This window comes from Lissotriton vulgaris, chromosome 7, assembly GCF_964263255.1.
Source record: "Lissotriton vulgaris chromosome 7, aLisVul1.2, whole genome shotgun sequence".
In the NCBI taxonomy this organism is placed as follows: Eukaryota; Metazoa; Chordata; class Amphibia; order Caudata; family Salamandridae; genus Lissotriton; species Lissotriton vulgaris.
This window is the reverse complement of record NC_141695.1, coordinates 153662484-153806662: the sequence shown is the minus strand read 5'-3', so window position 1 is coordinate 153806662 and position 144179 is coordinate 153662484. Positions and strand designations below refer to the sequence as shown.

The following is a 144179-nucleotide window of genomic DNA, read 5'->3' as shown; positions in this document are numbered from 1 at the left end:
ATTGTCATAATAGCTGAACGGGGGCCGTCCACCGAACCTGAAAAAAGAAAAGCAGCATCAAATTTTAAGGATAGATAGCAGTCGCAAGCGCAGCACCAGGATCATTCCGCACATAGCGCTGAAAGCAGTTGGAAGACCATCGCCCTAAAGACATAATATCCTGCTGCGACCAATCCCTATTATAAGCCTCCGTTGCAGCCCCAATCCTGAAGGAATGAGTACCATAACGTCTTTCATACAAACCAAGAAAACGCAGAGCTTTTCGCAGCACCATGCGCAGCTGGTATTCAGTCACCCTGGAACCATCCAAATGTTGAAAAACAGAGAACTCATCAGCCACCCCCGAACAAGCCCTCAAACGCCTAGCCCACTGCAAAGGGCACGTCTCCGGAGGAAAAGATGCCTCTAGCCAAATACTCTTCCCTTTGCTTTTCTGATCAGTTTTTGCGCGAGCCAGCCAAATATGTAATCCTGTCTCGGAAAAGTGAACATCCCCCCACCCCACCCCAAAAGTAACTTTAGATCCCAACAATTCCGACACTCTAAAAGCACCGAAAAACATCCATACCATGAGAGTCGAAAAAAGACAAACATCAAACTCATCCAAACAAACAGAGGGCAATACTTGCAAAACTAGGACTGAGGTCTGCCATGACAAAGATTGGCGGACCGTCTGCTCCCTTCCCTGCTCCCTGGACCAACCCTCCATCATGCGTTTACCAACCTCCCCTGCAGAAGGAGAATAGCCCCAAAATAACTTGCCCATGAACGCAATACCAGCCAATTTTCCAGCAATTGTAACACGAGTCAGACCTTTATCCATCAAGTGAAGAATAAACTGCACCACATCCTCAGAACGTCTCCAACCGGGCACACGCCAGCAAGCTCCAGACTCCAAAAACTCTTTCCAGGCTAATTCATATGCTGCCCTAGTGGAAGCTGCCAGGGAACCTACCACCAACTGTAAGACCCTGTCTCGCCTACCGTCCAAAGATGATCTGGCATGGCTGTCGGCGTCCTGTCCGCCTCCGAGGCTAGCCCATGGAATCTCTCCCACTGTGAACGAGACAAAGCATCCGCAATGTCATTGTCCACACCATGAATGTGCAAGGCCTTAAAACTGATGTCGTACTTCAAGCACCCCAACACAAATACCCTCAAGAGCTTCAAAATCTGGGCATCCCTGGCCGACTGTCTATTGATAATGTCCACCACAGCCTTATTATCAATACGAAACAGGACTTTTTGTGAGCAAGCTCATGACCCCACAAAGTCAAAGCAACTACCACCGGGAATAGCTCTAGAAATGCAATGCTCCTGCCTCCCTTCCTCCACTGAGCCGGCCACTGTTCCGCACACCACCTGCCCTGCCAATAAATACCGAAACCATCACTGCCTGCAGCGTCAGAAAAAATGTGGACATCCCAAACCCAATCTTCTTCCCTGTACAGAGGAATGCCATTGAAAGAATGCAAAAAGGCTACCCACTTCCGCAAATCCTCCTTAACCCCTGCTGATAAGCGAACGTGATGGTGAGGTAAATAGTGGCCTGATAGAGCCCTACCCAGATGCCTACAGAAAGCTCTACCTGCCCTGACCACTCTGCAGGCAAAATTAAGATGGCCCAATAGCACCTGAATCTGTTTGACTGTCACTTTTGACTTGACCAGCATGGAATGTAAGAGTTCCAACATTTTAGCCTTTTTCTCCACTGGTAAACGTGCTTCCATAGCAAGAGAATCTATCTCAATACCCAAAAAAGAAATGGTCGCGCAGGGGCCCATTGTCTTTTCCGGTGCCAAAGGCACACCTAAGAAATCCATCAAAGTCTGGAATGTCCACAAAGCATTTTGACATGCTGGGGAATTGGGGCACCCACAAAAAAGAAATCGTCCAAGTAATGTGTTACTAACTGGTGACCTGAACAATTAGTGAAAAACCATTGGAGAAAAGTGCTGAAAGTCTCAAATAGTGCGCAGGAGATGGAGCAACCCATTGGTAAAGCTTTATCTACATACCATTTCCCATGAAATTGAATCCAAAAGATCCCAATACCCGGGATGTACTGGTAGCAAACGAAATGCAGATTTTATATCGCATTTAGCCATTTCCGCATCAGGGCCCGCAGACACAACCCGGGCCATGGCCACACCCACTGAGGAATACGATATAGAAGCAGCTTCTTCATTAATGAAGTCATTAACCGAAGAGCCCTCCGGCCATGACAAGTGTTGAATTAAACGAAATTGCCCAGACTCCTTCTTTGGGACTTCACCAATGGGGGAAACAATGAGATTCTCCAAAGGCCAATCATCAAAAGGACCTGCCATCCTCCCCTCTTGCACTTCTTTATCCAATTTGTCTTGCACCACAACAGTATGTTCATCGGCTGACAATAGATTTTTAGACCACCGCCGCAGCCACGGCCCTGTATAACCAAGCCGAAAACCTTCCCGAAAACCATCCAGCAATAACTTACAAGCCTCGGCATTCCCATAATCCCTCAGAGCCACTGCTAGCTGAAAAACTTTAACCAGAGTACGAGCCTTTGGGCCCAGCTCCTGGAGTGCTTTTCCCTCCCCTGTGAGGCTGAGGCTGCTGTGCAGGACCAGGGGCGTTGGTAGGCTGTTGTGGCCAATGTTGATTCCCTGGAAACCGGGGTCCCCAACACCTGGCCAATGGATGTTTCCTTCCACATTGAGAACATTCATGCCGGAACTTACAATAATCTCTGGGGCAGTGGCCACTGTTAAAATCCTAACAGGTCCCGTTGGCATGTTGTGTTGACACTGCTGTACCCACCCCTCCCCGGGTGGGCTTCCCCTGAAAGGGCCGGTAAATTAACGGCAAACCGCTAGCTGTAAAAATGGTTTTTCCACCTGCCGATGCCCCCATGGTATGTTGCCATAAGTCCGTGTCTAGCTCCCCCCATTTCCCCTCAGGATCCCGGCCAACCGTGCTCTGAATTCCTGATCATACTGTGCCCATGCAAAACCACTGCCAGTTATCTGCGCCTTTCTGATCACATCCATATACTTAAAAATGGCAACACAGCGCTCAGGGAATTTTTCACAGTAGACGCTAGCATAGATCAGAAATGCTGCCGTCCAGTTTTCGATCGTCAAAGGAACCTTTGGGCGCTTAGCCAGCTCGTATTCCTCCTCCTTAGACCCCTCCTTGTGCAAGAGCTTCAAAATTTCAACGTACTCACCCTTCCAAATCCTTTCCTTAGTGGCTAACATTAAATGAGCACCCAAAGGTTTCGTAACGCCCATGTAAGGTAATTTCTTTATCTTAAGCTCCTTACTATGCGGGGGATCTTTACCTACCTCTAGGGCTCAGTACCAGTGCTAGAATCCACCTTGGAACCCAAACCCCCATCACTCGTACCTACCCCTTGATCTTTGACATAGCGACCCTTGTGGAGCTTAAGGTCCAAACCTTCTGAAACCGGTTCACCACCCGTCCCCACAGACACCATTGTAGGTTTGGCCCGTCGCACAGAACGCTCACCTGGTTTTAGTAAAGGAACTTGAGCCTGCCGCACTCTCCATGCCAGATGCTCCACATCGTCGACCGTCCGAGGAACCCTCACCAAGGGGCCGCTCTCTCAAGTAGATCTGGAAACCGCAGTTTTCGGACGCACCACCACTGGTGCCTGTAAAACAGTATCAGAAATGCGAAAATGCCCCCCCCTCGTGCCCTCATCACGTAACTCGCCCTCCTCAGGGCTGTCATCACCATAATCCAGCACCAGAGATTCCTCCAATCTAGGAGGGGCAACCACCACTGACGGATTTTGTAAACCAACATGGGCCTTACCCGCCCTGACTGAAACATGAGGCGGGGAGCCGACTGAACCCGTCTGTACTCCCCCAAATGTTGACCACTTTTGGACACCTTATCCAATGACAAATCTCTTTTAGAGTGACATAAAGACGTTGGGGCCAGCGAGGACACGCCGGACCTGCTTCTGCCAACCCCACCGAGATCCGGAGAAAGTGATGTTGGGGCCAGCGAGGACGCGCCGGGTCTGCTTCTGCTGACCCCGACGAAATCCTGAGAAAAAGAAGTTGCGGCCAGCGAGGTCGCGCCTGACCTGCTTCTGCTGACCGTGCCGAAATCCTGAGACAAAGATGTTGGGGCCAACGAAGTCGCTCCGGACCTGCTTATGTTGACCACGCCGGGATCCTTCGCCGGTACGGGGTATGCCGCGCCAGGCTCCACCCTCCCTTCTACTCGGTGCCACTGGGCCGCACTCCGCCCTACCAAGTCTGCCATTCCACGACTCTCCCTGACCTGTAAAGAAAAAGGCTGGCCTGATGTGCCGGGACCCTTATTACGAAAACTTCCAAAAATATCAATACCACTAGCTACACAAGACTTAGACTCCTGGAATTGCATGTGACCAGCCTGCCCAGAAACAGACCCCATAGTCCGAACAGACAACACCTGCCGAGGAGGAGACGGCTCCACTTCGTCACCATCACTACTCCAATCCAACAGCTCCTGAACCAACTTCAACGTGGGACCCAAAACCTGCCCACTATGCCCCCCCTGCTGCGTATCAGACATGGACCTCTCAACCCTCCCAGAAGGTCTACCCCCCACAGGCAGGCCCGGAAACTTCAAAGTGCCTCCAAAGCCACTCAACATGTCAGTACCTTTGGTAGGTGTAACCCCGCCCGCATTACGAATTCCCTCTGCCCAGGAAGGAAAAACATCCAGACCCTCCCAAGACCTGGCACCCACTTGCTTACTGGCACTCCCTTGCAAAGATACAAAAACATCACCTCCAACAACAGGCTCAAGCACCGTCTTACCTGACCCAGGATTATATGCAGCAGCACCCAACATATCAATACCAGCATCCAGTCCATGGGAAACGTCCCCTGCCCTCCTTTCAACCTGCGCCCACTCCCCCTCCCCCACAGAACCACTGAGAACAGAAAAAACCTCACCACGAGTCGATACAGGAGGGGAAAACAACAGAGGACTAACAGGTACCAAGTCACCCTCAGAAACTGCCATCTTATCATGAATGCCATCACCCCCAAACAAATGCACACTAGAAACACGAGCTGGCGTAGAAAAACGGTCTCCCTCAACCCCCTCATGTGAAGGCAACAATTCGACCTCCTGACTGACACCATGCGCCCCCAATGTCGACTGGTCAGAAAATTGCCCAACCGGCCCTTCAGCCGGTAACATCAAGGCCCTGTGCGCGTGAGGCGCCAGAAAATCAACCTGCGCATGCGTGCCAACCGCCGGCGCGCCTCCCGCCTGCTCAACGGTTGGGAAAACTGAGGCAGAGGCAGAGCGCTTCCTGCCTCCCCGCTTAACGGCCCGCTTACCCCTCGCAGCGGGAACCAAAAGCGAACGCACCGGCGGCCCCACGGGGACAAGAGGAGCCGATGCCCCTCCCTCTCCCACCCCCGCCTGACTAGACAAAACCGCTCCTGCTTGCAACGGTACCACAGTTCCAGGGGCCGCTCTCCTAGAGCGCGGGCGGCCCCTGTCACTTACCGCCTCACGGCGAGACCTCTTCAGGGACACACAAGCCGCGACCACCGCGGCAACACAAGCTGAGGCCTGCCGCTGAGGACGCGGCGGCCCAGCTGCATCCCCCAACACCAGATCCAGGCGTCCCGCCTCGCTCAAAAGGCGGATTGCCTCCAGCACACGATAGTCTTCACCCGACATATCGCAAAAGAACACTAAACCTACACTCACAAGGGAAAAAATGTTATTAAGCTAAATGAGCTCCTGGCCACCAGGTCACCTAGCCTAAAATGGTGGCCGGGAGGAGGACCCAGGAGAATATATAGTTGGGCTCCCTCAGTAGAAAAGAGGGGAGCCCAAAACCAGCCCAAAAGAAGCCCAAAATGACCCTGCTCCCTAAACCCCCTCCCACGTGCCCCTCCCAAACAGCCCGGGGGGGGACCTCCCTCCGGTCGGCTGCCCCGCCCCTAGCCCCCCTTCGAGCGAGACTTCTATTTAATTATTGATTCAAATATACATGATGTTCCAAGCGCATCACTTGCGCAATGTTCTTGTAGAGTTTATTCGATCTCCCCGGTTCTGCAGAACAATTAATGATGTGCCGCAGAGCGAGAACCTTATGAAAAAGCAACTAATCCGAAAGCACCCAAGACACAAAAAACCGAAGAAGTGAATAGTCAAAAGATGATCTAAATTCCCTATCGGGCTGTCACGAGTTAACGTGTTTCTCTATCACCTATAGAGGACATAACATGCATTAGTAATGTATTTGATGGCACAAACCCTCGGTAATGCGTAATCGCTCTGCTGTTACTGGAATAATAAAACATGTGCAAATCCTTTACATCTGCTATACTGACAATAGCTCAACCTTCAAATACGCTATTACAAATTCAAAGATGAATGTTTATTAAAAACATAAAAGTTCATAGTGGTCATTAAGGCCCCCCAGAATTGAAATGCCTAGATATTTTATCCAGAACGTTTCTCTACATGCAAGAGATGTGTTAAGATCTTTCCCGGGGATGTGATTAATTTTCTCTAGAATGGTATATCTGATTTGTGGAATGGTGTGTGAAGCGTTGGCCCAGTGTGCAGCTAAACTTGAGTTTAGATATTTATTGCAAATCATAATTTTATGTTCTATGATTCGTGTCTTGATTTTTCTAGAGGTTCTGCCTACGCAGACTAATTCCACATGGGCATTGGATAGTGTATATAATGCCCACAGTCTTGCAATTTGACGCATGTCGCAAAGCAATTTTGTTGCCTGTGTGCGGGTGTGCAAACGTATTGCTTGGAATAATGTTACTACACTGACCACAATTCCAACACTTTCTCATTCCCTTATGACTGAAACTTTTTGCTTTAACTTTGAGTTTTAATAGCTCACATAAATTCTTGGGGCGATTATGCGCAAACAGTGGTTTTCCTTTGAATAGAGTGGTGAAATCGGGCTCTTGCTCAATTATCTCCAATCTATTTCTAATTATCCTTTTGAATCTGGTGGCCTGTTCGGATTGCTTCAAGACGAGGAGGTATCAATGACATAATCTGCCTTGAGCAGGTTCGACTGAGGCATTGTATGATTCTTTTTTCTATCTTAATGATAATCCTTATATTATCTAATAGACATTGTACCATCACAAGGATAGAATCAACTTTCTGTACCTTCGGTTTTATGTAAGATATGGTTTTATTCATAGCACAATGATGTTATAACATCATCCTACATAAGTCTAGCGCACATGCAACATCAGTCATTAGAAACATTCCATATACCGAAATGGTTCGCGTAAGATGGAATTGTAGCGGGGACACTAATCTTAAGAAACACATAACAGACATTAGGAGATGTTTCCTGAACAGAGGTTCTAATGCCAAGGCTTTGACAGAGGCAGGAAGGAGAGTATGTCAACTACCAAGGGAATTGACTTAACAAACTAGTATTCACAACGGAAAGAACACACGAGGAAGGGAACAAGACAAACTGGCCTTCATCAAGAAATACTCAGTACATAGTGACAAGATTTTTAGAATCTCATGAAACACCTGCATTTCCTTTTGGATATTCTGGGGTTATGCAGCACAAGTGACAGAAATCAGCGGGTGGTATTCAGGAGATGACTCACATTAAGGGATTCTCTGTGCCCAAGTTACATTAATTCAACACAACAAAGAGGTACTTGGTTGCCATCCAAACCATGTGGTTTTTATACATGTAAAGGTTGTAATGTATGCCCATATGGCAAAAACAAGACAAAAGAGTTTAGGTTTAATAAATCACAAGAACACAGTTTAAAATATTTCATTAATTGCAACACACGCTTTGTAGTATATGTAATTGGCTGCTAATGCAATATGATTTATGGAGAAGCAACAGTCGTAATTTTAAGACACACATACAAGAACACAGCAGAGCATTAAGGATGGATATAGCAGATATCCCATGACAGACCATTACAGGTTGACTCATCCAAATTACTTGAGCTTTTGGTTCCTGGGAAATGACCAGGTTATTGAGTCCTCACATGAGAGGCCCAAAGAAATGATTTTAAGACAACTTGAGGCCAAATGGATATGCCGTTTGACAGTTATCACTGTTGGCCATCATACAGACAAAATAATGTCACCACTTCTTCGGTTAAGATCATGACCACATATGTTAGTCTATGAGACTTTATTACAGAATTACTCCGACATTCAATTGATATTGTATGTAGGGGTATATTGAAGCTCTCCATGTATAGATGAATGGTACCTGGACTGACCTCCAGTACCACATCACATTTTAAACTTAAAATTTTTGTATAGTTGTGTCTTTCCCAACACAATAGTATCTTGTGACTATTACATTGTAAGTTACTTTCTCTTGATCATTATGCCCATCTAATATTACTTCCAAGCTTGGTGACATTCTTTTGACATAGTTATTATTATAAGTCTTCAGTATTCTGACATTGAAATTTTTAGTTACACCATTGTCTTTTTATTATAGTAGTTGCAATAATTTGGTTGTGATCCCACTTATTTCATTCCACCTTTTTATCACAAATATTTTTGATATGCTGTTTAGTGACAATGTATATGAATCATTGGGATCGCTTACACCATTTTGACTCATTCTACAGATCTTTATTTATAATTGGATGGCATCTGGAGGGACCTCCAGTACTGCATCATATTTTAAATTTCACAATAGTATTCTGTGACTTTAATTCTTAATATCTGTTCTCTTGGCCACCTTACTCTTCCAGTATTACCTCATTTGGAAAATGGCAATGTGATAATTTATATTGTGCAACATGTTTAAGGACCTTCATTTTTAATATTTGTTCTCTTGGCCACTATGCCCTTCCAGTATCACCTCATTTTGATATTGGCAATGTGGTCGTTTATATTATGCAACATGTCCAAGGAGTATATTACATTAAGACTAAACAACTATGATATCTCAGTAATTGAAATAGAACCTTGACTCTCCAGTGATCTGTGATAACCATCTATATCATTATGGTTTGAAAAGCATACCTGCTCTTTTGATGTTACACTAAGATTGAAGTTACCTTTGTTTTAGTCCTTGATATCCTGGGGCCATAGTTTTCTGTGAGCTCCATGAACCAGCTGATCACAATTAGCATATCCAGCTTCCTTTCAACAGGGTGCTATAACCGGATGCCAGCTGTTACATGACCGCCCGGCACCTAGTATAGAATACATATCAAGTTACATGTGGTTTCTGGGCACAAAGCTATGGTTGTAGAATAGTGTCCTTAATATGATGTACAGCTCTGACAAAAAAAGGGATCGCTTGAACGGGGGTTTGTAATCGTGACCCAAGTTTGTCCACCTGTGTTTAGATATGTTCTGGGACCAACTAGAGTCTTAGTTATTCTCCTATGAATAGATTTCATGGTCGCTGGGTTGGTTTTATCCTTAAACATGTTTTCCATCTTACGGCCCTCACACTTTAAATCAGCCCATCATGGTTGAGTTTTTCAGTGTTTTGAAGGATGTGTTTAATCTGGTGAACTATTGCTTTTACTGCTCCACTTTTGTGGATTTACACAGTTTGAGCACTTTAGCCTCACTGTGTATGACTTAGTGAGGTCGGGAGGGTTTAATGTTTAAGATTTGTTGTTTCTCATATTGCGGTTGAAGTTATTTTGGTACACCAAAAATGCTGTTTTGTGCTTGTTATGTGCTATTGCACAAAAGGACTAATTGCACTCACGGGGATCGTACTATTGGCGGATTTACCCCAATGTTACTGAATTGTTTGTGTCTTCATGAGGTAGATATTTGATTAAGAGCCCTATTAAGGTTCCACAGGAGGTTTACAGAATAGAGATTTTGAGCTCTTTACAGGTATAATTTTTGTGTTTCATCATTTATTTATATAACATTCGTTGTATAATCCTTATAGGTATCATCTCTAAAGGGATTCCTCCCAGAATATTTTCTGATAGCACTAATATGTTTGCCTAGATGGATCTCATCCGTGAACATGAGGTCTGTTTCTTAAATTGGACATTTATCCAACACACTTGGAAGGATTTCACAAAGAAGAGAAGAAATTCTCCATACTAAGGGGCTCATTATGATCACGGACGGAATTGAGTCCGTCCGCGACCGACGAGGAGGAGGGAACCTCCGCATGGCCTGAGGAGTTCCCTCCTGTCCAATTAAGATATGACCGCCACCCTGGCGGTCACATCCTCTATTTTTAACATTGCGGCTGGTGCGGCTTCAAGCTGCATCCGCCGCAATGTTAAAAATGCATACATTGCATTTGTATGTAGAAAGCGGCAGGCACCGTGCGGTGCCTGCCGATTACTGCATACAAATGCAGGGGGGTACCATAGGTACCCCCCATGTGCACACCCCACAGCTCCTTCACCCAGGGGGCCCACAACGGGCCCCCGCAATGAAGCTCCGTGGAAAGCATTTCTTTTTGGGCATCCTAATATGGCTGGCGGTGTCTGAGAGACACCGCCACCATATTAGGGCTTTTCCGCCGCTGTTGTGAGACAACCGCGGTGGAAAAGCTGCGGACAGAAACCAGGACCCACCGGCCATCCTAATGTGGCGGTGGGTCTTTGGTGGGTCCGCTGCGGTTTTTCTGTATCCCCCGGGCCGACGGTGGCTTCCGCCGGCCCGGAGGATGCGGAAAACCGCAATCCTAATCTGCCCCTAAGAGTTTAAAGTGAACAAATGTATATGAGGTATGTTCTGTTTAAACGTCATATAGAGACAAGTAGATATAATGTGGGTGATCCCTCTATGGATGACAATACTAAGCAATGAACTTACAACGTGATGACTGGGAATTCAGTAACTCATTATAAATATAGTCCCCATCTGTACACATGCAAATCTATAGGCCCATTGAACTTAATAATGTTGTAATAAGTGTGTAATATGATGATTTTTTTCGGTCATTTGTAATTCTTGTTTCTTAAATTTAGATTCATTTTGAAATCTTGTCATGTTTTATTTGTGTTGATATATAATAGTTTTGTACTATGTTTGGATATATTTATGGTGGTGAATGCATCTCTTGTTCTGTTTTTCTTCATGTATTTGTACATAGTGTTGTATTGTCCCAGTGTGCCAGTAAGAGTTGTCTTACCCTTGTTTTTTGTATGCTACTTACAGCCTTGACAAAGTTCAAAATCCTATTTGAACAAAAAACATTCACTGGTTATTCTTTGCATGAGACAAATGTTTCTAGGGACATAAAGTTAAGAAAGATTAAAACATATACTTTGAAATTTATACGTGATCTTTATGGACTACAGTATTTCTGAGTGTACCTTTCCATTTGTAATTTCAACATTGCATCTTTGTTGCCTTCGGCTTGGGTCTAAGAATGATGGATATGCAAGTTCCCTGTGTTGTGCAATATCTGTGCCCAACCTCTCAAATGTTGTTTTCTTCTTCCATACCTGCTGTGCGATTTGATTGTTTGCCCAAGGTATAATGGTACATTCTTCAGTGGTATTCTGCGCTCGTTGCCAGAATGCAACTGTTAAAATGTCAGTGGTAGTGATGTACTGTAGAGGAGGGTTTTCCTGTGGAATGGAATGGAATGGAAATAGATTTATTGAGCGAGATTGCTGCCCGGGGGCGTCCAAGCGCTGGGGGTAAGAATCGAGGGGACCGGTGACGTGACACATTATAGCTCGGAGACTTTGGTAAATAGTAAGGTCTTCAGCTTTTTGCGGAATGACAACAGGTCCGGGTTGGAACGGAGTGAGAGGGGGAGGGTGTTCCAAAGTTTGGCGGTATTCACCGAGAACATCCTACCCCCGGATCTGGCTCTCTTTACTCGGGGAACCACTGCCAGAAGAGCCTCAGAGGAGCGGAGGTTCCTGTTTGGGTGGTAGGGGATGACAAGCTTGCTGTTAATAGCAGGTCCTGTTTTCCAGAATGCCCGGTGTGCAATGCACAACGCCTTGAATGACACTCTGTGTTTAACTGGCAGCCAGTGAAGACTTTTTAGTGCAAATCTGGCTGACTGAGCTCTAGGAATCTTTAACAGGGTGCGCGCTGCGCAGTTTTGCACTATCTGGAGTTTCCTGAGGGTCATCTCGGGAGCCCCCACGTATAGAGCATTGTTTGTGTCAAGGCGGGACTGGATAAGGCCTTGAACTGCCACTTTACTGGCTTCTGGAGGCAGAAGTGGAAGGACCTTCCTTAGGGTTTTGAGGATGCCGAAGCAGGTGGCGGACAGTTTGGTAGCCTGGGTGGAGAAGGACAGCTTGCTATCCAACCACACTCCTAGGCTCTTGACGCTTTCCTTGGGGGTGGGAGGAGTGCCCAGGGCTTGGGGCCACAAGGAGATAAAAGGTGTTGGCGAGGCAGGGCCTAGAAGCAAGAGCTCTGTTTTATCTCCATTTAATTTGAGGGAGGAGCTGGTCATCCACTCCTTTATGTCCTCTAGGCAGCTCAGCAGGCCTCCTTGGGGGTGGCTGATGTTCTTTTGAGCCAGTGATACCACTAGCTGAGTGTCGTCGGCGTACGACACAATTTTGATGCCGTACGGTTCGACGATCCCAGCCAGTGGTCTCATGTAGACATTGAATAACACAGGGCTCAAAGAGGAGCCCTGTGGTACTCCGCAGCTGAGGGGCTTGCTGGCTGATATTGTGTCCCCATCGAAGATCTGAAATGATCTGTCGGACAGGAAGGAGCCGAACCACCTTAGAGCATCGCCAGAGACTCCGATGTCCCGGAGACGGTTCAGCAGGGTGGCATAGCTGACCGTATCGAATGCGGCGCTTAGATCAAGGAGGATCACTGCCACTGATCCTCCCTGATCCAGAGCCCTTCGAGATTCCTCGGCGACGGCTAATAAGGCAGTTTCGGTGCCGTGTTTTGGCCTGAAACCTGTCTGGGATGTATCCAGTAGGGAATGATTTTCAATAAACTGGACCAGTTGGACGTTTATATATTTTTCCAACACCTTGCCGGCCCAAGGGAGGAGAGAGATGGGACGATAGTTGGAATAATCGTCGGGGTTCAAGTTTGGTTTTTTTAGCAGCGCCCACACCATGGCTTGTTTCCATGCTGTAGGAACAACACCTGAGGCTATAGATGTGTTAAGGAGTTCTAGGATAACAGGCAGGGTGGCTTCGTGTGCTTGCATCAAAACTTCTGGTGGGGCTGGGTCGCGTGGGGAACCCGATTTGACTTGCCGTGCCATTTTACCGAGGGTGTCAAGGTCCAGGGGAGGGAAGTGCTCGAGGGTTGACTGGACAAGGGGAGGGAGTGTTCTCGGGGGGGGTGGGTCAGCTGTCTCTAGAACTGTGGCTCCTGTTTGAAAGGTGGAGTAAATTTTCAGGACTTTATTATGAAAAAAGTCCGCAAGTTCATTGCATTGAACTTGGGTTTTAGTCGGAGGGGGGGCAGTGGTGACATTTGAACAGTGTTTTATTATCTGGAAAATTTCCCTGGGTTTTAATTTAGCCTCTAGGATTTTGTCAGAGTAGAAAGTTGCTTTCGCCGTCTTGATCCCCTCTCTGTAAGTTTTTATTGCCTCTTTATATGCGTCCTTTTTTTCCGGGAGAAAATCCATGCGCCAGGCTCTCTCTCGTTGCCTGCAACGACGTTTTAATTCTCTTAAAGAGTCAGAGAACCAGGGCGCTGATCTCTGCATTCTTTTAGACGAGGATCTCTGGAGAGGGAGGATCGTGTCTAGTGAGTTCGTAATCCAGCTAACATAATTTTCGTTTGCTGCACTAGGGTCTGAGCAGGGAGGCGGATGGGTGGCGTCCAGGCTAAGCAGCCAGGATTCCAGCTGGAGTTTTGACCAGTTTCTCCTGAGTGTTGTCCGGGGGGGTAACTGAGGGGTCTTGTGGGTTGCCCAGGAAAACGGTATCAGAAAATGATCCGTCCATGGGAGGGGGATAGGAGAGTCGACAATCAGGTTGCTGCAGCTGCTGAAAATTGGATCAAGCAGGTTGCCCTTCTCGTGAGTTGGGGCTGTGACCAGCTGGGACAGCTGCAGAGCTCCTAGGTCGTCTGTTAGGTCTTTGGCAATATTATCTGAGGGGGAGTTGAAGTGGAAATTCAAATCACCCAGGACTGTGTAGTTAGCCACAGACATAGCCCTTTTAGCAATGATCTCTGGGAGCGATCTATGAAACAGCTTTGATGGGTCAGGAGGACGGTAGATCAAGGTGCCCGAGAAGGAGGTATTGGCATTGAACTCTATACAGAATTCTATGCTTTCGCATTCGGGAATGCTTTGTGTTGTGGTGCGGCAACGGTACTGGTTTTTGAGTATAATAGCCAGACCGCCGCCTTTCCCCACTGGTCTGTCCGATCTAACGATGTGGTATCCACTTGGTAGGGCTGCGACTATGTCAGGGTTAGAATGAGTGGAAAGCCAAGTCTCTGTTAAAAAAATAACATCTGGCTCGTGCTCCTCCAGCAGTATGGACATTTGAGTGCTATGCTTAGGTAATGATCGACAGTTTAGTGCCAGCATGCAGTATTTTGATGTCGGGGGGCCTGCTGAGGCTTTTCGGAATGAGTGTTTGCAATCAGGGCAGCAGGACGGGAGGGATGAGGCTGTGAAGGTACGGGTACATGAGGCAGTAGCTCTGCTTCCAATGGACCGTAGAGCAGTGGGGCTGTAGGTCCTGACCGGGGGAGCGGGAGAGGCAGGGGGGGTGGTCAAAAGTAACATTAAAACTTTATTAATTACATTTTGCTGTCCCTGGGACTTGTATTTAGTGATGAACATTAAATCCCATCTTCAAAGCAGGCAGTAGATCCAACCCAGAGAACTACTGACTAATCGTGCTTATCGACGTTGAAGCAAAATAGTATGCCCCCAATCTACTATTAGACCTTGAGGCTTGGGCTTCGGCCAGCAACATTATTCCAATTATACAAACAGGTTTTAAAGCTGGCATGAGCACAATGAGCAACCTTCTTGGCCTGAGTCTCCTCATTGAAAAAGCTATTCACAAGACCTCTAAATTATGCACCTGCTTTGTGGAACTAAAAACAGCCCCTGACATGGTTCTGAGAGAGCGCCTTCGGACAAAGATGGCCAGATGAGGTGCACCACTACTGGGGGCATAGTCAACTTATACTCAGAGACATAGGTTAGAGTCAAACTAGGCAAGGGCAACAGAATAATAGGGAAGAACCCCACACACACTGGCCCAAAGCAGGGGTGGTTGTGCTCGCCCCTTGCTTAGTTAAGATCTTCATGGCAGACCTGGATGAACAGTTATCTGAAAAACAAAGCTATCCACCAAAACGAGCAAAGAGCCCAGTGAGGAGCCTACAATACGCGGACGACATTGTTCGATGTAGCCAGACCATAATTGATCTTCAGCACATGTTAACCAAATTACTTCCATACACAGAAGTGCTGGGTATAGAATTGAACTATATTAAAACAAAGGTCATCTGTTTCCCTCCAAATGCCTATACTCACAATATCAAAATCAAGTGAAAAACAGTGGGGAAGAAACAAGAGCTGATCAGATCCTACAAATATCCTAGAAGTGGTCCTGGACTCAAGACTAAAGTTTAAAGAGCACCTAGTTTAAAGAAGGGCTCAGGCTAATAAATTGTGTTTTGCATTTTACACACTTCAAAGAAAGCCGAAGTTCATGTCCCACTCCCATCTACGAGTAATTGCAGCTAAGTGTCTCCCTACACTTACGTACGGTTTTGAACTTTTAAAGGGAAAGGATGCAACCACTCTAAACCAACTTCAGTTTACCCTGTTCAAATGCATTTTACGCCTTCTGCGATACACTTCTCAAGCTATGATTCGATTGGAATTTGGGTTATTCCATCAATCCCTAGAAAGGATGGTGGCACATAACAAACTGTGTTGTCAATTGAGATCTGCAAAACTAGCTTCACTGGCTGCCTTGTGCTGGACAAAAATGAAGAATCAGCACACAACCAAAATGACTGGCTAACAGTGCTTCAGCAAGTGTTAAACACCCTTAACCTGTCCAAAAGGTGGGGACTAAACATCAGTTTTACCTTGTTTAAAAAAATTGTTAATAAAACAGCCAAAGTTCAAGTCTGGATGCATGACAAAGCATAAATGGCTTGAAAGAAACATAGATGGATGATTTTGCAAACCTACGCAGATTGAGGCCCACAACCCTACCTCATAAGCCATATGTCCTCATCAATACAACATTTGCTGCTTCTAATCCACCTGGGAGTCTTCCCATCAAAATAACAGGTTCCAGCCTGAAAACAAACCTGGTTGGTCCTTTACTGTCATTTATGTGGCCATTAAAAGGAGACAGTATTATTTTTTTGTGCATGTGCCCTGCTGTCAGCCAGCTGAGATAGAAACTGCTACGACTAGCCCTCCAGATAAGATCCTGCCACCCCACCGTGATAAGACTCTTGAACAGTCAGTTGCTCCAGCTCTCTTGCAGGCCAACAAAGTTCCTGCTACAAGTTAATAGACTGTTACAAGCACAGCAGGGCAGCGTATGGGGACCAATGTGTGAATGCCCAGTGCATGGAATGCAATCTCATGCTCTAGCCATACAGATTTTTGCTTAGAAACAACTGTACTGCATCCTAGTAATTATGGATATTCTCGGATGTATGACGTTACAACGCATACTTTTACAACGCATACCATTACAACGCTTTTTTTACAACACAACATCCATTACAACGCATTCCATTACAACGCATGCCATTACAACGAATGTTTAAAAACTGCTTTACAACGCATTCCATTACAACGCATACAACCTTTACAATACATACTATTACAACGCATACCATTACATTGCATGTATGGTAAGTATTGGATAGTGTAGGGGTAAAAATTAATATTCTAACTCCAAGTGTTGGATAGTGTAGGGGTAAAAATTACTATTCTAACTCCAGGGGGTGCAACAGCATGGTAAGTTTTGGATAGTGAAAGGGTACTATGCGTTGTAATGGAATGCGTTGTAATGGTATGCATTGTAATGACTGCGTTGTAATGACATGCATTGTAGTGGTATGAGTTGTGGTGTCAAGCGTTGTAATGGTTGCGTTGTAATGGATGTTGCATTGTAAAAGTTTTGTTGTAATGCTAGTAAAGGTTGTTTCCCGATATTCTCTGCCCCATGAGAGTTTTAATCGATTTTTTAATGAATTTTTCTTTTATAACAAAAAGCACACTGTATTTATTAAAATTGTGTCTAATTCGTTACAGATTTACAAAAAATTGTACCTGTCCATCTTTTGTAATGATTTAAAGTAATCAGCAAATAAAGAAAACTTACTTTGTGTGAAAATTAATGTTTGAGGCATGTGAGCTGTAGATCACATGCTTTGCATACTCCTGCCATCTAGTGTTGGGCCCGGATGTTTGTATGTTGTTTTTCTTGGAAGAAGTCTTTCCAGTCACGAGGTAGGTGACTCCTCCTTCCGGTGATAGTTCGCATGGGCATCAACTCCATTGTAAGATTGTTTTTTCCGCCATAGGTTCCGACGTGTATTGCTGCACTCCAGTTCGACTCCGTTCTTTGGGTTCACCTCAGTGCACAACCCACTCACCCTAGACGGTATTGTTATTCGATCGCATTTCCCATTCTCTGCGTATTGTATCACTTTCACAAAAAAAAACTTTCGATAGGAAATTTTAGTGGAAGGCCATTTGGCCCAACCGCATGGAAACATCTTGCAGTCGATGGAACGGACTCCATTCAAATTCTGTCCTCTGCCTAATGCTAAGTAACTGCACTGAGTCGCACGAAGTGTGCAACTTGTGCCTCTCCCCAGAGCAAAACGAACAAGACTGCGACATGTGCAAATTTTTCTGATCCATGAAGACTCTCCGTAATCCTTAGGGGCCTTACAGTCTCCATCCACTAGTGGTTCTTTTTGTCACTCCTTCTACAGAGGGGGCTCAAAAAACATATCTATGGACAACACTTCTACATCATATGAAGGTAACACTCAGTCATCTTCTTCAAAAGGTTACTTTTGAGGCAGATTTAGAGGCAGCAGTTGTAAGGGAAGAGGTATAGGTTCCACACCCCATACCTCCTCCTCAATGAACAAACAGTGACTTGCCTCCCCTTTACTGATCATTCCACACCAGTCGGGGGATGTCTCTCTCAATTCCCCCCGTCTGGCAAACAATAACTTACGACAGATGGATTATAGGAATTATCCAATCTGGTTATTGCCTGGAGCTTACCAACAATCCTCAAAACATTCCTCTACATTCTCAAAAAATGTCAAGAGAACATTTACACCTCCTCTAACAAGAAGTTCACTCTCTGCTGAAAAAAGGAGCTATACAGCCCGTACCTCTTCACTATGAAGGATCAGGCATGTACTCCCTATATCTTCTCATACCCAAAAAGCCCATCTCTCTTATACCTAAGAGAACTAAATCAGTACATTCAATTGCACAACTTTCATATGGTCACACTTCAACAAGTAATCCCACTCCTACAACAAGGCGATGAAAATGTCCACTTTAGACGTAAAGGGTGCATACTTCCATATTCCAATACATACCACTCATCGCAAATACCTCAGGTTTGTGAAAGCGGGACAACACTACCAGTTCCAGGTGCTTCCATTCAGAGTCACCACTGCTCCCAGAGTATTCACCAAATGCCTGGCAGTAGTCGCTGCTCACCTGCGAAGACAATATATTCATGTCTTCTCATACTTGGACAACTGGCTCATCAAAGCCAGCTCTTGCATATAGTGTCTCCAGCACACTCAGATAACACTGCAATTACTGCATGATCTAGGCTTCATATTTAGGCGCTGATTATGATGGAGGATTTTCCACATCCTTCAAGCCACCGCCGGCCCGGAGGATACGGAAAATCCTCTGCGGACCCACCAAAGACCCACCACCACATTAGGATGGCTGGTGGGTCCTGGTTTTAGTCCGCCGCTTTTCCGCCGCGGTTAACTTACAACCGCGGCGGAAAAGCTGTAACACAGACACCGCCAGCCATATTAGGATAGTGTAAAAGAGATGCTTTTCCTCGGCGGCTTTTCCGCCGTGGAAAAGCATACGGACTTTGACTTCGGGGGCCCGTTGCGGGCCCCCTGGTTGAAGGGGAGTGGGGAGTGCACATGGGGGGTACCCATGGTACCCCCCTGCATTTGTATGCAGAACTCGGCAGGCACCGCGCTGTGCCTGCCGCTTTCTGCATACAAATGCAAGGTATGCATTTTTAACATTGCGGCGGGTGCAGCTTCAAGCTGCACCCGCCGCAATGTTAAAGATAGATGGATGTGACCGCCACCCTGGCGGTCACATCCTAATCTGCACGGAGGAAACGCCGCTGCCCATGCGGACGTTCCCTCCTACTCTGGGGTCGCAGACGGACTCAAGTCCGTCCGCGATCCTAATGAGCTACTAAATGTGGCAAAATCACATCTTCAGCCCTCAAACACACAAGCCTATCTCAGAGCCACTCTCTATACTCAAAAAGCACTACCATGTCCTAATGCAGCCTAATTTGCAATATTCTCACAGTTTCAGCCAAACCAGTCTCTTCCAGTGCTAGTTTACATGCAGCTGCTAGAAATGATGATGGCGTCTTGCATCATGATAGTTCCCCATAAAAGACTTCAAATGCGTCCCCTTCAGGAATGCTTAGCATAACAGTGGAATCAGTCTCAGGGTCAATCATCGATCTAGTGTTGGTAGACCGCTGCACTCATCACTCTCTGCAGTGATAGAATCCGCTGGATTTATCCAAAGGGCAGTCCTTCGTTGACCCAATTCTACACCCGGTGCTAACAACTGACGCATCGCTCACTGGTTGAGGAGCTCATCTCCAAAATCATACTGTTCAAGGTTTAGGGAGCCAGAAGTAAACGCAACTTCACTTAAATCATCTAGAGTTGCTAGCAGTATTTCTAGCGCTCAAAGCCGTTCAGACTCACCTTAGAGGCAATGCTGTCCTAGTCCGCACCAAGAACATGACAGCCATGTATTACATACAAAGGCAGAGGGGAAACACTGTTTCCGTCTGTCACGCCTTGCATAAGCCATTTGGAGGTGGGCCATATATCACAAAATCTCTTTCGTAGCAGATCCCCTCCCAGGAGTTAACAATCAAATAGCAGACCTTCTCAGCAGGCAGAGACAACAGATTCACAAGTGGGAACTTCATCGAAAATGTTCTTCTCCCATTCTTTCAAATGTGGGGTTTTACCCAGATAGATCTGTTCACCACACACTAAAACGCAAAATACCCAAGCTTAGCCCCCTGGCATCCACACCCATTGTCCAAGGGCAATGCACTATGAATGAATTGGTCAGGGAAATTTGCCTACACTCTTTTGCCTCTCCTGCTCATTCCAATAGTGGTTCAGAAGCTCAGACAAACATCGTTCACACTGATCCTAGTAGCTCCCACATGGGCCAACCAGTAGTTCCTCATCAAAAACTACATCTCACATTCAGTCTCCTCACTGAAAGTCATAGAGACATAAGACATCCAGAGCCCAAACAACTCAATCTGGAGATCTGGCACCTGAAGTCATAATGTTTGGTTATCTGAACCTTCCGATAAAGTAAAGAGAGAGGTTAGCAATATCTCCGGGCCGGCGTATGGTGGGTAGGTGCTGAACAGTGCCTCTGTATCTACAAATTAACTGTGATCTGACAGTGATACCTACGCATGGAGTAATACTCCACTACTATTTAGGTTTTACTGGAGAGAAGACTAATTATATGGTCACTGTGGCGCTCTAGTTGGAGCTTAGAACCGCGTGTACCTCCAGTATTACATAGGGGTCAACAACCCCCTACAAATACACTTGTACTATTTTTAGATTACACAATTACCACCTTTCTCTGCACTGGTCCTGATGAAGTGCATTGGAACTTCTTGACCACGATAGCACGAAACTTGTCGAACCACACCTTATGTTACCCAGGGTACATTATTACCCATATTGTAACACACAAGCTATGGGTTTTTTAACATGACAGGGGAACCCATACTTTACTAATAAAATTACTGCCCTTTGGTATCCCCTAGCCATTTTTACCCACCCCCCACCTACACGCCACTCTATAGTAGGACCCTCCCCACATACCCGCACTCATCATAAGGCTGTTCTCTTAAAAGATCTCCGATAAAGTGACCCTTCGGGGGACCCGTAGGGCATTGCAGCACCGGCTCAACGAGGAGCACTGCCTGATGATGAAGCATGACATCCTTCGGGGTGTGTGAGGGCATCAAGAAACAAAAAATGTCTCTCCCTATCCCTTCTTGCTTCACTTGAGAGGGTCCAAGACCATAACTAGCTTTCTCTTCCTTCTCTAGGATTTCTAACCTCTCTCTTTACTTTACCTGATGGGGGGTGTGAAATTCACAGTGCACACTGGGATGGAACAGTGATCCCCCTTTCTTTGGTTGTAATACTAGATTCCGGAGCACCGCACTGGACAGTAACCAGCTCTTGGTCTCCCCCTCTCTTTGTTTGACTTTATCTGAACCTTCCACCAGACTGTATGAACATCATTAAAGAGGCCAGAAGGCCTACTACAAGGGCTTGCTACGCAGCTAAATGAAAGTGGTTTGTTAGATATTGTAATAATGGAGAAGTGTGGCTCAGGGGTTGTGGAGAAGTGTGGCTCAGGGGTTAGAGGCGGCAGACCCGGAAGCTGAGATCGGCCCTGGACCAGGGTTCAATTCCCCGCCTCGGCGGGTCTTGGGCTAAAAAATTCCACGGACTCGATAATTCTCGCTCCGGTGCCTTCTCGACTCACGGGTTCACACTCTGCGACTCTGGGCAACAGCCTGCTTAATCTCCACAACGGCCCCTCGCGTCGGGATGCCTGGCTTTCACCTTGTGGATACCCTGCCGGGGTTATCTCACAGGGGAATACCAGGACGGGTTCCCTAAGCAAGCGCCGGGAAACTCACTGCGGGTAGCTGTGCGCTATTTAAGCTCAAATACATTTACATTATCAATCCCTTTGATGCTTCCATTCAAAATATGATTTCTTTCTTGCTACACTTGCAACAGTCAGCGTTAGCTTACACATGCATAAGCATGCAATTGCTGCATACCTTGCAAAATATACCACCTTATCAGTGTACCTGATATCAAAGCTTTTATGGAAGGACTTAAAAGAGTTATTCCAGTAAGACTTCCACCTGATCCATCATGGAGTCTTAACCTTGTCCTAACTAATGGGTCCACCCTTCAAGCCATTGCATAAGTGAGAATTACAATTCCTCATTTTGAAGTTTGCTTTCCTCATTGCTATTACATCACTGAGGAGAGTGGGTGAGCTTCAGGCACTAACCACAGAAGAACCTTTTTTCAACTCCACAAAGACGAAGTGGTTCTTCGTACTAAACCTAAATTCTTACCCAAAGGGGTATCTGCCTTTCACATCAATCAATCAGTTGAGTTGCCTGTGTTCTTTGCTCAAAAAGATTTGGTGGTAGATCGGCCTCTACACACTTTAGATGTTAGACAAGCCTAACTATATTAATTAGAGAGAACAAAACCATTTAGTCAAACTAAACAACTCTTTGTGGCTTTTGCTCCACCACACACAGGGAATGCTATTTCCAAATCTGGTATAGCTCAGTCGATTGTTACATGTATCCAAACATGTTATGCAAAAGCAAAGAGGACTACCAATACCCCCTAGAGCGCATTCCACCCACAAATTAGGGGCTACTATGGCTTTCTTAGGGAACATCCCCATAGCTGACATCTGTGAAGCTGCAACATGGTCTACACCACAAACATTCACCAAATACTTTTGTGTAGATGTCTTAGCGAGACAACAAGCCAATGTAGGCCAGGCAGTACTTAGAACACGTTTTCAGACAATTGCAACAGCTACAGGTTAGCCTCTGCTTTGGCAGAATTTGCTAAATAGTCTATGCAAAGTATATAATCTACAGCTCACATGCCTTGAACGGATAATGTTACTTACCCAGTAAGCATCTGTTCTTGGAATGTAGAGCTGTAGATTCAAAAGCAACACAAATGACAAATAAAGACTCACAACAAGCAGCCCTCTCCAGGGGGCAAAATCAAACTGATGGAGTGTTTTGACACTGTATTGAAGGCTATAGACTAATATTTTGTTACGTGGAATCTCACAGATATCTCAGACAACTCTTTGAGTAGAAGACTTGCATTGTAGTAATCCTTGGAAGGCCTTCTTAAGTGGGGTGGTGTCTGCCAGGTCCTTGTAAAAAAACAAAACTCTCAACTCTCCTCACATATATACATAAAGGGCCTTTGGGCCAGTCCTCTTCTATCTGCTTCTCCCCATGACAGCATACTGCAAGGGAAATCGTTTTGCTCATTTCTGCAATTGGCTGAGAGTAACAGCATTTGTCCTGATCATATATGCACATCCATCTGAAAATTAGGGCATTTCTTTATCTGGGCTGGTAACCAATCCATTACTTTTCCTTGTTTTCATTTCACAGCTCAGCTTTCATTTCTTTCATTCTGTTTCATGAGCGTCCTGCAACACTCCCACCGGCTGCTGGCTTACCCAAAAATGTAATTTGCTGCATCCTCTGTGGTCACTGTCTCGAAACTATTATCTTGCCTGTATCATTGTTTTATAGTTCCAAGTTGGTCAATATATTTAGAAGTGTTATGTCAGCCACCATGCCTTATTTTGGCTATTCCATTTTAAGATTGTATTGTGCACACTGTGTCATTGCTTTTACCTCTCCAACGTGGCCAACACATTGATACTCAATGTGGCATCTATGTTGAAAATGTAAAACAGTTGTACACTGTCTACAATACCTCTTTTAATGTTCAATATTATATTTTCATTTTCTCACCAAATTTAAGAGGTGGTATGTTTTCATTTTTCTATGTGCATCCTATTTATTTATCATACATGTGGGCATTTGCCAGTATGTTTTATTGTGGGTGGATAATTAGCGAAATGCAAGAATAGCCCGTTGGGTGGATGAATCGATCTATCAGTCCAGGAATGAGTGACAGAGTGCATTCATGAATCATGATGACTTAGTGAGGGGGGCGTGGCTAGCTAGCCATCATGGCGGACGCGAATATTTAGGGCTTCGGCCAAAAAACCCTAATTATCCGATAAAGTGATCCTGAGGATGTGAAACTCGTGCTACAGTTACACAGGACCGGCTGGACAACGAGGAGAAGCACGCGGGGGGCAGCCGGAGTGTGCCTTCATCAGACGTGGTCGTGGCTGGGGCCTGAGAGAGCGGTGAGAGCCAGGAGAGGTGAGCGCGCGGGGAGGCAGCGTGCAGCGAGGAGCTGAAGCCGGCAGCTGCACCCCTGGCAACAGACGTCGGGCCCATCAAAGTCCCTCCGGGCACATTGATGAAGTGGGGACTCTTCGGGGCGCGCAGAAAGAAAGCTGAGGCCCTCCGGGGATGTCCGCATGCGCCTATCGATGCTTGAAGGCAGTGAACAAAGCAAGTCAAGAGGAGGCGCTGGACTACCAGAAGGGTGCCATTTCATAAGCCAGAGGTACGGAGTGCGATCAACGTGGGACACGGGCCCCAGGCCGCAGCAGGAAGTGAGCAGTGGCAGCCTGTACAGGAGCTACGACACATCGTTATAACGGAAGTGAGGAGCGTGAGGCAAGGGCACAGGAGGTGGCTCCTTGCAGCAACGTAGAGCAAGCAAAGGTAGCCTAAGCAGTAGTGTGGTCCAACAGTTGGTGGAGTGCCCTGCCACCAGGCGATAGCAGCGGACTGTTGGCGGGATCGGACGGGTTCATGGTCGGACTCGGCTGGCCGTAGAGGGCCTGGATAGTGCAAGTCAGAAGTGCACTGAAGAGAAAATTCCCATCGAGAACCCTGCAGTGGTGGCTGTTGGCACTGGCAGCCCGGGAGACGTCACGGGGGGCCAGCTAGAGGACACATCTGGCGAGTGAGGTTGAAGCAGAGGCCCAGGGGAACTGGGAGACACAGGAGAAGTGGGCATGCGGAGAGGCAATGCATGGTGAGGGGCTGCAGCCTGAAGCCTGCAGCTGCACCCCTAGCCACGGATACGGAGAGCGACGTACAGTGGAAGAGGAGGGGCAGCAGCCAGTGATCAGTGGTGCCTAGCGACGAGGGCATAAACACACCAGGAGGAGGCGCTTGACCACAAGACGGGCACCATTTTCTGCACCAGAGGTGGGGAGTGTGATCGATGAGAGGCACAGGCTCAAAGCTGTCGAGTGTAGTGAGTTGAGGCGGCCCTTGCAGGCGTTGAGACAGGCCATTGACGGGGTGTCCTGCTGCCAGACGGAGTTATCAGCACCTGGTGGGGGCCCGGCTGATAACAAAAGAGCCTGAGCAGTGCACGTGAGAAATGCGCTGAAGAGGGGACCTCCAGCGTTCTAACTCTGCAGGGACGGTGGTGGGGAGGTTGAGACATTGTGAAGCAGCCTGGCTCAGTGGCCTCAAGTGGAGGTGGGTGGCTTACACACACCACGAGCAGACTGTACGGAGGCCGGGGCGCAATTTAGATCCAGGTGGAACGGGACATACGGGACGCCCCCACCGGCCACCAGCAGGATACGGGTGTTCCCCCAATGCGGGGCCTCGGAGATTGCCCACTGAGAAGTTTGTTCCTGAACCAAGACGTTGACCACATGCTGCTGGGTGTGATCCTCATTAGGAGGCACAAGTGACTCACGGTTGCTAGTGAGCTCAGAGCCTCACAGATCAAGACCGAGATCAGTAACCACGGACTGCCCATGGTTGCCCACAGCACATCAGCTTGTAATGGGCCGGCTACGAGACAAGTCACAGAATGGACAGCCATGCACGGGAAGTCTCCACCCCCTGCACACATGACAAGGTGGAGAAATGGAATCGCAAGTGTTGACGCTTGCGGCCAAAATGGAGTCGGTGCTCGCAACGGTGGAAAAGATTGGTGCCACTCTAGAACAGACCAAAGCATCCCTAGAAACACGGATTGATAAAGTCACCTCGGACTTCACTCTCCTTCACACAGATCATTGTAAACTGGCCAAGACGGACAATCAAGGTGCTCCAGTCTGTGATCCAGAACCATACTGCTGCGCTGCAGGACATGATAGACCGCGTACATGCGCTCGAAGACAGAGTGGAGGATGTGGAAGGGTGCTCCCGCCGCAACAATGTTCGTGTGGTGGGCCTTCCGGAGGGGGAGGAAGGTAGAAACCTGGAGCAAAATGTAGAGCGCTGGCTACGAGACTTACTGCCTCAGGGGACATTGTAACTGCAATTTGTGGTGGAAAAAGCGCATAGGGTGCCGGCACAGAAGCCTCGGCCGGGCGCCAGGCCCCACCCATTCCTCTTTAAGCTCTTCAACTACAGGGACAGAGAAGTGGTACTGTGCGAAACCTGGAAACTGAGTGACATCATGGTAGGGGGCAGCCGAGTCTTGTTCTTCCCAGACAATACCGCACTAGTACAGCAGCGCAGAAGCAATTACATGGCAGTGAAGCATAATTTTCGGGACCTGGGGCTGCCCTACTCCCTGCTATTCCCGGCCGGCTGAGAGTGGTGACAAAAGAGGGGACCCGCTTCTTCGACTCTCCGGCGGAGGCGTAGGATTGGCCGGAGGAGTCTGGCCTGTGGACAGGAACATGACCCCCTGGCCCGGACACTGGCAACTTGATGGAGCGGCGAACCCGACGACAGAGAAGGTGTGGGATGCCCAGTAGCGCCCAGTCAGGATGGAACGACAGGATGTCTTAGAGGCAGTGGTAACTCTTGGAACTGCACATAACAGTGACCGCATGGAAGCCTATATACGAGATGCATCAGGAACCAGCGGCCCATCATCCCCATCAACTGCAATTTCCGAAGATATGAACCTGCCAGTGGTAACCCCACAAACTGCGGATGATATTATGTGATATCAAAATGCTGAATCGAACTCAGCCATAATCCACATATGCAAGTAGAGTTTTGTTTACTAGTTCCCTCACACTTGCTGTTAAACTGCGCTGCACGTCAGGGGTGTCATCAAGGAGTAAATGGGCACACACAATACATTAGGAAGCAGTTAGGGGCCTGCTGAGCACAGGCCCGACTGTATCGCACTCCACACATCGATGACTCTAAGATAGAAGACCTTCATCACGCCCGAACCAGAACTGCTCGCCGCCCTAGATCACTAGCAAGATGATGCATCTCCCTTGCAAACCGGAGATGATAAGGGGTGACGGTACAGACAAGACACCGCTAACGTGAGTACAGGCATCACACTGGACTAGCTCAGACTCAATTATTGTTACAGATGTTTGGACGGACACCCTCCTGGGGATACGCCCCAAGTGTTATGTTGTTTACAGTTGTTCTATTGTTTTCATTGCAGCAAATCGATGTACTCTCCCCTGACCATGGCACCCGCTCTCCAGAGCGACCCCCACACAAGACACTGCTGTTGACTGACCAGTTTCGCGATGACACAAATTAATGTAATAACATGGAATATACGCAGCATGCACACACCCACTACTGGCTATTATTACGTAATTTGACATTAACGAGGGGAAGGTCAGCAGTGTCCTAGTGGAATGGGATGTCCATAAAGTGGCGGTCAGGGGACACTGTCTGGGAGCCATGTGGAATATACGTAGGACGTTATCAACCTCACTTACACAACTGGAAGCTCAGCTCTTACAATACGAGCAAGAGGGGGAGGGGAGTGGCAGGCACTCGAACAACTGGAGGAGCTACGTGGCCAGCATGTGGAGCTCCTGGAGCGTCTGAGGTGTCATAACTATACAGCGCATACGGCCCGAATACACGCCAGATCCGACATTGCAGGCCAATTGCTCGCTTGGCTGCTGCAGCAGGACGGCAGCCACACACCGATAGGAGCAATACGTACGTTGGAGGGGACCTTGGTGTACACTAAGCTATGACTGACCACTACGCCCAACTCTACAGATCTAGAGGAAGCTGCCCCTTGGCATGTCTTGGAGAGATTTTTTGAATCTGTCCAATTTCCCACGATGTTGGAACACAAGGAGATGCTGAACGAGCCTCTCTCCTTAGAAGAGATTGGGGAGGCGATCAAAGCCATGGCTTCCGGGAAAACACCCGGGCCGGATGGTCTCCCTGCCAAATACTACAAAGCATATCATGAATCCCTGGTGCCATTCCTCCACACGCTATACAACATGGCGCTGGAGGAGGGCACGCTGCCTCCTTCGATGTAGGAAGCCAATCTGGTCTCCCTGCTAAAACCAGACAGAGATTCCACAACCCTAGGATCGTACCCACCCTTGACGATGCTCAATGTGGACTATAAGATCCTTGCTAAAGTGCTGGCGGGCAGATTAGCGCTAGTGGTCCCCAGCTAGACCACACTGACCAAAATGAGTTTGTGCCCACACGGTGCACACCGCTGAACTTGCAGATATACTTCAGGGTGGCAACTGAGGCAGAACAGGAGTGGCCTAGGGCAGGATGCCTTATCCTGGACCTGGATAAGGCATTTGATTGCTTAGAATGGGGCTACCTGTTGGCAGTGTTGTTAAGATACGAACTGGACATGGGGTTCCTCCAAATGGTAGATTTGCTGTCCAGAAATCCCACAGTTTGAGTACGGTTGGGCCTATACATATCCAGCGCCATACAGGTGGGGCGGAGCACCAGGCCAAGGTGCTCCTTGTCCCCGCTATTGTTCGCGCTGGTGATTGAGCCCCTGGCCGTGGCAATACGTGCAACTCTGGGGGATGGAATACAACTGGGGGACACCGTTCACCAAGTGTCCCTCTGTGCAGATGACCTGTTGGTCTATGTGAAGTACATAGAGAACATATCTGATCAGTTGGCTCACCTGCTGCAAAAGATTGCAGCCCTCTTGGGACTCCGAGTGAATGCGGGAAAATCCTGCATTTATGCTTTCTGCGAGGGAAACCGTGACCCGAGGTTTACTCTTAGTGGTGCGAGAGTGCAGTTGAGGGAGGGTACTTTCCGTTACCTGGGGATACAGATATACTGCCGACCGAAGGACCTATTTGACAGGAATCTGGGTAGGGCGGTAACAGCGATTAAGTCGCAGGTACGCTTCTGGAACACATTGCCGCTGCAACCACTGGCAGGGTAGCGCTCGCTAAAATTATCATACTCCCCTCACTCCTGCACTAATTCGCCAAACTACCCCTGTTTATTCCGGCGGCCTTCTGTGCCACACTTACTTAACTGTTGAGGGACTGTATCTGGGGGTGATGCTCGGCATAGATAGGCAATATCGAAATTATATTTGCCAACAGACCAGGGAGGTCTGTTCGCGCCCTGTTTTAAACACTATTACCTTGCCGCCCAGCTGCAATGGATAGCCCGCTGGCTTGCAGACAGGAGCCGTGAGGTGATGGCAACAATACTACCGTCCTGCTCACTGGAACACATAACTAGACTCTTTCATTCTGCTGCCAACGTCATGCTAACAGTGCCACTTCTACTGATGAGGGCCTAAAAATGCTATCGTAGAACCCTATATCTCACCAAAACTATTGTTCCCCATGCGCCTGCATTACCACAGGAGAGATCCCCTAGTCGAGAAGGAGTGATTGCAGCTCACATGCTCGCAGGATGGCGGGAGGCTGAAATACATACCCTTGGGGATTTATACAGAGACGGCACACTTATACCATATGAGTCCCTGGTGGCAGAGGGGGGGCTCCCACCTGGGCCATTTTTAGCACACTGCTCCCTAGCAGCGAAGCTGACCACTAAATGGGGGGACATGACCACGGAACCCAGTCAACACCTAACCATACATTATCTACACCTCATGGGGAGAGGCAGGCACCTTGTGCGCTGGTTTGAACACACACAGCAATAAGCCTAGACCCACTCCGCCGCAAATGGAAACTAGATCTGGGGTGGCAGCTGGTGGATAAGGAATGGGAGAGGATACTGAAAGCCTGGTGCGCATACCCAAAAACATGAGATTCTGCCAAATACAACTATTTTTTGTCCATAGGGCGTACCTTACAACTGAGCTGATTAACAGGTATTTTCACCGCAGGGATGCGACGTGTCCTAGGTGTAGTGAGCAAGGTGCAGGGATACTGCACATGTTATGGAGTTGTCCTAGGCTGGGTACATACTGGTACACAATCCACAGGCTATTACAGGGCTGCACAGGCCGCACTATACCATTTGAATGAGCTGTACACCTGCTGCACCACTTCAGAAGGTCTCCTGCGGAAAAGGCGGCGTCCCAGTTCCTAGATCTGGGACTAGTGGTTGCAAGCATCTCCTAACAAAGAGGTGGAAGGAGAGGACCCCCCGCATGTGCAGGAATGGAGCTATTCGCTTTTGGCGTGGGCTATGGCGGAGTGAATAGCCTCTAAGGGGAAAACACTGGGGTTGAGGAGAGAACCTATGGCAGCCCGCTGGGAAGGAATGCTTGGTGCGCTTCAACAGCTAGAGAGGGAGGGACTAGGGACAGAATGGATACTGAACTCATAGGTGGGGATGTGCCTTCCACCAATGTCCTGCCGTAATATTCCAATACAGCTTCACAGCTTGGTTGAGCTCCTGCGCATGTATAGTCACGGCTAACACACAGTCACAACCACTGAATAAATGATGTACACTGGGCATGGGGTATGGGGAGGGGGTGAGGGAGTTAAAAGTACATGCACTGGTCAATGCTGCTTTTGTTATGGGTTTTATGTTCTTTTGTATGCCATCTGTTTAAAGGTCCAAGTTAAATGAACTGAAAAAACATTACACACTGTCATGATGCTGATACAGTGCTACTGAGCTGTAACCTTTGCGTCCTGTAATAGGACTACATACCAAGGTTAAGTGCTCTCCTGCTTGAGCACTCCCATCATCAATTACGGAACTATCGGTATGCATGTGAACCGCAAGATAATACGCGACCGGATGTTGGTGCATGATCTCATGCACAACTGTATGTTCTTTTGTAAGTTGCCTGTCATGACTATGGAAATACTAAAATCAATAAAAACAGATTTATACAAAAAAGAATGATGACTTAGTGAGTTCCTAAATACATCAATGACAGAAGAGGAACTTTCAGTTACAAGCCAGGCTTATTAGCATTGCCAGAGTTTGTTTTTTTAGCAACTTCCTTCTCACGCCAATTTCTATGGTGCATAAAATATAGAAAATGAATCACCTGCCTGTGGCTCAGCAGCACTTACTGTACACAGTCCCCAGATTGGACAATAGTCTCAATAAGGAAAATTTAGGTGCAGTTTAATTGAATACCAATATATATCCTACAATATGTTGTATAGTACAACCAGGGTGTACCTTTGAAAATATTCTCAGAGCCAACACATATAAACAAAAGTGTCCGACAAATATGCTGAGCTTGTAGCAAAATGGTTGCATAATGGAAAATCTAACAACACACAAAATGTGACAATATGAACATTCTTTTCTTTTCAGGGAGTTCCCTCATTTGCGAGCATTGCTTAAGCATCAACAACATCAGTTGCTCTGGCAGTTTTTACCAGTGCCCCCAAGGAGTCACTCACTGCGTAAGTGGCCTGCAGAATAGAACCGCAGGTACGTGTCCATGGATGCATGGATGAATTGTGTCTTCATTGCGGACCTAGGCCTGTTTTATACAGTGTGCCCGGGGAGCGCAAAGGGGATGTGGGCCCACTTCGAGCTCCACCAGGTAAAATGGTACTACAGAAGGAGCCACAGATGCTTGTGTGTCACCTCCTGTAATACATATAGCTCTGGTGCACAAGTTGCTCCAGTGCTATCATGAGAGTTTGTTTCCACATTTGCATTGGGGCGTGGCTCCATGCAAATGAGGGAATCACTTTGCCTCTGCGCCCATGCCGTATTACCAATGGATTTAGGCCCAGATCTTTGTACTGGGGTGAATGTATGACATTGTTCGGCATTCTGTCCATCAACTGTGGTTTTTGCAAGTATTACCGACGTGGGCACAGACACAAGACTGGCTTTAAGAGGTGTACTGAAAGTGCGCCACAAAAAGGTAGTGCACTTTCAGCGCGCTTCCTAATGGCAGCCCTCTCGGGGGAAAGAAACTGGGACCGATGGACCTACCTAAATATTACCCTGTATGCGGGTGCAGTCACTCACTGCACCCCACTGCAAGATCTCAAATCTCCCTTAAAAGTGCAGGTGGGTTGCCGCTTGTACTGTGAAACACAGAGCAGCTTTTAAAAAGCTGATGCGTATTTCAAGTGAATGTGCTGCCCCCAGGGCAGCGCAAGTTCACGGCTGCTCTGAGGGGCAGCACATTCATTCTAATAATGCGCCATTTCCTTATTTGCTCAGGGCACAGGTCAGCACAGCGTGTGAAAAGTAAGACCATGCATTTAGGTAATTGTCCATGATGCATGCTTTGCAAAATGTCAGAGGTAACGCCATTGTGGAAGCTGTTCGAGCATAAAAAGGTCTTGCCGGAGATCAATTCTAGCAGAAAATGTGCCATAAGAATAACTTCCAATATGAACCATTCCCCTTGTCAGCGCCTTTTGAATGTGAGGAATGCACCTGCGTTAGGTGTCCATTCAAGAGAACCAAAGTGCATTTTGTGTACATTTGCATGACATTTTTCTAACATTTCACATAATTTTGGAATAACAATTATGAGATTTTGCACTCCTTTGGTGTGGAATTTATGGAAGATGCAAATTTGGCGCCATATTGTTAAAGTACTGGAACATTGTTGAGCCAGTCAGCTCAAACCTATGGATGGGCAAGTCCGATAACAGCAATTAACCCTAAATGCATTAGAACTTGGTTTAAAGAGCATAGCTGAAAATATATTCCGGAAATTAGGTTTTAAAGACCATTTACAAAATGCTGGAAGAAGTTGGTGAACAGCGTAAAGGGAGACCAACTAAGGGTCTTGAATTTGCTTCAAATGTCTTGTGCTTCATGCGGGAGAGAAGTGTGTGTTACTCACTCACACACTACTAGCTCAATATATACATTTAATTGTATGGCCCTTCGTTTGTATTCCACATCAATCAGTACTGCCCTCTTCCACTTAATATGACATCATTTTAACATCTGGAACACTTACAGAACTTCCTTGCCATGCCAGAAGCACATTTTGCTGCTGTTTGAACTCCGAAGAGTAGCTGTTGGTCTCAACAGTACACATTGCACTGAGAGAAGCAAGTTCATAATGTACTGAAGGGCTAGAGTAAGGAATGAAAAGATTCTAAAAACAGTCTAAAAATTGCACAGGTCGCCACAGTGTCATTCGGAGACAGAGTGCCTGTGTTTGTGTAGGTGTTAGATATTTGGCTGTTTGTTGCTGCTGTTTCCTTTTCCATTAACCAGACAATGTTTTCTTTTTAAGTAGGGTCCAAAGTCGTTTTAATTGCTTTCAAAGGTTGTGTGAAGCCTGACAAACAGGCCACCTGTGGAAAAGAAGTTGTGATCACGGGCGCTGACGTTTCCTTTCAGCTGACTCGAAATTGCTGCGACTCAGACAACTGTAACCATCACGAAATTCAGGGTAAGGAGCATGCCTAATCTGGCCATCTAACATGTGACCAGGTTCTTAGAAAATGAAAAAGGTTTAAACATGTTGAAAGGGGACCCCAGTTTGTGAAATGTGTACTTATAAATCCACCATAGTAGTGTTACCAACGCATACTTTTAGAACCCAGCAGGTAGTTCAATCTGCAGACTCATTATTGGATGAATTTCCAGTTATTTGGCAAATCTTAATCGGACTGTCAAAGAAGAACTGCACATGCACCAATTAAAGGACAAGCAATCAGCTGGAAGCAGTTTGTACAGAATGCTGCTGACATATACAGGGCTGCATAAGGCAGATTTTTGTGACTGAATTTTTTAGATGAATGTATAGTATGGTGGTCTTGCACACCTATTATATTCCTTTTACATCTACAAATATGCTCTATAATCTTTTTCGCGTGCTGACAAGTATGGGGGCATGTGCCCAAAGCCCTCGGGTGTCAAATAAATCGCAAGAGAGCGTAAGTAAAACCCTACGCTGCCTGTCGCACAGCTGTGGGCAGAGGGCCTCTATGCTGATCAAAAGTCAAACATATGATTTATTAATTTCATTACATGGTTTATTAAGCAACATCAAACCATAGTTAATCATGTAGTTACGATATTAATGTGTATCAATTGTTTCAATCCATCAATACAAAATTATAAATGCAATTCATGAGTTACTTCATCACTCAATTCATTTGAATCAGTTGAAAAACATTTGATTTACAAAACTTCAGGTGATACCCAATGCATTTCGGGTCCTAGAATGAACCCTTCATCAGGGGTTTAATTTTCATAACGTATTTATAATACAAAATTTCTTGAAGATGATTCTGTGGTTCCAGTTCGGGTTTATAACACAAAAAGAACAGCAAAGCATATATTTACACTTCTTGTTTCTTGAACTCGCGGCGATTGTGAGGGAATGCATTGCTTAGTCTTATTTCCTATTCACTTTGTTTACTCTGTGAGGTATGACATCTCTTTTCATAATCAGTAAAATACTGAGCTGATGCACCGGCTTTGTTAATGAAGATGGTATGCGGTCTTTTGAGTTTTCAGATTATATCACATTATTCTGTTCCTGTACGAGTTTTCTTGTTTTGTTTAGTAATGGGTTTTTGTTTGAGCACAAGGTGTGTAGTGAGGTTAGTTTTCATAACCATAGGAGCGCACCCGACGATAATGGAGAAGCAAACTAATTGTTGAGTAAATATCAACAAAATGAAGTCAAAGAAATAAGTTTATTCATGGAAATGAAGCACTCCCTGCATGCAGCTCCGGTCACAGAGAGAATATCCAGTAACTGATCACAATACAGGTAGGGCATACAGTACAGCAGTAACCAACTGGGGATGGTCTCGAGTGATGCACAATTGAACAATAATATCACTCGAGACCAAACTGAATAAAAACAATGGCACGAGTCGGCGCGAGTCCATGTGGTGAGCACACGAGGGAAACCTCGCACCAAGCACGTACTCGCGCTGACTCGCGCACTACACAACACACCTTCCCCCCTTAAAGAGAGAAGAGAAGAAGGGGAAAAAAAAACCACAATAAATTACACTTTTCTGGTAATGAAAGCAACAAAATCAGACAACCACTTCGGTTTTTTAGTGACTCTTTTAGGTAAAGAAACCCCATGCTGGACAATAACATCTTGGTTGATGACACTGCTATCTGGACAGGGAGTTACAGTAGGAACAGTATCTTGGTTGGTAAAACAACTATTTGAACAGCAAGGTGATACGTCAGCAGTACAAGAATCCTCATCCAAAAAGGAAAAATCAGGATGTTCAGGAATAACTTCCTTACAGTAGACATCCTTGTCAGCCTTGAGGACAGCAATTCTACCCAAATTCCAAACTTTATTATTAGAAAGTCTCACAGAGTTTTTCAAAACTTCTGAAACTTCAAAAGGACCCATAAATGAACTTTCACCTTTCTTGACCTTCCACGGTTTCTTGACCTTTACCATCATGCCCACTTCTACCTTGGGATCTTTTTTTGAACCACATTTCTCATCAAAGTATTTTTTGTTTGAACAATGGGTGCGAATAAGGTTTTCCTTGACTATACCCAAATCCACTTTGGAAGGAGTGGACTTCACCAACCACGAGGGATTCGCCTTTGTCCTAGGAACTCTTCCTCTCATGATCTCAAAAGGAGAATACCCAGTCATTGAGTTTGTGGTTGTTCTGTACATCCACACCTTCTTAAAAATCTCTACTTCCCATGTTTTGTCATCATTACTAGTGATCTGTATGGCCCCTTTCAGAACCCTATTGAATCTCTCTATAACCCCATTCCCACTGGGATTATATAAAGAAGTGGTAGAGTGGACAAGGTTCATCCCACCCTCGTCGCCAAGTTTGTTGAGTAAATATCAACAAAATGAAGTCAAAGAAATAAGTTTATTCATGGAAATGAAGCACTCCCTGCATGCAGCTCCGGTCACAGAGAGAATATCCAGTAACTGATCACAATACAGTTAGGGCATACAGTACAGCAGTAACCAACTGGGGATGGTCTCGAGTGATGCACAATTGAACAATAATATCACTCGAGACCAAACTGAATAAAAACAATGGCACGAGTCGGCGCGAGTCCATGTGGTGAGCACACGAGGGAAACCTCGCACCAAGCACGTACTCGCGCTGACTCGCGCACTACACAACACTAATGGTCCTATGTCGATGTCGTTGGACGAATGTCCACCCAATGTAGTCAAATACCATGGTCCTTTGTTAGTGTCGTTGGATGCTCCGTCCCTCTTTGATGTTTAAGCTTTTAAGCCGGTCTTGCAAACCCTTCCGATCACGTGACTCCTGTTGCGGATCGAGTTTCAAGAAGACGGTATGGCGGAGTTCTGCTTACTGTGGTGAGTGTCTGTTAAGGATTCGTTTTGGTTTCGAGCGAGTAGTTTACAGATTAAGGCCTTATAATGTAGTAACCCCCTTCTGGGTGTATGATTACTTTTAGATACACTTACGGAGGAGAGAGGTGAACCCTGATAGACCGATGCAAGAAGAATCAGCTATGAATCACGCAGTGTTGTTTATGCGGTAGAGGCCATTGAAAAGACAGGGGTCAGCACTCATGAACGCTGTTTGTTCCTTGTAGGTTTACTCGCTGCTTTACGTTGAGTGTTGATTAGCAGGCATACACTGGACTCGGCAGATTATAGATTGAGCGGTTGGTAAGAAACATTTTAACACAAACTCACTCTCCTTCCACATGTATTCGGTGATGTTCTATTTTATTTTCTATGCGAGCACTAGGACTTTTAGCCCATATAGTTTGATTCTCGAGAGAGGTATCACGTATAAAATTTACCATTGGAATTTCAGGCTTCAGCTTTTGGTTGCTGTATTTTCACAATTTTTTTGGTTTACACGTGTAGTATCTTTACTCCACCAGTACCATCAATTTTCTTCCACTTCTTTCCATTCTCTTTAAATCTTTGGTGTCTGCGGTGTCATTCCCTAATTCCTAATTGTACCTATATAGTGCAGGCAAACGCCGCGAGTTGAAGAAACAAGAAGTGTAAATATATGCTTTGCTGTTCTTTTTGTGTTATAGACCCGAACTGGAACCACCGAATCATCTTAAAGAAATTTTGTATTATAAATACGTTATGAAAATTAAACCCCTGATGAAGGGTTCATTCTAGGACCTGAAATGCATTGGGTATCACCTTAAGTTTTGTAAATCAAATGTTTTTCAACTGATTCAAATGAATTGAGTGATGAAGTAACTCATGAATTGCATTTATAATTGTGTATTGATGGATTGAAACAATTGATACACATTAATATCGTAACTACATGATTAACTATGGTTTGATGTTTCTTAATAAACCATGTAATGAAATGAATAAATCATATGTTTGACTTTTGATCAGCATAGAGGCCCTATGCCCACAGCTGTGCGACAGGCAGCGTAGGGTTTTACTTACGCTCTCGTGCGAGAATTTTTAAGATGACAGGATGCCCACAATTTGACCTGTAATGGAGCACTTTGCTGCTTGAAAACTCTGGTACAAATTCAGGTTTGAAAATCACTCTCCGATGAATCTTTTGAAAAGACTGAGGCTGGCACCAAACATCAATACAAGTCAATAACGTGAAGCACATTTGATTCCACAAGTAATACAAAGAGGGCTTAAGTTTCAAACATGTACAGGCTTATCAAAGGTTTAGCAAAGTTTTAAACTCCAATCATCAACATTATTTTTAATCAATACATACATGTGTTAGTCAATATATTCAAATAAAATTAAAGATCATGAACAAACACTATTAAACGTCTCAAAGGCAAATTAAGCAAGGTCAGTTTTATCATTGAGAGACCACCATACCTTACTAAGTCAGGGAATGAGTCTGTTAGGATGTCAGAGCTAGTCATATATCCATCCATACCCATGTGAAATAGAGTTTTCCGTACCAGTCTTCTCTCAACAGTGGGTGGAGAACATGAAGGAATGGGGACATCAGCACTGAGCTCTGGAGGGCCCAATGCAGTAACCTTAGCACAGTTGGATGGAGTTGCGGCTCTGTGAAGAGAGGGACCTCAGCACATAGGCCTTGAAGTCTGATTTGCACTCCTACACACTGCCTTTCACATATTCCATCTTGTGAAATGCATGGCATGCATACACCCACAGTGGGGCTCACTCTGTTGAAGGTACCTTCCGAGGCCAGGCACATGCTGTGGTTTCTTGCAGATGCATTGTGGCCAATGGGACCCCGCTGGAAACCTAGGCCCCATACACCTACAATGTTTGGAAGCCAGTAGCCTGGGACCCGGAGGTGCAGGAGTCTGGGCCACCCAGCATAGGAGCCAGAGGCTACTCGGAATGTGGGAGGTCAGCCACAACGAGGGCTGTCACCCCGACTGCATAGGCCAAATTTTCCTTCACTGGCTTTGTGTAGAAGCTTGTCATGAGGTAGAAAAGAAAAGAGGACAAGGAGACACAGTAGAATTTGCTAGATTAGTTGAAAGGACAGAGGAAATGAATAAAAACAGAAGGTTGGAACGCAATAGTGCTGGATAGAAAGAGGTTGGGAGACAATGGGGCAACAATGGAGGAGTGATATTGAGGAGAGAAATAAAGAGGTACATAGAAGGGTGGGTGAGAATTAGATATTACAGAGAGAATGAAGGTAGGGGAGTCACAGCTTTGCAAATGGACAAAGGATATAGGAAAGACAGAATGAAAAGAAAGATTGGAGAGCAGACTGGAAAGAAAAAAAATGTGCGAGATAGGAAAGCTGAATAATAGGAAGTATAGAAATAACAGAACGATGGAGAGAGAAGAATATTTGGATGGGAGAGCGAGGGAAATGGGAAATTTGTGTGAAGACAGAAAATAGGGCATGTATGGGGAGGATGAGCTTTGGAAGCGAGATGGTAAAAAGGAAGACATGAATAAGCCAGAAATACTAAGGGAAAGAAAGAAAGGGGTGTGAAACATAAACAGGAGAGAAAGAAGGACGTATGGAAGAATGAGAAGAAGAAAAAAAGGCCTAGGTAACATGAGGGGAGGTAAAACGAGTGAGACAAGAAGACTATTAGAACAACATCTAACCAACTTGTCGTGGTGAGCCTCAGCTAGGCCTACCAGTGCTAGGGGTTCGCCCTTCTCTGCACAAAGTCCTTAGACCAATAGGTAGAAGTTGGCATGGAAACTGGAATATAAAACAGAGTACTTTATTAACCTCATGAGGTGGAACTACATTCACACAACACCCTTCTGTAGTGTATGAAGTAGCACACTGAACTGAAGGAGCATGGTCCTTTTATACCCACAAAGGGGCTCAAAAGAAGGCGGGAAAAGTACAAGAAGAAGGTTTTATGTACATATAAAGTCATACAGAAATGTACAATCAACAAGTGGGAGGAGCTAACAGTTGCTAATTCTAGTAAACACATCCTGACAGTTACAGGCAAAGACAGCTACAAGTTCAACTGAGCATGTGCAAAGTAGAGGAGGCTAAATATATCTTGTCATTCATTCATTAGAAACGTTATTCGGTTATTATTATTAAAAACAACCATAAAAGTACATTCAGAATTTACAATATTAAGAACAGTAATCCTGGAAGTGTAAAAATAGGCTTTTTAGTTTTCATACATAAATTGATTTCCGGAATCTAAAAATATATTTAAAAAAGGCAGAAACAGATGCAACACTTAATATGTTATCTAATTTCTGTATAGCTAAAAAAGCAGGGCGGCACTGGTTAACTTCCATGATCTTCAGTATGGGCACAATCCATCTCTTCCTTGGAATAATATAAAACTTGCAAAAAAACAGAATATGGATATCTGATTGTTCTGATAAATCATCACAGGGACATTTACTTATTTGCCTTGACCAATTGTTCATATCTGGGAAACTAAAAGCTCTAAAGAGAATATTTAACCTGAAACGCGTTAATAAAAACCTTTAGTGATCACTCATGTATAATGTTACATATGGTTGCATGTTACTAGAGATCATTATTAATTGATGAGCAACCACTGTCTTTTTCTTCATTTCATCGTTAATTCTTCTTTCTTCTAGGTACCGCATACAAATATTTTTAAGCTCCTTTCTGGGGACATGACACATTAAGAGAGGTTTATCGTAATAATCTTGAAGTCCTAGATTTATTAAAAACTTTGTTACATAGGATAGCCATCCCATCTTGCTAACCTGGTCTAGACTCATCACGTCCTTTAAGATAGAACGGTTAAAAACACACTCCTCAGTGGTCCAAACACTGTGCCACAGAAGTACAGGTTGTACCTTAATATTATCTTTAATATATGGCTGACCAAGTTCAGTGTGACAAATATAAGTAGAGGCACTCTCTGCTACAGCTAAAAGGTATATCATAAACATGTTTTCCACCACCTGGAGGCATTTCACATTGGCATATCCCCATATACCTGCGCCATAGATAGCGATTGCTATGCATGTTGCTCTGTAGATTGTTAGAAGTTCCCCAATCGATTTTTTTCCCATCTTCTTACTGAATTTTTTTAAGGCCAATATAGATTTACAAAACGTCAGCCTTCTTGCCTTTATTGTACTTGACCTCAGGTCAGATTGCTCAAACAATACACCAAAGTATGGTAAAGTTTGGGTGAAGTCCAAAGGTTTTGAATTAATGTACATAGTTTTTTTTCTTTTTATCTGCCCCTGATCCACAGTTCATGCAGAATGTTTAGTACAATTAATTCTCAAGTCCAGACTGGACATAAAAAGGGTGAATCATGTAACCATCCTCTGCAGAGCAATGGGGTCCGAGCCATCAAGACTGCGTCATCCGCATATAATAGTACAGGGACTGATCTTTTTGCTATCATAGGCTTGCCCCTGCACTCCTGCAGCAAAGTTCTTTCCGGGTCATTGATGTATATTGTAAATAAAAACGGATCGAGGAAGCACCCTTGCCGCACCCCTCTCGCTATGCTTAACGATCTTGTGCACTCACAATTCTTGCCATAACGGACTGAAACTGTAGCCCCAGAATAGAGCTCCCTAAGTAAATAAATAATATTTTTCTCTACCCCCAAATTCTCTCAAATCAACCAAAGTTTACTATGGGTAACGCAATCCAAAGCTGATGTTAGGAATAGGCATTCCCCTTTAACCTTGGTATATTTTTCTAGTAAAATAAACAAATTAAGACCCTGGTCAATAGTACCAAGGCCATTCCTAAACCCATATTGAAGATTACTTATAATTGAATGGTCGTCCGCCCAGATTTGTAATCGATTGAAAATCACTCTACCGAAAATCCTAATGGATTAGACATGGGTCGACAATGGTCTAGACTCCTTAGACAATCTACCCTGCCTACTTTGCTTCCAGACGGTTTTGCACTGGGAGCTAGTGTGGACGTGAGCTACGAGACTCTCTGTCAGCGAATCTCGGCTTCTCTGGACTCTTTGGCCCCGATGCATAAAATTAGAGCTAGGACTAATCTTGCTATGCCATGGTACTCTGAAGAACTTCGGCAGCTCAAGCTTCAGTGTAAACAGGCTGAGCGGGCCTGGAGGAAACAGTACCTAGAATCACATAGAGTCCTCTTTAAACAAGCATTGGCGACCTACAAAGTCCAGATCAAGCTTGCTAAAACTAGATTCCTAGAAGAATCTCTGATGGCAGCCGCAAACAAGTCCCAGGCCTTAAGATCGTAAAAGACCTTGCCCATCCAGCTTGCACCAAAAATGACATCCCGTCTTCCCAAGTTCTCTGTGATTTGCTAGCACAAGCTTTTGAAGACAAGATTGCTACCATCCTAACCAATCTTCCCTCGTCATCTGGCCATGCTGCGCACAATTCCATCCCGATTGAGAACATGGAGGAGGGCACCAAGCCAGGTGAGCTGAACAACTTTCCCCTACCATCTTTCGAGGACTTCTGCACTCTGGCTGACGGGGTGTCCTCTGGTTCACCATCTGACCCTCTTCCACCAAAATTCTGGAAACTGTTTCGGGAAGAGCTTTTTCCCCCACTTTTTTCCATCTGCTGTCAGTCCCTTACATCGGCACGGGTCCCAGATTGCTGGAAACTAGCGGTTGTCTCCCCACTACTTAAAAAGGAGAATCTGGACCCCGCCTGTCCAGCTAACTATACACCCATTTCCCTTCTGCCATTCCCAATTAAAATTCTGGAGAAACTGGCCACAAAACATCTCTCCAACTTTCTTGAAACCACCGACTGTCTGGATGTGGCCCAGTTTGGTTTTAGACCGGCACATGGGACGGAGTCGGCATTGGTGACTGTTCTCGATGACCTTCGGACGCGTGCCGACCAGGGTCGAGCAGACTTTTTAGTGCTGCTTGACATGTCTGCCGCGTTCGATACAGTCAGCCACGCAATCTTGACCAGGAGATTGACGGAGGTTGGGGTGTCGGGCCTGGCCCTCGAGTGGCTGGTGTCGTATCTCGATCAAAGGCACCAGGTGGTGGCCTTTCCACCCTTTAAATCTAACATCAGGAGGGTTGGTCAGGGCGTACCCCAGGGTTCGGCCATCAGCCCCATCCTTTTCAATCTTTACCTCCGCCCCTGATCACGTTGATTAAATCTTTTGGCATAACAGTTGCCAACTACGCCGATGACACCCAACTTCTTTTCTCGTTTGAGGGTAAGGACGGGGTGCCACAGGAGGTCTTCCATCGCTGCATGAGCACCACGGCAGAATGGCTGGGCAACAACTCCCTGCAATTTAACATCTCAAAATCCGATGTGCTGCATTGCTCCATGGACCGAACTCCCAGACCTCTACCACAGGGTTTTTGTCCTCCTGACTTCCAAGGCACTAGTCTGCCTGCCGAATCTGTTCGGAATCTGGGGGTGATGTTCAGCTCCAGCTTGCAGCTGGACATATCAGTGAATAGAACGGTGGCCACCTGCATAGCACTGCTTTGTTCACTGTGAAAGATCTTACCCTTGCTCCCGGTACTGGCTAGACCAGAGGTAGTGCGGAGCATATTTTAAGTCAACTCGACTATTGCAACACACTGCTTCTGGGGGCACCTGCCACTCTGATAGGAAAACTTCAACTGGTGCAGAATTTCTCCGCCAAATTGGCACTCTCACGACGTCGCCTGGACTCTTCTGCTAAGGCACTTAAGGACCTTCATTGGCTGCCAATCTCTCAACGGGTTGATTTTAAAGCTCTGTGTTTGGTATTCAGGGCTCGCCACGGACAGGGTCCGTCCCCTCTGCAGGACCTTTTCTCATGGTACATCCCTTCAAGACCACTCCGGTCAGCCTCGGCCTACTTGGTGGTAGTACCCAAGTTTCTGAGGTCCCAGATGGGTGGTCGGTCCTTCAGGTTCACCGCAGCGAGACTGTGGAACTCCCTTCCGCTGGGCCTGAGGGGCCTGGAAGATCTCCCTTCCTTTAAAAAGGCCTTAAAAACCCACCTGTTCCCCAGAACAATGTAAATGGTTTGGATGCTGGAAACATCATGTATTGTGTCATAGCAGTCTAAGCGCCAGGATGCCCGTCGGGTGACAGATACAGCGCTATACAAGAGCGCCTATACATACATACATACATGAGTCAAGTAATGAAATAGGGCGATAGCACGCGCAACTTTGTCTATCTCCCCTTTTAAAAATAGGGACAATGATAGACTCAAACCATGATGAAATTAGTCCATTAGTACAGGCTGCATTAAATAGTTGAGTGAGAATTGGCCTCCATAGGTCCATGTTATTTTTATACAGGTCAGCTGGTACTCCATCGGGACCTGCTGCCTTTCCATCCTGGCTAGCTTTTATAAATAGATTTACCTCATCCACTGTAATGCCTAGGGTAATTTTCTTATCAGTATCATGGACCCTCTCAACCGCAGTCAATTCAGGTGATATTTGCTGCAGTTCACCCGATGCACTATACAAATGGGCACAGTGCTTTAGTATTGCCATTAAAAAACGTGGCATTCGCCGCTTTCTAAAAAGCCGTTGTGTCCCTACTCTGAGAGGCCTCGCACAGAGAGTCCCAGACATCTTTTTTTATAATATCTTTTCTTGTTTTCAATGTCTTGTTATAGGCTATCCACAGCTTAAGATTGGAATGAGCCTTGGTACACGCTGTGTCAAAGCAACTCACACTTTTTTCTTCACGATTTTTCAGTTCCACCCATTAACTGTTTTTAATATATGTGACAATTACAAAAAAAAATCATAATAAAATGACTATCAGAATTTTTATCCAAACAGGCCTCAATACTGGTTGAACATTTCCTAATTCATTTATAAAGAAATCGTCCTGGACCACCTTGCTCCACTTTAAGTAATAGCCATTTTGTCTATTCAGAGTGAAATCACAAATAGCCTTTCATAACGTATTATCTCCCCCAGAATCATAATGTGGATTTAAAGTTTCCGCAATTAAGGGGTAATGATCACTAAGTATCAAGGGTTTTAAAAGTTTTAACCTGTCGTCCATATCTAGCTGACATCAACATGAAATAAATTGTTGAGGAGGCACCTCTACCATTAAATGTGGGGAAAAAAGGGGCTTCTAGTTGAAAAATTAGATTTGAAACCCCAAATCACAGGAGAAGATAATCTCATACAAGAGGTCCCTGCATGTGGTATGTGGTATGTTCAAAGTGCGTTAAGCTGGTATCGTGGTTCAACAAGCCCCCTGTTCTCCTTTTTTACATACAGAACAATTGAAGTCCCCTCCGCAAATAACAATGACTTCTTATGAACTTACCCCATCAAATATTTAATATCTGCGCCCAGTGATTTCAACGTTTCTTCAATTGTCTCCATGGGAACAATATTATAAAAATGTACATTTATCAAACAAAGTGACTTATTAATATGTATCCTAATCATGTGGTAGTTTCTATTACTAAACACTATCTCTATTTTCACACATTTAAACAGGTTCGATACATACGTGCACAATCCCCCTTTTGCCCTGCCATGTGGTGAGTTTATTGCTGGTGCGAATAAAGTTTTAAAACCACATAGATGGTAAGCCTCTGTCGCCCAGGTTTCTTGCAGGTTCACTATATCGTAGTCGTTTATGGTATTATTCCATATCTGGTCGGAAATTTTATTTTTAAGCCTGCAACATTCCAATACATTATCAGCCATCTTCCCCTATTGTCTATTGGATCTATACAGTTAGAGAGGCCACTCTTCTCCGTGTGTTCCCCACTGTAGCATCTCCCTTTAGAATACCCAACTCTGCAGGGTTAGATTCCTCCGAGCTCATACTTGGAGCCTCCCTTGTACTAATCACTCTTTCATCTACTGCCCCACACTCCAATGTCACCTCTAACAAATTAGATGTCAAGTTATCTCTAGCACCCTCTGTACAGAGTCAATCCACCCCCTCTAGTTCTGAGAGCAAGTAAAAGTGGTTGAACGTGGGGATATTAAATCTGTGCCGCACCATGCTGGCCTTATGCAGATTCCCAAATCGATGTCTATTTGGTGGCATAGAAACGGATGGGTGATAGAAATGACTTAGGTCACAGGTATGTATGCCACCATCTTCTCTCTGATGATACCAATCGCAGATGTGGCTAACCACCCGATGATACAATCCCCCTGTAAGTCTTTTGCTCTATGCCCCACCCAACTTACTCTTCTCACATGTAGGATTTCTCCATGTATATTTGGTGGGAGTGGTCTATTCTTGTTCAGTCAATATGTTACTTCATTTTTTAATTCCGAATACTCTTCTGTTTTTATCAACATTTAGCTCAGGGACGCCGGATAACACTACTATATATGGGGCCGACTCTGGCGGTAAATCGATGCGTTGGAACGTTCTCTTTAATTGTACGGCTGTTAACGGTTCCTTAACTGGATGTAACGCTCTATTAGTCTGTCCTATGGCCCCTGGAGCCCTAACCGCCTCGCTCACCCCAGCTTGCAGGCCAATTTCAATAGTTAACGGGGCAGTTGTGATCGCAGAAGGTGCTGAACGAGCAGTCACACTCTTATGTTCTCTGATTGGCTCTCTTGTTCCAATTTGTCTAGCTATGCTCCGGTTATATGTGCTATCTGCTAATTTCTTTAATGAATCAGAGCTTGATGTAGTTACTTGCTCTAAAGCCCCTAATTTCTCACTAATCCGTTTTATTCTCTCCAAAAGTGGTGCCAACAAGGATTTCATTTAATGTTCAACTTTCTCCATAAAACCCTCAAGGAGTTGGGGTGGGAGAGATGAAGGCTCTACCAAGCTTACCGCTGTTCCGTTTGGCGAGCAGATGGTATTCAATGCAGTTGTTATAATTGGTACAGGCTGTGTCAATATCACAGTATTCTTTTTTGTTGTAGGACCTTGTCCTTGAGCTATATTTGACACATTGTTTTTGGCTATGGACCTTGTCAAAAAACGCGTTGTAGACTCTTTCGAAGTGATATCTAAGAGCGATTCAGTACTTGAATCACATGGTCAGTGACGGCTACCGCCCCCCTCCCTGCGTACCCACATCAACTCAGAACACATTGGGCCCGATTCACAGAATGAACTTACTACTTTTGGCATTCACAGAATGCACTTACTACTTTTGGTATTCACAGAATGAACTTACTCATTTCGGTATTCACAGAAGTTAGGACTACTAACTTTAGGACTCCTAAATGCCTTCTGTGAATACCGAAAGTCTTAAAATTTGGATTTTTCTCAATTTAGTAGTAGTAAAGTTAGGACTACTAACTTTAGGACGCCTAAATGCCTTCTGTGAATACCGAAAGTCTTAAAATTACGATTTTTCTCAACTTAGTAGTAGTAAAGTTAGGACTACTAACTTTAGGACGCCTAAATGCCTTCTGTGAATACCGAAAGTCTTAAAATTACGATTTTTCTCAATTTAGTAGTAGTAAAGTTAGGACTCCTAACTTTACTACTACTAAATTGAGAAAAATCATAATTTTAAGACTTTCGGTATTCACAGAAGGCATTTAGGCGTCCTAAAGTTAGTAGTCCTAACTTTACTACTACTAAGTTGAGAAAAATCGTAATTTTAAGACTTTCGGTATTCACAGAAGGCATTTAGGCGTCCTAAAGTTAGTAGTCCTAACTTTACTACTACTAAATTGAGAAAAATCCTAATTTTCAGACTTTCGGTATTCACAGAAGGCATTTAGGCGTCCTAAAGTTAGTAGTCCTAACTTTACTACTACTAAATTGAGAAAAATCCAAATTTTAAGACTTTCGGTATTCACAGAAGGCATTTAGGAGTCCTAAAGTTAGTAGTCCTAACTTCTGTGAATACCGAAATGAGTAAGTTCATTCTGTGAATACCAAAAGTAGTAAGTGCATTCTGTGAATGCCAAAAGTAGTAAGTTCATTCTGTGAATCGGGCCCATTGACACGGAACATGATTTGTCTTTGGAAGGCAGGGGATCGCAAGACCCCCCGGCCGTATTTATTGAGATACAAAATAATAAAATTGTTAAACAAAATATACAATTCTTATGCAAAAATATTCAGGAACATTAGATACAATCATATCGGCAAGTATGATCGGCTAACCTTAACAAGATTCTAATACAGCTTGTTTCCTAACCGAATCTAACATCCTCATCTGAAAATTTTTGCATACTAACATTTATGGCCATATGGCAAGGTCGCTAACCAGTGTCAGGTCTTACAAGCTGCGTCCTTACCGCAGGTGCGCATGCGCAGCTGAGCCCGTTAATTACCCGGTCCACCCGTGCAGACGAGCCCGTTAATTACTCGGTCCACCCATGCAGCCGAGCCCGGTAATTACTCGGTCCACCTATGCAGCCGAGCCCGTTAATTACTCGGTCCACCCCGTGAACTCCATTTAACCACTGAAGGAGGGCCATAACTCGCGTCACCAGTTATACCTGCCCCTGAAGTTCTAGGAGGGGCCAGTCACCCCTCCTCCCCCTTGGCGGACACCTCCAAAGGATGATGCCGCCCCCTCAGACCTTAAAATAGCTGCTCACCGGTCATGACCTTACTGCATGTCCAATAACCTGTGGAAAAAAGAACTAAAGGACAACTACACTATCTAAATCAACATGTCATGACATACCATCATCAGGCTACTAGGGGAAAAAGGCCTAACAAAATTGCAAACATTGTTTACACTTCAACACCACTCCCCAAACGGGAAGCAAATAATTAATACACGAGAATTATACACAATAAACAGTATGCACCAAGACATTGTAACCGACATTTATGTTTCAATTATACGTCCTAAACGGGAAAAAGAAAATTAATTAATATCAAAACAGGTACACATTATGTACAACACAGCATCGTTCCAGGGATGGTGGGTGGGGAAAATTAGGAGGCCCCGAGCGCGGGTCACGACCAGTGTGGGGGAGCGCCAGGCGACAAGAAGGGCCACCTGAGTGCTCCCCCTTCCTTTATTCCCGGGGACGCGGGGAGAGGGCGGGCCGCCCCCTCCCCCCCCTAGCTGCCCGCCCCTCCGACCCGGAAGTCTGCACAAGGCCTTGCGGGTCAGAGATCGGGCGCCGGCCAACCTATGGTGTGGCGCACACCTCCCGCGTAATAATTGGTCGCCGGGAGGTCACGCCCCCCACCACTGGGAGGCAAGGGGAGAGGAGATCGCCGCACCGCCATGCGGGCGTGGGGGCCGGGGGCCCCCCTTTTATCATGGTCAGTGACGGCTACCGCCCCCTCCCTGTGTACCCACATCAACCCAGAACACATTGACACGGAACATGGTTTGTCTTTGGAAGGCGGGGATCGCCGTATTTATTAAGATACAAAATAATAAAATTGTTAAACAAAATATAAAATTTTTATGCAAAAATATTCAGGAACATTAGATACAATCATATCGACAAGTATGATCAGCTAACCTTAACAAGATTCTAATACAGCTTGTTTCCTAACCGAATCTAACATCCTCATCAGAACATTTTTTCATACTAACATTTATGGCCATATGGCAACTGGTGTCAGGTCTTACAAGCTGCGCCCTTACCGCAGGTGTGCATGCGCAGCCGAGCCCGTTAATTACCCGGTCCACCCATGCAGCCGAGTCCGTTAATTACTCGGTCCACCCATGCAGCCGAGCCCGTTAATTACTCGGTCCACTAATGCAGCTGAGCCTGTTAAATACACGGTCCACCCCGTGAACTCCATTTAACCACTGAAGGAGGGCCCTAACTCGCCTCACCATTTATACCTGCCCCTGAAGTTCTAGGAAGGGCCAGTGACCCCTCCTCCCCCTGGGCGGACACCTCCAAAGGATGATGCCGCCCCCTCAGACCTCAAAATAGCTGCTCACCGCTCAAGACCTTACCGCCGCAGGCCAGCATTGTTACCCGACGATCAGGCCTCTCCCTTCCTAATCCTAAGAAAGGTCATATTCCCCTCGCAAATCCCTCTAGCCATGCCAATATGTTATTTGACCACAGGACACTCCCGGCCTCAGTCAAGTGCAGCCCGTCCCGTAAGTAGAAATGCTCCCCCCAAATACACCCTTGGGGAATCGTCTGCAACCGAGGGGCTCAAAATATTATGTCCAACTGTGTGTTGATCCTCTTTACCGAGTGATTCATTGCCTTGACCGAGTCCTGTCCTCGCCACTGCCACCGAGGAATAAGTTGCGACCACACTACCATGCAACCCGCGCATGTCCTGGACACCCACCCCGCAGTGGAGATCATTTCCTCTATCAGTATGCGCCTCCCCAGTTTGGCCAAATCGTTCTCCCCCAGGTGAAGTATCACCACTGACGGGGGCGGGGTACTGAGATAGGAGCTCCAGAAAGTAATCTTTGAACTGTCTGATGCATAAGCCACCCCTCCCAAAGAAGGAAACAGAAAACCCCTTTTCCTCAGCCCTTCTCTTCCTTTCACCTGAAAGAAACACGTGTTTAGCACGCCGCACATAAGAGTGGCCCACAATCCAAGTCACCAATGTCCGTAGATCTTCTCGTTGCTTGTGTTGAGATGCTGTCATTTCTTGCCGACTTTGGCGAGTTCCTCCCCCGCGTGACAGGTTTGAGAAACTGCAAAACCGGAAAATACCAAGCGTGAGTCACCTTGCCATGTTATAACATTAAAACATGTCAATCCGTACATATCGTTTGTAACATTCAGATGACCATCTCCCAATCCTTTTAACCTTTTCTACTGGGAGTCCCCTTACAACTGCCTCAGTTGCTGCCCCAATTCTGAAAGAATGGGTACCAAATTCGGTGGGATCCAAGCCTGCTTTTGAGTCCGCCAACTCCAGGACTCTCCTAAACTGATACCTGATCAGTGGTGTACCATCAGTGTGACACAATAGTACCCCACCCGCCGTATCCCCGTGCTGCCTTATAAAGGCCTCTACCTGCGGGACCGGGCAGCAAGGGTTGGTCTGAGCCCGGTGGAGCACTATTGTATCCCCTCGTCCCTCCTGGTCATTTTTTGATCTTCTAATTGCCACCCACATTGTATCTTCGCTGATCAGAACACAGGCCACTTGAAGGCCGCCCTGTTTCTCACTTTTTGACGCCGCTACCAGCTCGCCTATCCTCAGAGCTCCATAGAACGGTAGTGCGAACGCAGCTTTGAACAGCAGCACCTCCCATGTTGAGCTACAGACGCCCTGAAGTGCCGACAATAGGGCTGTGAGCCTTACCAGCCCGATCGTTTTTCTAGTATCCGTCGAGTGTCCCTGAATGCGGTGCCAACCTCTCAACGCCTTGCGCACTACAAAAGTGTTCATAGGGTCCCTCATGCCCTTGGCTTGTGCGAAGAAGGAAACTGCCGCCGTGTGCCTATTTGCAGCTGCCACCGAGCGCCCTTTCTTGTGCATCAATTCTAAGTATGCTACAAAATTGTCCTCCTGCGCCCAGCTAACCTCCCACCTGTGCCCCAAGAAAGTACAGTAAGACAAGAACACCCTTCGTATGCTGTCTTGGTCCTGGGGGCTAAGCTAGATGCCACGAGGTGCGGTAGTCTAGGGCACCAATCTGCCAAAGAGCAGCCGGGAAAGGTGCTGGCAAGGGATCTGCTGCAGGAAGCTGTTCCCTGAATACCTGCATTTTAAAGTGAGAAAGGGCATCAGCTGCATTATTGAGGACGCCTGGCACATGCTTGGCTATGAAAACTACATTCCATTTCAAACATTGTAGCACAATCTCCTTTACCAAGCGCAGTATGAATGGACACCGTGCCGCTTGTTGGTTAATTCATTTCACCACGCTCATGTTATCTGACCAGAACACCACCGACTGATTGCATAGGGCTCCGGCCAAACCATCAATGCTACCCATATCGGGAACAGTTCCAGAAATCCAATGTTGGTGATCAAACCCCATGACCTCCACTCCTCAGGCCACCTATGGGCGACCCATTTGGTCCCCAGGATGGCTCCAAAGCCCACGCTACCAGCAGCATCTGTCCATGTCGTGGGGGGGCCGGGCCACACTATCCTGCCATTAAAGTCCTCCAGGAATGCCATCCGTATCCGCATATCCTGGTGCACCTCAGATGACAACCTAGTGCGGTGATGTTTCTTTCGCAATCCCTTCATGGCTTGGGCAATCGACCGTGAGAAGGGGTGTGCCATTGGGATGACTGCAATGCAAAGTTCAGTTGACCCACCGTCTCCTGCAGTTGTTGTAAGGTTTCTTTAAGTAAGCACTGGCGCAGCGCTGCCTTAAACCTGGACACTTTGTCTGTGGGTAACCTGAAGCACCCCTCAACTGAGTCTATTTCAATGCCCAGGAATTCCAAACAGGTGGACGGGCCAACCGTTTTCCCAGGCGCTAGCGGAACCCCGAAAGCACGCATGAGCATGCAAAATTCCTGCAATGCCCAAGCACACTCCCGAGTCCCCGCCGCTCCCAGGAAAAGGAAGTCGTTCAAATAATGCATGACCTGTTTGTGGCCCGTGAACTGCCTCATGACCCATTCTAGAAAAGTGCTAAAAGTCTCAAAGTATGCGCATGAAATGGAACAACCCATCGGCATGCATTTATCCATGTAAAATTTGCCTTCAAAGGCGAAACCCAGGAGGTGGAGGTCCAAAGGATATACCGGTAGGAGACGAAAAGCAGATTCAAGTCCGATTTAGCCATTAGTGCTCCTGGCCCTAATCCTCGCAATAGTTCCACTGCCTGGTCAAATGAAGCGTACTTCACACTACAAATAACCCTCATCTATAGCATCATTCAAGGATGCCCCTCTTGGTGCCGATAGGTTGTGAATCAGTCTAAACTCGCCCTTTTCCTTCTTGGGTACAACACCCAATGGTGAACACACAAAGTCGGGAACCGGCACTTCCTGGAATGGCCCAGCTATCCTGCCCAGGGCCAGCTCCTTTCCAATCTTAGCAATCTATGCTGTACCAATAAATGATTCTTACAATGCGAGCTGCCCGTGTATCCCCCTGCCTGGATCCGGAACCCCTTGGAGAAACCTTCCTGCAGTAGGGCGGCCGCTGTGTGATCTGGGAATCTGTTCAGCCATGGGATCATTGCCAAGATGTCAATGGGAGAGGGACCAACCGTGCCTTCTACACTATTCTGGTTTCTTCCCCCCTCTCTGACTTTGATTACCATTTCTTGATCTGCATGTTGTTTTGGGATGGGAGGTATGACCGCAAATTGCGCAGGCATGTCTGAATTTACATGTGCCCGCCGGCCTCGCACAGGAACGCTTATTAAAGTCCCAGCACACACCCTTCCTTTCTCCGCCACCCCCTCTATTCTTCCCCGGGAGCTCGTTCCCCTGTGCTGACCGAAAGGGCTGTTGGGGTTTTGCGGAGAACACATTGGCTACACTGGGGGGCTGGGCCGGGGCCGTGTTCCCAGAGAACTGCTTATGCCACACCAGCGAGTCAACCTTGTCCCATGTCAATGACGAGTCAAATTCCTTAGATTTCCTGAAATTCACATCATATTCCTTCCATGCCTCCCCAGGGTACTGCTCGCTCAACCCTACAATCCTGCTCTGGTAGCAAGCCATTGCTGCCTGGACATTAGGAGGGCGTTCAACAGTGATAGCCGTAAGGATGGAGAAGGCCCTGATACAATTAATCAAAGTTTCCTCCACACTGAATTTAGCACACTGTATTCTCCATTCACTAGGGTGCATCCATTCTTTAAGTACTTTGGCACTCTCCATTTCCCTATTGTCCAATAACAGAGAAAAAATATAAATATACTTTCCCGCCCAAATCATTTCCTTTACAGCCCGAGAAACATGTTGTGCGAAATCCTCACTCCTAGACGGGATTGAACCGTCCCCCAAGAGACGCAGAGCCACCTCCTTACCATTACCGGACACTAGAGCCGGTCCACCGTCGCTTCCGTTCGGTTGGGCGGTATTCACAAGTGGATAAGAAGGAGAAAAGGAGCCCGCAGCCCCACCAGCAACTGTTGCTGCCCTAATTTTTTCAACCATCTTAGCTGCCTCAGCGGTATGATCCAACGTTGAGGGCAACCCACCCCCTTCTGCAGCCAAGGCAGTGTAGCCGCTATCTGCGCTGTTAGCTCGGGCGGGATTGGAGCTTCAAGACCCTGCTGCCGGCACCACCGGTGGGGGGGGGCCCAATGGGTGTTGGCATGGGGGCCGACGGAAGAGGCCCAACAGGGGCAGGCAGGGCCGGCCCCACAGGAGGGGCCCCCAATGGCAAAGCAGGAGCCGGTGCCGCGGGAGCCGGGACTACCGACTCGGGGTAGTGGGGACAGCCGAAGGTGCAGGAGCTGGTGCGCTGCGCCTAGATCTCTTGGCCTCGCTCCTTTTAGGTGAGAGGTCGGAATCCCCATTTGGCAAAGGCGCCGTAATCTGCTGTTTGGGCCTACCTTGTGGGCCGGCAATATCATCAATCCGCTACATCGTGCGAGCTTCTAGGCTATCAACCTTACCCAATCTCTTATCAATGGCATTCATTCTACGCATCATGGCTTGCATCATCATCTCCATTTTTGTCCCCTTAGTCCCCTTAGCTCCCGGCATTTTTTCTGCCCACTGTCCGACACTCTTACTGCCAGGATTCGCAACCTGTGCGCCTTGTACCTTACCAGACGGAGGATACGCAGGGGGCTGTGGGCACCACACAACTGCGACCGCAACACACCGGCTTGTCCGTATGTTAGGGGTGACCAAACTCTAACGTAGGCCCACCCGGCGTCCACAAGTAGCAATGAAATGCAAACCCCCCGCTCTCCTCTTACCGCCGACGCCCTGCGTGTTCTATGTCCCGTACTCCAACCACCAACAGTAACACGGATTGTCAGATGAATGCCCCGGAACGTACGGTCCATGCTCAGACTGTCTGCTTCCAATTCGAACGAGTATAAGAAGGATAAGACGAACAATAACATCCACGTCCACCTCTATCACTGCATCTAGAAGTCGCACCATAAGCCTGAGCCAACATAACCTTCGTTTTTAATCCTTTAGTATTTTTATCCTCACTGCCTTTCACTTCCAATTCCTGTTGTTTGTAATACTAAGCCATAGTTAAAAGAGAAACGGGAGAAGAGGTAGTCCATGAACTCTCACTGGCCTTTAGGCCTTTAGGCGACTAGCTATTACTGGCAACAGGTTTGCGACATATTTATCGACTAACAGTTGCCTGCTTGTGCCATATGTCAATGACTGCCACTAAAATTGTGGAATGCCTCTTCAAAGTGTGTGAAGAAGTCAGAAACCGATTCATCTGCCTTTTGCTTGCAAGTCGCTAACATTGTCCAATCTATCTTTTTAGGGGGAATAATCATCTTTAACTTTATTATGATGGCTGCAGGAAGATCTGAAATTAACTGACACGGTTTCTGTGCGGGTTCTCTTTCTTCATCTAGCTGTTCTAAATTTTTCCAAATTGCCCAAAAAGTTGCACGATCATCAACTTAAGGAACAGTTCTCCACATATCAGGGGGTAATATCAATCTAAAAAACAAATAAATATTGGGCAAAGTCATAGTACAAGAGCTAATAGCACCCTCAACTTCTACATAAAAAGCTGCTGGATTATTTCGTGGATCAGGTAATGCTGTTTTAAGGGCAGTGACATCTGCTCTATTCCAAGGAGTGTAAACCCAATTATAAACAAAATAACCTTTTGCATCAGTAGAATTTTTATCGTCGCTAGTTCCTGTACCTCTAGGAGGAACATACAAAGGTGCGGCTTCCCACATAGGTCTCACATGAACTACAATATTCTTATCTGTTTCGAATGTTAATCTGGGATGTTTGTGCAGCTGCTTCTGCTGCCTTTTTCACCTCTCGCAGATGGACTGCATCAGCACACAGTTTAACCAAACGTCTGATTGTGTCAGCCACCTTAAAGAAGACAAAAAGACTTTTGGAACTCTTTTAGAATGGCGCCGGCAAGCTGCCAGAGCCATTCTAAAATAGTTACAATAGTCAGCTTCAACAGGAAGCTCAAATACATAAAGTAAAGCAGGTGCTCGAGTTGAAGCTCAAATTCAGTTACACAATCATTAATCACCCCAAACTTGGGGTGATTAATGATTGTGTAACTTAATTTGACCTTCAACTCGAGCACCTGCTTTACTTTATCTATTAGTGCGTCCTGTTGAAGCTCTTTGTAGCTATTTTAGAATGGCGCTGGCAGATTGCCGGTGCCATTCTAAGTGGGGCAGAGGGCAGAAGGGCACAAAAGTGGGACAGAGGGCAGAAGGGGACAAAAGATGAGTGAGGCAGAGGGCAGAAGGGCACAGAAACGAGTGGTACAGAGGAAAGAAGGGCATAAAAAACAAGAGGGTGGCAGTGATTAACCAGGCAAAAAAAAAAACACGCGAGCACGCAAAGCGCCCCGCGAACACCCGCGAACATGCAAAAATAAAAAAATCCGCAAAATTAGCCCATGCTTATTGTTCACGCTTCATTCACTCACGCACTTCTTTCTCCCACATTCGTACACAGTCAAACATATCTTGCCTAGCCTTTTGCCATTTGTTGTTCCACATACTGAATCTTTCGCAAATCAAATGACCCATGCATAGGCCAACGCAACTCTGGATCCTTACAAGTATATTTATTTCACAACGTGCTGTACATTATAGAAGAAATACCATATTTAATATACATGTCCCTATTAGGCGTCCCTTCTGGGGAAGCCGGTTGTGCTTCATCGAGTCTCAAATCGGTACCACTACAAAAGAAACATATCCTACGAAGTGTGCTAGAAACAGGCATGCCAAAAATAGTGCAAAATATGCAGTATTATATCCAAAGTAGAACTCAAGGTACTTCTGTATGACGTGTCATTCAAATCAATTCAAAACAGAGAAAATTCTCCTCATTAGCTGCCTATATAAATTTCAATTCATAAATCAATCACATACAAATCCAAATGGGTCAATACAATTCCACAAAGCCACAGCAAACGTCGTAAAAACGACCTTACCAATCCCACGCATCAAACCAACAACAAGTGTTGCATCAAAACAACGCTTACCAATCACTTGGTGTCCAGGTTCCACTTGCCAAGTTCTTAAATCCACCAAACGGTCGCTGCACGGTGAATCAACAGAAGAGATCTCAGTGGAGGTCCGGCACCACCTGGATGGTCAGATCAGAAAGAGAGGAAAAACGCCGTCGTTTGCCAAGATGCGGGTCTCCGTGGGCAATGATCGTCCGTAGTGAGATTCCAATCCTTCATTTTGACCACTCCTTTGGGCATCCGACTCGCCACTGAGCCCCGCTGGTTGGGCGCCAATTTGTCGTGAGCCTCAGCTAGGCCTACCAGTGCTAGGGGTTCGCCCTTCTCTGCCAAAGTCCTTAGAACAATAGGAAGAAGTTGGCACGGAAACTGGAATCTAAAACAGAGTACTATATTAACTTCATGAGGTGGAACTACATTCACACAATACCCTTCGGTAGTGTATGAAATAGCACACTGAACTGAAGGAGCATGGTCCTTTTATACCCACACAGGGACTCAAAAGAAGGCGGTACAAGTACCAGAAGAAGGTTTTAGGTACATATAAGGTCATACAGAAAATGTACAATCAACAAGTGGGAGGAGCAAACAGTTGCTAATTCTAGTAAACACATCCTGACAGTTACAGACTATAACAGCTGCAAAGACAGGTGCAACCTCAACTGAACATGAGCAGAGTAGAGGAGGATAAATATATCTTGTCACTAGGCAGAATACAAGGACAGATGACAGAAAGGTAGGACACAGCCCATGGTGAGCATGAGGTAGCCCATGGCATACAAAATGGCTGCCAAATCCAAGATGTCTTCAGCTAGATGCTAACCCCTATTGCTGCCAAAGTACAACACACTAGGGGCCCAATGTAGGTAAATCTCATTTACCGACTCTAGAATACCGAATTTTGTTGATTCGGTATTCTAGATTCGGTAAATGAGATGTAGGAAATAATTCGGTAATTTTTACAGAATTGGTATGATTCGGTAATTACCGAATTGGTATTTACCGATTTGTTAATTGCCATTGATTCCTATGGGTCTTGAGGCCAATAGGAATCAATGTCAAGTACCGAATCGGTAAATACAGATTCAGTAAAATTACTGAATTGTCAAGGGGGACAGGCTGTCACTTTGACACCCTGTTGCACCCCTGATTCTGTCTTGTAATCACAGAATCACATACATGCCCCTAGGACATGTATGTGTGCCACATGGCACAGGTGTACATGCACAGATGTGCATGTACACTGGAATTCGTTATTCACCACGAAATATTTTTTCGTGGTAAATAACAAATTCTTAAGGGCCTGTGGCACTGTTTACAGTGCCACCTACATCTAGATTTACAGAAACGGTAAATTTACTGATTCAGTATTTTACTGAATCAGTAAATTTACCGATTCGGTAAATTTACAGAATCTGTAAAATTTTAAACCCCCTACATCTAAAACTCCAAATACCGGTCGGTAACGGCCGGAATGGGCCGTTACCGACCGGTATTTGGCCACCTACATCTGGCCCTAGGTCAGAGGTCTTCAAACATTTTGATGCCGAGACCCCCTTGTAAAACCTTTTTAGGAGTAAGGACCCCCTTCTGACAAAAGTTTCTAGAAACTGGTACTCCTCATTATCAACTTTTGACAAACATAAATGCGCCTGTTAGACCTCATCACATCCATCCATCCATCATTCATCCACCCACACTTTCACACATCCATACATCCTTTATCCATTCACCCTTTCATCCTCCATCCTTCATCCATCCACCCTTTCATCCTTCCATCTATACATCCATCATTTACCCATCCACCCTTTAATCCATACATCTATCCATCCACCCACCCTTTCATCCATCCATCCACCCATCATTCATCCCTCCACCTTTTCACACATCCATCCATGCATCATTCATCCATGCAACCTTTTATCCATCCATACATCCATCCTTCATCCATCCACCCTTTCATCCTTTCATCCTTCCTTCCATCCTTTATCCTTCCACCCTTTCATCCTTCCATCCATACATCTATCCTTCATCCATCCACCCTTTCATCCTTCCATTCATACATCCATCCACCCTTTCACCCATCCATTCACCCATCATTCATCCACCCATCATTTCACACATCCACCCATCCATCATTCATCCATGCAACCATTTATCCATCCATACATCCATCCTTCATCCATCCACCCTTTCATCCTTCCATCCATACATCCATCCTTCATCCATCCACCCTTTCATCCATACATTAATCCATACATCCACCCACCCTTTCATCCATCCATCCACCCATCATTCATCCCCCCAACTTTTCACACATCCATCCATGCATCATTCATCCAGGCAACCTTTTATCCATCCATACATCCATCCTTCATCCATCCACCCTTTCATCCTTCCATCCATCTGTCATCCGTCCACCCTTTCATCCTTCCATCTATACATCCATCCTTCATTCATCCACCATTTCATCCATACATCCATCATCCGCCTACCCTTTCATCCATCCACCCACCCATCATTCATCCCCCCCACCTTTTCACACATCCATCCATGCATCATTCATCCATGCAACCTTCTATCCATCCATACATCCATCCTTCATCCATCCACCCTTTCATCCTTCCATCCATCTGTCATCCGTCCACCCTTTCATCCTTCCATCTATACATCCATCCTTCATTCATCCACCATTTCATCCATACATCCATCATCCACCTACCCTTTCATCCATCCACCCACCCATCATTCATCCCCCCACCTTTTCACACTTCCATCCATGCATCATTCATCCATCCATCCATCCATCCATCCATCCAGGTGGAGGGGGCTGATAGGCTGTAACAACATCTCACCATGAAGAACAGACCCTCTGGGACATTTCTCCCGCACAGTCGCCAAGTATGAGAGCTTCTGGGACTTGAACCAATGATTTATGGGACGTGTCACAGGATCCACAGCTCCAGGCGGGCAACGTTCATTGAACTCAAAGGGCTACACTACAGCCTCCTCCCCCAGCCCCCCCAGCTTGTGTATGTGAGCCCAGCTGAAACAGCTTCAGGGACACACACACAGCCACACCCGAGTACTTCGCAGGTCTTTAAAAGACCTTTTACTTGTTGTGGAACTGGGTGACGGGCGGACCGGAATAACAGGCGGGGAGGCCGAATATAGTGAGCTATGGCAAGAGTTTTATTCAACAGTTTCACAAAGTCCCAATGAAGGTAAGGTTGCAGGGTAGATTCCAAGGGTTGGTGGCTGATGGATACGGGCTCTGCGAGGTCATTGGGGATCAGGTCCTGCTTCTCCTTTTCCGCCAGTAGTCTCCTCGGTGTGGTACTGGGACTCCTCGGAGGCTTGAAAAAGGAGAGAAGCGTAAGGGCTTTAGTCTGAGTACGCAGTTGGAATACCACCACCTACACCGGGGAGTGAGGGGGTACGGAAAACGGGCTGTGAGGAGGGGACGGTAAGGGAGGGCGGAAGCGGCAAGGAAGAGGTGGGGAGGGTGGAGTATGGTCAGGTGCTGGACAGTGCTCGGTCTTTGTTACAGTGCACGTGAAAAGTAGTTAAATCAAGCTCTATCTCTGTGCTCGTGCAGCCTACATTATATACAAGACTATATACAGCTATATACAAGAGGGGGCAGGAAGAAAGGGTGACGTGTACTCACGTGCCCCGCCGCAACTCTCGTCCGAGTTGCGGCCGCTCTCCAGCTTCCTCCTGAGGACGCCACCAGTCCTCCGTCCAGACGTCCTCTTCCTCGTCCTCGCTTCGATCTTGCCGTGCTGCTCCACTCTCTCTCCGGGGTTCGTCGCTGTCCGCTGCCTCCTGCCACAAGTCGGTTGCTTCGAACGCCTCTCCTCCGTCCTCGGGGCTTTTTCTACCTTCCGGGTTGTTGTTGGTTTGTCCACTTCCGGGGTCAGAAGCGGCTGCTTCCGGGTCGTTAGGGGTCGTCTCACTGTCTCTTCCGGGATCGCTGGTGAGTGCTTCCGGTCTTCCAAGCTCCGATGCCGGTACCTGCAGGGGACGACAAAGAGAAGGTGTCCAGGGTGCCCGGGACATTAATTGACCGGGCGCGCGGGACAGGGTCCCCGTGCTCAGACATCGTTGTACTGAGGTATGTGCCGCTGCCGCTCCACATCCCCTTTCCCTAGCTGTCTTTCTTGTAGGGGGGCTGGGAGGTGGATATCGGGACAGATAATCAGCGTTGCCCTGTTGCTGTCCTTTCCTGTGCAATGTTTTAAACCTAAAGGGCTGTAGGGAGAGAAACCACCTAAGTACTCGGTCGTTGTGGCCCCTGTTGCGGGCCATCCATTCCAGAGGGGCATGATCGGTGTAGAGTATAAATTCCCGCCCCTCCAGGTAGTACCGAAGACTTTCCACCGCCCATTTGATTGCTAGGGCCTCTTTCTCTACCACTGCATAATTTACTTCTCGGGGAAACAGTTTCCTGCTAAGGTATAGTATGGGCCGTTCGACCCCTGTGGAGTCCTTCTGTGAGAGCACCGCCCCTAAGCCCTGATCAGAGGCATCGGTCTGCAGTATGATGTTTGGGTATAGTCTGGACTGACTAACACCGGTTCCGAAATCAGGGACTTTTTCAGCCGTTCTAAGGCGTGGACCACCAGGGTTGTAGGATGTCTGAGGAGTTCTTCTGTGTTCGTGTTTTTTTTCAGCAGGCCTGTTAAAGGGGCCGCAGTTTGGGAGAAATTTGGGATAAACCTCCTATAGTACCCCAATAATCCAAGAAAGGCACGAAGTTCCTTCCTGGTTTGAGGGAAGGGGATGGCCTGAATGGCCTTGATCTTATTATCCTGAGGCCGGATGAGCCCCTCCCCTAACAGGTAACTGAGGTACTTCACACTCTGGGCCGCTAGGGTGGTCTTGGAGGGGTTGATGGTGAAACCATTGTTCCCTAGAGAGGTAACTACGGCTTTTAGATGTCGTAGATGCTGCTCCCAACTGTCACTATAAATGACGATGTCGTCCAGGTATGCCCCGGCGTACCTTGTATGTGGTTGTAACACCAAGTTCATGGCCCTTTGAAACGTAGCCGGGGCCCCGTGAAGCCCAAAGGGCATCACTTTAAACTGAAACAGGCCTTCAGGGGTGGAGAAGGCGGTCTTGGGTTTGTCAGCTTCTTTGAGGGGGATCTGCCAGTACCCCTTGCAGAGATCGAGGGTACTTATGTACTTGGCTTTGCCTACTCGTTCCACCATTTCATCTACTCGGGGTAGGGGGTAGGTGTCGAAGGCCGATATCTTATTCACTTCCCTAAAGTCTATACAAAATCTAGTGGAGCCATCTGGCTTGGGGACTAGAACAATCGGGGAGTTCCAGCTGCTACTGGAGGGTTCTATGATGCCCATTTTCAGCATTTGATTCGTCTCCCCTTTGATGATGGCTCTACGAGCTTCGGGGATGCGGTAAGGCCTTTGTCTCATTGTTTTTCCTGGTTCTGTGTGGATGGCATGTTCAACAACAGTGGAGTGTCCGGGTAGGGAGGAAAAAACACTTTGCACGGAGGACAAGGTTCGTCTGAGATCCTGTTTATTGTGTTCTGGGAGGTCAATGTCCATGCACCCTTGGAAGGGAGGGATTGCTGTATTGGACAGGACAGGTCCCTCCCATTTCTTTAAGAGGTTCACGTGATAGATTTGGGTAATTCCTCGGGTGGGTTCTGTTTCTACTTCGTATGTAACAGGAGTCACGGCTCTTAGAACAGGGAAGGGGCCCTGCCATTGCCCTAGCAACTTATGGTCGGAAGAAGGCAATAACAACAATATTAGATCACCAGGATTGAACTTCCGGGCCTTGGTTCCCTTGTCATATTGGTGTTTCTGGGTATCTTGAGCGGCCACCAGGTTCTGCCTCATGATGGCTCTTATCTGTTCCAAGTGGGTCTTTAGATTGTCCACGTATTCGGGTAGGGGTCGGGTTCTGTCGGGTTCCGCTTCCCAAGCTTCCCTAGCCATATCCAAGAGTGTTCGTGGGGCTCGGCCATACAATAACTCATACGGTGAGTAACCAGTGCTGCTTTGCGGCTTGCACCTGATGGCAAACAGTGGCAGGGGAAGCATCTCTTCCCACCTTTTGCTTTTGAGGCCTAAGAGTTTCTTAAGTGTCGTTTTGAGTGTGGCATTGTAGCGCTCCACCAACCCATCTGTCTGGGGGTGGTAGGCCGCTGTCCTTATTTGTTTGATGCCTAGGTGGGAGCAGACTTGGCGCATCAGGGAGGATACGAAGGGTGTCCCCTGATAGGTTAAAATCTCGCGGGGAAAACCCACCCTCGAGAAGATGGATATGAGAGCCTTGGCTATGTTTTGAGTCGTGGGTTGGCGTAAGGGCACGGCTTCAGGGAAGCGGGTGGCATAGTCTACTAGTACAAGAGCATACCTACAACCGGTTCTAGAGGGTAACAATGGTCCTATAATGTCCATGCCTACTCTTGTAAAAGGGACATCAATGATGGGGAGGGGTTGGAGAGGAACCCTGGGGGGACGGTATCGGCTGGTTCGTTGGCAGACCGGGCATTCCCGGCAATACTGTTTGATTTGACCGTGTACCCCAGGCCAATAAAATTTATCCAGAATCGTTTGTCCGGTTTTCTCATCACTGAAATGACCTCCCAGCAAGTGACTATGGGCCAGGAACAGTACTTTATCCCGAAACAATCCGGGAATACCCAGCTGGGTTGGCTGTTGGGGTCCTCCCTTTCTGTAGAGGAGCCCGTTTTTTCGGAAGAAATAAGGACCTACATGCAGTGGGTCCTCAGCATCCAGAGCACGGGCCCAAGCCTCCTGCAACACCGGGTCTTCCTGTTGCGTGGCGCGGAATTCCCGGTTGTTTTCCCATGGATGGACGTCTACTTGAGCAGGAAAGGCCATAGAAAACTCTCTTTTTTCGTTCTTTTTCTGTCTTCGGGTCTTGGTGGGTTTGATTGCCGGATTCACAGGAGAGGGTTCCTGGGAGAACGGGGCGTCGGCCCACCATTTCTTCAGGGAGTCGGTTGTGTCTTGGAGGAGGTGGGGAAGCCCGCTATAATCGCTACCCAATATCGCTTGTTCAGGGAGATTGGGTATCAGACCCACTGTTAGTAAACTACCCGCGTCCGTGGGGTGCTGTACATAGACTCGGGTGGTCGGATAGTTTTTGGTGTCTCCATTTACACACTTGATAGCCACGGTGCCTGTCACTGGACCGACAGGGTGGGGTAGCTCCTGGGGTCTTAGAACTCTTTGCCTGCATCCAGTGTCGGCCAGGGCCATCATTCAGTGTCCGTCTATCCGCACCGGACAGCGAAATGGTGGAGGGGTGGTGTCCGCGGTGAGACATACATAGTTTCTAGCCATCCCTATGTCCATAGGCTCCTCCTTTTGGGGGCAGACGCGAGCAATATGTCCGTACCCCCCACATTGGTAACACTGAGGTCCAGGTGGATGGGACCGGGGCAGGATAGGGTATCGCATCAGGGAAGCGGGCTCAGGTTTCCTGACCACCTGCGGGGGTCGCGGGGCCCGGGGACGGTTTCCTGGGGTTATGCGGGAATGTTGTTCCTCCTTGGGTTGCTGGCTTTCCTGGGCTCTGTTATATGCGCTGGCAATTTCCACAGCGCTGTCGAGTGTTAGACGGGCATGTTGGCGTACCCACTTTTGGGTGGCAGGATGCAGGGAAGCCAGATACTGCCCCAGATATATTTTGGACAGTATGTCCTCCTTAGTGGCCGTAGCAGGTTTCAACCACCGATTTGCCAGGTCTTGAATACGGAAGGATAAAGCTCGAGGCGTTTCTTGGGGCCCTTCCCTGGCTTGACGCAGCCGAACCCTATATGTCTCATCGTCTATCCCTAGCCGTTCCAGGATGCAGGTCTTGATGTCGGCGTAGGGTGTTTGTCCCTGGATGTTGGCTTGCTGGTAGGCAGCTTGCAGCTCACCAGTCAATAGGGGACCTAGGTAGTGGCCCCACCGATCAGCAGGCCAGGCAGCAGCCTGTGCTAGGCGCTCAAAGTTTGTGAAAAAATAATCGGGGTCTTCTCCGGGTACGTACTTCTGCAGTACGACTGATGGTAGGGAGGTGACCGGTCTTTGTTGTCCCATGACGGTAGTGAGTTTTTCGAGGGCTTGGTCCTGTGCGGTGCCCTGACCCTTCAGCACGTCATGAAGCTGACCCCGATCGTCTTCAGCCGTCTTGAGGAACCTTTCCATCATCTTTCCTAGTTGTTCCTGGCATTCCGCCACTTGTTTAACAGCGGCCTCCATGCCTCCGGGATATCCCACTTCTGACACCACTTGTGGAACTGGGTGACGGGCGGACCGGAATAACAGGCGGGGAGGCCGAATATAGTGAGCTATGTGTTTTATATATGTTTTATTCAACAGTAGCACAAAGTCCCAATGAAGGTAAGGTTGCAGGGTAGATTCCAAGGGTTGGTGGCTGATGGATACGGGCTCTGCGAGGTCGTTGGGGATCAGGTCCTGCTTCTCCTTTTCCGCCAGTAGTCTCCTCGGTGTGGTACTGGGACTCCTCGGAGGCTTGAAAAAGGAGAGAAGCGTAAGGGCTTTAGTCTGAGTACGCAGTTGGAATACCACCACCTACACCGGGGAGAGAGGGGGTACGGAAAACGGGCTGTGAGGAGGGGACGGTAAGGGAGGGCGGAAGCGGCAAGGAAGAGGTGGGGAGGGTGGAGTATGGTCAGGTGCTGGACAGTGCTCGGTCTTTGTTACAGTGCGTGTGAAAAGTAGTTAAATCAAGCTCTATCTCTGTGCTCGTGCAGCCTACGTTATATACAAGACTATATACAGCTATATACAAGAGGGGGCAGGAAGAAAGGGTGACGTGTACTCACGTGCCCCGCCGCAACTCTCGTCCGAGTTGCGGCCGCTCTCCAGCTTCCTCCTGAGGACGCCACCAGTCCTCCGTCCAGACGTCCTCTTCCTCGTCCTCGCTTCGATCTTGCCGTGCTGCTCCACTCTCTCTCCGGGGTTCGTCGCTGTCCGCTGCCTCCTGCCACGAGTCGGTTGCTTCGAACGCCTCTCCTCCGTCCTCGGGGCTTTTTCTACCTTCCGGGTTGTTGTTGGTTTGTCCACTTCCGGGGTCAGAAGCGGCTGCTTCCGGGTCGTTAGGGGTCGTCTCACTGTCTCTTCCGGGATCGCTGGTGAGTGCTTCCGGTCTTCCAAGCTCCGATGCCGGTACCTGCAGGGGACGACAAAGAGAAGGTGTCCTGGGTGCCCGGGACGTTAATTGACCGGGCGCGCGGGACAGGGTCCCCGCGCTCGGACATCGTTGTACTGAGGTATGTGCCGCTGCCGCTCCACACTTGTTAATGAGGCCTTGATGTTTTTCACCCCTTGGTGTGAATTAGGCCTCCGCCATGAGCACTCTCAATCAGCCCAACGCCAGGAAGTGAATGCTCTGAGAGAATCTGCGATCCCCTTCCAAGGACTCCACGACCCCCCCTAGGGGTCGCGCCCCACAGATTGAAGACCTCTGCCCTATGTCAATAGGTTAATCTCCTAGGGAATTAAATGTATTAGTACAATAGTTAATGGGCTTTTCACATGGTTGCCATGTAAACCTGGCCATGGGGGGAGGGGAGTGTGTTCTTAGAATGTAACTAGTGAAAACAGATTTCCAACAAAAGGGGGTAGATAGACCAAGGTGGCAAACAAGGAGGTCAGAGATAAACGGATTGCGAAAATACAACTTTTCACATAGGAACAGAAAACAAAAGTGACATCATATGAGATTGCTGGTTCAGTTTCTTCTGTAATAAAGAAAGATACACTACATGGAACAAGATGGCAGCCAGACACTGGACTAACCATTTTAAAAGTCCTAGATTAGCTGAGGTCAGTCTAAACGTGAATAGTACACACTTAGCACATTTGCGTGTTACAAGGCCTAGCAGGATGTAGAATATGGAGGATGCCAGGCTGCAATGGCCCTATTGGGTATCAGGCGTTTCCCCTGGAGGATGGAAGGGTGGGGGATGGTGTTGTGAGTGGGGACCAATTTTAAAAGCACTGCAAGTTTCTTGTGTACTCAGTCGTTTTCAAGCAACGATACAACCGTAATATTACTCTAGTGATTAAAGTACCTGCTGGAGAGAGATGGAAGTTTTGTCAAGTGGCAGTTTTGACTAATCAAAGGTAGCGCAGAGGGTATTAATAAACCCGCAGCAAAAGAACATGTACCATGCATTTTCACAGAACAGTAATTTATGTGCATAGCTCATTTGGCTACTTCTTTTGTCACCGCAATTCTTTTGTTACTGTGCAGTTGCAATGGTAATCTAGCACAGTGAGCTATGAAATGCCATCGAAGAGCTGCATGCAAGCTGGATGGTGTAGGTTAGAAACGTATGTTTTTTCAAGGCTTTCTTTATCCAGATGATAATAAAAAAGGTTTTTTTGAATACAAATAAATTCTTATTAGTAAAGTCAAGACTAACCACTGGGCTCTGTTCTGAATCTTGGATGTGTGCTTTCCCAGCCCAAGCACTCTTAAATCCTGCCTACCAGTATAAGTAGCATGTGAATCCTACATATTATAGTCCCCTTTGCATTATAAAACATTTTCTATACTCTGATTACACATGTATGATACATTGTCTGTGTATGTGTGTGTGAAGTGTTCCCACACCCTACACTGGTATGAAAGGTGCTATAAAACAAATAAAATACATGTGAGAGTGAGGCTGTTCAGAGATGGGAGACACTTGTGAAAGGTGATAGTGAGGGGATCAATAAGGTGTCCAAATTAAGATTGCTGTATCCTGATGCATGGTAAGGTCCTCATTTACTATGCTCTAAAAGTTAATATAATTGAATATATAAAGTGAAAAATGTGTTGTACAAAGCACCATTCCCTTCCAAATTTTCTCAGGGTAGATTTCCCCCCAATACCACCCTTTGTAGCAGTCAGGCTCTCTCACTCCACATGCTATGCACCGTAGGGGGGCTGGTCTGACAGAATTTGCCACTGCTGCTTTGGATTCCCAATCCTACCTTGTTTGGATGCGTCAATGAATAGAGCCCACCTCACAGCCATCAAGCTCCACATCCATGGACATAAAGAAGAAGACTAGATGGTGAAACTTAATAGAGATGATACTATTTTCTTTGTGCTGGGTCTCCATCATAAAGTCCTGTTTCCATGGGGACTGGTGTACCTTACAACTAGAAGATTTCAGTTGTGACCGGTAGTGTGATAATCCATAATCAATGGAGGGCATCACAGTATTGATCTACTATCACATCCCTATATTGCTACATACAAAAAAACTATTACAGCCTTAATAGGTTCTAAACAGAGTTATGTCAATCAATCAATCAATAAAAAAACTTTATTCGGTTTAAACATGTAAGCCATAAAAGGTACACAACAAAATACAATAAAAATGACAGTGTATTATTTAAATGTCATCCAAAACAGCAAAAAAATGAAATGTTAAAAAACCTGGGGAGCACTCATTACTGGTCCAGATAATGTCTACAATTGACGGTTGCTTTTAGGAAACCCACAATAAAAAACAAGCAGTCCTCTGTCAATAGTTGGAGATACATCAATGCGGGTGAAACCTGCCTAAAATTCAGTCTTTTTAAAAGAGGAACCAGATAGCGTTTACGAGGAAATTCATACATTTGACATAAAAACATAAAATGCAGCATATCCTGCGGAGATTTTCCGTCGCAGCCGAAGGGAGCTGGCACTTTTTTTGTAGTAAAACATTTAGGTCTGGCAAGCAGAAGGTGAAAAAGCTTCAATCGAAACCTGGTTAGAAGAAATCTTTTTTGAGTGGACAGTGACCCCATATGATAAGGCTCTGCTGTCGGGGTTGTTTTGAGCGTTATGTACGTACGCACACTTGGTTTCTGGACCTCCTTTGCCTCTTTCCAGATTCCTACCTGCCAAAAAGGTGGTTTTGATTTCCTCCACATCTCTCTTAGTAATGCATTCAGGGTTAGAAAATATATCCCCTCGCCCTAACCTGCCAAAATTTTCCTTAACATACCTCAGCCACGTAATACGAGCTGAGTTGTCAAGTGACATGCAAACTTTTATTATCATGTGGGTCAGGGGGAGGTCTGGATTCAGTCAGCACTTTAACCAATAGATCAGTGGAGCAGGGAGAGTGCATCATTTACATACGGAATTATTTCACATTCATCAATTAATTTCTGTTATGTCTTATATAAGTACATTAATTAGAAAAAGAACATAAGAAACGTGATATCTCAAGAAAATGTTATGTATTATTTGTTGAATCAAAAAAAAATCAAAATTAGAGAAAGATACAAATGCTAGGCAACAAAACAACACCACAATATTCAATATATTCTTACAGTGGCGTAATATACCGTTGATACAACATGTATTAAATAAATATATACATAGAGTGCTCCTATGACATCAGTCAACTAATTCATCAACTTTTCATACAAATCCTTTCTTTGATGAATATAAACCAAGCTGTATAAAGGCGTCGACGTTTCGGTCTTTAACGTATAATTTTCACCAAGACCATCCTCAGGACTATATGTTGCACAAGATATCTAAAAATATATACAATATATACAAACTAAGTACATAGGATCTACTTACTTATGTCCAATATACTTGATTGTCTGCTTACATTAAACTACCGTCACCACACCCAGTGTGACCAAATGGAAAACTATACATAATTATATACACAACTCTCTACACCTTATCAAGCCCATCTGGGCATTGAATACTCACTGCACTGGTCTAATCCACTTCAATTCTCAGTCAATCACGGCTTCACACGGAAGACCACAAAATACTCCTATGTGAAGATAGAGTTAGGTCCAGTCACTAAGTACACTCGTACTGTTTAAAGACATATCCACTAGTTACCAGGAGCATGGCTTACCTCTACACCTATTCCCAGAGAGTATTAGTGTAAACGGGCTTGGCTCCGAAATTCGGTAGTATCGCATACCACATAAACTGCAAAAAATGAAAATGAAATTGAAAACCGGGGTGTTCTAAGTAGGACAGACGTAAACCCCCAGTGACAATTGACCCCAAAGCCTGGTGAAACCGCGAGTGAAACCATAGAGGATAAACTTTCTCGGAGTTGCGCGCATGCGCACAGGGTAGCCGTGTGGGGAGAATATACGGCGGCCATTACAGAGTGGAGTGGTATGCATGCTAAACCGGTGTGCAAGCCTCATTACGGTTTTAAAGACACTTATATAATACATTTACAACAAGGGGTGGTGAGGGGCAGAGTCTCTGAATTAAGCAGAAAGCTCTCACCCAGTCAAGAGATCAGGGCTAGATCCAACACCGTTTTTTAGCTCACTGCACCATCCCAGTTTCAGAACCTGGCTGTATGCAAATTAGTCTGTTCCTGTCCCAGTGCATGATGGGAACAGGGCAAACCAAACTACAAAAGCCAATTCTTACACTGGGAAGGAAACAAGCTCCCGGGGACCGGTTTCTGGCATTACAGCCGTCTTCGGCCCGGTTTGCTTGAATCCTGATGGTGCAATGAGCAAGGGTCTCACATCTGAGAATACCCGTCCACGCTTAGGGTGGACAAAAATATTTACAACAAGGGGTGGTGAGGGACAGAGTCTCTGAATTAAGCAGAAAGCTCTCACCCAGTCAAGAGATCAGGGCTAGATCCAACACCGTTTTTCAGCTCACTGCACCATCCCAGTTTCAGAACCTGGCTGTATGCAAATTAGTCTGTTCCTGTCCCAGTGCATGATGGGAACAGGGCAAACCAAACTACAAAAGGCAATTCTTACACTGGGAAGGAAACAAGCTCCCGGGGACCGGTTTCTGGCATTACAGCCGTCTTCGGCCCGGTTTGCTTGAATCCTGATGGTGCAATGAGCAAGGGTCTCACATCTGAGAATACCCTTCCACGCTTAGGGTGGACAAAAATATTTACAACAAGGGGTGGTGAGGGACAGAGTCTCTGAATTAAGCAGAAAGCTCTCACCCAGTCAAGAGATCAGGGCTAGATCCAACACCGTTTTTTAGCTCACTGCACCATCCCAGTTTCAGAACCTGGCTGTATGCAAATTAGTCTGTTCCTGTCCCAGTGCATGATGGGAACAGGGCAAACCAAACTACAAAAGCCAATTCTTACAGTGGGAAGGAAACAAGCTCCCGGGGACCGGTTTCTGGCATTACAGCCGTCTTCGGCCCGGTTTGCTTGAATCCTGATGGTGCAATGAGCAAGGGTCTGAAATGCCAGAAACCGGTCCCCGGTAGCTTGTCTCCTTTCTGGTGAAGAATTGGCTTGGTAGTTTAGTCTGCCCTGTTCCCATGATGCACTGGGCCAGGGACAGATTGATTTGCATATAGCCAGGTTCTGAGCTGGGATGGGGCAGTGAGATAAATAACGGTGATGGATCAAGCCCTGATCTTTGGACTGGGTAAGAGTGGTCTGTTTAACTCAGACACTCTGTTCATCACCACCCCCTTTGTGTAAATCGTTTTTGGCCACTATAGGTGTGGCAGGGTATACTCAGACATGAGTCCCTTTCTCACTGCTCCATCAGGATTCAAGCAAGCCGGGCCGAAGAAGGCTGAAATGCCAGAAACCGGTCCCCGGTAGCTTGTCTCCTTTCTGGTGAAGAATTGGCTTGGTAGTTTAGTCTGCCCTGTTCCCATGATGCACTGGGCCAGGGACAGACTGATTTGCATATAGCCAGGTTCTGAGCTGGGATGGGGCAGTGAGATAAATAACGGTGATGGATCAAGCCCTGATCTTTGGACTGGGTAAGAGTGGTCTGTTTAACTCAGACACTCTGTTCATCACCACCCCCTTTGTGTAAATCGTTTTTGGCCACTATAGGTGTGGCAGGGTATACTCAGACATGAGTCCCTTTCTCACTGCTCCATCAGGATTCAAGCAAGCCGGGCCGAAGAAGGCTGAAATGCCAGAAACCGGTCCCCGGTAGCTTGTCTCCTTTCTGGTGAAGAATTGGCTTGGTAGTTTAGTCTGCCCTGTTCCCATGATGCACTGGGCCAGGGACAGACTGATTTGCATATAGCCAGGTTCTGAGCTGGGATGGGGCAGTGAGATAAATAACGGTGATGGATCAAGCCCTGATCTTTGGACTGGGTAAGAGTGGTCTGTTTAACTCAGACACTCTGTTCATCACCACCCCCTTTGTGTAAATCGTTTTTGGCCACTATAGGTGTGGCAGGGTATACTCAGACATGAGTCCCTTTCTCACTGCTCCATCAGGATTCAAGCAAGCCGGGCCGAAGAAGGCTGAAATGCCAGAAACGTGTCCCCGGTAGCTTGTCTCCTTTCTGGTGAAGAATTGGCTTGGTAGTTTAGTCTGCCCTGTTCCCATGATGCACTGGGCCAGGGACAGACTGATTTGCATATAGCCAGGTTCTGAGCTGGGATGGGGCAGTGAGATAAATAACGGTGATGGATCAAGCCCTGATCTTTGGACTGGGTAAGAGTGGTCTGTTTAACTCAGACACTCTGTTCATCACCACCCCCTTTGTGTAAATCGTTTTTGGCCACTATGGGTGTGGCAGGGTATACTCAGACATGAGTCCCTTTCTCACTGCTCCATCAGGATTCAAGCAAGCCGGGCCGAAGAAGGCTGAAATGCCAGAAACCGGTCCCCGGTAGCTTGTCTCCTTTCTGGTGAAGAATTGGCTTGGTAGTTTAGTCTGCCCTGTTCCCATGATGCACTGGGCCAGGGACAGACTGATTTGCATATAGCCAGGTTCTGAGCTGGGATGGGGCAGTGAGATAAATAACGGTGATGGATCAAGCCCTGATCTTTGGACTGGGTAAGAGTGGTCTGTTTAACTCAGACACTCTGTTCATCACCACCCCCTTTGTGTAAATCGTTTTTGGCCACTATAGGTGTGGCAGGGTATACTCAGACATGAGTCCCTTTCTCACTGCTCCATCAGGATTCAAGCAAGCCGGGCCGAAGAAGGCTGAAATGCCAGAAACCGGTCCCCGGTAGCTTGTCTCCTTTCTGGTGAAGAATTGGCTTGGTAGTTTAGTCTGCCCTGTTCCCATGATGCACTGGGCCAGGGACAGACTGAATTGCATATAGCCACGTTCTGAGCTGGGATGGGGCAGTGAGATAAATAACGGTGATGGATCAAGCCCTGATCTTTGGACTGGGTAAGAGTGGTCTGTTTAACTCAGACACTCTGTTCATCACCACCCCCTTTGTGTAAATCGTTTTTGGCCACTATAGGTGTGGCAGGGTATACTCAGACATGAGTCCCTTTCTCACTGCTCCATCAGGATTCAAGCAAGCCGGGCCGAAGAAGGCTGAAATGCCAGAAACCGGTCCCCGGTAGCTTGTCTCCTTTCTGGTGAAGAATTGGCTTGGTAGTTTAGTCTGCCCTGTTCCCATGATGCACTGGGCCAGGGACAGACTGATTTGCATATAGCCAGGTTCTGAGCTGGGATGGGGCAGTGAGATAAATAACGGTGATGGATCAAGCCCTGATCTTTGGACTGGGTAAGAGTGGTCTGTTTAACTCAGACACTCTGTTCATCACCACCCCCTTTGTGTAAATCGTTTTTGGCCACTATAGGTGTGGCAGGGTATACTCAGACATGAGTCCCTTTCTCACTGCTCCATCAGGATTCAAGCAAGCCGGGCCGAAGAAGGCTGAAATGCCAGAAACCGGTCCCCGGTAGCTTGTCTCCTTTCTGGTGAAGAATTGGCTTGGTAGTTTAGTCTGCCCTGTTCCCATGATGCACTGGGCCAGGGACAGACTGATTTGCATATAGCCAGGTTCTGAGCTGGGATGGGGCAGTGAGATAAATAACGGTGATGGATCAAGCCCTGATCTTTGGACTGGGTAAGAGTGGTCTGTTTAACTCAGACACTCTGTTCATCACCACCCCCTTTGTGTAAATCGTTTTTGGCCACTATAGGTGTGGCAGGGTATACTCAGACATGAGTCCCTTTCTCACTGCTCCATCAGGATTCAAGCAAGCCGGGCCGAAGAAGGCTGAAATGCCAGAAACCGGTCCCCGGTAGCTTGTCTCCTTTCTGGTGAAGAATTGGCTTGGTAGTTTAGTCTGCCCTGTTCCCATGATGCACTGGGCCAGGGACAGACTGATTTGCATATAGCCAGGTTCTGAGCTGGGATGGGGCAGTGAGATAAATAACGGTGATGGATCAAGCCCTGATCTTTGGACTGGGTAAGAGTGGTCTGTTTAACTCAGACACTCTGTTCATCACCACCCCCTTTGTGTAAATCACTTATATAATACAGACAGACTTCACAAAAGAATTATATTATAGTTCGTGGACGGGTGATTATGTCCAAGCAGTCCCATACTATACCAAGTAGCGGGGTTCCTCTCATAAAGGGACCAGTCAAGGAATACCGACACTTATATATCTCAGCCAAGTGTCATACCTCAGTCGCCAGGAAAGGTCATTATAATGGGGTCAGTCAGAGAATACCTAATAAGGTACAGATTCTATGGCCAGATATAATACAGTCTCTATCAGTAGGGGTTACATAAGTCATGACTATCACAGTATCAAAATATATATTACAAGGTTGCCAAATTGTGCCATTCCACACATTGGTTTAACCCGTATTCTACTGTCCTCCCTGTCCAAATCCATTTATTTTCTTTTAATGTAAGCAGACGATCTACATTGGTTCTTCTTTTTGAGCCTTTCACGACCTCAATTACAAACCATTTCATGTCTTTAGGACCGTGTGACTTCTGAATAAAGTGTTCCACTAGTGGTGCTGTTAGTACCTTGCACCTAATGCGTGACTGATGTTGGGCTATTCTTTTTTTCACCTCTTGTGTAGTTTTCTCAATGTACATCAAACCGCATGGGCATTGAATACAATAAATGACATTCCTCGTCAGGCAATTTGAATGATGTTTAAAAATAATCTGCTTATTGTTTAGTGTACAAGATTTGATTACTGTGGTGGTATCACATGCAGCACATTGTCCACATGGGTAGTGACCTACAATAGGTGCCAACCCCCATAGGTTAGGTAGGGTATTGGTACTGGGTTCCTTATAGGTTTTTACCAGATGGTCGTGAAGGTTTCTCGCTCTTTTGAAAGCAAACCTAGGGATGTTTAACTGTGGTTCAACTTTTTGTATCAGGTGCCAATTTTTTGATATAATTTTCTTAATCTGGTTGGACTCTGTACCAAAAGTAGTCACACATGCAATGGTATTATCAGCCTTATCCTTCTTTTTGTTTTCATCCAAGAGTGCTGTACGGTCGTAATACCAAGCACGTTTGAGTGCCCGTTTAACCAACCTGTAGGGGTATTGTCTGGCACTCAGTTTCAATTGGAGAATTTTCGCCTCTCTGAAATAATCCTCCCTTTTGGTACAATTGCGTTTGATTCTTAAAAATTGACCAAAAGGGAGGTTATCCCGTAGATTTCTAGGGTGGTGGCTTGAATATTTCAATAAAGTGTTACGTGAAGTAGGTTTCGTGTAAAGGTCTACTATTAGGGAACCATTGTCGTTTCTGATGTTAAGGTCGAGAAAATTTATGGACTGGTTATTGTATTCGATGGTGAAACGTAAGTTGTTATCTTGTTCATTTAGCCATGTGTGGAATGATAGAAGATGATCCACTGGACCTTCCCATATTAGACAGACATCATCTATGTACCTAAGGTACCTTTTGATATGTGATCCAAATGGGTTGTTATTGAAGATCACTTTATCCTCAAAGTCTGCAACATACAAATTGGCTATATCTGGGGCAAAAATCGCCCCCATAGCCACCCCTTTTCGCTGGCCATAAAAATCGTCATTAGATAGAAAATAGTTACGCTCGAGGGCTATCTTTGCGCACTTAATCACAAAGTCCACAGGTACTTGCATGGGACGAGTCTGAGTCTGTAGGACTTTCTCTAGGATTTTTAGTGGTTCATTTTGGGGGATGTTAGAGTATAAACTCTCAATATCCATAGTAACTAAGATGCTGTTATTAGGGTCAAATGATACTCCCTCCAATGCATTTATAAAACTAATGCTATCTTTAGTGTAGGATTTAGTGAGTGCTACAAAAGGTTTTATGAAAAAGTCCACATACTCCGCCAAGGGTTGCAGTATAGACCCACACCCCGCCACAATAGGTCTTCCGGGGGAGGGCTGCTCGTTTTTATGGATCTTGGGGAGTATGTAAAATGCTGGAATCGTAAAGTCTTTTTTGTTTAAATACTCATACTCTTTTTGACTTAGCCACATCCCATCAAGACCCTCTTTAGTGGTAGTCACTATATCTTTTCTAATGATTTCCGTAGGGTCACCTCTGAGTTTGGTGTAGTACAGATTATTGCATATTTGTTGTAGTGCCTCCTTATCATAGTCTGTTTTATCCTGCACTATTATGCTTCCCCCTTTATCGTTGGATTTTATACAAATATCATCTCGTTTGGCTAATGCATCCAGTATGTCATGTTGTTCTCTGGAGAAATTATATTTAATGTACTTCCTTTTTTCTTTGAATAGTTGGTCTAACTCTACCAAAACCACATTCTCAAAGGTAAGTAATTCTTCTGGCATCAAGTTATTAGCAGGAAAGAATGTGGAGGGACACCGAAGGCCAGTAACATTATAGGGGCCACTTTGAATGGGGGTCTTACTGAAAAAGTGTTTGAGACGCAACGTCCTAAAGAATCTGTGAATTTCTACTTGAGTAGTGAAGTGGTCATTTCTACTCGTAGGGACATAAGATAGTCCATAGCTGAGGAGTTCCATCTCCTGTCTACTCAACTCATGATTTGACAGATTAAAAATAGGGACTACATCCAATGAGGGATTGTCAAACGCATGCCCTGGTAGTGTTCCCATTTCTTCTACCATTCGTAATAGTTGTTTCTCGTTTGATGGAATCCTGGGGTGTATTGGTTCCTGTACCAACCCCTCCGGGCTGTCCGAGTCCGTCCCCGGGAAGGTGTTTGGCCTCTCACTAAAAAAAGAAGGATCACGACCTTGACCCCTCCCAAACCCCTGGTTAGGGTTGATTCCTCGACTTGTACCTTCGTCAGAACTTGACGATGCTGTGTCAGAAAAAGTGATGTGTATTGGGGCCCAATGTGTTTGTCCTTGACCTTGTTGGAAAAAATCTTTTTTCAGATAAGGATAGGTGCGTTCTTTCGAATAATACTTTAAATCCTTCTGCAATTTTTCGGTCTTCTTTAGTAAATTATTTTAAAGGAAATCTGCTATCTGTGTTTCTAATTTCTTAAGAAATTCCTCTGCATCAGTGACAGTTTGGTCTTCTCTGATTTGTTTCTCCAACTCTGCTATTTCTTGTTTTAGTTTGTCAACATGTTTCAAAGCTGTTTCTATTCTTAACACCATCCAACTATGTGAACATTTATTGGATACAAAACTGAACCCTAACTTAAAGTCTTCATCGTCCACAAATATAGCTGGAATATTTGGTACTTGTAAACCGATAGGGATGATAATGTTATTCAAGCAATCAGTAAGGAATTTAGCATGTAGCTCTGTTCTGATCAACTTTTTACGTAATCTTTCCAAATTATTGCGAACTGTTGTTTGTTGTATACTATGTGTGGTGGAGGTATTCTAAGGTCCCAATATAGAGGAGTTTACGTCTGTCCTACTTAGAACACCCCGGTTTTCAATTTCATTTTCATTTTTTGCAGTTTATGTGGTATGCGATACTACCGAATTTCGGAGCCAAGCCCGTTTACACTATTACTCTCTGGGAATAGGTGTAGAGGTAAGCCATGCTCCCGGTAACTAGTGGATATGTCTTTAAACATTACGAGTGTACTTAGTGACTGGACCTAACTCTATCTTCACATAGGAGTATTTTGTGGTCTTCCGTGTGAAGCCGTGATTGACTGAGAATTGAAGTGGATTAGACCAGTGCAGTGAGTATTCAATGCCCAGATGGGCTTGATATGGTGTAGATAGTTGTGTATATAATTATGTATAGTTTTCCATTTGGTCACACCGGGTGTGGTGATGGTAGTTTAATGTAGGCAGACAATCAAGTATATTGGACATAAGTAAGTGGATCCTATGTACTTAATTTGTATATATTGTATATATTTTTAGATATCTTGTGCAACATATAGTCCTGAGGATGGTCTTGGTGAAAATTATACGTTAAAGACCGAAACGTCGACGCCTTTATACCGCTTGGTTTATATTCATCAAAGAAAGGATTTGTATGAAAAGTTGATGGATTAGTTGACTGATGTCATAGGAGCACTCTATGTATATATTTTTTTAATACATGTTGTATCAACTGAATATTACGCCACTGTGAGAATATATTGAATATTGTGGTGTTGTTTTGTTGCCTAGCATTTGTATCTTTCTATAATTTTGAAAAAAAAATGTTGATTCAACAAATAATACATAAAATTGTCTTGAGATATCACGTTTCTTATGTTCTTTTTCTAATTAATGTACTTATATAAGACATAACAGAAATTAATTGATGAATGTGAAATAATTCCTCAAGGAGCTTTTTTCTATTTAACTAACGTTACCCAATTCCTTGGGGACTATTGGGTTGCCCTATTTCTTGTGATATCATTTACATACGGGACACCAGATTCCTCATGGATCGCTAAATTAGACATACCACGTGGAACACACAAAAGCCATTTCAGGAAGTCATTTTCTGTATTTGGAGGGATTCTCCCACGTTGTATCCACAAATGTCCCTGCCATATGAAGCAATAGCCAGGCTTTAAGCCTGGTACACTTGCAGCATAGCTCCCGTGGGTTTCTTCCCTAATTTGGAAGCAAAATTAAAAATCGCTGCATTCACCCTCTGAACATCACCATTTTTTCCATAATAGTGGACCCCAGTTGAGCTTATTATCGAAGAGAACCTCTAGATATGAAAACACGTTAGTGTGGGGAATTTTGGAATCTCCCACTCTGAATTGAAACTTCTTCTTTACTGGCTGCCCTACTTGCATAACGTAAGATTTGGTGGTATTCATTGCCAGATCCCTATCTGACATGAAGCCAGAAAAGGCGGTTAAAAGTGATTGTAAACCCCTTTCTGTCCTGGACTGGACGGGGACCCTTGCCTTCCTACCCTAGGACTGTCAGCCCCAGATGCCTGTAAGACTAAGGGTGGGCGTAGTATGCATAGTGGGACTACGCGAAGCTACACAAAGCTATGCAAAGCTACGCAAAGGGGGCATGAAACTACGCCCACCCACGCACTTCGCGTAGCCCCACTAAGCTCCGCCCACATCCCTCCCGCCCTCTCCTAAATACCTAATTAAAGCTAAATATACTACAAAAGTTAATTAAAGGCACTTACCTGGTCCGCGGCGTCCCGGGGCTCCCTCTTCTCTTTCGCGCTGCCGCGTCTTCCATCCCAATGCGCATGCGCGGCCCCCGCGCATGCGCATTTCTCGCGAGAAATGCGCATGCATGGGCGGCCGCGTATGCGCATTGGGATCGAAGACGGCGGCGCGAAAGAGAAGTGGAAGGCCTGGGACGCCACGGACCAGGTAAGTGCCTTTATTTACTACATCTAGATTTACAGAATCAGTAAATGGGTAGTGGGGTTACGCGAAGTGCGTGGTCTTGCGCCCAGGGTTATGTAAGGCACTATCCAATTCATTAATATACATATTAAATAATATGGGAGCCAATATACAACCTTGTCAGACTCCCTTCTTAATGTTAAAATCCCTTGTTACTCACAGGTCTTGTGAGAACCCAACATTGACTTTTGTTGACTTGTGTAAGTGCTCTAAAAAATGTAAAATACTGGTCTCCACGCCCATTGCCCTCATGGACTGCCAGAGCTTAGTCCTTTTGACGAAATCAAAAGCCAATGACAGATCCCTGAAGGCAAGGTGAATGGTCCCAGGGCGAGAGACGGTATATTTGCTCAGTATCAAAAAAAGATTATGACATTGGGCAACTGTAGACCATCCCTGTCTGAACCCGTACTGAGCTTCCAACAGTATTCTATTGTCCTCTGCCCAGGATGATAATCTTTGAAGGAGGACCCTACCCACCACTTTTACCACTGAATCTATAAGAGAAATGGTTCTATAGCAGTTGGGACTGCCTCTATTACATTTTTTAAAAACAGGAACTATGGTGGAGGTTGCCCAAGACTGAGGGCATCCGTACTGTGCCACCGCGTTAAAAACGAACTATAGTATCAGGGCCCAGAAGGAGGGGTCTGACTTAAAAAGATCTGGGGGGGATCCCGTCAGGGCCAGGTGCTTTTTCAGTAGTTAAGCCTGTTATACCTTCCAGGATCTCACCCTCTCAAATCTTAATGCTGCCTTCTGAGTACCATAAGGAGTTCCTTGATTTTGCATAGGCGGACAATCAAACATACGTGCAAAGTGTTATTCCCACTCCTCCTCTGTTATGTGACAGTCAAGGCCCACCCCCACTTCCTGGTCAAACAGCGGCTTATTTAACACATTCCAGAAGTTTGAGCTGTTTCTAAGAGTGCCAGGATCCAACAACTCCCTCCATGCTTCGTCCTTCAGTGATCCCCTTTGTACAGCAAGGGCCAACTTATATTCCCTACAGAAAGTGGAGACATCAGCCTGCACTCTTGGTTTAAGTGCCAAAGCTTCCCTAAGCCTCCTAGCTACTTTGGAACAGTGGGTATCAAACCATCTGGAGCCGGACAAGGTTTGACCCTTAGCTGGGGCAGAAAACAGCCCTGCAACCTTTTCTAAAATGGATTCAAAGGCATCCAAAACCCCCTTTGGCGAGGACCGTTCCATTGTGCAAGAGATAATTCGTCAGCACTTACAGTTTTAATTCTATCAAAGATTATTTCTGGGGTCACCTGCGACCATTTCAATCTGTGCATTCCATCAGTTGGATGCAGTGAGCCCAGTTTGGGTGCAACACTTATTTGTTCAGCAAGGGGGCTGGTCACATGGAGTGTTATAGGATTGTGATCATTGAATTCACTCTCTGGGATTTTGAAAGAACTCACTAAAGATTATAGGGAAAATGAAATTAAGACATAATTAATAAATGATACCTTTCAGTGTCCCATAAACGTAGGTACGGTAAAATTGATGCAATGGCCCATTAAAACTATTGTTGCCATCAGATCTAAATTATTAATCAGAGTGTTTAATAACTCCCCTTCAACCGTGTGTTCAAAGTGGAAACCGTGCATGCGAGGACAGCCCATTTCAGATATACAAGACATTAGCGGCTCACCACGAGGATATATGTTAAAATCACAGGCAACCACAAGGCTAGGTAAGCTTTGGCTCAGGAATTGGATTATGGTTTCGCTAAGGGTGGTTACGTTACTGGACTCATATGAGGGAGAAACAGAGTTATAAAAGTTAACTAGTCCCCAACTGGTAACCCCCTTTTGTACCGTTGAATTCCTGGGTGTATAATTAGTAAGAAAAATACACAAGATGATTGACGGAATGCTGCGCAATGGCAAAACATTCACCCCCAGTCACAGATCTGGGTTTAATCCATTGTTATTTTGCTCACCAAACCACCCCAGTTCTGACATGGCCATATGCAAATCAGTCTTGATCCTGTGCCTCAATGGAACAGTCAAGCCCGAACTGCCAAGCCATGTCTTCCCTGGACCAGAATCAAGCATCCCAGGACCGGTTTCTTGCTATGAGCCATCTTCATTTTCATAGGGTTGACTGGAGAGACTTCACTTCAGGACTCTGCCGCGTAGGAGGTCCTGTTCTGATAGATGTGGCCTGTCTAGTGTCTAAGGTGTTGGTATTTACTGGCTTGTGACTACCTAAACGTCTCTTTTTTGGTGACCTGCTTGTAGATATTAAACTCACAGCACTGGCTCCCCCATCTCTGTCCAACCCTGCTATAGCTCTTTCAGTGGTAACTTTAGTATTGGTCTTCGCTAGGTTTGCTGTTGCACTATCCTGGGAAATATTTGCCACCAGCGTTTCTAAGTTAGACAGCCTATCTTCGATCAGACCTATTTTTTTAAATATAGGTTCAATTAGGGTAGTTAACATGGTTTCTAATCTCCCCCAGTAGTCCCCCTCTAGACAAACCGCAGATGGTATCCCTGTCCTAGCATGATTCTGAGCAGTTGAATTTACATCGTTAACATCGCCCAAAGAGGGAGCATCTACCCTACTCCTCCCCGGACTACCCTTCACGGATTTCTTTGTCTGCCTAGTGCCCCGGTTTTTCTTAATTACAACTGGGGGTTTGGTAGGGCGGGTGGGCTTTGCTTTTTCTTTTTGTGCTCTTGTTCTAGATTTTTGTTGAACTGGTCTTGATTCCTTCTCTAAAATTATAGAGGGGATGTAACGTTCAACGGTGTTATATCAGCGATTGGTGATTGACTACGCTGTTCTAGTGGCATCTCCTGATTCGGGACAAACAAGACATCAGAAATAGCAGGGGTGAGGGAAAGCCTGCTGTGTAAGGTAGGGGGCTCCAAAGATAACCTACGCTCTCTTAACAAAATTTCGTTGTTAAGGACAGATTCAGGCTTGGTTAAAAAGGCATCTAAAGTTCCAACTACTCCTTTCTCCACAGTAGCTTTCCGCCTACTCATTTTGTAACTGAAAATTCTTTAGACAATAAAAAAGCACAGAATCTACACTCTGGACTAATGCAAATTAGTGATCAACAAGTAAAGTATCTAATACACTGTTAGAATATATGCATGACAAAACATGAAGATGATAGAAAAAGAAAGCTCCCTAGGTATAAAAACAAAACATCTTTTCCCAAGATTAATATGACCAAAATACTGGAGTGTGCATGAACTAATTTACTCTTTCACTTGATAGGTGACTCATGGATGGTCCTTAAAGAGTTCCTACATAAAAAAGTACCTGCACAATCATCCACTTTAGGACAGAAGAAAGGAGGGTGGCCCAGCCCAGCCTCTGCCTGGCTCGGACGGGCGCAGACGGGCCCGCCATTGGCCCGGGCACGCCTGCGCACGTCCCGCACTGCGGGAGCCCTAGCCCCCTTTTGTGCACCTCACAGTGCGGTGTGCACGCTGCACAGAATGCTGGGAGATGTAGACTTTGGGCAAGCGGGCGGGCAACAATGGTGGTTCTCAAGCTCCTCACATCAGCCTGCTGGTACTTGGCACTGCGGCAAAGACCAGGGCAGATATCCTGGTAGGTCAGTAGCAGGAAGGAAACCATCCCGGGAACAGCAGCCGGTATATTCAAATCGGGCTTCCGTGGGAGCCCTAGCCCCCTTTTGTGCCCCTCCTAGCGCTCATGGTGCGGTGCGCGCTGCACTGATTGCTGGGGGCATTAGTCTTTGGGTAAGCGGGCGGGCATCAATGGCGGTTCTCAAGTGCCTCACGCCAGCCTGCTGGTACCCGCCACCGCAGCAAAGACCAGGGCAGATATCTTGCCAGGTCGGTAGCAGGAAGGAAAAAATCCCGGGAACAGCAGCCGGTAAGTTCAAATTTTAATTTTAATCGCCTCCTGGCGCTCACGGTGTGGTGCGCGGTGTGCGCACCGCACAGAATGCTGTGGGGTTGTAGTCTTTGGGCAAGCGGTCATGTGGGCAACAATGGCGGTTCTCAAGCACCTCACTCCAGCCTGCTGGTACACGGCTTCGCGGCAAAGACCAAGGCAGATATCCTGGCAGGTCAGTAGCAGGAAGGAAACGATCCCGGGAACAGCAGCCGGTAAGTTGAAATTGGGCTCCCAATGTTATGTCTAAAAACTGAGTAGCTGAAGCTTCAACCAGCAGACTAGTCTTCTCAGGCCAGAGCCATTTGAACAGAGTCGGAAATATCAAAAGAATATTGTAGTAATGTATTATTGCATCACTTGTAGCAAGTCCCAAAGATCCCTGGTTCAACTTCAGCATAGCCCATTGGGACACCAATGTTATAGCAACCAAGTACATGGACACTATATGAGTGCTCTGTCTCAAATTGAGAAGGTGTTGGGACCTCTCAGAGTTCTCTATATATTGTTTTTAATTTACTATTTAACACACCTGTAGTTCACATTATATCAAGTCTATAGGGTTAGCATCAACGTTTATTCTGTGGAGTCCACAGACCACAGTGTTGTGGTCAGAGTTAATCCATTCATTTATAAAGATACTGGGACAGCTGGCATTGCAGGTGAGACTGGCAGGACCTTTGGTGCTTCATTTCACCATGTACATATGGACTTGCTTAACCTCTGTATGGGCACTGCATGTTTGTTCAGGAGTGCACACTGGGCTTCCCACTCTATGGGAGATTTGAGAAGTTAGTAGCTACCTCGGGGAGGAAGCTAACTGAGGCAGTCTTACCGTGAGTGATGTGGTCCTGCAAGGACCGGTCCTCATATCATTTTGGCATTTGATCAGACATCATCAGCTTCGTGACATTGTTTATTCCTCAAATGTAGTAGAAACAGATGTATTTTTCTTTTTCCTTTAGTGCAGCATGTGAAAGGGACGGTAAACGGACACAAATGTCCAGCTTGCTTCACGAATAAGTCCTCTGATGGATGCACACCTACGGGGGACATGCTCTGTGTAGGCAAGGAAGACCAGTGTGCCACCTTCACTAGATCAGGCTCCAGACCAGGTAACCCTCATGGATGATGCATCATCGTTATCAGTTATTTATTATGGTTACTTAAAGCTGTGCATCATGTTGTATAATTGAACAGGGCACTGATACACTGTGGCTAAGAGCACTAGACAAGAATGCAAAAATAAAATAATGATTTAGTTATTTTTTCTTCGTCATCGTCTGTCAAAATGCGCACCTTCACCTGGCCCCACCCCCCCCACCACTCTTACTTGCACTGGCCACGGCTGTGGCCACGGGTGGAGTGGAACAGAAAACAAAAGGGTCATAGATATGTGATTACCGAAGAACCTGAAACATGTTAACAGGTCAGTGTAGCGGGTAAATGACTTCTTCACTTAAGGTACATAGGCACAAATAACATAGCTTTACTCTTAGGAAGAACTGCATTCAGAGCTCAAATAAAAGGTGGGGGGATTTCTCTGAAAAGGGCTTGGCCTTTGCAGTTATAGCCGTGACTAAAACACAAGCATTTTCTGTGTGTGTGTGCCACATGACCAATGTTTTCGTTTCTCTCAGAGCGTTCTGGTATTGTATCCCATATTATAACACAACAACATAAGTACACCTAAAACTAGACAAGACTATTGGCTTTAACAATGGTTGTTTGTGTGAAGAAAAGCCACAAATTTGTTGACCATGTATTCTGAGCATCCCATTGACAGGCTTGTGAGAAACTTTATTATCAAGCCCAGAGCTCTCAGTCCCAGCTGTTATAAGCACCTGAAGATGGCTTAGTCCAAAGCATGGACCTTCCAAGAGTAATATGCTACAAAAATATACACAAAAGGCGATATCCCGGAAATAGCTAACACTCTAATGGAGTGTAGGATTCAGGACAAGATGTGAAATATAAACCAGAGCAGAATTGCCTACATGAACTCCCGAAACCTTTATTACATTTATTGCTCGGAAATTCTAGGAAAGTCAACTGCATGAATATAGGCCCTGATAGGGACCCATTTCAATGTCTGTTCTAAAATACTGTTGGGTCTGAGAGCAGGAGGGACCCAGCATATTTAAAGCCCTGACTGAATAAACAGCTAAGCACGTGACATTTGAACTCCTATCCTGTTTGGCTGGCCTTGGTAGCCAGTGGAAGTAGGTTCCAGTGTTTTGGTCCCAGAAGTACCACACTCAGAGGCGCATGGGAGAGGCTAGCCCCGGTTAGGAAGTAAGGATTAGCTGATATTAAGTTGCAGGAAGAGATATATTTGGTATCAGAAAGGCAATTTTGGGATTACCTTAAATGGCTTTGAGGGCCCGGTCCTTTATGAAGAGCCAGTCAACTTGGCAATAGTATGAAGGTAGAGGTGCCTGATTCACAAAGATGTTGATGTGATTACACTCGTCGCACTTCGTATACTTCAATCTTTCTGAATCCTGCCTGGGGTGTTCAGGGCAGAGGGCATAGTGCTCTAGTGGTGAGTAAGTGATATAGAAGGGCCACTAACGTACTAAAGCGTAGCACAAATTCCTGATAATGAATGAGTTAATTACAACCTGGACAGTACAGAAGGGGGATCTGTGTGCAGAGGAGAATCTCTCTGCAGAAGTGGAACTACAATGCACTTTTCACAGATTTAGGATTTTATGCATGGCTTTGGTGGTGATAAAATTGTGGTAGTGGTAAATGCTGTTGTATTAGAAGGAAACTGTATTTCCCTAGGTATAGTGATAATAGTAGATGAGGACTACTGCTGCTGTTTGTGGGTGTACAATGCCCCCTGACATATTGAACATCTCTGCATTCATTGAAGGGACCTGAGCTGTCAGAGCACTAACGCTCAGAGAGGGGCAAGGCTAGGCTAGGCTGCCCGATCCTTAGTGCTACAAAGTGTTGTGCCTGAGCCTGGGGTGCAGGACATGTGTGGGTTGTACCTGGGCAAATCCCGGGCCAAGGCTGGGCCACTCCACGACTGTCAGAGCCCAGAGAAGGTTGGGCTGGGCCAACCTCTTGCTTTACTAAACTTGGCTCCTCTACCTGCCTGACCCCGCTGGACCATCTGGAACTCATGCAGGTATTGTGACTACAGTGTCTTGTGTGTTTTGTGGCCCCCTTCATTGTTTAATTGTCAGAAAGGCCTCAGGTAAGGACCCTTGTTTGAGTGCTATTGTGCGCATGAGCACAGGAACGCTTGTCCCTCTATTGAATCCCTGTAGCTTATCAGGGAATTATATATTTTAAGGCAGCTACTGGAGAGGGGGGTTTGCTGCTGCCTCCAGATTATGCTGCTCATCCTATCCCCCCACCAGAAAATCCTTAGCTATAATTCCATTGAAAGTTTCCACTACTATGTAGATACGGGCTTGTGGGGGTTGGACATAACTACTAAACTTTTTGTCTCTGTATCGAATTGCGTTGGGACTATTTCCCTCTGACATTTCCAGTGCAAGGTGGGGACCTGGGAGCCAAGAAGGCGATGGGCTACTCCAAGTTTCCTGTGAATCTCCTAGCGCTATAATAGGCTGTAATGATGTGTGAAGGAGGAAATGCCAGAAGACATAAATACTTCAGGATAAAGGTTTATTGGTCACAGCCGCAGCAGTCCCCAAGTTACTGTGAAATGTAGAATCCCTGAACCAAGAATACACATAAGACATTCTGAAATCTAATGACATGGAGTTATGATGTAACTCCATGTAAGCTCCTCACGCTATATATTTACTTTTGAGATTGAGATGTCAACTGTTTGCCATGTTAAGTCAATTACACCAAATCATCTCCAACTAATGTGCATCCTTTCAAAATTAATCACAGCCTGTCGTTTTAAATTCTTTTCACTCGATGTTCCGTTGGTAGGTTTCGAGGCTATTATACTTGCACACAAAAGAATATGCGTATTTTAAAAACAGGTTTCTCTTTATTAAAAATGCCATATGGTTACAAATTTCAGATTTAAAAATATTCAACTACACAGCAAGGTATCTTCATTATATTAAATATATTCAAAGCTTAAACTAGCATTTCATGACACGCAATTCAGCACAGTCTTTTGTAAATTAATCCAGAAAATCAGGATGAGAGTTAATTATTCTGCGCTCGAATTACGCATCTGAATAAAAGTATACAGGCCTGTTTCACTGCAGTTGAAATAAACTAGTTTCTGTTTTTGTTCAGTAAAAGTTATTTTTTCCATGACAATCAATCCTTGTTGGTTAGAAATCATTCTTTGATGCGTGGATTCTTTGCTGTGACCAAAGCTTTGCCAAATGTAGATTTTCCTAGTTATTATGACGGAAAGTCTTAATTTTATTAAAGACACGGAGGCGAGTATTATGCTTTCTTATCTTGCATTTTATTCTATAGCAGCCAAGATAAGTGCAAGAAACTACAGTTCCCAGAGAGCCAGGCAACAACTGGGCCATGGGAATGAGAAAAAACGAGAGTACAGTAACCAATTAGCAGTCACAACATAGATAAGAGAACACACCGACTGCGCAGCTTCCTCTTTTCGCTGAGAGCCAGTCAGATAACAATTGAAAATAAAGGAAAAATAGTCATAACCAGAAAGAACGCCAAAGTCCAGGAGCAGAGATCCTTAATCACTGGAATCCAGAGCCAAAGTCCAACGAAAGGACCCGTAGAAGGAGCTGGAAGGACCGGAGGGGAAATCCAAGCAGGAGATGAACGGAGTCGCTGGAGAGTAGATCTTCTATGAAGAGGCAGGCGGTAAGGCCGGATTCGCTGTTGGGAGGGAGAACACATGTTAATAGTGTAGCGGCGGGATGATACTCGCCTCCGTGTCTTTAATAAAATTAAGACTTTCCGTCATGAAAACTAGGAAAATCTACATTTTATGGCAAGACCGGAGGCTCCTATTATGCTTGTTTAAAGCAAATCAATAACATCAGAAGCAACAGAATGAATAGGCTTACAGTAAAACATGCGGAAAATACTGTCATTGGACCAATCTGCTGATCTCAGTATGTCCTCTAAACGGGAGCCAGCCCAAAAGGCCTTAGAAGCCAGGGCTCCTCTAGCCGAATGTGCTCCGAAAACAGAGACATTAATACCGGCAAGGGACATAACTCAGCGAACCCACCTGGCAAGGGTAGGGGAGGAAACAGGAAGGTGGGGTTTACGAAAGGAAATGAGGAGTTGGGAACAAGAGGGCGTTCTGAGATCAGCGGTCTTTTGTTCATACATTTTCAAACACTGTCCCACACAAAGTTGGGGTTGATCGGGAAAATAGGGATAAAAAACAAAGTCTAAATTAGTCTTCGTGCGTCTGTGAATCTGGAACAGCACACCTGTAGGGGAAAATTGGCAAGAAGAAACATCCAAAGCTCTAACATCAGAAACCCTTTTGATAGACACCAAACAAAGTAACATAGTAAGTTTGGCCGATAACATTTTGAGAGACAAAGCAGAATTAGGGGGCCAATTCAAAAACAGTTGAAGTACAACAGAAACATCCCACAAAGAGGTATACTTAGCCAACGGTGGTTTAGAGCATCGAACACCTTTGAGGAGGCGACAAATCAGAGGATGAGCGCCTATAGGTTTCCCGTCAATTTGGGCGTGGTTGAGGGAAATGGCAGAGCGGTAGAGGTTGACAGTGCGATAGGCCTTCCCAGCGCTGGCCTGAGAAGCTAAGAAATTGATAACAAAACCTAGAGGGGCTGAAAAGGGATCGAGAGACCTTTCCAGACACCAGCTTGCCCAAAGAGACCAGGCGGATTTGTAGGCTTTGGAAGTGCCTGGAGCCCAGGCTTGGCTGATAAAGTGAGCAGCCTCTTGTGAAATGAGGACGTTAGAAGGGGGAGGCCGGAAACTTTCCAAGCCGACAAAGTGAGGGAGTTGTCCAAGATCAGACTGTGACGCTCGCCTCGAGGGTTGAGAAGAAGATCGTCGAAGGACGGCAGAAGTACAGGAAAATCCATCGCCATTTCCAGAAGAACAGGAAACCAGATTTGAGCTTGCCAGAAGGGGACTATCAGTACCAGAGAAGTTTCCTGACGGTGGACTCATAATGAAAGGAGGAATTGAGTTGACGAGACCAATCCTGGAGGAAGGCATCTGTGGCTAGAGCTAGGGGGTCTGGACGCCAGCTGAAAAACTGGGGCAAATGGGAATTGAGACGAGAAGCAAAGAGATCGATGGAAAAGGGACCCTACAAAAGAGAAAGAGAATGGAAGACGGAGGGAGAAAGCCTCCAGTCGCTGGAGTCGCGCAGGAACCTCGAGTGCCAATCTGCTACAGAATTGAGGTCGCCTGGAAGGTATTCCGCTGTCAAGGAGAGATGATGGGCTAGACAATACTCCCATAGACTTTTCGCTAAATCTGCTAGAGGCTTGGACTTGGTGCCGCCGAGATGATTTATGTAGCGAACCGCAGAAACATTGTCCATGCGTAAGAGTATGGAATAACGGATCCTGTCTTTGGAAAGACTTTTGATCGCAAAGGAACCAGCAAGCATCTCTAAACAATTTATGTGCAGTCTGGACTCCTCTCTTGACCATGCTCCTCTAGTTGAGATTGGACCACAGCGGGCGCCCCAACCCGATAGACTGGCATCGGATTCTAAAACAAGATCTGGGGATGTGGCGAAGATAGTGCGCCCATTCCACGCATCTAAATGGTCTATCCACCATTGCAGTTCTGTGTGGGACTCTTGGTCTAGAGCGATGACGTCTGAATAAGCTAAACCTTGACGAAGGTGCCTGATCTTTAGGCGTTGGAGGGCTCGATAGTGCAGGGGGCCCGGAAATATCGCCTGAATAGAAGAGGAAAGAAGACCGACAATCCTGGCCAGAGATCTGAGGGAGATGACAGAAAGATGGAGCACAAAGGCAATCTCCGCCATGATTTTGGAAATTTTGGAAAGGGGAAGGCGTAAAGACGCCGCTACCGAGTCCGCAAGGAAGCCCAGAAATTCCATGTTCTGAGAGGGGACCAGAGAAGACTTCTCAAGATTTACAAGGAAACCCAAGTCCAAAAGAAGACACTGAGTGGTCTTAAGATCTGCAAGGAGACCCTGTTTGTCCAAATTCAGGATTAGAATATCGTCTAAGTATATTATGAGTCTGATCCCAAGAGAGCGCAGGCAAGCGACCACCGGCTTCAGAAGTTTTGTGAAGCACCATGGTGCAGAAGAGAGACCAAAGGGAAGAGAGGTGAAACAGTAGGTCACTCCTGACCACTGGAACTGAAGGAACTTCCAGTGAGACTGGTGGATAGGAACTGAAAGATAGGCATCTTGGAGATCCAAGCGAACCATCCAATAGTTTGGCCGAAGGGTATCCCTCAGATGAAGGATAGTCTCCATTTTGAAATGACGATACACCACAAAGTGGTTGAACCATTTTAGGTTTATGACAGTGCGTAATTTCTTGTTTTTCTTTTGGACTAGAAAAATGGAGCTTAAAAAGCCTGTAGAGTCGTAGGGAAAAATTTTGATGGCATTTTTCTGTAACAAGGATTCTATCTCTGTTGAGATGAGGTTTGCCATTTGTGAAGAAAACACTAGAGGAGGAGGGAAAGAGGACTGGACAGGAGGAGTGTAAAACTCTATAAGATAGCCTTGAACTGTGTTGAGGACCCACGGGTCTACACTTATGGAATGCCACTTTGGAAGAAACAGTTTTAAACGACCCCCTACAGGAGGGAAAGAAGAAAGGCTTACCTTGTTGATTGGAGTTGGTGTTGCGATAACCTTTGCGCCCTCTGCTGCGGAAACTACGTCCTCGTTGTGGATAGAACTGCGGCTTGTATTCTTGGGAGTTGTCGTAAGAACCTTTGGAGCCTTGATTGTAGGGACGGCCGGAAGAGCGACCCCTGCCTCGTCCGGCCCGTCCAAAAACCCGAGGGGCGAAAGTCTTTTTTATGGATTGTTGAGCCTTGTCAAGAGAGGCAAAGGTAGAGACAAAGCGACTGATGTCGCAAACCAAATTCTCCCCAAAGAGGAGGCCATTTGCCTTAGAGCCGGGGTCCATAGGAGCAAGGTTAGCTAGCTTGGGGTCCAGCTTGATCAAAAGACCCTTACGTCTTTCGTGGGTAATTGCTGCGTTGGCATTGCCTAAAAGGCGAAAGGCACGCTGTACCCACATGGAGATGTCATCGGCTGAAAGATCAGTACCATCAAGACGGGCAGACTCTGCCATGTCGAAGATACGGGCCAAGGGACCAACAATGTCCAGCATCTTGTCCTGGCATGTGGACCATGCCTTGTCAACCCCGCGTCGAAGGTCTTTGCCAAATTTAGAAAAGAAGGTAAGAAGCGGTTGGTCAATGGAAGGGACAAGGGTGATTTTATCAGGGAGGGCAGGTTTGGGACATTCAGACTTTAATCTGGAATGCAGAGCTGCCTCTAGAGGGAGACGAAGGCGGGCAGAAATGTATTCCCCAACGTGATGTGAGGGAAACCACTCAGTTGAGTTGGGATGATGGATGGAGGGCGGGTCAAACATAGGAAGACCCTCCGAGTCATATACTGGATCAAAGTTAAAAGAATCACTTTTGGGTATTTGGGGGGAGGGGGGTCTTTGACATCAAAGATATCGCACAAATCGTCAGCCTCAGGCATATCATCATCCATGTCCAAGATGGTGGAAATTACTAATTTCTTAGTAGGAGACTCTGTGTGCTTGGATTTTTGCTTTCTTTTGCCCTCTGAACCGACAAACCCCTCCTTAGCAGGAGGCCTTGGAGGCACTTCGTCCTCGTCCATAGGCGAGTAAGACTCGCTAACCAATGTTGACGCCTTTTTAGGCTTTTGCACAGAAGCAGAGTGTTCCACCTTACATTTTCTGCTATCGCCCGCAGATTGGGCCAAAACCTTGGACAACATGCTGACCATAGAATTCTCCATGTTCTTTGACATTCTTTTCATGGAGACTTCAACTGCCTGTTCGACAGAATTATTAATAAATCTGTGAAGGTCCTGCTTGAGAGACCCATTGTCCATGTTAGAGGGAGTTTCCTCTGAAGAACTCTCATTTGCCATAGTAGAAATGTGGTAGGAAAGGGTTAATACTGAAGGAAGAGAGGGAGGGGTGTAAAAAGGGGGCGTGCACCAGGGCGGGTCGCCTCCAGGACACGGAGCGACGAGGCCGGGAGAAAGGCAGCTCTAGGAATGAGCTCCGGCGTGCACAGAAGCAACCGCTGTGGAAGGCAGAGAGCAGAGGCGGCAGAACGAAGCACCGGAAGAAAGCTCCAGAAGCGGTAAGAGCCTGCGCGAGGAGCGCGAGGACCGCGGAGCAGGAAGAAACCAATAGAAAAGGGCGGGAGGGGGGAGGGGGGAAAGAGCCGGTAAACAGAAACCGGACAGCAATTGAACGCGCGAGTCACGTGAACCCAGAGGCGCAGAAGCACAAAACGAGGTAGCAGAAAAGTGCAAACAATAATAAATGTTAAAACCAATAACAATAGCCAAATATCAACAGTTAAATGCGAGCATAGATAAGGGAACACTTATCTGACTGCGAGCAGCAAGAAAAGAGGAAGCTGCGCAGTCAGTGTGTTCTCTTATCTATGTTGTGACTGCTGATTGGTTACTGTAGTCTCGTTTTTTCTCATTCCCATGGCCCAGTTGTTGCCTGGCCCTCTGGGAACTGTAGTTTCTTGCACTTATGTTGGCTGCTATAGAATAAAATGCAAGATAAGAAAGCATAATAGGAGCCTCCGGTCTTGCCATAAAATTGTAATGATGTGTGAAGGAGGAAATGCCAGAAGACATAAATACTTCAGGATAAAGGTTTATTGGTCAAAGCTGCAGCAGTCCCCAAGTAACTGTGAAATGTAGAATCCCTGAATCAAGAATACACATAAGATATTCTGGAATCTAATGACATGGAGTTATGATGTAATGAAATCAGATCACCACAGAGGTTCGGCCTCTTTTTTATCATTTGAAGCGCGCTGATCCTCCTGTAGTTGTTGTATAGTGCCCTGGCTATGGTCTCTCTAGATTGTTTTTGGTCCTTGCATAGTGGGGAAAGAATAGTGGGCAAAAAGAACATACCAAGGGACAGAGTCAGTACTTCTGCCAATACATCAGGAGGTATAACACTGGACTCTTTTTTTGATTCATGTTGCCAATGCTATTTCAAAGGAAATAGAACTGGCGGAAAAATCAGGCATGGAACCCACTACCCTATCTAACTATAGGCCAATATCTTTGTTGCCACATTTAGCTAAAATACTTGAAGCCCATGTTACATCTCATTTGTCAAGCTTCATTGAACAGTCTGACATTTTGGACCCTGCACAAGCCGGTTTCCGTCTGGCGCACTCAACCGAGGCGGTCATTACTGCAGTCCTAGATTCCCTACGTCACAATGCAGACTTGGGCACTCCTCAGGCCCTGGTCTTGCTTGATCTGTCGGCTGCATTTGACACGGTCGACCATGATATTCTGCTCGACCGTGTCAGACTAGCCGGCATATGCGGCCTCGCACATATAAACAGGGCACATTGATAAGGGCCTGACTCATAAATTCAAGCGACTCCTCTAAGCCTCAATTTTGCCTGAACCTCCCCCTTGCCTGCTGTTCCTATGTAATCAATTTCACTGGTGTTGCCCCACCCCAGGGATTCCACAAGGAGTTTTATAGGCACCTTACAAATAAGGTATGCGAAACCGCCTTGGGGGTTTAGCATTGGGAATCGGTCAGGGATACCTACTCGGGGTTAATTTGAGGATCTGTAAGTGCAGCTTGTTGATTTGAATCTGAATAGGAATTTGTTAGATTTATTCTCTGTTGGGATCTATTTTGTTTATGTATCGATGTATATAATCTGCCTAAGGGTGACATTTTCTTTTTATCTGTACAGTGGGTTTGGATCGGGAAGGGTGAGGGTGGGCAAGGGAGGGGATGTATTATAAATTGTGTAATAAAGATTGTTTTTAAAAAAAAGGTAGGTAATTGATTGATCAATCATACGGATTTCGAAATCCCTAAATATCACAACATACTATTGGTAGTGAGAGCGTTTGGGTGGGCCCATCACCCAGAAACATTAGAACGGATTGTGTTGTTATCAATTGTAGGAACCTTGGTCTTGCTCAGATGTTGGTCAAGAGTGAGGTTCCAGTCCTTTTAGTGAGAGACGACATTAGCCTTGTCCCCCTGGCATGTTTTTATAGCATTTGTCACCCAGGGTTGCTGCTGGAGATGGGTTTTCAATCTCAACCTCCAACACTTTTCTTCCTCGCTCTAACCTGAATAGTTTAGACTGACACTCTGGTCTGTCTCCCAGCAATAGCAATGTTATGGCTGCTAGTCTCTAAATTCCTTCCCACCAAGGTGCAGCCGTCGTACTAATCCCCATGTTCTACCCCATGCCTTCTGGAGTTTGTATCCCCTTCCTTAGTTATATTGGGCCTCCTCTTAAATCCCTCATAGCCTTGGAATCTCACGATTTGGGTGACATTCCACTGCACCTGCACTCCCATACTAAGATCATCTCCAGGAATGATGCTGGGTTGGTGTCAAAACTTGAGTACCCTGATTTGGGTCTTTCCACAGATTCATTAGACATCTGATTGTTCCAAGAGATTTTCTGCCAGATTTACCAATTTATCATGCAGTGCAGTGCAGAAGCCACAAATCCTGCCTTGCGTGAGAAGGAGAGAGCTAGAGAGCACCACATTTACTGAAATATGGCACTCTCCTAACCTCTCCCTTGAGCAGTGCTGTATTTGCTGCTGTACACCACAGAGGCACCTTTGCGATATAGTGCAAGTGTGTCTCCATGAGTCAAGCGCAGGTTTTGTACTAGAAGGTTACCCATCTAGTTCAAAATACTATGCTTAGACCCATTTTAAACATCTTCCCACTTTGTTTGTGTGCTGTATTGTGTAGCACACATGTGAAGTCAGAATATAAAGGAGAAAAAAAATATTTTCATTCTTAGCGCTTGGTTGAAGGGTGCGTAATTTTGGATACTAAACTCTGTCTACTTTATTTAGGAAATTGGGTTTAGCGTCAGAAACCTTGGATGGTTGCATTAGAATGCCCATGCACCACCAATGGTATGCCCCCTTGGTACTAAGTAATGCAAAGCAGCGCAATGTGCTGCTTAGAGATACTTGCACTTTATTTCCAGTGCTAATCCAGTTTAGCACTGGAAAGAAAATTGTACAAAAGGACTTAACTTTTGTGACATAAACACAGCATAAAATCTTAGTGAATCTGCCTCTCGGTTAGTTGCCCCAGACACCAATCAGGGTTTGTCAATTTTAACCTGACTGCTACCACCAGAGGGGAGGGAAGACCCTCTGGAAAGTTGCCAGTTTGGATCAAAAGTACTGTTTGTTGTATGTCTAGGGAGTTTGCATTGGGTAGTGCTGACGTACAGTGTGTTTCCCTTTCCTTTCCTACAGGTAGTGTATACTACTTATATATTGTGTACTGCAGGCATGGTGGAATTGGAGCTGAGCTTCAAGTAACTGATTTGATTGGTTCCCATACAGCTGATCTGCCCGCAGATTCTTTTAAAATAGCAGCAGGCACTTTTGAATTGAAAATGTGAGCCATTGTCTGTCCTTATAGAAGATCTTATCGGTGAATAGGATCAAGCCTTGGTAACTAGTCATAATATTGAATTAAAATAATTGAATGTACAAAATATTACGTTTTTAATATCGAGTGGACAGGATATCGACTTGCAAAAATATAGTGTTTAAGAATAGCGACATGCAGGTAGGAAATATCGAGATTAATAATAGTTAGTAATATCGATTGTCAAAATATTGTTGTTAATAATATCAACTTTTTTTAGTGTTTTGTATGTTACTATTTCTGTTAAAAGTATGTATATATATTTGTAAGGTGTGTTTGAATTTTTTTTAAGTAATGTATTTTTTGGTAATTAATTTTTGCGTAATTTAATTCCGTAGCGGTTCGTGGGTATATAGGGAAACAGGGTGGGAAGTAATGTAATTATAATTAATTTTTTTAGAATTACTTAGAAACAATTAATTATATGTTAATTACTTTTTGTGGAATTTAATTTTGTAGCAGGTTGTGGGTTTATAGGGGAATAGGGTGGGAAGTAATTTAATTGAAATTAACTATTGTATTAATTAATAATTTGTATTTAATCATTTAAATTGTTACTTGAGTTAATTAACTTATTACTAATTAATTATAAATTGTTCAATACAATTAATAATTGATTGGTAAATATGTTTTTTGTGTTGATTTGTTTTATTAATTACTAATTAATTAGATATTCATTATTAATAATTAATTTGTAAATATGTTAATTGTGTACTTTTTTATGAGCGGGTTGAGGGTTGATAGGGAAGTAGGGTATGAAGTAATTTAATTTTAATATAATTGTAATTACTTTTTATATAATATTTATTAACAGGTATTTTATATTAGTTGTGTGAATTAATTTAGATTTGATGGTTATTAATTTTCTTGTTAATTTTTATTAGTTAATTAATTATTTGTTAAGTAAATATGTAAATTTATTAATATTTTACAATATTGTAGGTGATGTTTATAAGGGAAAATGGTGGGAGGTAAATTCATTTTGAAAAATTCCCTCCCGCTATCCAACACGTTCCCTTCTGTTGCACTCGCTGGACTGGGAATAGTAATTTTTACCCACCCGCGATCCAACACTTTCCCTACTAATGCACTCACTGGAGTGGGAATAGTAATTTTTACCCTCCCGCTCTCCAACACGTGCCCTTCTGTTGCACTCGCTGGAGTGGGAATAGTAATTTCTACCCACCCTCTATCTAACACTTTCCCTACTGTTACACTCGCTGGAGTGAGAATAGTAATTTTTACCCACCCGCGATCCAACACTGTCCCTACTGTTGCACTCGCTGGAGTGGAAATAGTAATTTTTACCCTCCCGCTTTACAACATGTTCCCTTCTGTTGCACTCGCTGTAGTGGGAATAGTAATTTCTACCCGCCTTATATCCAACACTTTCCCTACTGTTACACTTGCTGGAGTCTAAATAGTAATTTTTACCCACCCTCTATCGACACTTTCCCTACTGTTGCACTCGCTGCAGCAGGAATAGTAATTTGTACCCACCTGCTAACCAACACTTTCCCTACTGTTACACTCGCTGGAGAGGGAATAGTCATTTTTATCCACCCGGTATTCAACACTTTCCCTACTGTACCACTCACTGGAGTGGGAATAGTAATTCTATCCCCTACGCTATGAAACGTTTTTAGTATTGCTATATTTAAAAATATATTATTTTTGTTTAAATATTTATTTTAATGTTTTAACTTAAAATATATAATGATTTTATATATGTATAATATAGGTATATTTATATTTATTTAATTATATTTTAAGTTATGTTTTTAATATGTTAAATATTGATTATTTTTCGATATTGAGTTAATATACATAAAAAATGTATGTTTACTTTTTTATATAACATTTATTTTTCATTCATTTTTATCTTCTTTAATTCATTTTAAGTATGTTTTACTTAATTATCTTTATTAATTCATTAATTTTATATTACTTTTAAGACATTTTAAAAAGTCAATATTTTAGCAAACTATATTATCAACAACGTTATTTAGGATTCCATTTTTTGACCTTGCCTGTTTGTAGATAGGAAGTTAATATTCTGTCACTCAATATTCTTACCTCTATATTGTGGCAGCTCAATATTCTTCTCCTCGCTATTCTGTCAGTGATCCGAATGCTGGGGTGTACGCGGCCTCACACTCCCCCTGGTCAAGAGGGTGTCTGCTGATCTGTTGCAGCGACATGCTTTTACATATAGGAATCATCTATGCGCATGTAAAGGGAGAACCAGTTCTGACCAGGAGGGAAGCCACACGTATCATTGACTACAATGCACCAGACTTATTGGCTATACCTTATTAGACATTAGGTTGCGGCAATCCTTGGTGTACATGGCAGTAGTCCCCAGGCAGGATAGGGATCATAATCATAATTTTTAGTTTATAAAAATTGTTTGGTAGGTTAATTTTGAATAGGTTGAGTGAGTGGATGTCCGATTTGAATGTGCTAACTTTCTTGCAGGTGGGTTTCACGGATGGCTTAGGAACAATTGACCAGGTGTTATACCTGTAATTGTTATACTGGAAATACATTCATGTGACAACTGCAGACTTTGTTATATTTTTGGGCCTTCAGTCTGCTTTTGATCTAGCCCCCAGAGAGACTCTGTGGAAGTTATTGGCTGAGTTGGGGGTCCCTGAGTATCTTATAGCAGTTTTAACTAGACTACATTCAACCAATTATGCCAAGGCCAGATGCGGGCCCGGGGGTGAATTAACACATCCCATCCTGTATAAACAGGGAGTAAGGCAGGGGTGGTTGCTGGCTCCTACCTTGTTTCTCTTATATATTAATGAATTAGTATCACAGCTTGAGAAATGTGAGTGACGCCCTACGTCTTGCCTGGGTTAGGATCCAAACCCCTATGTTTGCAAACAATACTCTTCTATTATTGAAATGCACTATAGGGGGGTCTAGATTTTTCTGGATTGTTTTGGGTCCCTCTGCAAGCAGCGGGGGCCGTGGCAAGACAAAATATATGGGCCCACATGCATCAAGCTAATTTACGATGAGAAATATTGCGAATCAGTGAAAAATGCGGGTTCCCATCGCAAAATGGCTAATTCGGATGCATCAAGTGAATTCGCACAAAATAGTAGTTTTCGTAATACCAATTCTGTATTTTAGGAAGCGCAATTATGAAATTGCAAAATGGGATGCATCAAGTTTTTGCAAATACAGAACTAGCCAAAAATGGCTATTTGCATTCATTAAACTAGAAGAAATCAAATCAGGTGGTAAAAAGTACACATAAGCAAAAACAGGTGGAAATCATCAGCAAACTACTTAAACAGTACCAGAATGCATCACAATATCTCACTGTGGCAGCGCTCTTCGTCATGGCCAGGAGGATGAGACTGAGAGCACTGCTGCTCTCAGCCTCATCCTCCTGGTCACGACGAAGAGCGCTGGAGAAGGAGGATCCAGGAGAGAATCTTTAGAGGGCTCGTCACATTCATAGGGCAGAAGGAGGAGGAGATCTATGATAAATATAGGCTGAATGCTGCAGCTATCCAAGGGGCCGATTACGATGGTGGGCTGAACATCGTCCGTACCGCCAAGGCAATGGGAAAAGACCCCCACCTATGGCTCGCAACGGGCCCGCCTGTCCCATTACAATGCACTGCGGGGAAAAAACACCCTCCGCGGTCAGAATCCATGAAACACCGCCGTGCACATGCGGAAAAGCTGAAACACAGTCCACAGCGGTCCTTTTTGCCTCAGAAAGCCCACAAACCGCTGATACACCAGCGGAATTCCCGCCAGTGCAATCATGATAGCACTGCGGTGCTTGCGGTACGACCGCTTGTTACCGACTGCTGCAAATGCCAACAATGATGAATGTGAGCCCCGGAGACCGGACCAGTGCAATCCAACCGCAGCGGTCCATCGGAAATAGTAATGGCGGTCAAAGCTACTACAGCACAAAACCAACTAATATGGAAGTGCAACTGGCTATGCCAATAGAAACAAGTAACACATCTCTTTGACAGATGCCCCATGAACACATAAACTACAAAACCCAGCTCAACACAGACAACACAGACAACACAGGACATGAGTATTCCCTGAAAACACACCCACATAGCTGAGCATAAAAGCAGCCCCTGCCTAATCCACACTCCCATCAAAACTTCAGAAGCGAAGGACCCTACCTCATCACACAAACACAAGCCAAACCTGAACACATCACCCCATCACAAACACACCTACACCACACACATTATCATCACCCTCACCCACAACTGCACTCCCAACCACTCAGCACATCACACACCATGGTACAGAAAATGCCAAAATTCACTGATGGTGAATTGTCAGTCATGGTGGATGAAATCGAAAGAGTAGAGCCATAGATCTTCGGAAGCAAGGTACAACAGACCCCAGCAGCCAGGCAAAGTCAAACGTGGCAAAGGATAGTGGACAGAATCAGTGCAGTAGGGAAAGTTCCATGCAACAGGAAGAAGATCAGGAAGAGGTGGACTTACCTTAAGAGCAAGGTCAAGGAGAAGAACAGCAAGAACCGTGAGGTGGCCAACCATACTGGCAGAAGACCTCCCATCCCACCAAGAACATTCAACTCATGGGAGGAGAAGGTGCTGGGTATACTGCATCCAGAGAGTTGCACTGGAATTGAGGGTGGATTGGAGTCTGGTAAGTACCAACAAAATAGTGCCATAACACTGCCATGTAGGATCTTGCGCAACTGTAAAGCAACTGTTTCTAGGCCCAAATGTTTTCATGTCCAAATCACTCCCCCCAAACAGGTCTCACAGATCCCACATCAACTCCCTCTCATTCAGCACAAATGTCCCTAACAGTATTTAAGTTATGGCACATGTACATGCAGCCTACACTACAAATTCCACTATGCCGCCTTGTCCCACAACTGAGTAGGATGTAGCACTACCACAGAAGCATGTGGCAGCCATTGCATTGTTCAAATCCACCAAACAGGTAGGTAGCCATTTTGCCTGGGAGGCCTGTTTCGGGGGAGGGAGGCCTGACCCAGCACTCCCACCATGCCCCCTGTCTCACAGACTACCAAGATGGAGCACTCCTTCCCACCCCACCCCACCCCACCCAGAAGCACCTGGAAGCCATTGCACAGTTCACCTTCACCTAACAGGTAGGTAGCCATCTTCATAGGGAGGGCTGTTTGCGGGAGGGAGGCCTGTACCACTACTCCCTCCATGCCCCTGTCCCATAGCCTACCAAGATGGATCCCCCCTCCTACCCCACCCAGGAGCACCTGGAAGCCATTGCACAGTTCACCTTCACCAAACAGGTAGGTAGCCATCTTGCCTGGGAGGTCTGTTTGGGGGAAGGGAGCCCTGTACCCGCACTCCCACCATGCCCCCTGCCCCACAACCTACCAATATGGAGCACTGCCTCCCTCCCCACCCAGGAGTACCTGGAAGGCATTGCACATTTCACCTTCACCTAACAGGTAGGTAGCCATCTTCACAAGGAGGGCTATTTGGGGGAAGGAGGTCTATACCACTACTCCCATCATGCCCCTGTCTGACAGCCTACCAAGATAGATCCTCCCCTTCTACCCCACCCAGGAGCACCTGGAAGCCATTGCCCAGTTCACCTTCACCTAACAGGTAGGTATCCATCTTGCCTGGGAGGCCTGTTTGGGGGAGGGAGACATGTACCACTACTGCCACCATGCCCTTGTCCCACAGCCTACCAAGATGGATCCTCCCTCCTACCAAACCCAGGAGCACCTAGAAGCCATTGCATAGTTCACCTTCGCCTAACAGGTAGGTCGCCATCTTCACTGGTAGGGCTGTTTGGGGAGGGAGGCCTGTACCACTACTCCCACCATGTCCCTCTCCCACAGCCTACCAATATGGGCACTCCCTCCCACCCCACCCAGGAGCACCTGGAAGCCATTGCAGAGTTCACCTTCACCTAACTGGTTGGTAGCCATCTTCACAGGGAGGGCTGTTTGTGGAAAGGAGGGCTGTACCACTTCTCCCATCATGCCCCCTGTCCCACATCCTACCAAGATGGACCCCCCTCCTATCCCACCCAGGAGCAATTGGAAGCCACTGCAGCACACCAACCGAACTAACAGGTAGGTAGCCATCTTGCCTGGGAGCGCTGTCTTGTGGTGGGAGTCATGCACTACCAATCCCACCAGACCCCCTTATCCCACAGCTGAGCAGGATGTAGCACTCCCCACACCACCAAGCATGGGAAGCTCTCTCATTGCTATTGTAAAACTTACAGGTAGGTAATAACCATGTGCAGCATGCTCAGCTTTCCCAAATGCATGTTGCCACATGCCAACAACAGCAATGCAAATCATGTACATGACGACATGTCTGTGTTGTCACACCGTATGTACACGGCACCAATTCAAATTCTCAACAGATGCCATGGACTATTAAGGTATGTACCTCGACATCATGTCATGGTGCACTGCCTTCTTACAGACATGCAAAGCCATATCATTGTCATTCATCTGTTGCAACACGTCACAAATATCAGTGTAACATCAAGCTTGTTGCGTGCAACTTAATTTCCATATGACCTCTGTCCAACAGGAGAACGACAACGAAATAAACAGGATGATGACAACATGTAGAGCCAGTCCCCGCCACCAGAACGTGAGCACTCAGATGCAGATTCATTCATATTCTCCGACCTGGATTCTGAAGCTGGCCCCTCTGGTGTGCCAGGGAATAACATGGCTCGAGCCCTCACCGTCACCACCACCGCAGCAACAACAACTGGCCTGGCCCCTGCCACCACAACCTGTGTGGCATCCACCAACTTTCTCTCCACCATGGCAACAAAAACTGGGCTGGCCCCTGCCCTTATGACTTGTGTGGCATCCACCACCATCCTCCCCACCACGGCGACAACTGCGCTGACCCCTGCTACCGCCACCTGTGTGGCCTCCAACAACCCCATCACCACTACTGCCTGTAACAGTTGTCCTGCCACGGTGGTTACAAATACCACTGCACATTCAGAGCATGGCAGGGAGAGTGTGCCAGTGCGTCGTGGGACAATGCCACGGGGACATGGCAGGAGGGCAGGTGGGAGGAGACATGGGGCAAAGACACAGGAGGACAGTGACCCTGAATCCCTGGCCACCATTGCAAGAGTCCTTGGTTCCTACCAGGAGAATCATGGAGTAATGTGCCAGCTGCAGCAGTCCATGGACACACTGATGGGCCAACTGGTTGTTGGCCAGCTAGTGGATTTGCTGAGGGACAGGCTACCAGGCACAAGTGCAGATCACCCCTTCCTCCTGTGGCATGCCTGCCAGGCAGAACAACAAATCAGCCACAGATACAGAGAGGGTTGTGCAGGAGGAGAAGGAGTCCTCAGACACCACTGACTCTGGAGCAAGTGCAGCCCCTGCCAAACGCACAAGGGGCTGTCCGAGAATCCTCAGGGGAGGATCTGGTGGCAGGCCAACATACCAATGCCAAGCAAGGATCCAGCCATGATGGTTCCTTGTTATTCACCCTTGCATGGACTATGTAGTCTCTGTTAGCCCGCGTTGCCAACTTAATGGCCTGAGTCTGTTGGACTGCGGGACTCCTGGTTTGTGCAGACTACTACATTTATCTCATCTACCATGACAGACAAACAATGTATACACTCAAAATTGTGTGCATATTCACTTCACTTGCACAAATCCTCTGTTTCAATAAACACCCATCACATACCTATGTCTGTGTCTGTGCCATGTTTATTTACCTAGGTACAATGACAATTCAGTGTCCACCATAACACAAAAAGGGAATGTGAAGAGGCCTTTACAGTGTGAATGAACCTGGAAAGACAGAAGAGGATGACATTGCAGCTGAAACACATCAATAGTCCTCAATGGTACTTAGACAATCACGCATAGCAATGCACAATAAACTCAACATACACATGAAGTACCTGGAGACAAATACCCTGTGCAACACACATCAGCCATCATCTCACACGCCACAACAGCAAGCAGTCAAGCACATCAATGTCTTCACACTGACATCCAAGCCAACAAATGCTCTCCCTGTCCTATCGAGTCACTTACATTCAAGGGAAGTAGTTGGCAATTAGCTGTTGACGCAGGTCACCACCTTCCCCTTCACCTCTATCGTCATCACTGAAAGTATGTGGGTTTGCAGGAGGGGGCATCTGCTGCTCATCCTCATCCAGGATGAGTGGAACGGCTTTGCGCACGGCAAGGTTGTGGAGCATGCAGCATGCCAATACTATCCGGCACACCTTCTGTGGGGAATACAACAGTGCACATCCACTTTTGTCCAATCGCCGGAATCGGGACTTCAGCAGGCCGAAGGTGCGCTGAATCACATGTGCCTCGTTGTAGTTGACTTCACCCGTGGTTCCTGGATTCCTAATTGGGCTCAGCAGCCAAGGCCTGTAGGAATTCGCTGAGTCATCTAGGTGTGGAATACACAGAGAAAGTTAGTGATACAAACAGTGGAAGAGAACAACATGTCACACACAGAACACTACTTGACTCAGTCTACTCACCTACAAGCCATGCACACTCTGGATGCAGATCTGCCATCGACCGTGGAATCACGCTGCTCCGTAGGATGTAGGAGTCATGGGCAGAGCCGACAAATCTCGCACACACATGGCTGATGATTAAATCAGCTTGGCACATCACCTGCACATTAATGTAATAGTAGTGCTTCCTGTTCCTATTCACCTGCTCACATGCTCGTGGTGGTCCAAGGCCAGTGTGTGTGCAGTCAATGGACCCCACTACATGAGGAATGCGGCCAATGGCATAAAAACCAGCCTTCACAGCTTGCAAATCTTGTGTACTTGGGAATCTAATGTATTGGTCCTTGTACAGCAGCATTGCCGACACAACCTCCCTCAGCACCATGCTGAACATCCATTGCGCCATACCACCACCTATGGCAACCATGTATTGGGAAGAGCCTGTAGCAAAAAAATGCAGGGCTGCCATGAGCTTCACTGTTGGGGACAAGGCAGTTGGATATGTCCGTTGAGGTGTCAGATGGGGCTCCAACTGAGTCAGCTCATTGGACAAACTTGTAAGATGCAACATAGCAGTAGCGACCGCCTGGCCTCCGCGGTGTGACACCGCCAATGCCATTGCAGCCAATGGGAGCTGCGATTGCAGTGGTGTGATGCAATATTTGAAAATCGCTGTAGGCGTGCGCCGCACCCGCGGGTCAGCTCATTGGACATACTTGTAAATGTATTTGAGCTTATATAGCGCACAGCTACCCGCAGTGGGTTTCCCGGCGCTTGCTTAGGGAACCTGTCCTGGTATTCCCCTGTGAGATATCCCAGCAGGGTATCCACAAGGTGAAAGCCAGGCATCCCGACGCGACGGGCCGTTGTGGAGATTAAGCAAGCTATTGCCCAGAGTCGCAGAGTGTGAACCCGTGAGTCGAGGAGGCACCGGAGCGAGAATTATCGAGTCCGTGGAATTTTTAGCCCAAGACCCGCCGAGGCGGGGAATTGAACCCTGGTCCAGGGCCGATCTCAGCTTCCGGGTCTGCCGCCTCTAACCCCTGAGCCACACTTCTCCACTTGTAAGATGGAACATAGTGGTAGCGACCGCCTGGCCTCCGCGGTGTGACACCGCCAATGCCATTGCAGCCAATGGGAGCCACGATTGCGGTGGTGTGATGCAATATTTGAAAACCGGGGTAGGCGTGCTCTGCATCCGCGGGTCTGCTCATTGGACATATTTGAAAGATGACAGCCAGCCAGCTAAATTAAAGTAGCTGGCTATCACTGTAACAACCCCAGGGGCTTATAAATATCTGTGAAAGCCCAACATATCTCACATGCCTTCAGACACTGCTGACTGCCATTACTCCACAGCAACTGCTTGTTTCCCAGATTCCTGGATCCTGTGATGTAGAGGACGGAGAAATTCAGGGCCAGTCCCTTCACCACAGAGGAGCTTGCGGTTCTGGTGGACGAGGTCCTTGGACAGTATGGACAGCTTTTTGTTGCCCTAGGTGTACTGGGAAGTGTGACTGAATACAAGTGTGATACTGCTTAGAATGTAACCTTGATGTTCCTGTGCACTAGTATGTACCTGTGAGTGCAAGTTCATATGCAGGGATCCATATAGTTATCATTGCATGCACCATACATGGGCCCTGTGAATTGCATTGGGACACATGTGCTGAGGAGGTAATTGGTACACCTCTCCTGCCATTTCTGCACTACAGCATCGAACATGTTGTTGTGAGATTAGCTATTGTAAATCTGGGTCACACTGCCATGCAATGTAATGTAATTTAAATGATGTTTGTAGCCACATTAGGCAACATAGCTGACAGGGCAGAGGGAAGGGAGTGCCTTGCATTTTTCAAAGCTGGCACACGGACAAATGTTGTTGAGATACAGGACTTACTCTGATTGTACCATGTGATGTTATTGCCCACTCACACGTGACAAACTCACTAGTGAATGTTTATATGTATACTGTAATAGGCCATGTCTGAACTGGGGTGGCAGAGTGGGCTAAAGAACGGTGATGGATTGAACCCAGATCTTTTGACTGGGTGTGAGTGTTTGATTGATTCAGATGCTCCGTCCATCACCACCCCCTTTTGTACCGCTTTTGGCCGCCAAATGTGTGGCAGGGTATGCTCAGACGTGAGTCCCTTGCTCACTTTGCCAATGGATTCAAGCAAGCCGGGCTGAAGACGGCTGGAATGCCAGAAACCGGTCCTCGGAAGCTTGTTTCCGGTCCAGGGAAGACATGGCTTGGCAGTTCGGGCTGGACTGTTCCCATGAGGCACAGGGTCAGACTGATTTGCATATAGCCATGTCTGAACTGGGGTGGCAGAGTGGGCTAAAGAACGGTGATGGATTGAACCCAGATCTTTTGACTGGGTGTGAGTGTTTGATTGATTCAGATGCTCCGTCCATCACCACCCCCTTTTGTACTGCTTTTGGCCGCCAAATGTGTGGCAGGGTATGCTCAGACGTGAGTCCCTTGCTCACTTTGCCACTGGATTCAAGCAAGCCGGGCTGAAGACGGCTGGAATGCCAGCAAACGGTCCTCGGAAGCTTGTTTCCGGTCCAGGGAAGACATGGCTTGGCTGTTCGGGCTGGACTGTTCCCATGAGGCACAGGATCAGACTGATTTGCATATAGCCATGTCTGAAGTGGGGTGGCAGAGTGGGCTAAAGAACGGTGATGGATTGAACCCAGATATTTTGACTGGGTGTGAGTGTTTGATTGATTCAGATGCTCCGTCCATCACCACCCCCTTTTGTACCGCTTTTGGTCGCCAAATGTGTGGCAGGGTATGCTCAGACGTGAGTCCCTTGCTCACTTTGCCACTGGATTCAAGTAAGCCGGGCTGAAGATGGCTGGAATGCCAGAAACCGGTCCTCGGAAGCTTGTTTCCGGTCCAGGGAAGACATGGCTTGGCAGTTCGGGCTGGACTGTTCCCATGAGGCACAGGATCAGACTGATTTGCATATAGCCATGTCTGAACTGGGGTGGCAGAGTGGGCTAAAGAACGGTGATGGATTGAACCCAGATCTTTTGACTGGGTGTGAGTGTTTGATTGATTCAGATGCTCCGTCCATCACCACCCCCTTTTGTACCGAGTATTCTGAGAAGACTGACGTCGTGTGTGACTGACTGACTGCATAAATGGTATCCGTGAGCCCTTTGTGTTGTTGTTGATTTGTCAATTCAGATGAGATTATTACTCAGTGGCTTATGTGTGGAGTACAGGTGTCATGTTACTTCTATGGATGTGAATCCACATGTTTAAGGTACAATGGCACTTGATTTTGCGTCATGACATGTGCGATAATGACATGTTGTGCATTTCTGGGTGTTAGCAACATCAGCAGGCAGTCTACAGCAGTGTGCAACATGTAAGTGTGCATTTGACGATCTGTCCCTTGTAGGACCTTGAAATGGTGTGACCTACACTTCTGACAACAACGTGCAATTGTTTTTGTGATTACTTGCAAGATTTGAAATGCATCATTAGCTCTGGTACAATGTAAGATGCAATTCCTAGTATTTGTGTTGTCTCCTTACAGTGAGAGCATATGTGACAGGGGCAACAGGCTGTGTTATATGCCTCCATCACACGCAGGAACATGGGTTTGCCTACAGGGATGTCCATGTTGGGTTCATAGGGAGCACGGCCTAGATGTTTGCCTGTATGTACGTCACATGGGACCTTGCTGTCAACAATGCATTTTTGCATCTACCTCTGTACCTAGCATTGTTGTTACAAACGCACACTGCTCAGGGTGTTGTGCAACATGGTGTTGTCATTTTGTACTTTGGTGTTGTGCATGCATCGTTCTTTGTGTCTCTGCGCTGTACTAAACCTATATCGCTGTCCATTGCAGAATCAGTCTCCCTCACCCACCCTGTCTCACGGCAGCTAATGCACGCCTCCATGTGCCACCATGCCACCCGGGCCATTCAGCCCTCTGCATGGCACAGCCACTACTACCTCTGCCGGTCCTCTGTATCCAAGGTCACTCTGACCCCTTAAATCCAGAAGACAGGCAGGTCTGATGCCAAATAATTCCTACATTATCATCTCTCCCACAGCTTTGCCTGGACGGAGCTCTGGTATCACTGTAGTATCTGGATTCACATGTCAGTGCACTGTGTGTCACATTCACTGTGTACATTTTCATGCATGCACACATGTGCATTGCTTGAACTATGGACTGGACAATGTCATTTTCTTTGTTGGCAATTTGATGGCTATCGTGTTATTTTGCAATAAAAACTGTTACTCCTGTTGTATACTTCATTGGTGCACTTGCTGAACTAAACAGTTTTATGGGTGTATATGGCTCAATATGCAACATGCTCTGCAAGGCACTTCCACATTGCTATTTCATTGATTAGGTTTGTAACTGTTTGACTGACGTAACACTCACTTTTGTTAGGTCAACTATGTGGCTTGGGAGTGCAATTATGCTTGTTTGTGTTGATGTACTCTTACACTCATCATATCACCTTGACATTCCTTCAATTGTACACATGTGATGTCAGGAGGCTATGTCACAACCAAGGTGTATTGTGCACACAGTGTGACTTGCGGGGTGACCATGGTTGGTGTTATCTGTGTTATGGGTTTGGATGTGTGAACAGTATTGTGTGTGTTGTAATTTTGTGTAGGCCTGTCTGCATACTCACATAGGTATATTTGTATGTGCTCACTTGAGTAGTCAGACAGTGTGCTTGGCCTGTCCTTGCCACTAGTAGGGAGGGGAGCTGACACCAGGGGCACCTGTATGCTGGTTGTCTTTGATCCCCGACACTCACCTTGCCACTAGCAGGGAGGGGGCTGACACCAGGGGCACCTGTGTGGCACCAGTATGCTGGTGGGCTTTGATCCCTGGCACTTACCTTGCCACTAGCAGGGAGGGGTGCTGACACCAGGGGCACCTGTGTGGCACAAGTATGCTGGTTGGCTTTGATCTCAGACACTCACCTTGCCACTAGCAGGTAGGGGGGCTGACACCCGGGGCACCTGTGTGGCACCAGTATGCTGGTGGGGTTAGATCCCTGGCACTCACCTTGCCACTAGCAGGGAGGATGGCTGACAGCAGGGGCACCTGTATGCTGGTTGGCGTTGGTCCCTGACACTCACCTTGCCACTAGCAGCGAGGGGGGCCGATACCAGTGGCACCAGTGTAGCTTGTCAGTACAGGTGTTGTTTAGCCACATTACATCTATAACCTGGTTGCCAGACATCACTTTCCCTGATTGTCAGATGGGTATGTGGTGCAGGTTATGATGCTAGTTGCTGTGATTGTATCAGGTAATGACAGATGCTACCAATGTGGGCACGCTATTTACTCTGGGCCCAGGTCCCACTCAGTCCTTACCCGCTCATTGACACTGCACATGTGCCGCGCTGGCCATGCCTACTGGGTTGTATGGATGTTTCTCTGCGTTCTCTCCGCTGCGATGACGTGACGGGGAGATGGCGGTGCTTACTTTGTTGATGGATGGTACTGATGCGTAGCAGTGTGTTAACAAGTTGCGGCGCCTTGCAATGACACTGGTGGATATGGTCCTGGGCCCACCAGAAGGTCTGTAGTGGCCAGGACAGGAACACATTTGCAAGTCAGGTGTTGAGTGTTGGTGTTGTTTGTGGATGTGTGTCATTGACGTACCTGCGGCATTGTGAACGGCAGTGGCGTCTTTGTTGATGGCGGATCAAGAACAGCAGAGGTAGGGCCTGTAGGGCAAGATCCATTGTGGTAGTGACAGCGTGGAGCACTCTGGGATTCCAGTTTTGCTCCACTGTGTTGCTTCCGCCGTGTTTCGATGGGTGGCATTGTAATTGGTACAGTGGTCTCTCACTATTGGCTATTGGCTAAGTCCGACCTCATTGTGGAACCAAACTACTGGCGGCGGAAATGGATTTACCACGGCGGATGGAAATTCGGCTATGTCTGCCCATCGTAATGTGGCGGTCGGGGATTCGCGGCCGTGGTTGGCAAAACTACACCTGCCAGGCCGGGGGAGGGCCACACCGGCCAGGCGGTGACGGACCGTCGGCCATCGTTATCGTCCCCTCTGATCTAATTGCTGAGTTAGACCCTATATTTCAGCAGCAGACCCACAGGACACATGCCATACCCACCCATGTGCAGGTCCTGTGTTCCTTGCATCTCGTAGCCTCAATAAACTTCCGGGGAGTAATTGCTGCAGCTGGAGGGGTCTCCCAAAGTGCCATATAACACTTTTTTAACAGTTTCCTAAATGCCATGGGATTGTTTTGAGGTGCTACCAAATTATTGTCCATAGTGAAGTTGGCCTTTAATAATTCTGTACGTTATTTTTGATGACAACATTTTTTTGTGGCACAAGTTGAGAAGCTAACAACCTACTTGTTTATGCTTAAAGTAATCAGGACAATTACTCTGTTCCTGTAGAGCTGATCCAGAAAAAAACTTATTCCAGGCCCTCAGCATCTTTAGGTTGGACTATTGCAATTCTTCTTTGTTGGAATGTCATCTATCTCCTCTAAAAAAGACAACTTAACCAGAGTGTTTATTCTGGTCCTGAGCAGGACAACTATCATTTATGTCCGTCTTCCTCTCCTTTACTGGCTCCCTATGGGAACGTGTTGGTTATTGAAGATCTTATGTTTTGGGCCAAATACAGCCTTGCCACTGAGAGTTACTTGGTTTTGCTTTTATCGACCAATTCCGCAACTGGATGCCTCCAATCCAGATCTTTACATTATGCTTCCCTACAAGAGCAACATTTATATGTAAGGTAGTCGGGTTCCCTTGTTGAACCCTCCCTGAGAACCAAGATCACAATGTATAAAATTGCAAAACAATATGCCCCAAGAGCAGACTAGAGAAAGGCAGAATATGCAGGTTTTGCACTAAACCCCATAAACCACTCGCAGCCAGATCAGAATGGTTTTAACTGCATGAAATATCTTCTAATTGGTTGCAAGCGCACCCAATCAGAATTGCTGAAAGATCATGTTGTTGAATAATGAAGCATTCACCCAATCAGAACAAGGCCCTGCATGCGCAACATTTCAACGGCTCTGAGTAGCCTGTAGGAACAGCTGTGAAATGGACTACCTAGGGATGAGCCCCCATATGTGCAATGGGAGGAACAGTCAGAACAACGCACAATGGTACAGTAAATGCTACCCTGAATAGCCACAGCAGCTATAGTATTACAACTCATATATGAAAAATGATGCTTTGATTACCACATACCAAGTTATTACCCCTCTAAGTGCGCCTGCTGTCTTTCCAATAAAATATACATCACTGATATTCTTATATCTCAGTGTCCTAGCCATTGGGCACCCATCCTCACTTATTGCTGTTGAAGGTTATGCTCTTAACATGTATTGTTAGTCAAACACATGATGCCTTATTTCCAGTAATATGGTTATTGCATACCTGAAAAAATATAAAATGAACTTTGGACTGAGGTTCTTTATTCGGTTTAACTTTTGCTTTCTTGTTTTATTGTCTAATTTAGCCTTCAGAAGGCTTATTTAATCAATCCAAACATCAAGCGAAACATGTGTCAGCCTAAAGGTTTTAAGACTGTGGAATATAGTACAATGAACAAATAATGAACAAATAATATAATACTGAAGTGACTTACTGCAGCAAAAGTGTTTATTTTAAAAATGTGCTACTTTCGCCTGAGAAATTTACCCATCTGGGTATGAGGTTCCCACCAAGTACAGTCAATTACAAATTATGTTCTCTAATTAAGTTCTTAGTATCATAACCGAACAGAAATAAATCCAATTATTTGTGCCTTCTGTTTTTAGAAAGAAACTCTCAGTTCATTCATCAAAAATGCAATGTACTGCTGTTCATATTCACACAATATCTCACCCAGTCAAACAATGCATAATATGCAGAGTTCTACAGTTATACTTACATACAAAGTACACTAGAGGATGGGAAACTGAGGTGTGCTGTCTTTGTGTTTCAGGTAAACCGGTGAAAATGTACAGCATGAAAGGGTGTGCTACCACGGATGCCTGTGATGTCGGACTTCTCAGCATGGCGTCATCTAAATCATATAATTTTAATTTAAAGTGTATTCCTTCCAATAAAGTTTAAAATGGCCTTAGAAGTCTACAATTCATCTTTTTGTTAATCATAGGTAGCATCATCGATAATTCACTGTGGCCACAGGAACCATCTGATGCGGAGAGTGAGATTTTATAAACAGGACCATAATTTGGACAAATCACATCTCCTTATCACCATCCTGGCTACAAATAATTAGGCCAAAGTGATGCACATTAGATAAACACCATGCTGTTTGTGTTCAAATACCACTTCCATTGGGCCAGCTTTATCTGCTTGTTGGGTTTCACCTGTAGGCACATTGAAACCTTGAAAATCTATTATATGTGTGTGCATGTGTATTTCACTTATAGAGAGGAATTGGAGTGATGTGGATGGTAGAGAATGACAGTACAGAGCGGGCAGATAAAGGGGAGATGGGATTTGTGGGGCAAGGATACAGCCCTGAGTGGTGAACTTTGAAGAGCCAAAAAGAAGACAGCCCCCATGAGAAATATATTGAACATGTATATGATTAGTCAAAACATAAGTATAAGTTATTTTAGTATTGCACAACATTTGTGATGTTTTGGTACTAGAGGTCTCAGTGGGAGTCGCTGGGCGCATGGGGCAGGCTTGACCAATGAACCAGGCTTCAAAGAGGTTTAACTTCCTAGTGAAATTGTATCTGAGATAAAAGAGAATTTGAAAGAATGATACCATGGCTGATCCTGGTTAACTTGTTTGATTAACCCTGAATTATGCCACAGGTTGCAGGACAAGCTAACCACATCCATTTCTTCCCAGTATCATCTCAAACTGGAGCACCTCATTCCCAGGACTAGCAAAAAAAGGCCCACTCACCTCTGTGAGAGGACTCTGAAAAGTGCATATGATCAAACTTTGTAGCTGATCATTCCCATGTACTTCTCCACCTCTGGCCAATGTCCCCCCACACTGATTTTCCACACTTCTGCAACACAGATTGCACTTATATTTGTGGGACTTTCCTGTGTGTTCCCATATCTAACCTGCTCTGCCACATCTCATTTTGTGGGTGGTAACAAGTAAACAAAGGGAAAGTTGCCTGGGCAAACTTATCTGTCATTAAATTGACCCTGATAATTTCCATACTGTTGCATCTGGCTACTGTGGTAATGGCAGCATGACACATTTTTGGTTTGGAAATTAGAAGCAGCTTTCTTCATGTATATTTGAGCCTTCATGACTGTTGGTAATGAGCATATATTTTGTGGTATTCCCCTAGATCTTTGCCTTATTCGCTGCATACATTTTTGCGGGCCATATGACATGTATACCTTACTACTACTAATCAGTGGCAAAGTGCTTGTGATCTCCTCTCTAAAAATGTTAGAATTGGTATATAAGTGGCACATTTAATTTAGTTGTAAGTCTGTAGTAAATAGGACCACATGTATCCAGTTTCGTACAATGACTTTGCCCAAAGAGGGATGAAGCTTGCTTTTGTGGGTGTGGTGAAATGTATCAATAAAGTGAGTTGTTGGTCCACTGCCTTCATTACTATGATATAGACACACACAGACTGTGCAGTTGTGTTTCTTTCATGTGGAGAGATAACATTTCAGTACTAATACTCAGTCAGTGTGATGTTTGGAAGTGTTTGCCCTGCTGAGTTGCAGGGGGAAGAACACTCATGCTTCTGAGTGAATGCTTGCTTCATACTTGACAGAGCAAGCTTCCAGGGTGTGGCCATCCAGAATATTGACTGACATAAATATTGTATCTTAAATGTCATTTATAAAAATATTTCTCCATTGGGTTTATAAATAGAAAATCTACACCCAATGGGGCTGCATAATTGTACATTCATGTATTTTCTTCGAGCCGATAAAAATGATATTCTGACATGTAACATTTTGGAACTATCCCAAGAGCAGACCCACTGAAGAGGTTATAGCCCACAAACTGTTGGCTAATGAATGGAAAACGTGATCCCTAGAGAATCCAATGGATAGGGGTCCAGCAGGTCTTCCACCTTTCTGAAATTCTGGCACGGGCGTGATTAAGAGATGACTGGAGGTGTCAGCAACACTAGGCATCCTGTTTCAATATAGTTGCTTGCTTCTATATTGTTGAAGTAGCTTCCAAGAGGAAACTAATGGACATTGGGTAGAGACTGTCATCTAGCAAGTTGAATGTGTCCTAGAGAGAACGGCATGAGAATCATTGTGCCACTGAGCTAGTGTGTATCCAATGAGCTTTCTCAAGGCTCAAATAAGCATGAACAAGTATTTTGGTTAGATGGGGCAATGACATAAAGTTGGTGTATGTTCAACAAATAATGCATCAGGTTGGATCACTAACCATTGGATTTTCAGTCTAAAAAGACGTAAAGCTTTGTCTCACCAGTGTATGGGACATTTAAGAATTTATTGGGCAGACTAAGGGACTCATTTATGAGGAACTGGTGTAGAGCGGCACCACAAGTATTCTTGCTGTGGTTCCCTACGCCAATATGAAAGGTTTGGATTGCACCGTATTCATGAAATAAGGTCCATTCCTTTCTTCTTCCTCCCGCTGTGTCACACAATTTGCTGCCTAGCACCAGTTTAGGCACCTTTTCACCCTGGTGCAAGTGGGCTTCAGTTTCATGCAGGATTGTTTTTGCGCTGGAAGGTGTTTTTGCACTTCCCATACAAAAACAATCCTGAGAGGCTTTATACTCTTTCTATGTTTGCTGCACAATGCAGCACACATGGAAAGCAGAATAAATGAGAAGTAAAAATATTTCTCTTTGTAACACCTGCTCTGGCAACGTCAACAACCATGGCTGTTGCTTGGGAAAACACAGATCAATTCCCATGGAATGCCTCCTTGTGCTAGAGTAAGGCAAGGCAGCAGCTTGTGCTGTTTTGTCTTCCTTCATATCTATGAGGCCATGCAAAGGTATGCAGAGTAGCTTTGCTTCATTTCATAGGTGTGATTGAAGTGCTTGCGCCGCTTTAGCATCAAAAATACGGACTTAACTATGGTGGGGCCCGCTAGTAAGTGATGCCCTGAGTCTTCTGCATGAGGCTTAGAACTGCAACTCAAAGATCATCATGAAGCCTGCAATTCCTCAGAAGTCTAATGTGGTATCTGTTTTGGAGCAGATGATCGATTTCAGATTGTGACCACTGAGATAGAGAAGGTGACACCTGGATGTGAAAAGGTTGAGGTAAGACACAAAAGATGAAGTCCTCTGCACGAAGTTCAGAACTACTACCCAGAGATCAACAGGAAGGTTGTGGGACCCACAGACCTGCCAAGGTATCAGATTGCTTAGGATTGACATTTTCATAATTTCAGTGTATTTATGAGTGACATTCAGCAAATTAATGACACTTTTTTGCTTGCAAAACCAAGCAATGTAGATGGGAGAAACATATACACCCATTTGAGCAACGAGAATTTCAAAGAAGATCCTATTACTGCTGCAACGCACCAGAAATGGAAGGGGTGCTAACCTAGTGCTTCACTGTAATATTTTCAAAAAACTCAATTTAGTCTCATGATGACATGCTCTAAGTTAGTAAATGAAATTAGGATTCATTGGAGCAGATCATAGCTGCCAAGTTTGTTTACGTAGGTCTGACATTTCCTTGTGTGCACTGTGATGATGTGGGGCACTTCAGTGCCTTACAAGTGACCCTTTGAGTGACACATTTATGCATGTAAATATCAAAAGTTATGCCCATCTAGTTAAAGTAATTTCAGACATGAGTCTTCTGGTTATAAAGCTCCTGTGCAGCTGGATTTCCTGAGCTTCTGGACTTTAGATTTGGCTTTACAGTGTCAGTAGTAATCCAAAGATACAACAGAGGTACAAAAAGAGGCAAGAGGGGTACAGAACGAGTAATCTGAAGTGCAGAATGAAGCATAAGAGGTGCAGAAACAGGCAAGAGAATTGCAGAAGAAGGCAAGAGAGGTGCAGAATAAAGCAGAAGATGTGCAGAAAGAGGCAAGAGGGGTGCAGAAAGATGCAACAGATGTGCTGTAAGAGGCAATAGAGGTGCAGAAGAAGGCAAGAAAGGTGCAGAAATAGGAAACGGGTGCAGAAAGAACTAAGAGGGATACAGAAGTTTGTGAAAGGTCAGGAAGAAGCAAGAACACTGCAGACAGAACCAACAGAGGAGCATAAAGAGGCCAGAGGAATGCAGAAAGGGATAGGAGAGGTACACAAAGAGGCAAAAAGGGTACAGAAAGGAAGGAGGAGTGCAGAAAGAAGGAAGAGAAGTGTGCAGAAAGAAACAACAGAGGTGCAGAAACAGGCAAGAGTGATGCAGAAACAGGCAGGAAAGGTACATAAAGAGAACAGTGGTGGAGAAAGAGGCAAGCGCGATAATGAAAGAGGGAAGAGGGCAGCAGGAAGAATCAAGAGAGGTGCAGAAAGAGGCAAGAGAAGTACAGAAAGAAGCAACGGATGTGCTGAAAGAGTCAATAGAGGTGCAGAATAAGGTCAGAAAGAAATGAAAAAAGAAGCAAGAGAGGTGCAGAAAGAAGCAAGAGAGGTGCAGAAGAAGGGAAGGACGGTACAGAAATAGGAAACAGGTGCAGAAAGAAGCAAGAGGGATACAGAAGTTTGCAAGAGAGGTACAGAAAGAAGCAAGAGCAGTGCAGAAAGAAGCAAGAGAGGTGCTGACATTAGCAAAAGAGGTAGAGCAAAGGGTAGAAGAGGTGCACAAAGAAGCAAGAGGTGGAGATAGAGGGAAGAGGGTTGCAGAAAGAGGCAAGAGGGATGCAGGAATTTGCAAAAGAGGTACAGAAAGAAGCAAGAGCAGTGCAGAAAGAACCAACAGAGGTGCATAAAGAGGCCAGAGGAATAGAGAAAGGGATAGGAGAGGTAGACAAAGAGGCAAGAGGGGTACAGGAAGAGGCAGGAGGAGTGCAAAAAGAAGGAAGAGAAGTACAGAAAGAAGCAACAGAGGTGTAGAAAGGCAAGATAAATGCAGAAAGAAGCAACAAGGTACAGAAACAGTGGTGGAGAAAGAGGCAAGATCAATAATGAAAGAGGGAAGAGGTGTACAGGAAGAAGCAAGAGGGATGCAGAAAGAAGCAATAGAAGTGACGAAAGAGGCAAGTGAGATGCAGAAAGAGGCAAGAGAGGTGTAGGAAGAGGGAAGACGAGTGCAGAAAGAGACAGCAGGGTTGCAAAAAGAAGCAAGACAGGTCCAGAAAGAAACAGGGTTGCAGAAGGAGGCATGAGAAGTACAGAAAGAAGCAACGTAGGTGCAGAAGGAGGCAAGAGTACTGCAGAAAGAGGCCAGAGAGTTGCAGAAACAGGCCAAAGAGGTACAGGAAGAGGGGTGCAGACAGAGGCAAGAGAGGTGCAGAAAGAGGGACCAAGGATGCAGCAAGAGGGGTACATAAATTTGCAAGACAGGTGCTGAAAGAAACAAGAGCAGTGCAAAAGAACCAACGGAGGTGCAGAAGAGAAGTGCATAAAGAAAGAACAGAGGTGCACAAATAGGCAAGAGGGGTGTACAAATAGGCAAGATAGGAGTAGAGAGAGGCAAGAAAGTTCAACAAAGAATGAAGAAGGGTGCAGAATGAGGCAAGAGGGGTCCAGAAAGAAGCAAGAGAGTTGTAGAAAGAAGCAAGAGAAGTGAAGAAAGAAGCAACAGAGGTGCAGAAAGAGTAAAGAGGGGTGCAGAAAAAGGCAAGTAAAGTGCTGAAAGAAGCAGTAGAGGTGCAGAAAGAGGCAAGATAGGTGAGGAAACAGGCAGGAAAGGTGCAGATAGAAGCAACAGAGGTGCATAAAGAGGCATGAGAAGTCCATAAAGAGGCAAGAGAGGTGCAGAAACTGGCAGGAGAGCTACAGAAAAAAGGAACAAGGTGCAGAAAGACGCAAGAGAGGTGCAGAAAGAGGGAAGATCGGTTCAGAAAGAGGCAAGAGGGTAACAGGAATAAGCAATTGAGGCACAGAAGAGGCAAGAGAGGTGCAGAAAGAGGCAAGAGAGATGCAGAAAGTGGAATAGATGAGCAGAAAGAGTTTAAAAAAGTACAGAAATAAAGGTGCTGAAAGAAGCAAAATAAATGCAGAAAGAGGAAGAGATGTGCAGAAAGAAGCAAGAGTGGTTTGCAGTTTGCACACCATTAGTACCAATTTAATACCCACATTTAGCAATAAGTAACAGGTGACCATTCTTAGATTGCAAAGGTCCTTCTACCACAGTGTTACACTTGTTGCTGCATTTTTGATAGCATTTGAACCATTTGAGCTAGAATTTTACAGATTATGCAGCAGATGATGGATTGTGTAAAAGTCGGTGCAGCCAAACAGTCACATATTTCGAGTGGCCCTGCTCATACCCCTGACTAGGTCCAGAAGTGCTCTTCAGTGGTTGCTTTTTTTTGTCTCATTGAGTTTATAGTTTAGCTTCTATGGAAACAAGGAAGACTAAACCACTAAACCACTCTACAACACCGACTACCATACCACATAATTACACTCCATAACACATAATCCCACTCTACATAATTTCTATACTCTAACACAAACTTTCCATCTACATCAAAGTCAAAGTGAAAGTCTATCCACATAATTTTACTGTACATCATACCACAAAATTACACTACACACAACCTACATCCACTCCACCCCAAGAAACATTAGTAAAACAGTTTCACATTTACAACGCTAATAGCTTTAACTCTCGCAAATGTGAATCCTATTACATTGCAAATGCTTCTTTATCTAGTAGTCGCATTTGCTGAGAGGTGGAGAAAGGGGGCTGGACCTCCGACCAGCGCTCAGGAATTCCACTGCGTTTGACTTACAGGTGGTACCAGGAGGGCTTCCTGGCCCCCAAAGTTGCTCAGGAGTAAAGTGGACTTCATCCCCCAACCAGTACTGTGCCAGCAGTCACGTTTACAGAGTGGTGGAGAAAGGTGAGCATGACCTCCGAAGACCTCTTAGCAATCTGACTGTGTGGGACTTAGTGGAGGTAACAGGAGGGGTAATTGGCCCTAAAGGACAACATTGAGGGACAACTACTCCTTCTCTTACCTCCAGTAAGTCCCAAACAGCAGGATTGCTAAGTCTTATAGCAGGCCATGCCTCTCTTTCCCCACCACTCTGCAATTCCTCTCCCTGGCACACTCTTGGATGGGGATTAAAGTCCATTTCGCTGCTGGTGGTTCTTAGGGGCCAACTAGCCTACCTGATACCTCCAGTAAGCCCTAGATAGTGGGATTGATGACGCAGAACTCGCCCCTACACTCCTTACACAGACACCTCTTGCTCAGGAAGTGACATGTCAAACAAACCTCCCTCTAACAGAATGCAACCCACTAAAAAGGGTCCCATTAACCTTCAATGTGAACAACGCAGAGAAGGAAAACCATCAACATCAAATACTTCTAATGTTTCGGAAGTGCCTTTTTTAGAACGAGGTCCACCAGAAACCGAAGACTCAGGAGGGGAAAAAGAAGGGCCGCACACAAGAAGCGTGACCACCAAAGAAAAGGAGAAGGTAACCACCAAGGAAAAGGAGAAGAAAAAACAAACAAACAAAAACAATTAGTCATCAACATCTCAGACTACAGGTTTAAAGATGAAGAGTTAAAATTACTTCAAAGAGGAACATTGTTCCAACTACTAGAACCAATGCTCTAGAATTGGAGATCAGTTTCTTTAAACTAATGCAAAAACTAAGACTTCGTCATTTTTTTTATAAAATTTCAACAAAACCCACGACACAAGAACCAGATCAACCTAGAGGCCTAAGACCGAAAAGCACCTTCATAGCTCCCATGAGCCATAAGACACTTGATCTTTTTGAAACACTGGTCAGACAGGATCTCTCTAAAATCAACTGTCAAAAGAAATATCATAACAATGTCACTGACAAGGATCTGGGGATCCTAAAAAGACTTTCAACTAACAAAGATATTGTATGCGCCAAAGCTGACAAGGGGGGCGGTCTAGTCATCATGAACGCCACCATGTACAAACGTAAAATTCAAGAACATATCAGCGACAACAACACTTTTGCACTTCTTCAATACAATCCTACCAATAAATATCTTGCGACACTTACAGATCTTGTCAATTCAATTCAAAGAGGCTTTATTCGAGCATTTCTCATAAAAACACAATACATACAAAATATTAAAACACTATTAAATGATTGCTTCAGACAGGTAAAAACAAGAATGTTTGGGAAAGATTCATATACATAAAAACAGTATTAAATGATTGCCTCAGACAAGTAAAAACAAGAATTTTTAGGAAAGAATCATGTACATAAATGTATACAATTTAAAATAAAAGCAACATCAAGTATCTTGTAGTAGTAAAATTCAACCTCTATAAACAGTTACTCAACTATCAATTTATTCCTAATAAACCATGCCCACCCCAGGAATTTCGCTACTGCTATAGCCAATGGCAAGTATGAGCTAGTACAAATAATTCTCATAGCTACAATACAACTTTTGGTGCATAGATTTTTACATGCAGGTTTTAACCAAGTTTGTCTAGGGATAGTATAGGCTTGACAGGCGAATAAAAAGTGTTCAACAGTCTCCTTTTCAAATGCACACGCGGGGCACTGCTAGTGAGTGACCTTAGTAGAAGAGTACCTATCCTCAATTGGCATAGGAGCTTCCTATCCCGTGGCTTTGTTATTATGTCCCAGTAAGGTTCGTAATCTGGAGAGATTTTAGATTCCAGATAACGTCCTGCCATAGATCTAGAATCAGTATTTCTCCAGTCCCGCTCAGTCACATAATTCCAGTACAACTCCTTTACAGTAATTTTACTAGGAAATAATGCTCCTGATGGGTTATCCCAAAGAGTTTGGAGACCCAACAAACACAACAAAGATCTGAGGTCTTTTAGCCGTTTAATTTTATGAAAAAGATCCCCTTTAATTATCGCCAAAATACCTTTGGCATAGTGCTTAAGTTCTGGAGTGGTCCAGAGTCGTCTCCAATACAGTATCGGCCGAAGCTTTGCCAAATCGACCACAGCCTTTCTGCCCAGCTCATATCTAAGGGGGAGAAGAGGGGTGCTTTTGGGAAGTCCTGTGATTTTCCAAATAAACTTATTTTCGGACCTTTGTAGTGAATCAAGTTTTCCAAATCCTCCCATAGAGTGCTGAGCCAAGGGCTTTTGCGTCGTAAACCTGTAGGGCTGGCATAATTGGTTTAGTTTCTGACTTTCTATGCTCAACCCCTAAAGTTCCAGCTAATTGTCTATGCCTTAATGCCGCTAGATCAATGTGCTGGGACCATTTAAGGTCATTGGTTATATAGATACCAAGGTAGGTAAAAGCTTTAACTACCTCTAGTGGGCGCTGATTCATAGTTAGCCTAGATCGGAAGTTACGGTGAGGATTAAAAACCATTAACTCGGTTTTGCTCACGTTCACTTCAAGGCCATGCTCCCCACAGAATTCCTCAAAAATATTAAGGGCACTCTGCATGCCACTCGGGGTCTTTCATATAATGAGAGTATCGTCGGCGAACATTAATATTGGGACCTTAATGTCCGCCAACGAAGGGGCGTCTAAATTAGCAGACAACATTCTATCTACTACTCCATTAATAAATAAGGAGAATAGCAGGGGGGCCATGGCACACCCCTGCCTAACTCCCCGCTCAACCGGGAAGTCCGCAGTAACTTCCCCTTGACTGCCTCACTGTATCCTGGCAAAATTTGCCTCATGCAACCTCATAACCAGGGTCAACAAATCCTCCGGAAGACCCATTTTCCACAATACTGACCACAGCTTTGACCTGGGAACCAGGTCGAAGGCAGCCCGCAAGTCCATAAAAGCGGCGTAGAGGCTGCCCCGCCCAGCATCACTGTTCGCCACCGTAGCAGAGTGAAGCGGAAGACCTGGTCCACCGTACTAGTGGCCTTCCGGAGCCCAGCCTGGTAAGGGGATAATGCATTTTTTTCATCCACCCAGACCATGAGCCTGTTCACCACCATCCTCCCCACCACCTTTTGAATGGTAGCTATCAGGCTTATGGGTCTGTAATTCCCCGGCAAACCCCTGTTGCCTTTTTTATGTACAGGGATAATGATTGCACCCTTCCAAGATGATGGGACAATTGCACCCTTATCAACAGCATTAATCAGAAGCAGGATATATTTGCCCCAGCGTTTCTGATCATTGATGAAAAGGTCCGCCGGGATCCCATCCAACCCGGGAGCTCTTCCTCTTGATACTGCACTTAGGGCCAACACTACTTCGCCAAGACTACAAAAGTTACCATTAGGATAGACAGCAATAAAATCTTCCATCTCAGAACCGGGGTGGCTATTAGCATATTGAGGCTTAAAGTAGTTGACCCAGTCCTCCTTACTAACGTTATTATCTGGGCAATTGGATAGACCACCACTACCCCATTTAACAATGCTCAAAAGAGTTTAGAATCTTTGGTCTTACTAGCCTCCCTTAATTCATTCCAATGCTTCTCGTCCCGTGCTCTTTTAGCAGAGGCTATACAATGTTTGTAAGACCTTCTTGCACAACGGATAGCCAACAGATCACTATTTTTGATAGGTGTTCCCAAAGCTAACCTGGCTTTCCTACACTGAGCGTTGTACCACCTCGCAGAACTGGGAGGTACATTATTGGTTTTCCTACCTAGTTTCTGAAAATGAGATTTAATAGCACTAAAAAGATTATCATGTATAGCAGTGACTTCCTGATACCCGGGAACAACTGTTTTTATTTGATCCAGTGGAATTATCGCCTTGTCCACCTCCGTGTCTATACAAGCCATAGACTGGTGGTTAGCCAAGACCAAAGGCCATTTTAGCTGTCGCATGTCATTAGAGGATGTGGGCAGGGGAACACCACTCCACTCTTTAGAGGGCTTCCCTGTTGCGGGCCACCACCATTTGTGGGTTACACACAATAGGTCGTGGTCACTTTCCAACCTCTGCTTTACTTCTATATCGTTAACTCCTTTCCATAGTTGAAGACTGCACAAAACATAATCTATCCTACTCCTGTTTCTACCATTATCAAAAGTGCATGCCCCTTCCTTGTCACTCGTTGTTCACCCATTTAGAGCCCTAAGGCAAATGGCATTCAAACATATGATGTCCTCAGGCCAGCGTTTGATAGGGTCTAGATTTAGTTTAGGAACACCCCATATCATATCCTCGTCCATCCCAACTAGATTATCACATCCAGGGGTTCAAATGTACGAATAAAATCTCCAGCAATAATGATATTATTATTCATGGAGTACGTCTCAAGTAGGGAGACCAGAGCCGCAAGAACTACTGATTTTCCCCCGTTGGAGCCCTTGGCATATACATTGTATATATCCAGACTCCCAGATAGGCCCATGCTCACTTTTATAAGTTGGATATCGTTACTACCAGTCTCAACCATATTGATAGTGACGTAAATAATTAATTTACTCTCTTAATTTCTATGCAGGTAAGTACTTAATCAATAATAACTCAATCAGAAGGAAAGAAAACAGAGTCCGTGGTGTTAGAGTTTCTAAGGGTTTTATTCCTCATAAAGGAATCAGGATATCATGTTCTGACCACCACAGGGGTGTCAGAAGGGATAGATGAGCGCGCTCACGTTTATTGACATTACATAGCTTATATACTTGATTTACATCATAAGTTTCAGTGTGAGAGGCGTAACAGCTGAGAGAAGACAAGATAACAGTATACACGTGGTACCAATACATCATCAAGAGGCGTAAACTAGGCGTGAACTAGAGGTGTGTGCTAGAAACGTCACTGATAGGTGACGCAAGTGGGTGGCACCAAGGGGTGGCGCTAACAGAATGTTGCAATGTCAGCAGAAATCGGAAGCTTGGATGCGCGCGCAGCTGCATGACGTGTGATTGACGGGGTGCAGGGGTCTTGACATTTACACTGGCGGAAAGAGACAGAAGTCTGGCATGTCAGATCAACTTGTACTTCTATCATATCTGATATCTGATGTTTAGGAACTATACTATCTGGGCGGAAAGGTCTCTAGGGTAGAGGCTATTCTATGCTAACTGTGGATGCGTGTATGAGCGCCTGAGTGTCTACATGTGGAGCGTGGGGGCACGGGGCCTTCCAGGGCAGCATGGCAACGGAGGCTATGAATTACTTGCATTAAGACAGGTCGGCCCTTTTGGCTCTGCAGCTGGAGAGGATGTTTACAGAATCTAGTAGGCAGGAATGTATTCTCGGGGAACGGAACAGATAACTCGAAGGTTATAGTCAGTCTTGGCAGAAAACAGGCTTGAGCTGAGCGCAAGGGGCCACGCTGAATGTAGGACAGAGTTCACGAGTACAAGGGTAGCCTGGGCAGAGTCAGGAGCCACAAAAGAGGTTCAGGTGGCAGGAATTCAGGGCCTACTCTGACTAGAGCAGGAAAAAGTGAAAGGTGTACTACAAAAAGACGTTGGCATAGCATACTTAGGAACGGACCATATAATCCATTCATGGTGCATCTGAAAGAGGACAGGTTAACGGTGGACGCAAATGTATTTGCGTCTTCATAACTGGCACAGGAGGGAAGTTACATGCACTTTAAGCTGGTACATGGAGTCGGTGGGGTACGCGCTAGGGAACACATCATGGCCAAAATTTAATTTTCCTCATTCCCTCCTTGTTCCCTACGGACCCTTCATGAAATATCGATCCTCATGAATCGATCAGTCGGTTCTTGTAACATCATTTGTTCTTCTTTCTTTCGGTTACGCTTTGAGTGAAAACTGGAATGTTCAATGCAAGAAGTGGCACACAGTCCACAAATCGCTGGCCCACACTGCAGGCACAGGCAGCAACTGAATACTAGGACTAGGCCAATGCCTAGGAAGGATAGGATCTTCCATCCCCAAGCTGTTAACGTTGTCCAGAACCAACCGGACCAAGTCCAGGTGCCTGGATTCTGATGTATCTGATTTGCAATCTTATGAAGACGGGTGATAGCTTGATATACAGAGGGTGCATTTTGTGGAATGAAAACACAGCAGCTTGACCCGATGACCTTACAGGCTCCACCTCTATCTGCCAAGATGACGTCAATTACAAGACGATTCTGAAGGACAACAACCCGCATAGCGGACTGCTCTTCTGTTAAGTTACCTAAGGCGGAGGTAGTTTCATTTACTACTGCTTCAAGTGTTCTAGTTAATCTGCGTATTAATTTACTATTCTGAACAGGGCCTAAAAAGAAAAAGAATCCTTTATTAAAATCAGTGTACTGTTCCCATGCCGTTTCTGTGTAGTCGACAAGGGGGGCATCTCTTCTGGGTCTATTCTTTACTAGATTGCTATTTCTATGGTAATCAGAAGGAGCTAGGAAAACGGGTGGCAGAAGGAATGCAATGTAACAGGTACCATCCCAATCTGGAGGTAGACGGATGTATGCGGTATGACCACACACAAAGTAAGAATGACTGATAGCTTTGAAAGATGATTTTCCATCATCACTGAATTCGACCACAGTAGTGCATTTACTATGACCTAAGTGTACTGAACCTTTCTTCTTGATACATAATTCACCAGTGACTGGCAGTACTGACATAATAGGTAGAACTGGTGCAGCTTCGGATTCGACAGTAAGAATCATAAGGCTAATTGTATAATTACCTAATCCATATACTTCATTTTCTAGATCAGTTCCTATTCTAATGGGGAGTCCCTCCTTATCTGGGTAACAGACGTCTAGTAGGACCAAGTTCAGGTTTCCCCAAACCCAACCCCCATCGAAAACAGCAATGTCGGGATCTAAAGAATTAATTATCTTAAACCATGCTCCGCAGGAGCCATTGTGAGTGAACGGGTACGGAAAGAGAGGCAGGGCTCCCTTGTAATTCTGATAGGGAGGGAGTCGGCCACATATCCAGCAATTTGTAGCATTGTTAGTTTGATGAGAATGATGTAACATACTAATGAATGTATTGTTGCGCAGCGCAAGTCTGTAGGAAAGCTCATGAGGAGGTAATTCACTAAAAGTGTGTTCAGCAGAGACATTGTAAGCAGATTGTTCACGCTTGAAGATAGGAAAGTATATCGGTAATAAGATGCTAGCAACAATTATTAATGTACTTAGAATAAACATAATTATTAGTGTCACTATGCAGTGACTACGAAGTGATTTGCAATATGTTCTTTTCTTTTCCTCTCTCTCTCTAACTCGATCTAGGGGATACATGTCAGAAACTATTTAACCGATTCACCTAGGGGAGGACTTAAACAATTAAACTGTCTGACTTGCTAGATCGCAATTTCATACGATATTGTTCTTGAGGAGTTTTTTCTCGTTTGCATTCGGAAAGGTCTTTGATATCAGAGTCTTTGGTGGGGGTGGGTGTGTCTTGTTCCGGTTTCAGTCCTGGGAATGTTTTGATATGGCTTAGGTGGACCCACCCCTTTCTTCCTTCCAACTTGACGGCGGTCCTTGTTGTTAGTAGAACGGTTTTCGGAGACTTCCAGCGGGGCTCCAACGGACTTTTCCTGTCGAAGTTACGGACTAAAACAACGTCACCGGGGCGGACATCATGCTCCTTCACATCGGTGTTGTCAGGGAAGGCAGCGGCAACCTGTGAACGACATGATTGGAGTGCAGACATCAAGGAGGCAAGGTAATCTGTCAACATATTAGAATCAACATCGGTTATCTTTTTAGGAATGGGCGTCCCCCACATATTCGGTGGTCTGCCAAAGACCACTTCGTACGGAGATAGCCCTGATCTCGAATGGGCGACCATTCTCATATAGAATAGTGCCACCGGCAGGGCGACTATCCAGTCGACCCCTTTGTCCTGACATATTTTGGCAAGGCGAATCTTTAATGTCTGATTATGCCTTTCTACAAGGCCTGCTGCTTCTGGATGTCGGACACAATGGAACTTCCACTGGTATCCCAATAACAAGGAAACTTCTTTCATTAGGGCAGATGAGAATGGCTGACCGTTATCTGAGTACACGACACGAGGCAAGCCGTACCGTGGGAAGAATTCACGAACCAACTGTTTGGCAGTGGTCGGAGCAGTATAATCGGGGACTGGGTATGCTTCGGTCCAGCGGGACAGAGCACAGACAACTACGAGAACATATTTGAATCCTCGACAACGGTCCATCTGGATATAATCCATCTGGAGGACTTCAAAAGGGTGATCGGGAGGATGAAATCCACCTTGCTCTACAGGGACGCTTTTACCTGGATTGAACTGACAACAGATCATGCAAGTACGCACTTTCTGTTTTGCGGCTGCTCGTAAGTGTTTATTGTACCAGAGATTTTGCAAACTGTCTAACATGGCTTTCTCTCCCAGGTGGGCAGGACTATGTGCTGTATTTATCATGACTTGAACCATAGAGTCAGGGAGAAACCATGTAGATTTTCCCGTCATCATCCAACCTTGATCTGTCTGGATCCCTCCTAGTTCGATCCATTTCTTTATTTCGTCTGCAGTAGCATGTGCCTGAATGTCAATAACATCTAGTGTGGGATCCCTGACTGTCATGCAGTTTGTCGGATCTGTTATCTTTGTCGTGTCAGTTGTCTGAGTGTGAGTCAGTGCTGTATGTTTTGCAGTTTGATCTGCCAGGTCGTTACCCTGGGAAACAGAATCTGTGGCTTTAGTATGTGCTTTACACTTCATGACTGATATGGCTGAAGGCAGATGTATTGCTTCTAACAGTGCTTGAATGAGAGGACCATGCTGTATTTTGGTACCATGAGAGGTCAGGAAACCTCGTTCCTGCCAGAGCATGCCGAAGTCGTGTACGACTCCGAACGCATAACGGGAATCTGTGTATATGTTAACATTTCTGTTCTTTGCTAGAATACAGGCTTGGGTCAGAGCGATGAGCTCTGCCGCTTGAGCAGACAGTGTATCAATACGATGTGTTTCTTTAACTTCAGTTTCAGTGGTCACGGCATATGCGGCCACTAACTCTCCTGTACTTGTTCTCATGCATGAACCATCCACATAAAGTGTCAGGTCTGGATTTGTCAGTGGAACATCTGTTAAATCTCGTCTGGGCTTTGTTACTGCATTAATAATCTCTATACAATCATGTGGGGCTGGATCTGTCATAACTGTAGGTAACAATGTTGCTGGGTTCAAGATACTGCAGCGTCTGATTTCTATGTGTGGCTGGAATAATGTCAATTCGTAACCTGTCAGTCGTGCTATAGTTAAGTGTTGAGTCTGGGTTCTGTTTAACAGAACCTCTACAGAATGTGGAACTTGTACTGTTAACTGATGACCTAAAACAATTGAATCGCTTTGTCTTATTGCTAACGCTGTTGCTGCTACTGACTTTAAGCATGCAGGGAGTGCCTGTGCTACTGAATCCAATGTGCTTGAAAAATAAGCGCAAGGCTTATGTGAACCTGCTTGATCTTGAGTGAGGACAGACAATGCTGTACCGTCACGTTCTGTAACAAAAAGTGTAAACGGTTTGCTGTAACATGGTGTCGCTAAAACTGGTGCTTGGCATAAAGCTTTCTTTAATTCCTCAAAGGCTTGTGTGTGTTCCTGAGTCCAAGGGAGGACAGTCGAAGTCGCTGCCTCATGTGTCGTTAACTGGATGAGTGGTTTAGCTAGAAATGCATATTGAGGAATCCATTGTCTGCAGTACGAGGTGAGGCCTATGAAGGCCCGCACTTCTTTTTGTGTCTGGGGTCGGGGCATGTTTACTATTAACTGAATGCGATCGGGAGTGAGCTGTCTCCCCACTTTGGACAGCAAGTGACCCAAGTACACAACTTGCTGAACACAGAATTGTAGCTTCGAAGGAGACACCTTGTGTCCCTTGTCGGCCAGAAAATGCAAAACTATCAGAGATGCTTGTTCACATTCGGGCTCACTTCGTGCGGTGATCAGTAGATCATCGACGTACTGTAGTAAAGCGGTATTAACTGGCATTTGGATACAATCTAGTTGTCTTTTCAGTGCTTGACTATAGATGCTGGGGCTTTCTGTAAATCCTTGAGGTGCGCGTGAAAATTTGAAACTTCGTCCATTTAAACTGAATCCGAAGAGATATTGGCTCTCCGGGTCAATGGGTACACTGAAGAAGGCGTTCTTGAGATCGATTACAGTAAAGAACGTTGCTTCTGAATCAATGGCAGTTAACAGGGAGGAGATATCGGGGACCACAGGATACTGTGGTACAATGCATTTGTTCAGTTCTCGAAGATCAATCACCAACCGGTATACTGGCGGTGCATTGCGGTCTGTACGTTTAAGAATTGGAATGATAGGCGAATTACAGATATTGGAGTCGGTCTCTACGACCACTCCTTGGGCAATAAGCTCTTCAATGATTTTCAGTAAAGCCACTACAGCATCGGGTGGTAACTTGTATTGTCTGATTCTGGGCAGAACAACACCTGTCTTGAGTGTAACACGATATGGTGTGATATGCATACAACCTACATCAGCTGGGCCTTTTGCCCACAAGTGATCTGGTACATTTTTCAATCTGACATCAAAGTCACGTAGAACATAATGACCTTTGAAATCTCGTAGAAAGAGTCTAACTCCCTCCGGGGAACAGCAAATTATCGCTCCTAGAGCCTTCAGTGTTTTAATTCCTAACAGATTTTCGGGACATGATTTCGTAAGTAACAAGTCTGTAACTCGGGATAATGGACCCACAGCTAGTGGTACTGGTTCTGATACTTCATTTACAATAGGCTGTCCTGAAAAACCAAGGGAAACATTCTGTGAGCCTGAGAGGGGTGCCCCTGGAACTTCATTATGACTTATAGTAGTGCGACTTGCCCCTGTGTCAATTAAAAACTTTCTGTCTTTTCCTAATACGTGACTATGTACATAAGGACCTTCTTGATCTACAGGAATTTCAATAAGAGGCAAATCACTTTCCCTCCCTAGGCTGTTTCATGTATAACGCTGATAATCTGGATATGCCGACTGGGCATACTGGTACATCTGTTGTGAGACTTCTCTAGTTGCAGCAGCGGGCTGTGTCTGGGCATGCTGTGGCTGCGGTACTGCTACTGTCTGTACTGTATGGGACTGACCATGCATAGGCTGTGTATTCTGCATTGGCTGTTCGTTCTGTGGGGTCTGTTGATGACCCTGTTCATGTCTAGGCGGACGCGGTCTTTCTTTAGTTTTACCTGTCTCGATGTTATGTTTCAGGACTGGACATTCATGTACGTAGTGACCTGGCTGCTTGCAATAATTACATGTCCCCTTAACGGGAGCAGCAGAATGATTTGCCTGAGCCCCACCTTTTCTATGACCCTCGGCTGGAATTGTCTGAGCCACTAACATTTTCATTTTCGTGTCTTTCATACGTTTCTGTTCCTGGTCCTGTTCTTCCCTAATTCTATTCTGGTGATATTGTAACATCTGTAACATCTGTGATGGCGTATTTGCCTGCCAAGTACTTTCAACCTTGTACACTCGATTTTTAACTAGTGGTAGGGCGTTCTCTACTAATTTCGTTACAAAAAGGTGTGGATATGACTCGCTACTTGTTTTTAAACCACTATTGATAATGAAACATTTCTCGAATCTTGAATAAAAGTCACTAGTATCTTCATCTTGTTTCTGTTTGCAGGACGAGATTGCGTCCCAATCTTCCTTTCTAGTTGTCAATAATCTTGGCAGAACCTGTACTATTAAACCTGGTAATGCTTTAGTCAGATCCCCAAGGCCTAACCCTGGGACTCGTTTCTTTTCTTCGTCTTCTATCTCCGCCCATGCTATCTTTGACTCTCCCACTTCCCAATCCTTCTCCTTTAATTTCTCGTAAATGCCCGTGGGCAACAGTACTTTCAACATTTTCATAATATCATCATACGTGTAATCTCCCATCAGTAACATGTCTTTAAGCTCTCTGTGAAAACCTGCAGGATCTTTATCATGGCACGGAACTAATTTCTTCATTTCTAACAGTTCTAACTTAGTCAGTGGTGTGTGAACATACACACGTTTCAGACGTTGGTCCGCACCCATAACTGGATGTACTTCTCGTAAGGGATTCTGACTTTCAATGCCACCACCGCATTGCATGTGGTACATTTTTCTTTCTGGAGGTGGGGCGGGAACATATTCAGAGCTCAGGAAATTGTTATACTTACGTCGTTGTTCTAGAATTATTTGTATTAATTTGGTACTAAAACCTCTCCATCTATCCATAATTAGTGCTTCTAATGTTTCGTGTAAGGGACCTGGATCAGAATGATGGTTTCTGTACTTGATGAGGAGGTGCTGAATCATGTATACACCTGCTATTTTCTGCTCTTCCGGGGAAAGGTTCAAGAATGTCTGCACTAACGTGTCATCATTATATATGTCTGCGTTTTCGGCCCACAACACGGCGGACCGGGCTAGTTCCTGTTCATCCATAGAATTGAGTATATGATACCCTACTCGATCTCGAAGCCTTTTATCAGTTTCCTGGAACTGATGTTCTGAAGAATTCGGATTTGTTAAAGCGGAGAAAAGAACTCTCTTGCTCTCCGGACGGATGCCTTTCCTAAGGTAGTTTCCCCTACCTACATACGCTATCATATCTGTAGACTTTTCTGATGTTTCATCTTCATCTTCCTCCCCAGGGGAGGTTTTATCTGTTTCTTCCTGATGTGCAGTTAATACTGCCTTTCTAATTTTCTGGGACATAGTGGCTATACATGATAGCTTGTCATGTTTCGCGTCTGCTATATTTTGGCCCCACTTGTTTAATGCGTCTAACTCACTCTGATCTGTCCCGGGCCTGTCTCGTTCTCTTATCACACAATTTATGAAGAATCGTAAAATCTGTTTTTGAACGTCAACTTTCTGTTTATACATGGCAGCGTTAACACTGTCGGGGTCTTTCCCCGTCTGTATGAATTTGTATACTCTGTCGAGAGCTTCCTGCATTCCTACATAACATAGCAAGCTATCGGTGGCAGATCTTAAGCGTAGTGATGCTAGGACCATCAGATCGTCTGTTCCGGGTACTGGATCATATCTGCAGAATGACATCCTATCTTTGAATGCGTCTAGCCGGGCTGAATAGGGAGACTGGGAAGGATTCTGTGTGTCCTTTAAATGTAATCTGTGTGTCGGTGGCGGGGTCTGTAGGCCCGCTGTCGCACCTCCTGAGGCGGATGCTTGGGCATTATCTCTCCGCGGAGTCTGTATCTGGACTTGAGTCTGTCTTTTAGTAAGATCAGGTAGTACTGGTTTCGGTAGGTCTGTCTTAAGTACGGGGGGTGGCGGAGCTGGCGGAGCGGGAGAGGTCTGTTGCGGTACCGGCGGAACTGGATCTGGGGGCGTAGTGCCACCCCCATCCCTGTCAGTAGGCAGGGCACGAACCGGCAGATTGGTGTAAGCTGGCGCTACATCCTCTAGATACGAATTCAGGAATATGTCTTTAGTAGTTTTATGCATTACTTTAGTTGGAACTAATGGTGTCGGTAAGTTTTTCGGTATTTCTGATTCAACTTCGGATGGGCCATCTGCTGCGAGGTACATACCGTTTACAAGATTATTTCGGGCACGGTCTATTTGTTCTGTTTTTACTCGGATCCCTTCAGTAACTAATTCGTTTTCTCGCTCTTTATCTGATTCTTTAAGTCTGTCTTCTCTACGGAGTGCTTTGTCAGCACGCTTACGTGATTCCTTACGCCAAAATTCTATGGCGTCCTTCTGAGATTGCCTAGCTTTCTTTTTCCATAATGCTTCTTCTACCCTCATGATGCACTCGGCATCCCACGTTCCGGTTACAGGCCATCTGTGTCTTTCGTCTAGGTGCTTGGTGTAATCGGCCCATAAATCTAGATATAATATGGCATCTATGCCGTGCTTCTGATACATAAAATTGCCTGGAGTGTCCCTAGGGGGGATAGGAATTTCTTCCTCTAGTAACCCTTTCCTAGTTCCTATCTGTTTTAACTTGCTGAGGAACGGCATCTTGTTTACTTATTACTTGAACGCTAGATCTTTACTCCTTGATACGAGTTGCTAGTTGATACGAGAAATACAATGATACACAATAAAACAGTCACATTCATACCACGACATTAATCACATGAAAACATGAAAACATTGAAGACATAGCTAACTACCCCCTACACTGAATGTACCGCTCAACGGTACGGATACACTGGTGTAACAGTGCAAAAATTCGGAATACTTTATATACTGCTAAACAGTACAGATACACTGCCTAAAAACAGTGCAGACCGGACTTGCGTACCCAAACCCGTCTAGATACGACCCAGCAATGGTACTCACCGGGAAGCACGGAAACAGAAGGCCTCGGAAAACTCGACTGGACTCGACTCGGAACTTCGGAAAACTTCGGAAAACTTCGGAGAACTTCGGAAAACTTCGGAAAACTGGTGGGCCTCTTCACACCTCGGACCTTGCTTCTTTCGGCTGGGCTCTGGTCGGGATCCTCCGCACTCCTCACCGCCTCGTCTGGGCACTGATCGCAGTCTTCGTCACCTCCGTGTGTCAGAGGGGGATGCAGGAAATCCTGCCAGTACACGTGTTGTCCGTCTAACTGATGGCAGGGGACACGGATTGCAACGCACCTTCCGGCGCGTGAGGTGGGGGAGGGGTCCCTATTCGGGCGCCAAAATGACGTAAATAATTAATTTACTCTCTTAATTTCTATGCAGGTAAGTACTTAATCAATAATAACTCAATCAGAAGGAAAGAAAACAGAGTCCGTGGTGTTAGAGTTTCTAAGGGTTTTATTCCTCATAAAGGAATCAGGATATCATGTTCTGACCACCACAGGGGTGTCAGAAGGGATAGATGAGCGCGCTCACGTTTATTGACATTACATAGCTTATATACTTGATTTACATCATAAGTTTCAGTGTGAGAGGCGTAACAGCTGAGAGAAGACAAGATAACAGTATACACGTGGTACCAATACATCATCAAGAGGCGTAAACTAGGCGTGAACTAGAGGTGTGTGCTAGAAACGTCACTGATAGGTGACGCAAGTGGGTGGCACCAAGGGGTGGCGCTAACAGAATGTTGCGATGTCAGCAGAAATCGGAAGCTTGGATGCGCGCGCAGCTGCATGACGTGTGATTGACGGGGTGCAGGGGTCTTGACATTTACACTGGCGGAAAGAGACAGAAGTCTGGCATGTCAGATCAACTTGTACTTCTATCATATCTGATATCTGATGTTTAGGAACTATACTATCTGGGCGGAAAGGTCTCTAGGGTAGAGGCTATTCTATGCTAACTGTGGATGCGTGTATGAGCGCCTGAGTGTCTACATGTGGAGCGTGGGGGCACGGGGCCTTCCAGGGCAGCATGGCAACGGAGGCTATGAATTACTTGCATTAAGACAGGTCGGCCCTTTTGGCTCTGCAGCTGGAGAGGATGTTTACAGAATCTAGTAGGCAGGAATGTATTCTCGGGGAACGGAACAGATAACTCGAAGGTTATAGTCAGTCTTGGCAGAAAACAGGCTTGAGCTGAGCGCAAGGGGCCACGCTGAATGTAGGACAGAGTTCACGAGTACAAGGGTAGCCTGGGCAGAGTCAGGAGCCACAAAAGAGGTTCAGGTGGCAGGAATTCAGGGCCTACTCTGACTAGAGCAGGAAAAAGTGAAAGGTGTACTACAAAAAGACGTTGGCATAGCATACTTAGGAACGGACCATATAATCCATTCATGGTGCATCTGAAAGAGGACAGGTTAACGGTGGACGCAAATGTATTTGCGTCTTCATAACTGGCACAGGAGGGAAGTTACATGCACTTTAAGCTGGTACATGGAGTCGGTGGGGTACGCGCTAGGGAACACATCATGGCCAAAATTTAATTTTCCTCAATAGAAAGGGGCAGACATTGACGTACCCATATAATCAGGCCACCCTTCGGACGACCCTTTTGACCTTTAGTTGCCAGGATTGAATAATTCAGATACCCTGGGAGAAAACATGGCTCACACATCCAAGTCTCCTGGAACATACATACATCATAGCAATTTACAAAACCTACCCATTCCTGGGACTCCAGCTTAGGGCGGATACCAGCTATATTCCAGGAAACCAAGCTTCCTACACACTCCATGTCATTTGTTACCAATTCCATGTGAGTTCCTAGCAGGGTTACATCAGGAACTGTATTATTATCAATATACTCAACTGTCCTGAAATTACCCTTAGTTGGTACCACCCCCTTGTGATAATGATCTTGTGGGCGGTTGGTGATGTGCTCTGGGATGCTGTCGACTTGGTTACGACCAAGTCAGTCGCATTCATTAAGCCCCGAGAGGAGATTGAATCTATTAATTAATTCAACTCCCCCTCTATATCTAGAATCTCCCCCATACCAACGACCAGGTGGAATCACATGAGGTGGAGGTCGCACCCCATGTCTTCCCATAGGATGAGTTAGATTAGGGAAATTCATCAGATGGGGGGGCCTATGGAAGGGGTTTCCCTGAGTACCTGGTTTATAGAAGAACCCAAGGGGCACGACTTCAATACCCTGTCCCCGCTCTAATGAATGCTGTTCTATCTCCCCTAGTATTCTACCAACTGTACTCTGGTTGTTAAAATTGATAACTATACAGTCACCATCTCTGGTCTTCCTTGAGCGACCCACCCATCCTACTCTACGGGCCATGAGTATGTCTCGTCCAATTTCATGGCCCTGTTCTAGATTCTTTGTGAATCAATGGGAGACCTTTGACTTCAATTGGTAGAACCCCTCGATCAAACCAGCTTGAAGAGGGTGGACATTAGACATAATCACCACTAAGGGGGTACTTTGGGGTGGTAAATTAAGTGTGAATTAATTGCCTACAACTAAATCAGAATTGTTAGGAACCAAATACCCAGAAGCGATTCTATCAGGTTCTGCCCACACTTCCTGATGAGATTGCAATGCACCCTTCAGTGCAATAGATACATCAGGGCATGATTCTTTAACACCTGACCTGCCTAGGGCAACATCTCTATTTGCCACTGGTTTGTTTCTATTATGCAGTGATTTACAAGTAGAATGTGCTTGACTACTTCTGGTGACCACCTTCTCTGGGTTAAGAGCCGGAAGTTTGCCCTTGCTTTTTCCATCAGTCAGGAAGAGTAGCATTTGGGAATTATCCTTAACTGAGATTTCTAGTTTATCCAGAGTCGCAGTTACTCGTTCCAGCCTCCCGATAATAGGGAGTAAAAAGGAACGAAGCAGGTGTTCGACCTACCCCCCTCACCCACGTGCTTATTCCCCTTTTTAGTCGGTTTTGACCTTTTAGCTCTTTTATTTTGCGTACCGCCCCCACCCCCTTCTTTTCCTTTTGCCAGTAGCTCTTTTATTGAAAGGCAGTGAGTCAACTACCAGACAAACCGGAGAGCCATTGGGAGATGATATGTAAGTGGGAATTTCTGCTGGATCACCACTACCTGGCACTATAAGGGAGTTATTTTCCTCTAGGATGTTTGCAAGAGAATCTAGTTCAATGCTGGTCTCGGGCAAACCCAAATCACTTAGCCGTTGACTTATACGGGACTCAGGCGTGGTACAGTGCTGGATTGCCCCCAGAGAAGAACTTTTCGAAAAGATTTTAGCTGATAATCTCTTCTCAACGGCACTTATCTGGTGTTAAAGTGCAACAGAGACCCTTTTGAAGTAATTGTCTAGGGTACCCAAAATGCTACCACTATTAGGTTTATCGCCAACCTTGCCTCCCTTAGATGTCTGAACAGCCATTACACCCCCGTCCAGAGATGTCAAAATAATCACAGGGAAAGACTAAAATTAACAATAAGACAAGCAGAGAGATTACCGATGGAACAAACCAAGGGGAATGGCCCAGCCCAGGCTCAACCGGCCTCTGACAGCCACAGACGGTCCCGCCCTTGTCCCGGGCTTCTCCCGGGACGCTCCCGTGCGCTCCCGCGCAGCGGATGCAGATTCAGCTAATAACGGAAGTGGGCCGCGCAGGGGGCGGGGCTAGCAGGGAGAGCGGGCCAGGTGTTGCAAATTGGCCAGGCAGTGTAGTGTAGTTCCTAGTTTCCCACTAGGCCCTGCGCATTGGAATAACATAAACAGTAGTATCGACGTGGAACTGCGGATATTCCAGGCCTCCACTGACTATGCTAAACTTAATTGGGTTTGTTACCAACTAGCTCAGAGGTCACTGGAAACTTTCTTCTCTGCATGGGAGGTGATCAGCTTCCCTGGCACAGACAAGAAGGGATTCAGCTTTCCAACAACCGTGCAACATGACAACTTTGCTCCTCAGATCAAGAGTCAATCTTTAGGGTCGTGTGAAACAATAGACATGTATTTCACTCAGTCAGGTTAGTGCAGTTTACTTTCACGATATGTAGAGAATAGAGAGACGGGCTTTTGTCAATAAAGGGTTAACATTTATTGAACAGTCTTTCTTCTCGTACAAGAGAAATGTATTGCCACAATTGCTAGACTTGTTGTTATAAAAAGTACGTACAGTAAGATAAGTATTGCGAAATAGAATTGTAAAAGCATTGATATGGTTTCTTAGCCATACAATGGTTTAAAAGTAATAAAACATATATACAGTCATATATACATTAGGCTAACATACTCAACTGGTGCTTCTAACTAAGCCTACCCCAGTGTGCCTGACCTAAGCCTAACACGTGGAAGGGGAGTAAGTAAGTAGCTTTAAGTTAAGTTGGTTTTGCCAAGGTTTGCTTCAAGAATTCTCGTCTAAGGGTTTAGTCAACACCATACCTCTGAATAGAATGATGGAAGTCTGGTATTTCCTTCAGGGGGCACTCAATATCCCAGTCACCAGCGAGGGCAGACCGGAAACGCTGGAGCTGGATTTCTCTGCAGGAGAAAGGCAGCAGCTCTCTTCTCAGCGCGTCAGGAGGAGGAGGCGGGGGACAGCATCCGCGGGCAGCTTGGAATCTGCTGGGCTCTTCGCAGAGGGACGGCTGTTCAGCTCCTAAGCGTACCGCACCATCGTTCGCGCTTTAGCAGCGATAATGGTATCAGTAGCTTCACCACCAAGGGGACAGCAGCAGCAGCGTACTGCATACAGCATACAACAGCAATGGGATGCACAACAGGGTGCACAACAGCAATTGCTTAAGGCAACGTTGGTAGTATTTATACCTGACAGGTGCCGGGTTTGACGCAAGTTTGCTGGATATAAGACGTCAATTAAAGATGTCACTAGGAAGTGATAGCTATCAGTTGCTCATTAGAGTTCCATTACTAATCAAAACACAGCAAGTGGGGATTTCCAGGTTTGCTGAGTTTTTATCTTGTTGAGTGTTAATCTAGGATAGTGACTTCTGCTCTGTCATTGCACTAATTGGTTGCAAAGGAAGTGGCAGAGAACTATGCTGGGATGTGGCTCTGTTCGTGTGAGGCCAGAGATGACTTTCTGAAAATCGCACTTGAACGGTTATGCCAATATAGGGAATAAATGGATTTATAGCCGAATAGGGGCATAAGGTCACAGTATCGATCAGGAACCTAGATAAACACGCAACAGCAGGGGCTCCTGGTAGATGGAGTCCCTGCTCTAACGCTCGCAGCCCAGCTTCTATCCCCCAAAGTTCCCCAGGCACTGCACACCTCCACTAGGTCCAGATGACCCCCGCAGCCCTCCTTTGCGCTGCGGGACCCGTGGAGCGGGTCCGGCGAGCCGGTGTCAGTCTTGACAAGGGGAGAGCGGGGAGAGCAGCCCAACAGGATTCCAAAAGTCAGAGAGCCACACAAGCGAATTTACGGGTCAATAAAGCTAAAAATGAGGGTACAATCAATGAGAGAATGAGTACATTCTTGATGACAACTTACCCAACGAGTCCATCATTCTATATGATGCCAAAAATACACAAGAACTTGCTTGATCCTTCAGTACGCCAAATTGTTTCAACAAGAAACAGTTTACACGAACCAATCGGCCAGTTCATTGATCGACTAATGCAACCTACGGTACAAAAGATTGAAACCTATATTCGAGATACCACGGATTTCTTATCCAAGTTAAATGCTCTGGAACTCAATGACCAAGAACAATTGGTACTCTGCACCGCAGATGTCAAATCATTATACACATCAATTCCGCATGGATTGGGTATTGAAGTCATGGAAGAAGCTATACTCACAACTGACTACGATCCACAACTTCAAACTTTTCTCATGGAACTGACCATCTTCACCTTGTACCATAGCTATTTCAAATATGACAACACCTGGTATCAACAATTGATTGGAACTAGTATGGGCAACAGCGCAGCACCGGTATACGCGAACCTCTTCATGAAATCATATGAAACAAAACACATTCTGAATGACCCGCGCTGGACAGACAATCTCAAGATATTTGTATGTTACATTGATGACGTTTTCATCTTATGGAAGAACTCGAATGATTCACTAGAACAGGCATTAACCGAACTAAACCAGAAAGAAGAGAGGATCCAATTCACTTGGGAAATTTCGAAAGAGTCTATTACTTTCCTTGACGTAAGAGTGAACTTAATTGAAGACAAAATCGAAACTGAAATGTTTCGCAAAAACACCGGCAGGAACAACACCCTTCACTATTTAAGCTTCCATCAAGAATCTTTGAAAAGACACCTACCGCTATCTCAAATGATGCGGGTGAAACGCATGACATCAAATCCTGCCAAAGCAAAAATTACCATTACACAAATGGGTGAAAGATTTTGTGAAAGAGGCTATCCAGAGACCTTAGTTAAAGAAGCAGAACAAAAAGCAGAGGATTTTCAAAGATCAGATTTACTCACCATCAAACACAAACCTCAACAAGACAGAATGACAGTAGTGTCCAAATACTCCACTGCAAGCTTTAACTTCAAGAAAATTATTAGGAGTTACTGGAATATCCTAAAGGCAGAACCAGACTTTAAACAGGCCTTCGATAATCCTCCCATTTTTGCTTTCACCAGAAACACAATTTTGGAGAATTGCTAAAATGCACTACCGATGATCACAAACAATATTGTGGAACTCGCCCCTGTCTACAATGCGGTAACTGCAACAACATTATAAGAGGCAATCAAATAGTTCATCCAATGAAGGGCCACAACATCAAATTGAAGTTAATGCGACCTGCGATACTTCTAACTTGATATACATTCTCAAATGCCCATGCAGCAAGGTATACGTCGGAAAGACCGAACGCAAAATAAAAATTAGACTTAATGAACACAAGTCGAACATAAGAACCAAAAACATCAAATCAGCAGTGGCGAACCACTTTTCGGAAGCTAACCATAACATTTCCCAACTGCAGTACTTGGTACTTGAAACTATTGAAAAAATAGAAGGCAGAGACAATAACCGCTTTCTTTTACAAAGAGAAAATCATTGGATTTTTTTACTTAATTCCAGCAAAACGAACGGTCTCAATGACCGCATCGCATTCGCATGCTATCTGTAAAATGACTCATTTAAAGCAATTAATTTGACCTTTTCTTTTGTTGGCATTTAATGGTGATCGATCTGTACATTTCATAAACCTCACGATTTATTTTCATTTGATGCAACCCAATAGCCACATATTTTGGTAATTGGTAATTACAACTTTATTGACACAGATACTCTTATGTTCTGGTACTGTAACACCCTCAGCTGATTGGTGGACTGCCGATCACATGATCGGAACTTCAACCAATCACATTGCTCCTTACATGAAATAGGAACTCAGCATCCATCTTATTCCCTACGCTATTAGCTGTTAATCTTAAACTGCTTCGCGCCAGACGCGAAACCCAGAACTCGCTTGACACACACGAAACGCTACGCGTACATGAAGTAAGTAAATACCCCTTTTTTTGTTAGTCCTATTCTGTTAATAGTTTGATACAAACAGGACACTGAACCATTTTTATGCTTGTCCTCAGCATTATTCAAGCCAGTAGACCACATATGAACAACACGTGAGTTAAGGCGAAGTTTTGCATACACGCACACTAGGGGAGAGCACAACGTTATTGGACACATCTTGCATTTTTATTTATATACATGATGTGAAATGTATTTGCTTTGCTGAATAGATTGTATGAAGTATAGCCATTCGAACAGCATTCTTTGTCTTGCTTCTAGCCGTTGTCCCAGATGACGGGCAATCAGGCAGCCCGAAATGCATCGGACCTGAAAATGTGTTTTTTTTTACTTTGATCTTACTCAATGAATTTGAAAATTTAATGAACAATGGTCTAAAACTCGAACTTATTAATATAAAATTAGACTTTGTCCAAACAAAATATCGCATGAATTTTCTTTTGAATCAAATTGAAATTATAACGGAGCAGAGCGCCAGGGGATGCTTCCAATACCCATTGGAAGCACTATTTTGATGATTGCTGACAGGTGGACACAGGTCATGCCCCCTTTCTCCACCAATCTGCAAACACACCGCCTGCTGCGCTCTTGATTGTGGGATGACGTCCCCTTGCCTCCTGAGGGTCCCTGGGGGCCAACTAGCCCACCAGAAACCTCCAATAAGCCAAACAAAGCTGGATTGCGGAGAGTGGTCTGAGGCCACACCCCCTATTTACACCTCTCTGCAAACACGCCTCCTGGTGCACTGCTGCTCGGGGGATGAAGCCCACTTCAGTCCTAAAGGTCCGCAGGACACATGAGGACCTCATCATCCCACCAGCATTGTGCTAAGAGGCGCGTTTGCAGAGTAGTGCAAAAAGGGGCATTCCTTAGACCACCTCTCAGCAATCCCACTGTGTGGGACTTACTGGAGGTACCTGGTGGGCTTGTTGGCCCCTAATGACCTTTTAGATTCTAGGGGACTTAGGGCTAGATGTAGGTAATTTTATTTTACCACTTCTTAAATACCGAATTTTACCGATTTGGTATTTAAGAAGTGGTAAAATAGAGGGGGGGGATGTAGGTTTTACAGAATCGGTAAATACCGAATCGTTAAGTTTCAGTATTTACCGATTCTGTAAATACAGATTCGGTAATGCCCATTGATTCCTATGGGCATTGAAGCCCATAGGAATCAATGGGCATTACCGAATCGGTATTTACCGATTCGGTAAATACCGATTCCAGCAAGGGTGTAGGGGGTGTCACTTTGACACCCTCTAGCACCCCAAATACAGGCATGTGTGCCATGTGGCACACTGTCTGTCTGTCACATGGCATAGGTGTGCATGCACACATGTGCATGCACACCTGGATTCGGTATTTTACCACCTAATTGGATTGGGTGGTAAAATACCGAATCTGAAAGGCCTTTGGGACTCAGAAGAGTCCCACCTACATCTGGAAGTTACCGAATCGGTAAAAATACCGATTCTGTATTTTACCGATTCGGTAAATTTACTGAATCGGTAAAATTGGCCCCCTACATCCCAAAAACCAATTTACCGGTCGGTAACGGCCGAAATCGGCCGTTACCGGCCGGTAAATGGCCACCTACATCGGGCCCTTAATCCTCAACTCAGAAAGGTGCAGGAAGGGGGCAGGGCCACCAGCAAGATGCAGCTTCTCCCCAGGACCTAAGCCTTCTTTTTAATAATAAAAAAAACATGAACGGGTCTGCAGGCCCTCTCCCAAGGTCGATTTCGTCCCTGGGGACCCGATCCCCCTGGGCATGGCCCCTTATATTTTTTTTTTAACTACATTTAAAGGACGGGGTCATTCGGCCCCCCTCTTGAGGCCTTTTTGGGCCCCGGGCACCCCATCCCCCAGAACTTTGCCTCTTTTATCTAATTATTTTTATTATTTAACGGGAGGGTGGTCCCCCTTTCTTTGGCCACTATTGGCCCTGGTGACCCTATTCCCTGGAGCCGCAGGGCCATCTAGGGCTCCACGTAGGGGCCGTGTGGTACCCCTCCAACATGTCTAAAGCCCTGAGTAGGTGGTGGTCCCCTTTGCCAGGGGTCTGCAACAGACCACCGCACTTCATTGATCTGTGCCTTGGGAAGATGGTGGTCCCCAGGGCAGAGTGGGGGGATCGATCCCCCCACGCACAGTTTTTGAATATAGTCCCAGGGAGGTGGTGGGCTCTGGGGGTGCGGGCAGGGCATGCAGCCCCCCTCATTTAAACATTGAAGCCCCGGGGTGGTGGTTGTCCCCAGGGCTTGGGGGGCATGTGAACCCCCCAGTGATTATTTTTAAATGCCCTGTGGGAGGTGGTGGTCCCTGGGGCAGCATGGGGGGCAGGAGCCCTCCATGCTTATATTAATAAATAGGTACCAGGGAGGTGGCATCACCAGGCTGCAGGGGCTCATGCAGCCCCCACATATATTTGGCATATTGCCCATGGGACTTGGCCCTCCTGAGGGCTTAATGAAACAAAGCACTGTAGACGTGCTTCATTTTTTTTAAAAAGTGTTAGGGAAAAAATAAAAAAATTAAATGCTTTTTTGGGCCTGGGGGTTCCTGTAGGACCCCCTGAGCAGGCCTAGGGGGTGAGGGTGTTTCTATCTGCAAAACGTTCATTTTTTCTTGTAATTCGGTTCTACAAGATGGCTGGTTTGGAGTGTTGGGAGCCAATCAGAATGAAGCTCGTAATCAGGAGGGTTCGCGGATCCACCGCAGTCACCAGATATCAGTATTTTTTATTTTTACATTTCCCAGGAACTGCTGAACGGATTACACCATTGAAAGCAAAGAGTGCATTCTGGACCAAGAGCTACCACTCTGCAAAATATGGTATAACTCCGTTCAGAAGTTCGGGCTTGAGCCGCAACAAAAGTTCCTATGGAAATTAACATGGAGAAAACGCCGGAGCTGACTGGAGTGCCTCATTAGTTTTGAGACTTACGTGAAGATTCGTCAAACTACCACAAAGATAGTGGCAAATCAAAAAAATCTAAAAACGCTTTTCCGATGAAAACTAGGTCCAATATATATATATTTCCCCATTGTTTCCTGCACTTGCTTGTTGTACACCAGAGCGAAGGGCGTGCTGTCACAGGGATTTTGCAGGAAATTCCAATCAATTGTAACAGTGCTTAGACAAGGAAGATGGCACCATGTACGATGTAAACTGTGTTTATTCGTCAAACCGCCATCGGATGCATTTCGGCTGATCCCAGCCTTGCTCAACAATGGCGAGGTAGCATTTCCGGCAATCTTTTAACCAACACCCATTGGAGAAGTGGAACTACAAGTGAATGGACATAAACAACAGACCCATAGTTTCTTTAAGTACTGAGGGTAAATTTACATTGTGTCTCACAGCCAAGAATTGATATTCAAAATATAGCACAAATTATGCATATATTGAG

The 144179-nt window shown here is 45.7% G+C and overlaps 1 protein-coding gene across 1 annotated transcript; it reads left to right on the top strand.

Annotated features, from left to right (window-relative positions):
• The first annotated feature begins 25856 nt into the window (after positions 1-25856).
• LOC147701038 (uncharacterized) lies at positions 25857-112048 on the top strand. Its single transcript, XM_086929298.1, has 5 exons — positions 25857-26061; positions 31389-31508; positions 33298-33453; positions 83763-83912; positions 111918-112048. The coding sequence occupies exons 1-5, from the start codon at positions 25857-25859 to the stop codon at positions 112046-112048; spliced, it is 762 nt and encodes a 253-aa protein (XP_086785424.1).
• The last annotated feature ends 32131 nt before the right edge of the window (positions 112049-144179 follow it).

What these genes read in the sequence shown, in the direction of transcription:
- LOC147701038 (XM_086929298.1), top strand. Translation starts at nt 25,857, where the DNA reads ATGGAGTCGGTGCTCGCAACGGTGGAAAAGATTGGTGCCACTCTAGAA. An exon ending in TAACCATCACGAAATTCAGG is followed by an intron (nt 33,454 to 83,762) that starts GTAAGGAGCATG and finishes TTTTTCCTTTAG; the next exon opens with TGCAGCATGTGAAAGGGACG. An exon ending in TAGATCAGGCTCCAGACCAG is followed by an intron (nt 83,913 to 111,917) that starts GTAACCCTCATG and finishes TTTGTGTTTCAG; the next exon opens with GTAAACCGGTGAAAATGTAC.